Source organism: Rhinatrema bivittatum, chromosome 1, assembly GCF_901001135.1.
Source record: "Rhinatrema bivittatum chromosome 1, aRhiBiv1.1, whole genome shotgun sequence".
Taxonomy (NCBI): domain Eukaryota; kingdom Metazoa; phylum Chordata; class Amphibia; order Gymnophiona; family Rhinatrematidae; genus Rhinatrema; species Rhinatrema bivittatum.
In genome coordinates, this window is record NC_042615.1 from 510,353,967 (window position 1) to 510,498,145 (window position 144,179).

At 44.2% G+C, this 144,179-nt stretch overlaps 2 protein-coding genes across 2 annotated transcripts; one reads left to right on the forward strand and one right to left on the reverse strand.

Annotated features, from left to right (window-relative positions):
* Positions 1 to 44,382: 44,382 nt before the first annotated feature.
* On the forward strand, positions 44,383 to 63,548 carry LOC115081228 (immunoglobulin lambda-1 light chain-like). The gene is made up of 5 exons (XM_029585771.1): positions 44,383 to 44,477; positions 56,674 to 56,767; positions 57,804 to 57,911; positions 59,244 to 59,606; positions 62,826 to 63,548. The coding sequence occupies exons 2-5, from the start codon at positions 56,755 to 56,757 to the stop codon at positions 63,140 to 63,142; spliced, it is 801 nt and encodes a 266-aa protein (XP_029441631.1). The 5' UTR covers positions 44,383 to 44,477; positions 56,674 to 56,754; the 3' UTR covers positions 63,143 to 63,548.
* Positions 63,549 to 73,657: 10,109 nt separating this feature from the next.
* Positions 73,658 to 110,617, reverse strand: LOC115098338 (extracellular calcium-sensing receptor-like). Its single transcript, XM_029614884.1, has 5 exons — positions 110,561 to 110,617; positions 101,565 to 102,380; positions 94,682 to 94,909; positions 92,474 to 92,597; positions 73,658 to 74,580 (listed from the first exon to the last, which is right to left on the reverse strand). Exons 1-5 carry the CDS (start codon positions 110,615 to 110,617, stop codon positions 73,658 to 73,660), a joined length of 2,148 nt encoding a protein of 715 aa, XP_029470744.1.
* Positions 110,618 to 144,179: the final 33,562 nt, after the last annotated feature.

The following is a 144,179-nucleotide window of genomic DNA, read 5'->3' on the forward strand; positions in this document are numbered from 1 at the left end:
GTTTTCCATAGGCCGCCGGCGCGCGCAGAGCCCCGGGACGCGCGTAGGTCCCGGGTTTTTGGAAGGGGGCGTGTCGGGGCGTGTCGGTGGGCGGGACCTGATGACGGGGCGTTTCGGGGGCTGGGCGCGGCATTTCGGGGGCGGGACCGGGGGGCATGGTTTCGGCCCGGGGCGTTTTGGGGGCATGGCCGCACCCTCCGGAACCGCCCCCGGGTCGAGTCTCGGCGCGCCAGCAGCCCGCTGGCGCGCGTGGATTTACGTCTCCCTCCGGGAGGCGTAAATCCATGGATAAAGGTAGGGGGGGGGTTTAGATAGGGCTGGGAGGTGGGTTAGGTAGGGGAAGGGAGGGGAAGGTGAGGGGAGGGCGAATGAAAGTTCCCTCCGAGGCCGCTCCGATTTCGGAGCGGCCTCGGAGGCCTCGGAGGGAACGGAGACAGGCTGCGCGGCTTGGCGCAGCCTGTCTCCGTTCCCTCCGAGGCGCAGCAGACACAAACTTTTGTTTGCGTCTGCTGCGCAAACAAAAGTACGCGATCGCACTTTTTTAAAAAATCTACCCCTTAGTGTAGCTGGGTTTAAAAAAGGTTTGGATAAGTTCTTGGAGGAGAAGTCCATAAACTGCTATTAATCAGTAGTGAATAGCCACTGCTTGTGACCGGCATTAGTTGCATGGGATCTATTAATGTTTGGGTATTTGCCAGGTTCTTGTGGCCTGGTTTGGCCTCTGTTGGAATCAGGATACTGGGCTTGCTGGACCCCTGGTCTGACCCAGCATGGCATATCTTATGTTCTTATGTTCTTAGCTAGTCCTATTATGAAGTACAACCAACCATAAATAAGTTTCAGGACAAAGTGAGTCATATGTAAAGTGGTTTGCCCATTCATCTCTACAATAATGAGGAGACTCCTGTGACTTTTCTGGCAGAGAGACAAAATTTTGTAAGACTAATGTACTCATGACATGTAATCCAGCAACTTGCCTTCCACTGGCATTAGGAAAGCCAAGACTGGAAAAGCCTCTACCAATAACAAGGAGTTGAGTTCTGAGTAAATCAAAATTGCCCTTATTCACTCTTAGCAATACAGGGAGATGATAAGTGAGTAGGACGTTGCTGAACTGCCATGGGTGGAGAGAAGTTGCAAATTGCAAGTGTTCCTTTCGACAGCCAATGGCCATGTCTCTGATAAGTGTCCAGCCAGAGTAAATTAGGGTGTCACAGATTACTGAATTGTGAATAGGTGCCCTGACAGTGCAGTCATATTTTTAAAGAAATTATCCTATGTCCTCTTAAGCAGTAGAGGATGAACAATGGTCCTGTTTTTCAATCTGACCATACATGGAAAAGAAATTCAACTGAATTTTCCATGTGACACATATGGCAGATTTAGGATTTTAAAAACGGGTGAAGATGGTTGGTGCATCCTCCTTTTCCTTCTTTCCCAACCCTCATTCTCATCTTCCCTTGTGCTCTTTATATCAGCTTCTCTCACTCTTCTGCGCCTTCCAGGTTCCTCGCGATCTGCCTCCGCTTACACACACACACACACACACACACACACAGTCACCCCCCCTACTCCCTGCCATTTCTCTCCATCCTCCCCCACCCCAACACACTCCTCTACAAAATTCTTCTCTGTCTCCTCCTCTCTTTCAGGTACCTCTTCCTCATCTTCTGCCCTCAAATTCATCTCCATCCTTCTCCCCTATTTCTTTCCATTTCCTCCTGTTTTCCTAAGGTTCCTCTCCATTTCTTTCTCAGGTACCCATAGATTCTCTCCATCTCTTCCCCCCATCAGGGTCCACATCATCTCCCATGTGTTTGGATTCCTCTTTCTCTCCCCTCCTTTGCTTTTCTTTAGGGTCTTCTCTATCTTTTACCTTGTCCCCAGGCTCCTCTTCATCTCTCCTGCCTCCTCAGATTTATCTCTCTCACCCCACTCTCAGGTTTGTCTCCATCTCCATCTCCGCCTCCTCCTCTCCTTCAGGTTTCTCCCAGTTTCTTGGGGTATAGTACTATGGGTAGAGCATTGAACGGCCAGGGACGCAGTGAGCACATCCTTCCTACACTCTCAGCTGCTCTTCTGCCATGGTGCGGGTTTCCTTTGTAAACAGGAAGCAAAGAAGGAGGAGCAGGCGAGGCACTGGGAGTGCAGGCTTGCTGTGCCCTTATCCTGTCGGTCTGCCATCACTGCCACTGGTTTGACTGCCAGGGAGGAGGGTGGGTGGAGGAAGATCAGCCTTTTAAGTATGTTAATATTTGGTATGGCTTTTACAAAGGGGATGGCTGGTATTCTGGCTGCCCAAGTCATGAATGAATGAAATTTGAATGGCTTTAAGTTAATAATAAGGCAATCTTTTCTCTCGTTACATCAGGAAATGACTTCACACCAGTTTCAAATAACCTTCAAACCACTGTTTGAAGGCATTACACAGTGGTTTAAAGGTTATTTACTTTGCAGTTTGAGGACCTTATTCAATAAAGATATTTTGCATAGGCACAAAATGGGGAAAAGTTATTTTAGAATGGGACCATGAAACTAGTTTGGGACCAGTTGCCCAAACTCATTGTCTAGAGCTAAGGTTGCCAACTGTCTCTGTGAGAATGAGCAGTGATTCCCATAGGCCTGGAGACAAACTAGACTGACTCCAGCCTCCTTAAAATTGTAACTCTTTATTATAACTTCACACATGCGTAACCATAGACTATCTTCTCCTCAGACAGTGTACGCTCTTTACTTACAGTGTGTTGCTTCATCTCAGTTCAAGGTTTGGACAATGTTATGCACAGGAGCTGCCTTCCTCCCAGAGACCTCAGGCCTGGTCTGGTTATCCCCACTCAGGGCCAATGGAACCACTAGGCAAATTAGGTCTGGGCCTAGGACTCTGACCATTAGGGGGCACAAGCCTTGTTGGGCCACCGGCCGCGAGCGGCAGCAAGGAGGAGGAGTAAAGTTTCAGTGCGATTGGGGCCGAGATCGGGGATGGAGGCGTGACCGCAAGGAGGTTGGGTGCTGCTCGTGGTCCGCCGAGATCGGGGTGGTGGCGCAACGGGGGGGGGGGGGGGGGGGGGGGCGGCGGTGTGATCAGGGGGTGCATGATTGGGGGGAGGTGGCAGGTGCAAGACAGAAGGTGCCTAGGGTGCCTAATCCCCTTGCACCGGCCCTGTCCCCACTTGGATCCCAGCTCTTATTCCCCAGTCTCTGGTTATGCCCTTTGAGCCCCCACCTGCCCTACAGGATCCCGCCCATACAGCAAACTCTCTTCAGTGGATCTAAGGTGGACAAGGCGTCTAACCTAGTCCTGCACAAGAAAATAGGGGAACATTAGGGGTGCTGCCTCACAGTCTCCATGTCATAAGGAATTACTAGTAGTACTACTACTACTACTACTACTACTACTACTACTACTACTGCATATCCTTTCTACAATGCACATAGACATACGCTGCACTGTAGAAATACATATAAATTAGGTGCTGCAATTGAGGCATCCCCAGGATACAGAACATGCTTTTGGCCTAAAAACCATAGCAGACATTGCTACATTTAAATGGCCAACCTTCCTCTCCTTCCTGACAGTCAGATAAGTAGCAGTGTTGGCAGTGTGGGGACAAAACAAGCGTGCACTGCCAGTCTCTACTGTTACTCCTCCTATGGTATTTCAGATTATTCTCCGTCACCATAAAGGTGCCCTGGTGAAAGCTGGATGAGAAGAGGTTAGGAGAGAGGAAGTTAATGAGGGCTCCTTGATGAGAGTTGAATATGACCAAGTAAAGAGAGAGCCTGCTGCCAATTGCTCATTGATAAGAGCTAGATAGGGGGAAGTAAGGAGTAAGGTTATATCTGATAATTCCCTGGTGAGAGTAAGGAGTTTGCTAAGCAAGCAGGAATCAGAGATTCACTGTTTCATGGGCTGAGTCACTTTTTATTGTTTTGCCTCTGAGGACCTCCCTGTGTCCATTTCACTTATGTTTTCTTCTGTGCCCTTATTTTCCTCTCCCTTCCGGTCTATACACGGACCTTCTCCCTTCCCCCAGTAGGCGTGCCTTACCCAGTTTCAAGCCAATCCCTCAAAGCCTCCGTGGCTCAGCATATAAAACTGCTGGTCCTCCCTTCTCTCTGTACGAGGGGTGAGAAGACTTAAGGAGGCTCTGGGACAAGCTACCGCTATCTTCTTATCTGTCGCCATACCAGGAACTGTGAGTCTTAAGCACACAGTGGGACGCGGCAGTCAGGCAGCAGTTTGGATCTTGGTAAGAACTTATGATGCATATTTATGGCAGAGGAGTACTTGAACTTTGAGTACCACCTAGGAACCTTCTCCATCTACAGAAAGGACATATGCAGTCCTCAAAGCTGATGCACCTCATCCTCTTTGGATAACCCCCCCCCCCATTGGTCCAATAAAGGGGTCCCAGAATGCAAAGAATCCAGGACCACTGCGAGCCCTAGAATGCCGTATTGCAGAGGGTGTACATTTACCAAGTTACTGTAGGATATCAGAAGCTTGACATTCTTATCTTGTAACCAGTGTTAGCTTAAGGTATGGTGCAGTGTTCAAACATTTTTTTCACCTCCCACTTAGGAGGGGTACACAGATTTCTTAAAGTAGGCGACTGCTTTTAAAGTGTTTTCTCCATAAAAGTCCCTGTGTAGCAATGATTCCTTTGGGTTCTGCCTATGTGTGGTTTCTCTGCTCTCTGAATCCCAGCTCACATCTGTCTCAGGTTATTAATAGTTATGTCTCACTTTCTCACTCAATTACTGCAGAGTGACAATGAATATAAATCGTTCTGTGAGGCCAATGCAATATCACGCGGGTGAAAAATGTGCATCCAAAGTGGACACCCGTTTTTCTCAACGCGGGCAATTTCACCTCCCTTGGGCGCGCGATGCTATATTTTAAGGAGCTGCCACATTAAAAAGGATGCGTTCAGCTAAAAATGGGTGTCCCTAGCATCAAAAGCATTGGGTATTCGAGAGACATGGCTGTGCGTGGGCCAGGAAAACAGGCGCTCAGTATGAGTGTCCATTTTATCCCGCCGCAGATAACTCACTCGCACAATATACACGCGTGCCTGAAGCGTGTACATTGTGCGTGTATATTGTGCGCCCAGAAATTTTTTTTTTTGTAATCAAGTCCTTACATTTTTCCCCCTAATTTTAAGCACCACAAGCAGTAGACCTTAGTATCACAATGATACTAAGTCATAGGAACCACAGAGACCAGTATTTTTTGTTTTTTCATGTGCTCTTGACTCACAGTATGACTCAGCGTCAGTTCCAGAGCTGGCATTAAACTTGCCACGTTAAAAAGGCTGTGCTGGTCGAAACTTCAGAACATCATCTTTTTCAGAGTTAATCTCATCCAATAGATGATGTCAATTGATTGATGATCTCAGTTACAGAAACACCCCCAAGACAAACACTTTCTAAACTATGTATTCTCTTGCCACTTTTCAATAATTGAGTGTATAAAAAAAGTGATTTTTAAAAATGTTTTAATCATGGAGTCACAGAGCAGTCAAGCATGAAGATATTACCTAGAGGAATATTTTATGCACAGTGAATCTAATCATTAGAAGAGACAGCGTTCTATAGCTGCTGCTCTGAAAAGCTGTGTCAGTGACTCTGTTCTCACCATTCTTTATTGGGCTATGTCATTTTGAAATTTAGGCCTGATAAAATGATCAAATATCCCCGTCTCCTAGCTGCCGCCATCACAGCGTTCATCGTTGCAGCCATCTTGGCAGTGGTGATCACCTGTGCCTTGGTCTTCACTAAGCAGAACCAGCAGGGAGGAAGCATGAGCATCAGCAACACCCATATCATCTATACAAATGGTCTCAACGGCGATGACAATGATGAGCACATTCCAGATTTTGATTTTTTCTACACTGGACATGAGGGACAGATGGACAGCCAGGCCCTACTAGTGATGCCGCAACTCCTCTTTGAAAACCAGTCGGAGTGGATCCCAGAGTGGAAAAGGGCAAAACAGAGTGTGGCCAACCTCAGCATTTCGATTCCAGTAGATTATCTCACAGCTTTGGTTTTTTACATTGACAACCAGGCCTCTGTTGCCAGGGCAATGAAGAAAGCGCAGAGAAAAGGCGGCTATTTTATGCAACCAGAGCTACATACCCTACACTTCCTCCTGAGCCGTGGCCTATGGCTCCTGAGACGGCTGAGCCCAGGCTGTTATTCCGGTGTTGGTGGAGGATCCAGTCACATCCAGAAGGTAGATGCTGGCTCTCTGGTGCATTTTGGCCACTTTGCTGCTTTATCCCTCGAACAGCGGGTTGCGCAGGACTCCAAGAATGTCAGTTTCCTGAACGTCTGTACATGCCATGGCATCTCCCTGCAGAATATCACAGACAGATCCTTGGAAAAGGTAGTGCTGATCCCATCCTATGAGGCTTTTAGGGTGGATAGACGAGAGGGAAGCACCTACTATCTCAGCTCGGTGGGAACCTGCAGTGATTACAAATGTGGTGTGTTGAAAGGTAAAGTGTTACATGAAAATCAAAAGATCTATATTGTTAGTTAAGTGGCACTAAACCTGAGAAAAGTATTTTCAATACTTAAAGAACGTGAAACAAAATTTCTATAACAAAGGTAGACTCGAGCAAAGTAGGTTGGAAGGTGCATATATCTGCCTGCCAGGGGAGATGTGGAGACAAAAAGAGTAACAGAATACAAGGAAGTCTGAGATGGGCAGAGATCATTCTTAGCAGTGGAGAAGTGAGGAATAAAGCTTGGTACAGAGGATCCTCAGCCATGGAGGAATGAGGGTAAAGCCTGGGATAAGCACAGAGGATCCTCAGCATTGTGAGAGAGGAGTAAAGCCTGGAACAAGAACAGAGGATCATTAGTAGTGGGGAAGTGAGGAGGTAAAACTTGGAATGGGCACAGAGGATCTTCAGTGGCAGGGGAGTGAGGGGTAAAGCCTGGAACAGGCTCAAAGGATCCTCAGCAGTGGGGGAGTGAGGGGTAAAGCCTGGGACAGGCACAGAGGATCATTAGTGGTGGGGAAGTGAGGGGGTAAAACTTAGAATGGGCACAGAGGATCTTCAGTGGTGAGGGGTAAAGTGGTGCGGGGTGAGGTGTAAAGCTTGGGACAGGCATAGAGGATCCTGTGTTGTGTGAGTGAAGGATATAGCTTGGGGTAAAGTGTGCGTGGGCAAGGGACAAATTTTCTCTCTGAAACAGCAGCATACAGCACAGGAGACAACCCTAGCCACCCCTGTATTAGAATAGTACCACCTTATCATAATCTCTATCTCTGAGTATTTAACTGTGTATAAATGAAAAATAGTATTAAAACTGATCCATATCTTGGGATAACCTAGAGAGAATAAGATGACCAATCTTTTTCTTTCTCTCTATAATATTTGTAAAAAAAAAAAAAAAAAAGTTCTACAAATTTCTCTCATCTTTTCTATGAACTGCCTCAGATGATTTTTGGAAAAATTATAGAAAGATTTTATTTTTAAGGGCAGAGAGAATAAAAAATGAAAAATGATCAGTTCTACCAATATAAATAATAATTTATTTCTGCTGTATTTTTCAGATAAAACCAAAGGGTGTCATGCTATTCAGGTTTGTAACTTTGTTTTCTTTTGGTTTTTTTTAATGCTTTGTGATATATTACTTAACTATGGATTTTAGCAGAGCACCCAATATCATTACCTAAACAGTGGCAATATCCCCTTTGCTTCTTTTTTTTAAGCTCAAAATGCCAAGGGAGAACAGTAAAGCTATTTTAAATGAAAATGGTGATAGGTGAATCACTTTGCGTTCCTTTCCTTGGTTAGACAGAGAGATGCCAATGCAAATTCTTTCCTCTGAAGTTAACAGAAGTCAATTCTCACCTTTGTTAAATTACCCCCACAGGAATGGGGGAAGGGTAAGTGCTATGGCTGCAAGCCAGTGGTATTATCTCCTGGATTGTAGTGACACCTAGTGGCCATGACTGCAATTGCTAGAATGAAATAGATATTTTTCCAGGAGACAGAATTTTGATTTGAATGGACCTATGTTAAGTCTTGGAATCAGAACTTGAATGTGTAATACCCAATGAGGATCAGGAGATCGGTTGCTAATGAACCCTTTTAATTAGGTTTAAAGGATAATTGCTTCCGTTATTTAGGGACAGAGAGAGAACCAAGGGCAGGAAGAGATATAGAAATGCACCTCTGATGGAGCTTCCTTTTGGAATTAAAGTAAGAGTAGTTTTTGATAATTGTATGTTTATTTATAATCATTATCTGGAAAGTACTTTTACAGCAGTACTGGGATGAAGAGCTGTTTGTTATTTTATAGTGAGGGAAAGGAAAGTGATGTTCAGATATTGCCTGATTTATGCTTTTTGTTTCTAACAAGAATAACAGTATTAAGAAAAGCATCTGCACACATTCAGTGCCAGGCTGACTCAGTTGCAAGGACATTTGGAAGATTTGTTGTGGTTATATGTAGAGTTGAGAGGAAATAATTATTTATTTCTATGTGAGAATCAGGACTTCCAGTCCCATGAAACTAGTAGATCTTGAATCTATGCTGAGCAGCAGACTTCCAGCATTTGCAGCAGTGTCATCAAGCACAAGGCGGAGCAGCTCGTCTTCAGGGATAAAAATAAAATCACATAAGACTTACCTGAGAACTTATATTATTATTCTGGCCAGAATTTAGGTGGGAATTTTGAAATATTTTGCAAGTTGACTGAACTTAGTGTGTGTGTGGCAGGGGGGATAGTTATTTTCTGTTATATCTTATAAAGCTGATTTTCCTAATTTTCTATTGTGAATAAATTTTCTTTCTTGCTTTTACTGTATCGCCGTGTATCTGCATTTACCTGTTGCGCCTGTCGGTCGCAGGTGGCTGCGACATCTCATGCTCATCTTTTTTTTCCCCCTGCACCGTCAATCATTGGGAGAATGGCGGCCTCCGCTAATCAATGTCATCCTCCCCGGCGTCCCCGGGACGGCGTGGGCACTGCTGACCGCCATCTTACTTCCGGAATCTCTTGGCACGTGTGCGCAGGGCCTCCTTTTGTATACATCATGGCAGAAACCTCGGGGGCATCCCTTACCGATGACATCAACCCACTGGTGTACTTAAGCTGAATGGCTCATTCCTAAGACGAGTTAGCAAGGAGTTCTCTCGTTGTTAAATCTGCTCCACATTGGGATCCTATGTTCCAGTATCTCCTCGTGGCATTGGGTGCACTGGGTACCCGCTCTTAGGGGGCCCTTCCTCATCTTAGCTATCCGCTCCTCGGAGGGCCTTCTGCCTTGCACTTTTCCTGACCCGATCCTCGGGATCCCTTTCCTGGGACTTCCTCGTGTGAGTACCTTCTTCAACTTCCTATGATATCTACATTGCTGGACTCTCCACGGTGTACCCCGTGCCCACGGACCACTACCATTCTTCAGCATAACTCTTCTGCCTATCCTGAGCTACAGGGTATTGCTGCTACCACTCAAGATCCTCTGCATACCCTGCGCTGCGGGCCACTACTGGATCTGCACTCTGAGGTATCTACATCTACCCACAGGATTCTCCTGGTGTAACCCGCGCTGCAGGCCACTACTGGACCTGCACATCTATCAGTTGATTCTGCTCAAGAACTGTGTTTGTTGCATTCCCCGCTCCTCAGGTAATCATTATTCTTTTCTCCCTAATAAAGTCTCTCTCACAGCTGTGTCCTACGTCGCTGAGACCACTCCTACCAATAGTGAGGCTCTTCCTCCAGTGATAAATGTACATGTACAATAATGATCTCTTCCAGCGATGCTTGTGACTGTCCTTGCTCTATGACTCTCAGTTCACATCTGTCTCAGGGTACTATCTGATATTTTTCTATTTTATAGATTGGTAAAAAAAAATATAGAAATTAAAAAAAACAATTAAGAAAAGGGAAATAAGAACATCAAGATGGAAGAAAAAATGAGAGAGAGGCTGGCATACAGTAAAAGGTGCAGAGAGAGAAAAAGAGAGGGGGACAGAGAGATAGACAGACAGAGACAACTGAAATAGAAATTACTTAAACAGAAGTGCATCCAAAAAAGCTGTTATATTGCCTTCCCTCAACCCAGAAGTTTTCTACATTTCTTTCTTCTACATTTTTGCTTCATTTTTAATTTTGAGAACATTATTTTTCTTGTTCTGGCCCAGCACACCAGTGATACATCCTCTAAGGCCGCTCTCTTATCCTTGCAATTTACATTCCATAACACAGCAAAAGGGAGGTGATGACACAATGGTAAAAATATATATATATAAATGTATATGTGATAAAATGCCCCTGCGACTGTCTTTAAAGTGGCTTCTCAAAAAAATAGATCTTAAAAATGTTCCACTAATTCTGGGAAACAAGTAAATGAATGACTCAAGCAGAGGGTTTGAAGAGCTGTATAGGCTTCAGCCTTTATGTGGCTTGGTTTTCCCAGTTCTTAAATCATGCCAAGCTACATTTCCTGAAGCAGTTGTTCCCAATCTCTGGGTCTGGTTCCAGTAATGGCTTCCTAAAGATTTGTGGATCAACAAACAAAAATCTAAGGTTTATATTTAATGTTCATCTTTATTGAAAATAGAACTCCCCTCATTGTTTACAAAATAAATAAATAAGCAAGATTAAATAATAAAAACACACCTCCCACCCACACGCTCCAGAGTTGCCAGTGGTTTTGCACCTTTGAATGCACGGAGCCGTGACACCTGTTTTTCTTAGAGAAATCAGAACTATATCTCCATAGAGGCATTGGGGAAAAACCAGAATGGCATGAACGTCTGGGCCAGCTGATAACCTTACATCTTGAACTCATGGAAGCATCATGTCCGTAACCCACTGATGTTGCATTATTGTTCAGGAGGAAGCCCTTCTACCACAAATGTCCACTGCTCTTCACAAATGCTACCACACTGTGATATACCCCAACACTGGGCTCACCAGCTGGCTCACAGATTCATCCAGTTCATTTTTGCCCTACTACCTTTCATGGGCTTGTTCTGCTTTTCTGAGAGAAATTAAAGCTATATAGCCGTAGATACAGCAAGATAAAACCAGGACTGGCTCAGCCTGTTAATACCCGGTCCATGCCCATTAAAGAGGTCATTTTTCAGACTGGCCACCTATCTGAAAAGTCCATGGGTGCTTTTTAGTGGCAGACTTTGCACTGATTTTCAAAATGAAAGTACTTAATGGTTTTAGAAAAAGTATCCCCGAGTGTTTACACTGGCTATTTTGTAGGAGTCATTTTTTTCAGAGTAAAAATATTTGCATACTTCTGAACTATCATAAGTATTTGTGTACTTCCAAATCCAAATCCTAGCCCTAAGAGTGACTCTCCCTACAGCAGGTAAAAGCGTGCATACAGTGACACTTCCTGTGGACTGCTACCCATATGTAGGGTAAGTGCTTTCCAAAAGCCCACTTTTACAGTTAATACACTCTTTCACTCATTGAAAAGCCTTTGAAATTTACCCTCCCTATCCTGCCAATGCACAGAAATAAAAAGTTAACAAATAAAAACGATATATATATATATATATATATATATAAGGTGATACCTTTTTATTGGACTATCTGAATACATTTCTTGACCAGCTTTCGATCACTAACGCTTTCTTCTTCAGATCAAAATTCAAATATTACCAGGAAATATAAAGTAGTGTGGTTGCTATAAGCAGTGTCCCTAGCCTCCCGCAATTGTGGGGCCACTGGGGAAACTGCATAATTAGCTTGTTGCCACATATTTGACAACCTGCCATAGAATCAATATGTCTTGTGAAGAAAGCTCAAGGTGCCTGCCTGCCATCAGCCTCTGTTCCTGCTCCAGACCCTCCCATCAGAAACAGCCTGTGGAGAAGCCACCCTTTTTGTTGTTCCCCCATCCCTCTTCCTCCTGCCCTGAAGTGAACTAGAGGGTGACGGGCGGGTGAATTTGGAGAGGGCAGAGAAAGCATTCAGAATGTCTGATCCCTCAAAGATGTTTTAAATCCTTATCAAACCATAGATGCTTTTGATATAAATGCTGGATGATGTCCCTTTAGAAGAATTTCGTCTTTATCCAAAGGTTTTGGAACCTGCATATGTGACCAATCATACACCATTTACAAAGACCTGGATGTGTTTTTTGGAAGTCGGCAACTGCCGGTGTCTCACAGCATGCAGAGAGGGCATTCATTTCATTTCAGAGAAGCCTTGATGACCGGCACTGCTGACAAGTTTCAAACTTGTGCTAATTCAGCTCCTTCTTCCATCTGATACTATGGATCCAATATACTCCAATATACTGTATGGGATAGATTTTCATAACATGTGCGCTGAGCCGAGCTACCTTCCCCCATTACCTCACCCGCCATTTCCCCCCTATCTTTTTCTTTTTTTTTCTTTTGTTTCAAAACTTACTTCAGCCCTGGGGCCGACTGCCGGCACGCGATCCCAGCACAGCAGCAAATGGCTGCTGTGCCAGGAGCCTCTGACCCCCCCCCCCGGACCAACCCCCCCTCGCCCCCTCCCCACCCATTTTTGTAAGCCCCGGGACTTACGCGCATTGCCGGGCCTTTTGAAAATCCGGCCCTATGTGCGCACATTTAGAGGTAGATCTTTAAAACATACGCGATCGCGTACTTTTGTTGGCGCACCAGGCGCCAACAAAAGTACGCTGGATTTTATAAGATACGCATGTAGCCGCGCGTATCCTATAAAATCCAGGATCGGCGCGCGCAAGGCTGCCGATTTTGGGCAGCCTGCGTGCGCCGAGCCGCGCAGCCTGCCTCCGTTCCCTCCGAGGCCGCTCCGAAATCGGAGCGGCCTCGGAGGGAACTTTCTTTTCGCCTGCCCTCCCCTTCCCCTCCCTTCCCCTGCCTAACCCACCCCCCCCCCCGGCCCTATCTAAACCTCCCCCCTACCGTTATTTCGTGATTTACGCCTGCCCAAAGCAGACGTAAATCAACGCGTGCCAGCGGACTGCTGGTGCGCCATCATCCAACCCGGGGGCTGGTCCGGAGGCCTCGACCATGCCCCCGGGCCGGCACCACTCCCCCGGGCCTGCCCCCCAAACACCGCGTCACGCCCCCGAAACGGCGCATCGTTCTAGACGCGCCCCCGCCACGCCCCGCCATGCCCCTTTTTGAAATCCCCGGGATTTACGCGAGTCCCGGGGCTCTGCGCGCGCCGGCGGCCTATGCAAAATAGGCGCGCTGGCGTGGGAGGGCCCTGCGCGCCTAAATCCGGCCGGATTTACTCGCGCAGGGGTTTTAAAATCCGCCCCTTAATGTTTAAGGTTTATTAATTTTTATACTATCATATCGGTAAAACCATCATAATGGTGTACAATATATTCAAAGCATGAAAGTACAATATTTAGTCAATCAAAAACACAATCAATAAAAACAAAACTGAATATAATAGAAGCATTGAAACAAATGTTATACATATTAATACATAATTAAAATTTAATTAAAATCAATAGTCTAAAGAAATAAGCTAGAAATAAAACAAATAAAAATAGATAAAGTGACAAGTGCTGGGTTAAGGCTATTCTTGTTCTGTCATTGTGATTCTGCATATGCTGATATTGAAGACATTACAGCGTACAGAAGCTCAAATGCTTTGAAAGATGACAAGGAACTTCTGAAAATATTAAAAGGACTGTTGCACTGCTTCAAATCAAATGAAAAGTAACATTTCACAGTTAAAAGTGTACAATATATGTCTTGACAAATTGTTAATTTTTGTACTTGGTACATTTTTTATTTGTATATAATTTATAGTTGTTTAATGTTTATAGTTTTATTTAAAAACAAACAATGTGAATGTTTTTCAATAAAAAGTCTACTTTTTTACAAAATCAGAGGTGTGAATCTTTATGCAAAATTATGCAAATTTGCCACAGAATTGCCACAGAATCTTGAAAATCTGCTGCAGAAAACCAGGGGCTCTGGCTATAAGTGAATCATAAAAGGCATTCCAACAATATGGTGAAAGGGGAAGGGTGAAGAAAAGGGGTGAGGGGAGAGGGTTGATGGGTGATAAGGTGAAAAACAGTATAATTTTCTGGTACGTAAGGTAATAGAAACCTAGATCAGTGTTTCCCAACCCTTTCCTGGAGACACACTTAACCAGTCAGGTTTTCAGGATATCCATAATGAATATGCATGAGATTTATGTTTTTTTATTTATTAAATTTCATAGAATCCACCAATCACAGTAAATAACCATCTTAAGCATGTAAACAATCACATAAAAATATGAAGTAAACAAACAATGTAAAACAAGAAACATAATTCAACTATTAAGGGATGCCAATGTGAACAAATGGGATTTCAGTTTGCTCTGAAAAAGCTTGAAATCTGTTAAATTCTAAGGTCCATAGGTAGCTCATTTCATATGATAGGCCCAGCCATAAAGAAGGCTCGTTGTCTAATGGATCAGAGTCTTGTACATCTCACGGAAGGTACTAATAACAGTTCTTGGCTCTGAAAATGCAGTGAGTGAACAGGATGGTGGAGATGAAGAGTGTCTTTTAAATACTGAGCTTTGCCCATCTGTATGACTTTAAAAACTAAAACTAAAATTTTAAAAATTATCCTATAATGAACAGGCAGCCAATGGAGATACTTGAGGATAGGAGTGATATGTTCAAATCGAGTACTTTACTTACAGTTAGCCATGCTGTGGCATTTTGGATCAACTGCAAGACCTGTAACTGGGTTTTGGGTAAGCCCATATACCAGGAGTTGCAGTAATCAATGACGTGATGACAAATGACTGAATGAAAATCTGATATAGGTAATAAATATTTCTATCCTTTGAGTAGGTGAAGTTTATAAAAAGTGAATTTTAAAACTGATTGTATCTGTGTTTTTAAAGAAAGAAGAAAGGTTAATGGGCACTCTAGTAATGGACAGTGCAGGTGGGCTTATCAATGATGTATCAAATGAGACCAATAAGGGGTCTGACTTCTTGATATTTAATGAAAAATAATTTTTCCCAAGCTATGATCCTGTAAGCAATTCGACAACCTGGATATAGGAAATGCATCATTTTTAGCTACTGGACAAAACAAATCTGGATGTCATCAGCAGATATCTTAAATTCAACTTTCTGTTTTATTAAAATATTGCACAAAGGTTGCATATAAATATTAAAAAGTAAGGATGAGAGCGCTGACCCTTGTGGTACTCTAGCAACTAACGAATGACAGGATGAAAAATGATCACCACTCATAGGCTGTTTGTATGGAGATAAGAAATCTGGAAACCAGGCCAAGACTAACCCATTAATTCCTAAGGTAGAGAGTTTCTGTGACAGGGTATGAAAATCTATCTCAAGCATATTCATTATGGCAATCCTGAAAACCCCACTAGCTAGGTATACCTCCAGGAGAGGTTGGGAAACACTGACCTGGGACTCTTCTGAGACCTTTTTAGTTAGTTCCAAAGTGTCTGATCATTTTAAGATCCACAAGTCTTATGTTCCTGGATTGTTTTAAATTATATATATATATTTTGATTATACTGATTATAAAGTCACAGATACAGTGACCTGGTTCCAAAAAATGCTCCCCCATAGGTCGGTCTGGTTTTCCCTCTGGTGTCTGATTTCTGGGCATTCAAGTGAACTAACATGACAGCCAAACCACTTTATCCTGTCAATAACAGTAGAACAGATTTTGTAATTGATAGCAATATCACATAAATGCTAGCCAGCAGTAGGTTTTGTAATGGTTGACATCATCTCAAAGCTGTTAACCTACTACAGAGGTGACCAACTTGGGTCTTCAAAAGCCACAAACAGGCCCTGTTTTCAGGATATCCACAATGAATATACATTGCATATATTTGCATAGAATGGAGACAGTGCATGTAAATCTATCTCATGCATATTTATGGTGGATATATTGAAAGGCAGGTCTGTTTGTGACGCTCGAGGACCAAAGTGGGCTACTCCTCTCCTGGAGCTTCATGTCCTAAGGCAGTGGTTCTCAACACAATCCTCGGAACACACCTCGTGTCGCGCTTTAGAAATGTTAGGTAGTAGTAGTAGTGATAAGAATGAAAGAGAAATGTGGATGCATTGCCTCCATTGTAAGCAAATCTATCTCATGAATATTCATTGTGGATATCCTGAACATCTGATAGGTTAGGTATGTCCTGAGGTCTACATTCATAACTGCCGTCCTAGTTGTAACACATTGGGGCACCAGGCACGAACTAGAGTACGCGGGATTTCAATAGATACGCGCGTAGCCACGCATATCCATTAAAATCCGGGGTTGGCGCGCGCAAGGCTGCCCAAAATCGGCAGCCTGCACACGCCGAGCCGCGCAGCCTGCCTCCGTTCCCTCCCCCCACCTTCCCCTCCCTTCTCCTACCTAACCCACCCCCCCGGCCCTATCTAAACCTCCCCCTTACCTCTATCACGAAAGTTACGCCTGCTCGAAGCAGGCGTAACTTTGCGCACGCTGGGCCGGCTGCCGCGCTCCATGTTCCGGTCCGGGGGCTAGTCCAGGGGCCGCTGTCACGCCCCCGGACACGCCCCCGAAACGCCGTGTCACTCCCGGCACGCCCCCGACACGCCCCTCCATGCAAGCCCCGGGACTTACGCGCGTCCCGGGGCTTGCACGCGCCGCCGAGCCTATGCAAAATAGGCTCGGCACGTGCAGGGGGGGGTTTGGGGTAGGTTTTCGGGGGGTACGCGCGTATCTTTCGCGTGTACCCCTTTGAAAATCTACCCCATTGCGTATATGGACCTGTAGTTCCAAATTCTCAAAGAAATCTGAAAAGTTGCAGATGATGCCTTTTTGTTGAACTAATAATATATTTCTGACTTTTTCATCAGGTAAAAGCAAACGTCTTTTTATGCAGTGGTTCTCAACTCTGTCCTCAGGGATCGCCTAACCAGCCTGTTTTTCAGGAAATCCCTAATGAATATGCATGAGATAGATTTACATTTATTTGTAAGTTCTGACTTATCTGGCTAAGTGACAGTGTCTGAATATCCATCTGTGCTCAGTAGCCACCAGTTAGCCAAATAACTACTTATCCAGATAAGTAGTTATCTAAGGAGTAGGCAGGTCAAGGGTGTTCCAGGGAGGAGCTATTAACAAACTTAGAGGGAGATTCATCAAGCCGCGTTAGGGCTATAACACGCATTAAACAGTGTAACTCACATGATATATCGTGATATTCACAACAGAATAAATTCTGGCAGATTCCCTCCCCTATTACAATGAGCTGCTTTGCATACAATTTGCATGCATGAATTTTGCAAATCCATGCAAAGCAGCTCATGCATAGATAATATGATGTAAATAAAATAATGCAGCTGACTTAGAAATTTGTAAACCATGTTATTTTATCTAACCCTGTTCTAAAAACATGAATCTACTGTAAAGGCATGAAGACCCTAACATGGGTCCTGATGCTCCCATGATAGATTTAAAGGGCCCAACCAGAAAAAAAATGTTGCTGCCAAAAGTCCCCAAAAGTGACCAGGGGTCAAACTTGACTCCCCTCCCCACCACAGGGCCACCAATTGAGGTTGCCCAGTCAATAAAAGTAGTAAAATATATGGCACAGTTCACGCAACAATGAACCTCCCCTCCTGATCCCATCTGCAAAGAATAAATATTGGCTGAATGATAGCCCTCCCCCTCACTCCCCCTTTGAATAAAAAGTCAAAAGATAAGGCTTTTGTGCCCCAACCTCCAAGTTTTCAAAAAGCGCATTGGTGGTATAGTAGGGACCCCCCAAGTACAAAAATCAATCGTTGGGTCAATAGTGGAGCTCCTGGCTCCCTCCGAGCCCCCTCCCACACCCCACTACATAAAAAAATGGCAATCTTGCAAGTGGAAGGGCCCATGGCACTCCGGTTTCACTAGTTTGAAGAACTGCAAAGAGACTACATTTTCTTTTCTTGTCAATGCTGTATGTTCTGTTTTCTTTTAGGTCCTGGGTTAGGTCTAAAGACTTTAAGCTTTGAAGTTACCTACTGAAAAAAAATTTACAAAAAAATACTAAAAGTGTGAAAAAATGTAGTGTCCTTGAATTAATTTATTTGCTTTTTATGTATTTTAGTTATATAGCTGTACTTCAAATGTATGCATGTTCCATTGTAAACCGCCCCAAACAATGGAGGATGCAGTATATAAATCATTTTAAATAAATAAATAAACAAAAGAAACTTTTCCTTTTGCAGGTTGGATCCATTTTGGGTAAAATCCATCCTTTGCTCTAACTTTTCTTTCTCAGCAAGATCCACAGTGTAGATTTTGGCATCCGTTCCTTTTATGGTGGTGTGTGCTGAATTTTCTAGGGATGTGCAGCAGGGATGGATTCGTCCCATTCGGTATTCGTCGGGATCCAAATCCGTTGCATCCGTTCTCGGGGGACCCCGATCTGTTCATTAGTTACATATGTATTCGTTTCCCAAACCCCCCCCCCCCATCCCAATCCTTTACATTTAATTAACTACGACGCCCCCAAGACTTGCCAAAACTCCCTGGTGGTCCAGCGGGGGTCCCAGAGCGATCTCCTGCACTCGGGCTGTCGGCTGCTGGTATTCAAAATGGCGCTGATAGCCTTTGCCGGTGCCATTGGTCAGCCCCTGTCACATGGTAGGAGCAATGGATGGCTGGCCGACCAATGGCACCGGTAGCCCCTGTGACATAGTAAGGGCAAAGGCTATCGGCGCCATTTTGAATACCAGCAGCCGACAGCCTGAGTGTAGATCGCTCCGGGACCCCCGTTGGACCACCAGGGACTTTTGGTAAGTCTTGGGGGGTCAGGAGGGTGGGGGTTTATTCGTTAGTGATACGTTGTATTCGTGGGGGTTCGCCATATGTTTCGTGACCCCCACGAATACAACGAATATGGCATATACGTTGCAGATTGCCAATACGTTGCAAACGAATGCACACCCCTAGAATTTTCCTTCCTCGTGTTACGGGGGAGTGTTGCTATGAGATGAGAAGGTACTGCCAGTCTTTTCTCCAGCGAGGTTATGCATGTACTAAGGGAGTGGTGTGTCATCAGGCTCTCCACCCTGGAGGACCATAGGGAGTTGACAAAGAGTGGAAAGTCTGAGACTTGTTAGGTGCTGTAGGTAGCTGTTGTGCCTTTGCAGGAAGGTGAGCGAACCCTCCATAGCCAGCCAGCTGAGAGATGACTGGGGCTTGTCATCAGCTGATTGCATGTAGTCTAGTGGGATTTTGTGGCGTGCTGGTGTTTAACTTTTCTTCATCTTACAGGTTGAAGCTTCATGCTGCGGATGCCGGAGCCTACATCAGATGTGGAACCTGGGTGAGGCGTGATCAAGCCCACACAGGAATGGATGATATGTTCACCTTAAAAAAACATTTCTGTATTGGTGGTTGAATTGCAATGCAATGTATTATAATTTGTGTGATTCTTTTTGTGTAAAATTTGTGTATGAGCCTCGACACATCCCCAAATTTTGTTTAATTGGGAGGAGGTGTAATGACCCCCTAGGGTTCATTCCTAATATTTCCCTAGTTTCTCCTTTTAGCTAGGAACAGACAGCCCTCGGTGCAGCCCTTCCCTTTGAGGGAGCTGGGATGGCCTTCCCCTTGTGGTTATATAAGCAGCTCGATCCCTGAGAACTTGGGGCAGTGCAGCCTGATTTTGGAAGTTAGAGGAGGTGTTGGAGTTTTGCCATTTTTTTTTTATTTTTTGAGGGGCCTACTTTTGGGGCTCAAGCACTGCAGCCTGGTGTCCTGGCAAGAGGTCAGGGATATGCTCTTCCAGTCCACTCACTGGCTGGTAGGGTTTTGCAACCTGGGTTGTTGGGGATAGGGAAGTCCTGCCCCTCTGCAACCTCCTGGAGGGCAGAGGGATGGTGGTGACCGCTGCAGAGAACTTCTGGTATTTTGGTCTCAGTTTTGGGGGAAGACCTTTTGGTTAGAAGACCTGGGAGGAAGAGTTTTGCTGCCCCACCCCCTTCCTACCCTGAAAGAGGAATATCTGAGAGCTGCATTATCCTGACTGGATCCGTGTCCCTCAAGGATTCCAGAGTGAGCGCAAGAGATACATCTGGAGAACTGTGAGTAAGACCAAAAATTGAAATCATCCTTAGGATCCCCACTTGGAGTCTTCACCCCTGGGAAAGAGAAATTTGGGACTCTGCGCAAAGACTTTTAAACATTTTTTTGCCAGTTTGGAGGGGTTTTTTTCAGGCCCAAAGAAGGCCACTTAGAAGCCTTACTTATCCATGCCTGGAGGGTGAGTGCATTCTCTTGAGAAAGAATGATTTGTACCGATTGAGACTGAGAATAGGTAAATGCCATCTGAGAACTGAGAACCGATATGAACCGTGCTATTGATTTTTTCCGCACACCCTGTCAGTAAAGTTTAATTTAAACACTCCATGCAGATCTCCTGCATTGTTTGTTGGCACTCACATCCACTCAAGGAAAGCGGGGTTACATTTGATTTTTTTAGGGGCGGGCAAGGAGGAGCGCTCTTCCGGGATGGGGAACGGATTCCCGGGTGATGTGTCCTGGGACTTTGGTAGCCTCCTCCATCCTCCTTCGTTACGATGGCTTCTCCAGTTGCAGAACCAGTGTACAGCAGCCTAAGAGGAAGAAAGACAGACTGGCCCCTACACTCCACATTGTTGCATCACAAAGCAGTTCAGAATCCATCAAGGGGCAAGCTGATCGGTACCGAGTACCTGCCGCTGCGTTAGGGCCCTCGTTACCATCCAGCGCATACCCCCACTGGCCAAAGCAGAGCTGAAGGAGCCAGCCTTTTAGAGAGGAGTGACACGGTCTCCGCACGGTCCACAGAACATGTCACAGAACGGAAAGTAAAAATAAGGAAGTGAGGGGGCACCCAACAGGGCGGAGCTGCCAATTTTTATTTCAAGGGCTCTCACCTCGTATAACTAAAGTCGCACACCAGGAATGCATCCTGCCATATACATCCCCAATACAAAGCTGCTTTGATAAGAGTTAGCTGCGGCTCTCACGCCTCCATCTCCAAATGCGTCCATCCTTTAGTGCATGACGTATTTGCCAACATGTGGCAATGCCTGCAGTACCCCCTATATAAACAGTAGAAAAGGAAGATGAGCAGGGTTTGCTGTCATGCAGGTCACTTCCTCGGTGTTCGGGCTGGATGCATTGCAAAATGTGCAGGATGCTTAAGAGAGTGGGCTGCATGAAGACAGAATACCCGCTGTTATACTGTGACTGCTGGGGGATGCAGACTAGGTGACGCAGTCATGAAGCTCATATATGTGAAACGGGAGGCTCCAGGGCTCAGGGTGGCCACTGATGCATCCCCAGAATTACAGGACATACCCTTTGTTAAAAATTATTCCAAACATCACCTCCATCTACCCTCCTCCCTGGCAGTCAGCTTAGTGGCAGTGGCGGCAGCCCTGCAGCATGGGGACACAGCCGGCATTCACTTCCAACTTCTACTGTTGCTCCGACCTCCCCTCTCCTACTCTTTCTGTATACAGAGTTAACCTGCCTTGCAAACATTCAAGTACATTTTAAAAGATGTGTGTGTGCACCTGTAAACACACTTGATTTTATACTGTGCGTGCAAGTACATGCGTATCATTTAAAATATCCCTAATTGCACTGGAGCGTTTACATGTGTAAGGGAGACAGAGAGAGAATCTGACACAGTGTTATAAGGGTCTACACAACACACCCATGAGTCCTAGGCAGACCAATGTAACACCCCTCCCCCCCCCCCAAAAAAAAAAAACCACTCTGAGTTGAAAGTGCTCCTCTTACATTTGTAAATAGAGAGAGAGAGAGTGTCAGATTGTCCCTTTAAAAGAGTCTCCCTCCCCTCCCCTGTTCCCATAGTCATCTTGGCCACACTTCTTTTTTTTCTGCCTCCTTATTCTTGACACGTGTACTGCCTGGCTTCTTAATTCATGCACGGCCCACATATGTGTGTCTGGGGCCGTTTTTGTGCACCGCAACACTTTGAAAATCTACCTGAAAAGGAGAAATATAAATATATTTTGCTTTATTGACATTGTTATTCTTTAATCCCAAACTGAAAAAAAGGATGTTCTATTTCCCCCCGAAAAAAAATATTTTAAAAGAACAGAAACATCAAATTACACCCAATAATTAAAACTAATAAGAATTTAAAAATCTCCTGCTCTCCATATCTTTTGAGTTCCAGTTACCCTGAGATCATCGTGAATTGGGGGAGGTAGGGCTATACAAATGTTATCTTCCCTCTCATGCACACGCACACACACAATAACACATTCATTCTCTCTCATATTCTCTCTCTCACATACACAGGCTCCTTCTCCCTCACAGATACATTATGTATGTATATATGTTTGTGTGTGTGTGTGTGTGTGCACCTATGAGAGCCTATAATATGATACACATGCTCTCACAGACACAAGCACATAGGCTCTCATACAGATACACTCACACATTGGCTCTCAGACACACATATGTGCTCACACAGACACATAGGCTCTCACACAGGCGCACAGACACACCCACTCATAGGCTCTCACACAGACACAAACACATATGCCCTCATACAGAGACACAAAACACAGTTATAGGCTCTCTCTCACACACACACATTTGTGCTCACACAGACAAATAGGCTGTCACACAGATACACAGGCTGTCTCACAGACACACACACACACACACACACACACACAAACAATTAGGCTGTCATATAGAGACAAACACATAGGCTCTCATACAGATACACACAGACTCTCACTTACACACACATCAAGCTCATACATATACAAACAGAGCCTCCCATTGTCATCAGGCCATGGTGGAGTGATACAGCTAACCCCTGGGCTCCCAGATGCATGCATGCGCACCATGTGACCCCTTTTCAGGGTCACCAGCAGGAGGGGCCTGGACTCCTCCTCCTCCTAGGCCTCAGGCTATTTAAGACAAGGCCTGCCTTGGCTACTCCTGGCTCCTGTTTGTTCCTGGAAGCTTCACTACTTGTTCCTGGGTTCCTGTTTTGCCTGATGCCACCTGCCAAGACCCTTGCCTGCCTGACATTGAGATACGCTACCTACCAAGACTCTTGCCTGCCTGACCTCGCAGTTCCCAGCTGGCCCCGGTACCCGAGGGCTCAACCTGAGGGGAACAAGGGTCAGTATTGGTGAAGCCCCAGCGGGGTCTCAGGCATCGCTGGCCTCGCCTGCCGACGGTGGGAAGCTGTGGGGCTCCTCCCCACTGGTGGGACCAACTCCCTGTCTGTCCAAGGATCCACGCTTCTGACACCAATGTTGTAGAGTGGACTACAAACTGGCTGACTGACAGGAGACGGCACGTAATGGTAAATGCAACCTACTCTGAAGAGAGAAAGGTGTTAAGTGGAGTGCCACAAGAATTGGTTTTTGGACCAGTTCTGTTCAATATCTTTGTGAGTGACATTGCGGAAGGGATAGAAGGTAAAGTTTGTCTATTTGCAGATGATATTAAGATCTGCAACAGAATGGACAGGACACACCTGAAGGAGGACAGAGAATGAAAAGTGATTTAAGAAAGCTTGAAGAGTGGTCAAGGGTTGGCAGCTGCGATTCAAGGTCAAGAAATGCAGAGTGATGCATCTGGGGTGCAGTAATCCAAAAGAGCTGTATGTGATAGGGGGTGAAAGATTAATAAGTACAAACTGGAAGAGGGATCTTAGAGTGATAGTACTGGTGATCTGAAGGCAGCGAAGCAATGTGGCAAGGCAATAGCTAAAGCCAGAGGAATGCTGGGCTACATAGAGAGAGCAATAACCAATAAGAAAAAGGAGGCGATAATGCCCTTGTACAGGTCCTTGGTGAGTTTTCACCTGGAGTACTTTCAGTTCTGGAGACTGTGTCTCAAAGGATAGAGACAGAATGGAGGTGGTCCAGGGAAGGGTGACCAAAATGGCATCAGAAGACTTATGAGGAGAGGCTGAAGGCTCTGAATATGTATACACCCTGGAAGGGAAGAGGTGCAGGGGGAATATGATACAGACTTTCAGATACCTGAAAGGTTTTAATTATGCACGATCCTCAAACCTTTTCCATTGGAAAGCAAATAGTAGAACTAGGGGTCACGAAATGAAACTCCAAGAGGGATGATTCAGAGTCAACATCTGGAAATATTTCTTCATGGAGAGGGTGGTGGATGCCTGGAATGCCCTTTCGTAAAAAATGGTGAAGACAAAAAGAGTAAACAAATTTAAAAAGACATAATAAACACTGTAGATCCCTAAAGGCTATAGGTGGAAATGAAGGAAAGGGTGCATGGGGGTAACCTGCATGGAGCGGCAGTTATTACCCCTAACAGAAGGCATGGGGATTACTACCCTTAACCAATTAGCTTTCATGATTGTCCCGTTGACGAGTTACTATTATAATTATCTATGTAATATATAATTTATTATTAATATCTATGTTATAGGTTATATGCTATATGTTATACGTTATATGTTAAGAAACGCTGTTCCATGTAACGCCTTTTGTGCGAAAGTTTTGTTATATGTAAACCGACCTGATTCGATACTTGTATTGAGAATGTCGGTATATAAAAATCCGAAATAAATAAATAAATAATGAAACTGCAACATCGCTCTCCACTTCAACAGCAGGGGTGATAAAAGGGCGAAAAATGGGAATAAGATTCAGACAACAGCCCATGCTGGACCCTGACCTTTACAGACCAGGGAACTGATACTTGGAGATTAGAGAAAAAGCACAGGACTGCTTCTATGGCCAAGTTCAAAAGCAAAGCACGTTCAAACAGCATTGTCAGAATTATCAAGAAGGCTGCTCACCCTGTAAAAAATGTTGCTAGCAGTAAATGTTATGGGTTTGACAGTGCTTGGTTCTGATTGTTAATTTTACTACCCTTAATATAAGACTTGGGGGTAACCTGCATGGAGTGGCAGTTACTACCATATGAAGCTTGTTGGGCAGACTGGATGGATCATTTGGCTTTTTTCTGCCGTTGTTACTATGTTACTATTTCCCCTAATAAAATCTTTAACACATCAGGCCTAATGACTTGCAACAAGAATGATTCTTTTTTTTTTTTTCTTTAAAATTGCTTCCTGCTTAGGCTGCGAATGATGCAAATAAACAGCACCCAGCTAGAGGTGACAAGGGCGTTGTGAAATTACAGTGGTATCAGAAAGTCTATTTGTAGCAGCGCAATGCTGCTGTTCAGTTTTTGTGGTTATACTGCTGGCCACTGTAACATAATAAAGTTAGTCCCTCTCTGGGCCTATTTGCAACGTCGGCCAAGGAAGAGGGGTGTCATAGGATAAAAAAAATACACAATCCCAGTTGAACTCCAACAAGGAAATGGAGTATGTGAGTTTGTTTACTCTGGAGGGGAAGCAAAAAATATCTCAAAAGACTCCCTTGCTGAAACCAAAGCGCATTAGCCCACTTTTTGCAAGGAGGTGCTCTGGATATAAGAGGGTACATCTCATATAAGATATAAGATGTACCCTCCCACCTGAATTACGCGCAAGCTTTACCCCTTATTCAGTAAGGGGTAATAGCGCATCGAAAGCACGCGTCCAACCCCCCCGAAACTAATAGCGCCTGTAACATGCAAATGCATGTTGATGGCCCTATTAGGTATTCCCACACGATACATTAAGTAAAATGTGCAGCCAAGCTGCACATGTTACTTTAAGAAATTGCTTTTCTGTGCACCCTCCGACTTAATATCATGGCGATATTAAGTCGGAGATCCCAAAAGTTAAAAAAAGTTAAAAAGAAAAAAAAGAAAAATTTAAAATCAGCCCGCGGCTCGCGGGTTGAAAACCGGATGCTCAATTTTGCTGGCGTCCGGTTTCCGAACCCATAGCTGTCAGCGGGCTCAAGAACCGACGCCGGCAAAATTGAGCTTCGGCTGTCAAACCCGCTGACAACCGCCACTCCTGTCCAAAAAGAGGCACTAGGGACGCACTAGTGTCCCTAGCGCCTCTTTTTACAGCGGGCCCTAATTTAAACATTTTGTTTTACTGTAACGCGCGCACAGGACACTGGCCTGTGCGCGTGCCGGGAGAGCGGGCGCTCACCCGCTCTCCCGCAAACTTTACTGTATCGGCCTGTTAGGAAGGTACATGCAAATAACCACACAGTCAAACCGTTCAAGACTTTACTCAGCAGTGTAAACTTAGTAGGTCAGGTCAGCATGCTCAACAGCACAACAAAGTGCATAAAACTGAGAGTACTTAGACCTAAAGCAATACTTAAAGTATGCATTAATGAAAAATGATAAAGGTGGAGGTGTCGTTCTTCTGCAGGTGCGGTTGGATAAATCATGTACCATAGCAATGAGAAAGCCTTGGGCTGCTCCTGGCCCCCAGAGTGTAAATTCTCCCCCTGGAAACTCTTTTAGCTAATCCCTGTGCGCCATGAGAGCTGTAACTGCTTAGGGGCCCCCTGTGTGGTTGGTAGAGCATGCAGGCTGTTTGTCCTGCAGTGTGTACTTTTGATAATTCAGAGAAATGTACTGGCAGCAGATTTAGGCTCTGGCACAGATGAAGATTTTTCCCTCAGTGAACGACAGTGTGTGGTTTAACTTGCCACTCTCTAGCTGTATCCTCTGTTTGAGGCTCTGTTCGCTGCAGGTTTTCTGCAGCCGTACAGCAAAATCTCTCTTTGTGTCTCTGTACTGTTTACAGTATAGCAGAAAGAAAGATGGGGATGTTCCTTTTTCGGGATGTGGAAGCCAAAGCTTTTCATTTCAGTTCATTTGGGTGAAGATTTTCATTTGTTCTCTATTTCGTTTGTGTTTTTTGTTTCTGGAAGTGTGCACGCGCAGGTCATAGTTGCATGCACAAATAGCGCATTGTGCATGCACACTGGAAGCTGTGCACACGGATTGTGCCAGGAGCAAACCATTTGCACTGGCGAGATCTACATTTTTTATACATTTTTCATAAGTAAAATTCAAAGGGGTTTGTCCAGTTCAGTAGGAACGTAGCTGAACAAACTCTGGTAGTTTAAATTTCCCATCCGTCTCAAGGGCACCAAGTTATCTGGCTACTTTATTAGCTGAATAAAATTTAGTTTGGCACCTTGCTGTGTTGTTGGGCTATTGTTACTGCCCAGACTGCTCCTCCTGCTCTGCCTCTTTCCTGGTTAGGTTGGGGTATTTTTTTTTATTTTTTATTTATAGTTTAATCATTTTACACAAATTACATATTTGCAAAAAATACAAGAAAATTTTTTGTCAACAAGGTAAATTCACCATATAATAGATTATCACATATACAAGTAGACCTAAAATAAAGTCCCCATATTGGGAGGATAGTACAAGGAAAAAAGAAATAACAAATATCTTGTTTATACAACAAAATTTGAGAGCATTATTTATTTTGTGCTTCACTAGTACTTCAACTGGATTCTTTATCTGTCAAAAAAGTTTCAAGATGAGATGGATCTTGAAAAATAAACTTATTTCTCTGATATATTATTGAACATTTGCAGGGGAACCTAAGAAGGAAACTAGCACCAATGGATAATACTCTTGATTTCAAAATTAAAAATTGTTTCCTTCTAGCCTGAGTAGTGCGTGAGACATCCGGAAATATCTGAATCTTTTGGCCACAAAATAGGAAATCTTTATTTTTAAAGTATTTTTGTAATACTAAGTTTTTATCCTTCTCACTACAAAAGGCAACCAAAAGGGTTGCTCTTTCCTGTATGTCATCTATTGAGGCCTCCAAAAAAGTTGTCAAATTAGGGGACTCTCTTTGGATCGTATCCATCTGTTCTAATTCATGTTGGGAGCTAATCTTTGCTTTTGGGATATAGTAAATTTTAGAAATACTCCTTTCCTCGATAGAAGTAACAGAAAGTATCTCTGAAAGATATTTTTTAAATAATTCTATAGCTGAAAGGAGTCTTGATACTGGAAAATTCAGCAATCTAAGATTTTTCATTCTGTTTTCATTTTCAATATTTTCTAATTGCTTATGTAATATTAAACTATCTTTTATAAAGGCAGTGTTAGATGTTTGTAACATTGATATTTGCATATTTGATGTCTTAAAGGCGTCATCTAATTGGTTCAAACGTATTTCATGTTTACCCAAAGCATTTTTAGTTTCCAAAGTTGCATTATTAAACTGTGTGACAGAATTTACAAGAAAAGTTTGCATATTCATTAAAACTTTCCAAACATCCCCTAAGGTAACATTTTGGGGGTCAATACTTTCTAAATTTAAATTCAAATTCAAATTAGTATCTTGGGGGGGTTGCAATGGAACCTGGGGTACAGTCCCCATCTGAACTCCCTCCGCCAACACATTTCCAGGTAAAATTTCAGGATTTTGAGAGGATATTTGGGAAGTCATATCCAATGATTCCATCTGCAGTTGAGGTGTTTGCACTAAGCCTGGACTCTCGGGAGACCCTGAAGAAAACGAAATTTCAGGAATATTTCGTGATAGGTAGCTTACCCTACGTTCCACATGAAGGTCCATAGGTCCCGATACCGTTGTGGCTCCAGGAGATGAGGTGAATGGTTTAGTTTTCCTTTTTCTGCCCATAAATAAATACAAGTGAAGAACTTGGCAAATTGTTTTCAGAAGGGGCGCGCCCCTTTGGCGCGCGGCTTCGGCAGCGTGCCGGCGGCTGCGCGCCGCAGTCAGTTTGAATTTATCGGGCAGTCCCGGCCCCCAAAGATGACGTCACTGGGGTCGCCGAGCTTGCAGGGATGTTCCCTCGACCTCCTGGGCCTGTAACGGCCCCGTCGCAGTCCCGCAGCTTTTTCCCCTCTCTCGAGGGGTGACTCTCACCGGCTCCTCCGAATTTCCTGGCTCAGTCAGTTCGAATTTATCGGGCAGTCCCGGCCCCCAAAGATGACGTCACTGGGGTCGCCGAGCTTGCAGGGATGTTCCCTCGACCTCCTGGGCCTGTAACGGCCCCGTCGCAGTCCCGCAGCTTTTTCCCCTCTCTCGAGGGGTGACTCTCACCGGCTCCTCCGAATTTCCTGGCTCAGTCAGTTCGAATTTATCGGGCAGTCCCGGCCCCCAAAGATGACGTCACTGGGGTCGCCGAGCTTGCAGGGATGTTCCCTCGACCTCCTGGGCCTGTAACGGCCCCGTCGCAGTCCCGCAGCTTTTTCCCCTCTCTCGAGGGGTGACTCTCACTGGCTCCTCCGAATTTCCTGGCTCAGTCAGTTCGAATTTATCGGGCAGTCCCGGCCCCCAAAGATGACGTCACTGGGGTCGCCGAGCTTGCAGGGATGTTCCCTCGACCTCCTGGGCCTGTAACGGCCCCGTCGCAGTCCCGCAGCTTTTTCCCCTCTCTCGAGGGGTGACTCTCACCGGCTCCTCCGAATTTCCTGGCTCAGTCAGTTCGAATTTATCGGGCAGTCCCGGCCCCCAAAGATGACGTCACTGGGGTCGCCGAGCTTGCAGGGATGTTCCCTCGACCTCCTGGGCCTGTAACGGCCCCGTCGCAGTCCCGCAGCTTTTTCCCCTCTCTCGAGGGGTGACTCTCACCGGCTCCTCCGAATTTCCTGGCTCAGTCAGTTCGAATTTATCGGGCAGTCCCGGCCCCCAAAGATGACGTCACTGGGGTCGCCGAGCTTGCAGGGATGTTCCCTCGACCTCCTGGGCCTGTAACGGCCCCGTCGCAGTCCCGCAGCTTTTTCCCCTCTCTCGAGGGGTGACTCTCACCGGCTCCTCCCAGGTTGGGGTATTTTGACCCCCAAAAAAGCATAAAAAGAGATAAACGCTCTCCTGTTCCCCTCTGTATGCCTGGGGTCTTGCAGCTGCTGCTGCTTCTGGGGCTGATGCAATAAGCTGCACTGGGCAGAGTGCACAGTTTTACTCTCGTTTGTGCAGACATTTTTTTGTATGAAAATGTTACTCCCAAAGCAGGAAGCAGTGTTTCACACAAAGATGTGCATATAAAACCGTGCTTCTTGCTCAGCGCCCTCGCCTAGAAATCCCATGCTGATGAAGGCATTAACGATTACCCCCCTAACGCAGAGAGCTGCGCTGGCTTAACTTGGAGTTTCTTAGCACTGGGAATTTTACTCCTGTCCCGAGGTGGAGAACAGTTTCCAGCGCTTGCAGAAGCCAGAGTTATGGCACTGCGATCTGAAATCAGGATTTTTGTGCAGAAGGCCTTGCTTTGCGCACACGTTGTCCTGGGGCGATGATACATAGGTATCTGCCAACTAGAACACTACAATCCGCTGATCTCGGCTTCTGAATGAGTTCATCCGTTAAACAGATAAAAAGGATAGCAGAATCCCGGAGTAGAATGCTTTCAGCTGCAGGAGCTGTGCCTGGAATTTCTTTGCCCGAGGAGTTTAAAATCAAAATGGAGATTGGTATTTTTACAAAGCAATTGGAAGCTTTCTTTTTTACACAAGCATTTGGAGTGTAAGAGTGGGCAGTGCTGGAGGAAGACAACATGGTATCTGTTATAAAGAGTGTAGATAAATAAGTGACTGCATTATTTGTCCTATCCTACTTTGTTTTTGTTTTATGTGTTGTTAGATTTTAGTCATATTGCTTTATAATGTTACGCTCGGGCTGAGTTCAGGGGTAGTGAACACCACCCAAAAGGGTGGCTCCACGTGGAGAGAGACAGGGATGGCTGGAAACCGTGTCTGGGTCCCGGCTGGGTCAGGGCAGACAGCAAGTAGCAGTGTCTGGGTCTAGGCTGAGTCAGGGCAGGCGGCAGTTAGCAGGGTCTGGGTCCAGGCTGGGTCAGGGCAGGAGGCAGATAGCAGTGTCTAGGTTCAGGCTGGGTCAGGGTAGGCGGCAGATAGCAGTGTCTAGGTTCAGGCTGGGTCAGGGCAGGAGGCAGAGCAAGGCAGGTCAGAAGGCCCGTAGGCCACACACGCACAGAAGGCCCGTAGGCCAGACACCGTAAGCGGGGCAAGGCAGGTCAGAAGGCCCGTAGGCCACACACCGTAAGCGGGGCAAGGCAGGTCAGAAGGCCCGTAGGCCACACACACACAGAAGGCCCGTAGGCCACACACCGAAAGCGGGGCAAGGCAGGTCAGAAGGCCCGTAGGCCACACACACACAGAAGGCCCGTAGGCCACACACCGTAAGCGGGGCAAGGCAGGTCAGAAGGCCCGTAGACCACACACACACAGAAGGCCCGTAGGCCACACACAGTAAGCAGGGCAGAGAGCCCGTAGGCCAAACACACACAGACAGTAGAGCAGAGGGCCCGTAGGACCACACGCACAGTAAGCAAGGCAGGGCAGGGCAGAAGGTCCGAAGACCATACACAGCACAAGGTAGAAGGCCCGAAGGCCGCGCAAGGCAAGACAAGACAAGGTAGAAGGCCCGAAGGCCGCACAAGGCAAGACAAGACAAGGTAGAAGGCCCGAAGGCCGCGCAAGGCAAGACAAGACAAGGTAGAAGGCCCGAAGGCCACGCAAGGCAAGGCAAGGCAAGACAGAAGGCCCGAAGGCCACGCAAGGCAGGGCAAGGCAAGACAAGGTAGAAGGCCCGAAGGCCACGCAAGGCAGGGCTAGGCAAGACAAGGTAGAAGGCCCGAAGGCCACGCAAGGCAAGGCAAGGCAAGACAAGGTAGAAGGCCCGAAGGCCACGCAAGGCAAGGCAAGGCAAGACAAGGTAGAAGGCCCGAAGGCCACGCAAGGCAAGGCAAGGCAAGACAAGGTAGAAGGCCCGAAGGCCACGCAAGGCAAGGCAAGGCAAGGCAAGACAAGGTAGAAGGCCCGAAGGCCACGCAAGGCAAGACAAGGTAGAAGGCCTGAAGGCCGCGCAAGGCAAGGCAAGACAGAAGGCCCGAAGGCCACGCAAGGCAAGGCAAGGCAAGACAAGGTAGAAGGCCCGAAGGCCACGCAAGGCAAGGCAAGACAGAAGGCCCGAAGGCCACACAAGGCAAGACAGAAGGCCCGAAGGCAAGGCTAGGCAAAGCAAGGTCAAAGGACCACACGCACAGCAAGCAAGGAAGGCTAGAGCAGGGAGCCCAGGCGAGCTCGATGCCGAAGCACTGAGGGAACTGTCAGGCAGGGTTATAAGGGAAAGCCCAGAACATAGAGAGGAGAAGGGAGATAGACTGGGCCTGTCAGGGGAGCCAGCTCTAGAGGGACCCCTGGTGGTGAGGCGGTTGCACAGCAGCCATAGCCGTAACATATAATATGTAAAAGGTTTTATGTATGGTGATTTGTAAACCATCTAGAATTGTGGAGAGAGTAGCATGGTAAATATTTAAAAATAAGTAAAAATGTTTCTGCACCAAAAGCATTTTTGTGCACATAAATAATATTTTAAATACATAAATCCATATTATGCTATAATGTCTGAGAGACTTCCCTGTTCCCCCAAACTGAAATGTGTGATCGGCCTGTGCTGAAGGCACACGTTAACTCAGGATTTGTGCTTACTGCATCTAGAGAGTTTTTACCTGCACATTTAGAAACTGTGCTCTGAGTTTCAGTGTGCAGTTTTAAACCCACATGTCATATCAGGTTCTCTGTTTGCTGCCCAGCCCGCTCCTCATGCCCTGCATTTCGTCTGGTTGGGTCACTGAGTTGTTGGGTCACTGTTGCTGACCAGCCTGCTTCTCTTGTCCTGTCTCTCTCTTGGAGGACACCTGGTAGCAAGAAGATGATAATGAAACCTGGGAGTAAACTGTATGGATGGGTGGTTCAGCCCAAAACAGCAGTGGTATGACTGCATTTTGCTGCCAAGACAGCATTGGAATAACCTGCATAGAACAGCAGTTACTTGCCAGGTTCTTGTGGCCTGGTTTGGCCTTATGTTATTAACAACAAAAAAACAGTGACACAAGCACATCAGGATTCCAAGAAGGCTTGAGCGACGTACATGGAGGGTCTACAGATGAAACCCCGGCTTCAATGAGAATGGGGGGGATGGACATATTTTATTATTTATCACAACATCCTCACTAACCTTATTAGTGGTGGGGATTATTACAAAACTTGTCAATAATACCTAGAACTGGGTGTTGGCTTACGCACTGGCCTTGTAAGAAGAAACAATAAAGATGGCAAGGCCTGACATGGCCTACCAGCAGAAACGGTGGAGACCATCACTGTAACAGATTTTGGGCATGCTTGGGACTGATGTAAAGGGCAGTGATAGGAAAGGGGTTGACAGATCAAGTAAAAGTCATGGGGAAGAGGAGGGTTGGTGTTGGGGTTGCATGCGGGAATGTATACATGCATCTCCCCAAAGTAGACAAATTTCAACTTAGGCAGACAGGAGGGGGCCATTTACTATGTTGGTATATTACTATGACAGGGTAGACTTGAGAGTAACACTAGGAAATATTTCTTCACAGAAAGCATGGTGGATATAGGCGACAACATCACAGGGGAGGCAGAGGAGGCAATAACAGTTACAGAATTCAAGAAAGCCTGGGATAAGCAAAGAGGATCCCTAGATGCAGAAGTGCAAGGGGAAAGCCTGAGATCGCTAGGCACTGTAGTAATGCAGTCAGCCATCGATGCGGCAGGGTCCTCAGGCACCAACAGGATAGCAGGTGTTTGCTCCCAAAACACAACCATTTTAGCTCAGGAGGCCCCTGGAGAGGGCCAGCAGATTTTGTGGCTTTTCAGAAAGAGCCGTTACTGATGAGGGAACAGCTGCAGGCAACTGTGCTGGTTCTCCAGGGCCTGGGCCGAGATGCCGAGGCATCTGCGGTTGCCCCAGGCTAGCTGGGCTCTCTCTCTGAGGCTGATGCACATCCAGAGTAGGCTGCAAGGAGCGGGCAGCCGGGAACTTACACCGTGGGAAAGGTCTGTAAGGCGATGGAATTTATTTTATTACTGATAGAATCAGGGATGGCGTCTCCCCTGTGACTGTATGGACAGAGTAGTAGGATTGCCGTGTTAGTAGTGCACTAATGGACAGAGTCCCCCTGTGTGCTCTGTTTGCTGCTAATTATTATTTTCTTGATATTCACTGGTGCTGATGCCTTATGACTGTGTGTGCAGAGAGAGAGAGAGAGAGACTCTTTAAATGCTTTTGGACTGAATCATGACCTTTAGTTGCTATATAAGACCAAGGAAAACCATTCTAGAAGGACATCTAGTTAATGGAAATACCTTTTACACCTTTGTACAAGGTTTTTATGCCTTCAATTGGTGATAAAAGACCCCGTATAACAATGATCCCTTCAGGTGATGCCTATGTGTATCTTTCCTCTGTGACTACTGGCAACACATCCTTCTCAGTTTACTGGTTGCGAGCTGCCTTCTCACTCGGTTGCTGCAACATGGCAGTGAATGAAGAAGCTTAGTGTGTGTTCTGTGCTGACGTTAGTTTTTTCTAGAGTTGTTACAAGTTCCTGTACAACTCTGAGTCCTTTGGGTAATACCTGCGTGTGTAGCTCTGCTCTCTGACTCCTTGCTTAGATCTCAGTTTATTGGCAACAGGTCAGTTTCTCATTCAGTTACTGCAGAGTGGCAAAAGAAAAGAGGCTGAGGGTGGGTACTGTGCTGGTACAAATGTCAAAGTGTTATGGTACATGGGAGAATGTGGAATGTGGATTGTGGATTGTGGATTGTGGATTGTGCGTGCACCTGTAAACACACTTGATTTTATACTGTGCGTGCAAGTACATGCGTATCATTTAAAATATCCCTAATTGCACTGGAGCGTTTACATGTGTAAGGGAGACAGAGAGAGAATCTGACACAGTGTTATAAGGGTCTACACAACACACCCATGAGTCCTAGGCAGACCAATGTAACACCCCTCCCCCCCCCCAAAAAAAAAAACCCACTCTGAGTTGAAAGTGCTCCTCTTACATTTGTAAATAGAGAGAGAGAGAGAGTGTCAGATTGTCCCTTTAAAAGAGTCTCCCTCCCCTCCCCTGTTCCCATAGTCATCTTGGCCACACTTCTTTTTTTTCTGCCTCCTTATTCTTGACACGTGTACTGCCTGGCTTCTTAATTCATGCACGGCCCACATATGTGTGTCTGGGGCCGTTTTTGTGCACCGCAACACTTTGAAAATCTACCTGAAAAGGAGAAATATAAATATATTTTGCTTTATTGACATTGTTATTCTTTAATCCCAAACTGAAAAAAAGGATGTTCTATTTCCCCCCGAAAAAAAATATTTTAAAAGAACAGAAACATCAAATTACACCCAATAATTAAAACTAATAAGAATTTAAAAATCTCCTGCTCTCCATATCTTTTGAGTTCCAGTTACCCTGAGATCATCGTGAATTGGGGGAGGTAGGGCTATACAAATGTTATCTTCCCTCTCATGCACACGCACACACACAATAACACATTCATTCTCTCTCATATTCTCTCTCTCACATACACAGGCTCCTTCTCCCTCACAGATACATTATGTATGTATATATGTTTGTGTGTGTGTGTGTGTGTGTGTGTGTTTGCACCTATGAGAGCCTATAATATGATACACATGCTCTCACAGACACAAGCACATAGGCTCTCATACAGATACACTCACACATTGGCTCTCAGACACACATATGTGCTCACACAGACACATAGGCTCTCACACAGGCGCACAGACACACCCACTCATAGGCTCTCACACAGACACAAACACATATGCCCTCATACAGAGACACAAAACACAGTTATAGGCTCTCTCTCACACACACACATTTGTGCTCACACAGACAAATAGGCTGTCACACAGATACACAGGCTGTCTCACAGACACACACACACACACACACAAACAATTAGGCTGTCATATAGAGACAAACACATAGGCTCTCATACAGATACACACAGACTCTCACTTACACACACATCAAGCTCATACATATACAAAGCCTCCCATTGTCATCAGGCCATGGTGGAGTGATACAGCTAACCCCTGGGCTCCCAGATGCGTGCGTGCGCACGCACCATGTGACCCCTTTTCAGGGTCACCAGCAGGAGGGGCCTGGACTCCTCCTCCTCCTAGGCCTCAGGCTATTTAAGACAAGGCCTGTCTTGGCTACTCCTGGCTCCTGTTTGTTCCTGGAAGCTTCGCTACTTGTTCCTGGGTTCCTGTTTTGCCTGATGCCACCTGCCAAGACCCTTGCCTGCCTGACATTGAGATACGCTACCTACCAAGACTCTTGCCTGCCTGACCTCGCAGTTCCCAGCTGGCCCCGGTACCCGAGGGCTCAACCTGAGGGGAACAAGGGTCGGTATTGGTGAAGCCCCAGCGGGGTCTCAGGCATCGCTGGCCTCGCCTGCCGACGGTGGGAAGCTGTGGGGCTCCTCCCCACTGGTGGGAGCAACTCCCTGTCTGTCCAAGGATCCACGCTTCTGACACCAATGTTGTGGAGTGGACTACAAACTGGCTGACTGACAGGAGACGGCACGTAATGGTAAATGCAACCTACTCTGAAGAGAGAAAGGTGTTAAGTGGAGTGCCACAAGAATTGGTTTTTGGACCAGTTCTGTTCAATATCTTTGTGAGTGACATTGCGGAAGGGATAGAAGGTAAAGTTTGTCTATTTGCAGATGATATTAAGATCTGCAACAGAATGGACAGGACACACCTGAAGGAGGACAGAGAATGAAAAGTGATTTAAGAAAGCTTGAAGAGTGGTCAAGGGTTGGCAGCTGCGATTCAAGGTCAAGAAATGCAGAGTGATGCATCTGGGGTGCAGTAATCCAAAAGAGCTGTATGTGATAGGGGGTGAAAGATTAATAAGTACAAACTGGAAGAGGGATCTTAGAGTGATAGTACTGGTGATCTGAAGGCAGCGAAGCAATGTGGCAAGGCAATAGCTAAAGCCAGAGGAATGCTGGGCTACATAGAGAGAGCAATAACCAGTAAGAAAAAGGAGGTGATAATGCCCTTGTACAGGTCCTTGGTGAGTTTTCACCTGGAGTACTTTCAGTTCTGGAGACTGTGTCTCAAAGGATAGAGACAGAATGGAGGTGGTCCAGGGAAGGGTGACCAAAATGGCATCAGAAGACTTATGAGGAGAGGCTGAAGGCTCTGAATATGTATACACCCTGGAAGGGAAGAGGTGCAGGGGGAATATGATACAGACTTTCAGATACCTGAAAGGTTTTAATTATGCACGATCCTCAAACCTTTTCCATTGGAAAGCAAATAGTAGAACTAGGGGTCACGAAATGAAACTCCAAGAGGGATGATTCAGAGTCAACATCTGGAAATATTTCTTCATGGAGAGGGTGGTGGATGCCTGGAATGCCCTTTCGTAAAAAATGGTGAAGACAAAAAGAGTAAACAAATTTAAAAAGACATAATAAACACTGTAGATCCCTAAAGGCTATAGGTGGAAATGAAGGAAAGGGTGCATGGGGGCAACCTGCATGGAGCGGCAGTTACTACCCCTAACAGAAGGCATGGGGATTACTACCCTTAACCAATTAGCTTTCATGATTGGGATGAAACTGCAACATCGCTCTCCACTTCAACAGCAGGGGTGATAAAAGGGTGAAAAATGGGAATAGGATTCAGACAACAGCCCACGCTGGGCCCTGACTACCCTGACAGACCAGGGTACTGAAACTTGGAGATTAGAGAAAAAGCACAGGACTGCTTCTATGGCCAAGTTCAAAAGCAAAGCACGTTCAAGCAGAATTATCAAGAAGGCTGCTCACCCTGTAAAAAAGGTTGCTAGCAGTAAATGTTATGGGTTTGACAGTGCTTGGTTCTGATTGTTAATTTTACTACCCTTAATATAAGGCTTGGGGGTAACCTGCATGGAGTGGCAGTTACTACCATATGAAGCTTGTTGGGCAGACTGGATGGATCATTTGGCTTTTTTCTGCCGTTGTTACTATGTTACTATTTCCCCTAATAAAATCTTTAACACATCAGGCCTAATGACTTGCAACAAGAATGATTCTTTTTTTTTTTTTTCTTTAAAATTGCTTCCTGCTTAGGCTGCGAATGATGCAAATAAACAGCACCCAGCTAGAGGTGACAAGGGCGTTGTGAAATTACAGTGGTATCAGAAAGTCTATTTGTAGCAGGGCAATGCTGCTGTTCAGTTTTTGTGGTTATGCTGCTGGCCACTGTAACATAATAAAGTTAGTCCCTCTCTGGGCCTGTATGCAACGTCGGCCAAGGAAGAGGGGTGTCATAGGATAAAAAAAAATACACAACCCCAGTTGAACTCCAACAGGGAAATGGAGTATGTGAGTTTGTTTACTCTGAAGGGGGAGCAAAAAATATCTCAAAAGACTCCCTTGCTGAAACCAAAGCGCAGTAGCCCACTTTTTGCAAGGAGGTGCTCTGGATATAAGAGGGTACATCTCATATAAGATATAAGATGTACCCTCCCACCCGAATTACGCGCTAGCTTTACCCCTTATTCAGTAAGGGGTAATAGCACATCGAAAACGCGCGTTCAACCCCCCCCCCCAACCCCGAGACTAATAGCGCCCGCAACATGCAAATGCATGTTGATGGCCCTATTAGTTATTCCCACGCGATACATTAAGTAAAATGTGCAGCCAAGCCGCACATTTTACTTTAAGAAATTAGCGCCTACCCAAAGGTAGGCGTTAATTTCTACCGGCGCCGGGGATGTGCACAGAAAAGCAGTAAAAACCCTCCGACTTTCGTGCATCCCATAGTGTTAGCCATTCCCCATGTTCTTTTATATCCCTTGTTAACAATCCCCATATTTAAATGTTTAATGTATTTGACAAAGGTAACGCATGAGTTCCTGCAAATTTTGTTTAAATGTAAACCGATGTGATATGTAAAATCGAACACCGGTATATAAAAATAAATAAATAAATAATAAATAATAATAATATCATGGCGATATTAAGTCGGAGGTCCCAAAAGTTAAAAAAAGTTCAAAAGAAAAAAAAGAAAAATTTAAAATCAGCCCGCAGCTCGCGGGTTGAAAACCGGACGCTCAATTTTGCCGGCGTCCGGTTTCCGAACCCGTGGCTGTCAGCGGGCTCGAGAACCGACGCCGGCAAAATTGAGCGTCGGCTGTCAAACCCGCTGACAGCCGCCGCTCCTGTCCAAAAAGAGGCGCTAGGGACGCACTAGTGTCCCTAGCGCCTCTTTTTACTGCCGGCCCTAATTTAAACATTTTGTTTTACTGTAACGCGCTCACAGGACACTGGCCTGTGCGCGTGCCGGGAGAGCGGGCTCTCACCCGCTCTCCCGCGAACTTTACTGTATCGGCCTGTTAGGAAGGTACATGCAAATAACCACACAGTCAAACCGTTCAAGACTTTGCTCAGCAGTGTAAACTTAGTAGGTCAGGTCAGCATGCTCAACAGCACAACAAAGTGCATAAAACTGAGAGTACTCAGACCTAAAGCAATACTTGCATTAATGAAAAATGATAAAGGTGGAGGTGACGTTCTTCTGCAGGTGCGGTTGGATAAATCATGTACCATAGCAATGAGAAAGCCTTGGGCTGCTCCTGGCCCCCAGAGTGTAAATTCTCCCCCTGGAAACTCTTTTAGCTAATCCCTGTGCGCCATGAGAGCTGTAACTGCTTAGGGGCCCCCTGTGTGGTAGAGCATGCAGGCTGTTTGTCCTGCAGCGTGTACTTCTGATCATTCAGAGAAATGTACTGGCAGCAGATTTAGGCTCTGGCACAGATGAAGATTTTTCCCTCAGTGAACGACAGTGTGTGGTTTAACTTGCCACTCTCTAGCTGCATCCTCTGTTTGAGGCTCTGTTCGCTGCAGATTTTCTGCAGCCGTACAGCAAAATTTCTCTTTGTGTCTCTGTACTGTTTACAGTATAGCAGAAAGAAAGATGGGGGTGTTCCTTTTTAGGGATGTGGAAGCCAAAGCTTTTCATTTCAGTTCATTTGGGTGAAGATTTTCATTTGGTTTTTTTTCTTTTGTTCTCTTTTTGTTCTCTATTTCATTTGTGTTTTTTGTTTCTGGAAGTGTGCATGCGCAGGTCATAGTTGCATGCACAAATAGCGCATTGTGCATGCATACTGGAAGCTGTGCACACGGATTGTGCCAGGAGCAAACCATTTGCACTGGTGAGATCTACATTTTTATACATTTTTCATAAGTAAAATTCAAAGGGGTTTGTCCAGTTCAGTAGGAACGTAGCTGAACAAACTCTGGGAGTTTAAATTTCCCATCGGTCTCAACGGCACCAAGTTATCTGTCTACTTTATTAGCTGAATAAAATTTAGTTCAGCACCTTGCTGTGTTGTTGGGCTATTGTTACTGCCCAGACTGCTCCTCCTGCTCTGCCTCTTTCCTGGTTAGGTTGGGGTATTTTGACCCCCAAAAAAGCATAAAAAGAGATAAACGCTCTCCTGTTCCCCTCTGTATGCCTGGGGTCTTGCAGCTGCTGCTGCTGCTTCTGGGGCTGATGCAATAAGCTGCACTGGGCAGAGTGCACAGTTTTACTCTCGTTTGTGCAGACATTTTTTTGTATGAAAATGTTACTCCCAAAGCAGGAAGCAGTGTTTCACACAAAGATGTGCATATAAAACCGTGCTTCTTGCTCAGCGCCCTCGCCTAGAAATCCCATGCTGATGAAGGCATTAACGATTACCCCCCTAACGCAGAGAGCTGCGCTGGCTTAACTTGGAGTTTCTTAGCACTGGGAATTTTACTCCTGTCCCGAGGTGGAGAACAGTTTCCAGCGCTTGCAGAAGCCAGAGTTATGGCACTGCGATCTGAAATCAGGATTTTTGTGCAGAAGGCCTTGCTTTGCGCACACGTTGTCCTGGGGCGATGATACATAGGTATCTGCCAACTAGAACACTACAATCCGCTGATCTCGGCTTCTGAATGAGTTCATCCGTTAAACAGATAAAAAGGATAGCAGAATCCCGGAGTAGAATGCTTTCAGCTGCAGGAGCTGTGCCTGGAATTTCTTTGCCCGAGGAGTTTAAAATCAAAATGGAGATTGGTATTTTTACAAAGCAATTGGAAGCTTTCTTTTTTACACAAGCATTTGGAGTGTAAGAGTGGGCAGTGCTGGAGGAAGACAACATGGTATAAAGAGTGTAGATAAATAAGTGACTGCATTATTTGTCCTATCCTACTTTGTTTTTGTTTTATGTGTTGTTAGATTTTAGTCATATTGCTTTATAATGTTACGCTCAGGCTGAGTTCAGGGGTAGTGAACACCACCCAAAAGGGTGGCTCCACGTGGAGAGAGACAGGGATGGCTGGAAACCGTGTCTGGGTCCCGGCTGGGTCAGGGCAGACAGCAAGTAGCAGTGTCTGGGTCTAGGCTGAGTCAGGGCAGGCGGCAGTTAGCAGGGTCTGGGTCCAGGCTGGGTCAGGGCAGGAGGCAGATAGCAGTGTCTAGGTTCAGGCTGGGTCAGGGCAGGCGGCAGATAGCAGTGTCTAGGTTCAGGCTGGGTCAGGGCAGGAGGCAGAGCAAGGCAGGTCAGAAGGCCCGTAGGCCACACACGCACAGAAGGCCCGTAGGCCAGACACCGTAAGCGGGGCAAGGCAGGTCAGAAGGCTCGTAGGCCACACACCGTAAGCGGGGCAAGGCAGGTCAGAAGGCCCGTAGGCCACACACACACAGAAGGCCCGTAGGCCACACACCGTAAGCGGGGCAAGGCAGGTCAGAAGGCCCGTAGGCTACACACACACAGAAGGCCCGTAGGCCACACACCGTAAGCGGGGCAAGGCAGGTCAGAAGGCCCGTAGGCCACACACACACAGAAGGCCCGTAGGCCACACACAGTAAGCAGGGCAGAGAGCCCGTAGGCCAAACACACACAGACAGTAGAGCAGAGGGCCCGTAGGACCACACGCACAGTAAGCAAGGCAGGGCAGGGCAGAAGGTCCGAAGACCATACACAGCACAAGGTAGAAGGCCCGAAGGCCGCGCAAGGCAAGGCAAGACAAGACAAGGTAGAAGGCCCGAAGGCCGCGCAAGGCAAGACAAGACAAGGTAGAAGGCCCGAAGGCCACGCAAGGCAAGGCAAGGCAAGACAGAAGGCCCGAAGGCCACGCAAGGCAAGGCAAGGCAAGGCAAGACAGAAGGCCCGAAGGCCACGCAAGGCAGGGCAAGGCAAGACAAGGTAGAAGGCCCGAAGGCCATGCAAGGCAGGGCAAGGCAAGACAAGGTAGAAGGCCCGAAGGCCGCGCAAGGCAAGACAAGACAAGGTAGAAGGCCCGAAGGCCGCGCAAGGCAAGACAAGACAAGGTAGAAGGCCCGAAGGCCACGCAAGGCAAGGCAAGGCAAGGCAAGACAGAAGGCCCGAAGGCCACGCAAGGCAAGGCAAGGCAAGGCAAGACAGAAGGCCCGAAGGCCACGCAAGGCAGGGCAAGGCAAGACAAGGTAGAAGGCCCGAAGGCCACGCAAGGCAGGGCAAGGCAAGACAAGGTAGAAGGCCCGAAGGCCACGCAAGGCAAGGCAAGACAAGGTAGAAGGCCCGAAGGCCACGCAAGGCAAGGCAAGGCAAGACAAGGTAGAAGGCCCGAAGGCCACGCAAGGCAAGGCAAGGCAAGGCAAGACAAGGTAGAAGGCCCGAAGGCCACGCAAGGCAAGACAAGGTAGAAGGCCTGAAGGCCGCGCAAGGCAAGGCAAGACAGAAGGCCCGAAGGCCACGCAAGGCAAGGCAAGGCAAGACAAGGTAGAAGGCCCGAAGGCCACGCAAGGCAAGGCAAGGCAAGACAGAAGGCCCGAAGGCCACACAAGGCAAGACAGAAGGCCCGAAGGCAAGGCTAGGCAAAGCAAGGTCAAAGGACCACACGCACAGCAAGCAAGGAAGGCTAGAGCAGGGAGCCCAGGCGAGCTCGATGCCGAAGCACTGAGGGAACTGTCAGGCAGGGTTATAAGGGAAAGCCCAGAACATAGAGAGGAGAAGGGAGATAGACTGGGCCTGTCAGGGGAGCCAGCTCTAGAGGGACCCCTGGTGGTGAGGCGGTTGCACAGCAGCCATAGCCGTAACATATAATATGTAAAAGGTTTTATGTATGGTGATTTGTAAACCATCTAGAATTGTGGAGAGAGTAGCATGGTAAATATTTAAAAATAAGTAAAAATGTTTCTGCACCAAAAGCATTTTTGTGCACATAAATAATATTTTAAATACATAAATCCATATTATGCTATAATGTCTGAGAGACTTCCCTGTTCCCCCAAACTGAAATGTGTGATCGGCCTGTGCTGAAGGCACACGTTAACTCAGGATTTGTGCTTACTGCATCTAGAGAGTTTTTACCTGCACATTTAGAAACTGTGCTCTGAGTTTCAGTGTGCAGTTTTAAACCCACATGTCATATCAGGTTCTCTGTTTGCTGCCCAGCCCGCTCCTCATGCCCTGCATTTCATCTGGTTGGGTCACTGAGTTGTTGGGTCACTGTTGCTGACCAGCCTGCTTCTCTTGTCCTGTCTCTCTCTTGGAGGACACCTAGTAGCAAGAAGATGATAATGAAACCTGGGAGTAAACTGTATAGATGGGTGGTTCAGCCCAAAACAGCAGTGGTATGACTGCATTTTGCTGCCAAGACAGCATTGGAATAACCTGCATAGAACAGCAGTTACTTGCCAGGTTCTTGTGGCCTGGTTTGGCCTTATGTTATTAACAACAAAAAAACAGTGATACAAGCACATCAGAATTCCAAGAAGGCTTGAGCGACGTACATGGAGGTTCTACAGATGAAACCCCGGCTTCAATGAGAATGGGGGGGATGGACATATTTTATTATTTATCACAACATCCTCACTAACCTTATTAGTGGTGGGGATTATTACAAAACTTGTCAATAAGACCTAGAACTGGGTGTTGGCTTACGCACTGGCCTTGTAAGAAGAAACAATAAAGATGGCAAGGCCTGACATGGCCTACCAGCAGAAACGGTGGAGACCATCACTGTAACAGATTTTGGGCATGCTTGGGACTGATGTAAAGGGCAGTGATAGGAAAGGGGTTGACAGATCAAGTAAAAGTCATGGGGAAGAGGAGGGTTGGTGTTGGGGTTGCATGCGGGAATGTATACATGCATCTCCCCAAAGTAGACAAATTTCAACTTAGGCAGACAGGAGGGGGCCATTTACTATGTTGGTATATTACTATATCAGGGTAGACTTGAGAGTAACACTAGGAAATATTTCTTTACAGAAAGCATGGTGGATATAGGCGACAACATCACAGGGGAGGCAGAGGAGGCAATAACAGTTACAGAATTCAAGAAAGCCTGGGATAAGCAAAGAGGATCCCTAGATGCAGAAGTGCAAGGGGAAAGCCTGAGATCGCTAGGCACTGTAGTAATGCAGTCAGCCATCGATGCGGCAGGGTCCTCAGGCACCAACAGGATAGCAGATGTTTGCTCCCAAAACACAACCATTTTAGCTCAGGAGGCCCCTGGAGAGGGCCAGCAGATTTTGTGGCTTTTCAGAAAGAGCCGTTACTGACGAGGGAACAGCTGCAGGCAACTGTGCTGGTTCTCCAGGGCCTGGGCCGAGATGCCGAGGCATCTGCGGTTGCCCCAGGCTAGCTGGGCTCTCTCTCTGAGGCTGATGCACATCCAGAGTAGGCTGCAAGGAGCGGGCAGCCGGGAACTTACACCGTGGGAAAGGTCTGTAAGGCGATGGAATTTATTTTATTACTGATAGAATCAGGGATGGCGTCTCCCCTGTGACTGTATGGACAGAGTAGTAGGATTGCCGTGTTAGTAGTGCACTAATGGACAGAGTCCCCCTGTGTGCTCTGTTTGCTGCTAATTATTATTTTCTTGATATTCACTGGTGCTGATGCCTTATGACTGTGTGTGCAGAGAGAGAGAGACTCTTTAAATGCTTTTGGACTGAATCATGACCTTTAGTTGCTATATAAGACCAAGGAAAACCATTCTAGAAGGACATCTAGTTAATGGAAATACCTTTTACACCTTTGTACAAGGTTTTTATGCCTTCAATTGGTGATAAAAGACCCCGTAGAACAATGATCCCTTCAGGTGATGCCTATGTGTATCTTTCCTCTGTGACTACTGGCAACACATCCTTCTCAGTTTACTGGTTGCGAGCTGCCTTCTCACTCGGTTGCTGCAACATGGCAGTGAATGAAGAAGCTTAGTGTGTGTTCTGTGCTGACGTTAGTTTTTTCTAGAGTTGTTACAAGTTCCTGTACAACTCTGAGTCCTTTGGGTAATACCTGCGTGTGTAGCTCTGCTCTCTGACTCCTTGCTTAGATCTCAGTTTATTGGCAACAGGTCAGTTTCTCATTCAGTTACTGCAGAGTGGCAAAAGAAAAGAGGCTGAGGGTGTGTACTGTGCTGGTACAAATGTCAAAGTGTTATGGTACATGGGAGAATGTGGATTGAGCTGGCAGGGGGCACTGCCATGCAAAAAAGACTTGGCTTCGATTCCCATACCTGACTTCTGCTACCCGGACTGACTAGAGCCGTGGATGCTGCAGAGACAGGGTCCTCAGTCCCTGGGTGGATTGGGACACCTAGTGACCAAACTCAGGGTGAACTTATTCAAGATTCTGGAAATATCCATGGTCTGCTGCCTCCAGCCACGGACTATTGCTGGAATGGTTGGACTAGAGGGGAGAAGAGGGAGGATTAAAAATATGGGGAGGGGAAGAGTAGTTGTGAATAAAGCCTCCAGGTGCCAGTTCCAATTGGATTGGATTGGAAGTCCAAAAGAGCAGGAGGAGACAGCTGTGAAAAAAGTAAAAAAAAAAAGGGACTGGGAATGATGGTGTGTGTTTCAGTGGCAGAAAGACATTCTAAAATGTGTGCTCATAAGATGAGAACGGAATGGGGCAGATTCAGACAGGACATAATAAATAATGTGTTCACAGAAAGGATGGTGGGTGCATGGAACAGTGGCGGCCAAAATAGTATTAGAATTTAATAAGGCCTGTGACAGGCTCAGGGGATCCTCAGTGGTGGGGGAGTGAGGGATAAAGCCTGGGACAGGCACAGAGGATCCTCAGCGGTGGGGGAGTGAGGGGTAAAGCCTGGGAGAGGCACAGAAGATCCTAAGTGGTGGGGGAGTGAGGGATAAAGCTTGGGATGGGCACAGAGAATCCTCAGCGGTGGGGGAGTGAGGGATAAAGCCTGGGATAGGCACAGAGGATCCTCAGTGGTGATGGATTGAGAGGTAAAGCTTGGGGGAGGCACAAAACATTCTGGAGGGGGAGGGGCAGGCAAGGGAAAAAGCTTGGGATGATTATATAGGTCCTCATCCTCATATTCTTGGTCACGGTAGTTTGTACCAATAAAGATTGGAAAGAGTGAAAAGTTGCTTTGAACAATGAAATCATATTTTCAAAGACTAGGGGACACTCCATGAAGTTAGCATGGGGCACATTTAAAACTAATCGGAGAAAGTTCTTTTTTACTCAACGCACAATTAAACTCTGGAATTTGTTGCCAGAGAATGTGGTTCGTGCAGTTAGTATAGCTGTGTTTAAAAAAGGATTGGATAAGTTCTTGGAGGAGAAGTCCATTACCTGCTATTAAGTTCACTTAGAGAATAGCCACTGCCATTAGCAATGGTTACATGGAATAGACTTAGTTTTTGGGTACTTGCCAGGTTCTTATGGCCTGGATTGGCCACTGTTGGAAACAGGATGCTGGGCTTGATGGACCCTTGGTCTGACCCAGTATGGCATTTTCTTATGTTCTTATGTTCTTAAAACTGTCTGATAATGAAGTCCTAGCACATGTTGCGAAAACTGCTCCTTTCTACCCCCTTTATTTGTTTAGCAAATCTTAAAACCTCAGCAGAGTTTTCAAGGTGTCAGTTTTTCTGTGTGAAGAACTCCAGTATTTGTATTATGAGATTGCTGGAGAGCAAAAGTGTTTTTTCTTTTTTAATATTTCTTACTCTTAAATTTCAGGCTAGCATTTTATCTCTGCTTTTCCCCTCCTGCCCTCTCTCCCCTCTCAGCAGTTCCTGCATGTTTATTTCTCCTGCCTGCCCCCTCTCTCCTCAGTAATTCCTGCATCTACGTTAATTACCCCTGCCTGATCCTCGCTTTCCCTCAATAGTTCCTGTGTTTCTATTTATTGCCCCTGCTTGCCCTTCTCTCACAGCAATGCATGCATATCTATTTATTGCCTCTGTTTTGCCTCTCCTGCCCCCCCTCTCTCTCCTCAGCAGTTCTTGCATTTCTGTTTTTTGCTTCTGTTTTGCCCCTCCTGCCCCCCCTCTCTCTCCTCAGCAGTTCTTGCATTTCTGTTTATTGCTTCTGTTTTGCTCCTCCTGCCCCCTCTCTCTCTCCTCAGCAGTTCATGCATATCTATTTATTGCCTCTGTTTTGCCCCTCCTGCCCCCCCTCTCTCTCCTCAGCAGTTCTTGCATTTCTGTTTATTGCCTCTGTTTTGCCTCTCCTGCCCCCTCTCTCTCCTCAGCAGTTCTTGCATTTCTGTTTATTGCCTCTGTTTTGCCTCTCCTGCCCCCTCTCTCTCCTCAGCAGTTCTTGCATTTCTGTTTATTGCCTCTGTTTTACCCCTCCTGCCCCCCTCTCTCTCTCTTCTCAGCAGTTCTTGCATCTCTGTCTATTGCCTCTGTTTTGTCCCTCCTGCCCCCCCCTCTCTCTCCTCAGCAGTTCAACTTCTTGCATCTTTGTTTATTGCCCCTGCTTTTCCTGTCTGCCCCCTCCTTCTCCACAGATGTTTTGGTAGGGACTGCAGGAGGCATGAACTCTCCTCCAAGCTAACACTCCTCCACTATTCCTTACTGCTCCCCTACCCCAGCGCTTCCCCACCATTCCCTACAACTCCCCCCACAGCCAGCGCTCCTCCACCATCATTTATTGCCCCTGCTTTTCCCCTTATTGCCCCTTTCTCTTCTTGGCAGTTCCTGTTTATTGCTGTCTCTCTCCCTTCAGTTTCTATATCTCTTTACTGCCCGTGCTTTCCCCATTCTCCTCAGCAGTTCCTGTTTAGTGCCCCTGCTTTCCCTTGCCTGCCCCTCTCTCTCTTCTCAATAGTCCTTGTATCTTTTTATTGCCCTTTTCCCCATCTGTGTCTTCTCTCCTCAATCATTCCTGCATCTGTTTTTTGCCCCTGCTTTTCACCTGCCTTCCCCCCCTCCCCCTTCAACAATTCCTATATCTGTTTATTGCCCCTGCCTTTCCCTTGCTTGCTCTTCTCTCTCTTCTCAATAGTCCTGGTATATGTTTATTGCCCCTTTTCCCTCTCCCCTCAGCAGTCCCCTGTATGTTTATTGCCCCTGCTTTTCCCCTGCCTGCCACTCTTTTTTTTCTCTGGCCTCAGTTTTCAGCAGCTCCCTGGAATCAGAATAAGCAAATCGGAATACTGAAAAACAACTTTTTAAAGTCAGTTAAGAAAATATTGAAACTGAAAAACAAGCAACACCTAAAATTAAATCTGTTTTTTTTCCCCTTTCCGCCTCAGTGACTTTTGTTCACAGATGTGAGAAACAGATTTCCCTCTCTGCCTGTCACTTACTGTCTTAGTCATCAATAAACCTTGCCTTTAATTTTGCAGAAAGGTCATTTTTAAAATCAGAAAGCCTTTAGGGGAAGATTTTACAAGCTTACTCACACACATATTATTGAGAAAACAACAGATTATTTTTAACTGGTTTCTTTCCAAGTTATTTAAAAGTAACTGGCAGATAAAGACAAAAAAGGCCCATCTAGTCTGCCCAAATTAACAGCAATTTTATGCACATTTACTCAAAGGAGATTAAATTCATGATTTAATATCATGATTTTCGCATGCCCCTGAAGAAGCTTTTAAAGTGAAACACTGGCCATGTTGGGCTATATTATACTTCAATTTAAAGAGTTGATCCTTTAACACCAGTTTTAAGATGGAGGACTATTTTTAAATAAAATATAAAATATATGCAAAAAATGGGGCGGATTTTCAGAGCCCTGCTCGCCTAAATCCGCCTAAATTCGGGCGGATTTAGGTGAGCAGGGCCCTGCGCGCCGGTGCGCCTATGTTCAATAGGCCTACCGGCGCGCGCAGACCCCGGGACTCGCGTAAGTCCCGGGGTTTACCGAGGGGGGCGTGTCGAGGGGGCGGGCCTGATCCGCGCAGCGTTTTCGGGGCGGGCCGTAGCGTTTCGGGGGCGGGCCCGGGGGGCGTGGTTACGGCCCGGGGCAGTCCGGGGGCATGGGCGCGCCCTCCGGACCCGCCCCCAGGTCGCGTCCCGGCGCGCTAGCGGCCCGCTGGCGTGCGGGGATTTTGTTTGCGCCTGATGCGCCAACAAAAGTATGCCAAATCGCGCTAATTGAAAATCTACCCCAATATTTTTTGAAGTATTAAAGTATGATGAAGGTGAATGATTAGAGCGGTTGGTGTCTTGTTTTGAAGTCACACAACGTCAGGCTTGCTGACACCTTCTTAGGCTAATATTTCAAATTTCCTTTGGGTTCCACATTTTTGTGTATGTATTTGGTCATTGTGGTTTACCTATTGACTCCTTTGTTTTGAGATTTCAATTACCCCAATATTGACTGAGTAAATGTGACATCAGGACTTGCTAGAGACATAAAGTTCCTGGATATAATAAATGATTGCTTCATGGAGCAATTGGTTCAGGAACCAACAAGAGAGGGAGCTAGTTTAGATTTAATTCTTAGTGGAATGCAGGATTTGGTGAGAGAGGTAACGGTAGTGGGGCCACTTGGCAGCAGTGATCATAACATGATCAAATTTAAACTAATAACTGGAAGGGGGACAATAAGTAAATCTGCAGCTCTAACACTAAATTTTAAAAAGGGAAACTTTTATAAAATGAGGAAAATAGAAAAAAACTGAAAGGTGCAGCTGCAAAGGTTAAAAGTGTTCAACAGGCTTGGACATTGTTTAAAAATACAATCCTAGAGGCGTATGTATTCCACACATTAAAAAAGGTGGAAAGAAGGCAAAACGATTACTGTCATGGTTAAAGGTGAGGTGAAAGAGGCTATTTTAGCCAAAAAAAAATCCTTCAAAAATTGGAAGAAGGATCCATCTGAAGAAAACAGGATAAAACATAAGCATTGTCAAGTTAAGTGTAAAACATTGATAAGACAGGCGAAGGGAGAATTTGAAATTAAGTTGGCCATAGAGGCAAAACTCATAATAAAAACTTTTTTAAATATATCCGAAGCAAGAAATGTGTGAGGGAGTCAGTTGGACCATTAGATGACCGAGGGGTTAAAGGGGCTCTTAGGGAAGATAAGGCCATTGCAGAAAGACTAAATGAATTCTTTGCTTCAGTGTTTACTAATGAGGATGTTGGGGAGATACCAATTCCGGAGATGGTTTTCAGGGGTGATGAGTCATACAAACTGAACTAAATCACTGTAAACCTGGAAGATGTAGTAGGCTAGATTGATAAACTAAAGAGTAGCAAATCACCTGGACCGGATGGTACTGATGGAACTCAAAAATGAAATTTCTGATCTATTAGTTAAAATTTGTAACCTATCATTAAAATCATCCATTGTACCTGAAGACTGGAGGGTGGCCAATGTAACCCCAATATTTAAAAAAGGCTCCAGGGGCGATCCAGGTAAATATAGACCCCAGTGAGCCTGACTTCAGTGCCAGGAAAAATAGTGGAAACTATTCTCAAGATCAAAATCGTAAAGCATATAGAAAGACATGGTTTGTAGGAGGGGGGCAAGATGGCCGCTGCATAGCAAACGCAGGCTCCTCGGCTCCTGGAAAATCTAAAGTTTTTCCTGGTTTTTTTTCGCGATTTACCTCTAAAAATGCCTCACACGAAGTGCAAAGCAAAAATATGCGAGATTACCTCGACACCAATTTTTTCCTCCAGACAACCCGTGATAGATGAAGCCATTGGGAGAGCCATGCAACACCAACCGGAGGGAGGGGCCGCAGTAGACCATGTTGGAGGGCAGCCGACGGACTCCAGGCCAGACGAGACATCCCTCAGTCACAGAGCGCCAACTGTTCCACCTCCTCCATTGGGCCCCCTTAGAGATAGGGGGGGCAGAACATCAAGAGTCACTGACGGAATATCTTTTAACCCCAAGGACACTGTTTCCCCAGAGAAGCGGCGCTAGTGAGCTGACTGCTTCGGAGAGCCCGTTGGTTCTGGGCTCCAGGGTTGTGAGCAAGGAGGAATCATGGTTGGCGTCGGAGAGAAGGCCCTCGGGGGTAGGGAAAGAGACCAAATTGAAAGTCTTAATTCCCCTGCATTTGGAGACGCCGGAGAAAATCACATTAGAGTTAATATGGAAGGCTAATACTGGTTTAAGTAAGAATGTCGCTGATTTAACAAATATTGTTAAAGAAAATTTCAGGAAAGTGCAAACTCAGGAGGAAAAGATTACCCAGATGGAGGCAAAAATGAAAAAAATTGAGGTAGAAGTATTTTTGCTTTGCACTTCGTGTGAGGCATTTTTAGAGGTAAATCACGAAAGAAGTACAATGTGAATTGATAAAATCGGATATCAGTGTAAAGAAAAAAATGGACCTTTTTGAGAACAAGTTGAGGAAGCCTAATCTTAGGCTCCTCAATTTTCCCCGGACTAAATAGATTACCGCTAAAGATCTTCTAAAAAGTTATTTTTAAACATACTGGGACTTACCGAAGCTACAATTCCCACATTATCTAGAATTTTATATATACCATCAAAATCTGATATAAGAGATCAAGTTTAAGAGTCCACTGATAATCTCTCAGAAATATTAGAGAAATCTTATGAGACCAATGTGGAGTCGAGGGCAACTTTATTGGTAACGTTTATCCGGGTATCGGACAGAGATTTAATATTGCAGTTATATTTCCGAAAACAACAAGCTCTTTTCTATGGGAAACAAATCAGAATCTTTCCAGATATAACAAGAGAGATGCAAGAAAGAAGGAAAGTATTTCTAAATATGAAAAGTGAAGTATTGGCAAGAGGTGCAAAATCTTTTCTGCGATTTCCATGCAGATGTCTGATTGTCTTTCAAAATAATAGATATATTTTCCTTGAAGCAGATCAGTTAAGACAATATTTGGACTCTCATTCCTAAGAATCCCCTGAAGGAGTTGTCTAAGATATCGGTATCGTAGGCTCAGGAGTTGTCTAAGATATCGGTATCTCATTCTCAGGCTCAGCCCTGAACTGGTTTTCCTCTTTCTTAGACAACCGCTTCTACAAAGTCAAAATTGGCAACCATGAATCAAACTCAATCAAGTTATCACATGGAGTTCCCCAAGGCTCTTCCCTCTCACCTACCCTTTTTAACATTTACCTACTACCTCTATGCCAACTTCTTGCAGATCTTGGACTCACTCAGTATGTATATGCTGACGATGTCCAGATACTCTTCCCAGTCATGGATTCTGTAACAAATGCCCTTAAGCCTGGGATAAATGCCTCTCCTCAATCAATAGTCTTCTTACTAACCTTAACCTCGCCCTAAACACCTCGAAAACTGAATTACTTTACATCTCTCCAGCCCGCCACTCTCTACCATCTCCTCATCCCTCCCATCCCTTCTCACAACATGTTAGAGACCTAGGGGTCACCCTTGATGACCACCTCAATCTCCAAAAACACATAACCAACGTTACAAAGGACTGTTTCTATAAACTACACATACTGAAGAAATTAAGACCCCTCTTACACCACAACGATTTCCGAACAGTCCTCCAATCTACACTATTTACAAAGATCGACTACTGCAATACCCTACTCCTGGGATTACCCACGTCGACCACCAAACCTCTGCAAATGCTGCAAAATGCAGCAGCTAGAATTCTTACCAACTCTCGCAGGTCCGATCACATCACTCCAATCCTCAGAGATCTCCACTGGCTTCCCATCCCAGCTAGAATCCTTCATAAAAGCCTACCTATTATCCACAAAACCATTCACAATAATGAGATTCACTGGCTTAATGATTCTCTCCAGTTTCATATCCCCAACAGACCTATTAGATCCGCCTACCTAGGGACACTGACTACCCCCTCATACAAATCCACCCAGCTCACTTTCACCCGAGAACGTGCTCTCTCTCCATCGCTGGCCCTACGTTATGGAACTCGATGCCTCCAGACCTACGGTTGGAGCACTGTACAAACACTTTTAAAAAAAAGTTAAAAACCTGGTTGTTCAAACAAGTATTCATGTAACCCAACCTCGTCTCCGTCCTCACACCTGGTATTATTACTGTAACAATGTAATTTCTATTGCTACATAACTCTCATACAGCCAATCTGGTAAACTTCAACTATTATACATTGTAACTACAATATACTGCATTAACTATTGCCTCTTAACCGTTATTTAGTATGTAATATAATCCTCTCTTAACAACGTTGCTCTCTTAACAAAGTTGCTCCTTTAACGAATTTGTTTAATGTTCTGTCTTCTTCCTTGCCATTCTACTCACTTGGTCTCCCTGACCGTTCCATCACTCTTGTCCTGTTCCTTTACAATTCCCTGTTAATTGTAACTTTTTATCCTTCCTTTCTTTCTATTTAGTTTTTTTGTACCCCAGTTGTATGTGAACCGATGTGATATTCGATTGAATGTCGGTATATAAAAGTTATAAATAAATAAATAAATAAGAGTAATGTGATTGCATGAAGCTATGCTGTCTGTTTTGTATTTTGCTTCTGTATCTGCTTTAATTATTCTTGCCCCCCCCCCCCCTATTTTCCTATAAATAATAATAGATGATGGTTACTGAATAATCCTATAGGGCTTCTTCCCTTTTTCTTTCTTTCACATGTGGATAAAGGTGAACCAGTAGATGTAGTGTATTTGGATTTTCAGAAGGCGTTTGATAAAGTCCCTCATGAGAGGCTTCTAAGAAAACTAAAAAGTCATGGGACAGGAGGCGATGTCCTTTCATGGATTACAAACTGGTTAAAAGACAGGAAACAGAGAGTAGGATTAAATGGTCAATTTTCTCAGTGGAAAAGAGTAAACAGTGGAGTGCCTCAGGGACCGGTGCTTTTCAATATATATATAAATTATCTGGAAAGGAATATGACGAGTGAGGTTATCAAATTTGCAGATGATACAAAATTATTCAGAGTAGTTAAATTATGAGCGGACTGTGATACATTACAGGAGGACCTTGCAAGACTGGAAGATTGGGCATCCAAATGGCAGATGAAATTTAAAATGGACAAGTGTAAGGTGTTGCATATAGGGAAAAATAACCCTTGCTGTAGTTACACGATGTTAGGTTCCATATTAGGAGCTACCACCCAGGAAAAAGATCTAGGCATCATAGTGGATAATACTTTAAAATCGTCAGCTCAGTGTGCTGCATCAGGAATTATTAGGAAGGGAATGGTTAATAAAACAGAAAAAATCATAATGCCTCTATATCGCTCCATGGTGAGACCACAATTTGAATACTGTGTACAATTCTGGTCGCTGCATCTCAAAAAATATATAGTTGCGATGGAGAAGGAACAGAGAAGGGCAACCAAAATGATAAAGGGGATGGAACAGCTCCCCTATGAGGAAAGGCTGAAGAGATTAGGGCTGTTCAGCTTGGAGAAGAGATGGCTGAGGGGGGATATGATAGAGGTATTTAAGATCATGAGAGGTCTTGAACGAGTAGATGTGACTCGGTTATTTACACTTTCGAATAATAGAAGGACTAGGGGGCATTCCATGAAGTTAGCAAGTAGCACATTTAAGACTAATCGGAGAAAATTCTTTTTCACTCAATGCACAATAAAGCTCTGGAATTTGTTGCCAGAGAATGTGGTTAGTGCAGTTAGTGTAGCTGAGTTCAAAAAAGGTTTGGATAAGTTCTTGGAGGAGAAGTCCATTAACTGCTTTTAATCAAGTTTACATAGGGAATAGCCACTGCTATTAATTGCATCAGTAGCATGGGATCTTCTTAGTGTTTGGGTAATTGCCAGGTTCTTGTGGCCTGGTTTGGCCTCTGTTGGAAACAGGATGCTGGGCTTGATGGACCCTTGGTCTGACCGAGCATGGCAATTTCTTATGTTCTTATGTAGTGGCTTTGCTGCTACTTAATGCTATATAACTACCACTAGAAACAGCGATCCACTAATTACCGTCATATGAAGAACAGAGTACTGTTCTATCATTGTGGAGATACATTTTTTTATGTGAATTTATTAGTGTCTCATATAACTTCCTTAATTATTTCCAATACATACACACTACGTGGGTCAGTTAACTTTAAAAAAAATGTTTCTTTTGCTGTCTGAAAATTTTTTTTTTTTTTTTTTTTTTTTTAGAGAACTACTTAGCCAGGTACTGTAAGTAAAGATACTCGTTCTGAAGAGATTTTTTTAAATCAATCTTTCACAAATATATTTGGGGTCGACTTCCCATATGAAGATCTATGGGGTAGTTTGAAGATCTGATTATTTCCTTCAGAACGAGTATCTTTATTTGGAACTTTCATTTGGATCTGTATTACTAAGAACTATAGCGGTTATTGGTGAAACCTTTTTCTCCTTGGTTTATTTTTTACTTAGTATGTGTGTGGTATGTATGGGTGGTGACTGATTTTTTAAAACATATTTACATGTAATGTATATGTTGTATATGCTCTTGCTACATATATAATATACATGTAAGTTATTTTATAGTAATGTATGAGCATACATGATTCTGTTTAACAAGAAGTCTAAATACAAAATTATTTTGTTGATTGTATGTTATCTGATATTTTTTAAATTGATTGTACACTCCCCCTAATGTAGTAGTGAGAAACTTTTTCTGGGGCAGTATTTGTTTGCCTATACAGTTATTTACTTATGATGGTATCACCCCAAGGGCCAAATTCATTAAGGCTTTTCTCCCATTTTGTATCTATGGGGAAAACCCTTAGAGAATCAGGTACCAAGTTTACTAAATTTTCTTTATTTAATTTGTTTGCATTTCAGCTCCTATGCACCTCCTTTTGGGAACTAGTGGTGCATCACATACAATGTATTTCCTGTACTCCATTTTGACTTGTATGTGAGACATTTATCTCCTGTCAAAGTGCTTTGCTTGACATATATTATGAAATGTTATTAAAATATATATTTTTTAAATATTACTGCTAGGCAGCATGAACTAATTTTATTGCAGTTTTTATAGGCATGAGGATATATTTTTATTATTTTATTACAGTTCTCACAGACTTGAGGATCCATTTTACTTTTTATTTCTTGCTGAGATGGGTTCCTCCTACTCCTTTATTCTTCTAACTCAGTTAGAGCCAAGTCTAGGATCTGGCACCATGAGCCTTTATTTGCAGCTACCTGGGGATTTTTCACCTGTTTTATATACCTTCATAACATTGCAGAGATTCCTTCCAGAAGCCTGCAATCGTAGGTCCTAAATCTGGCCACCTGGTGTCTGTCCATTGCATGATGACTGTGATTCTCACCTTCCTGGGGGCTGTGAAACATTGCATTCACAATATCCAAAGCCCCGGTAGACCTGGAGAGGAGAAGACCCGAGCCAGAAATCAAAACCAGGTCCCTCAGAACTGCCACTGAGGCACTAGGCTGGCTTGAGGATATTCAATAGGATACATAATTGGCAATCCAAACAAGTAGTTTTAAGCCTGCATAGAAAAAACTGACTTTCAAATTCGAGGTACTTGTGTACATTGTAGTGGAATATTAGATTGCTATGTGGCCAGAAGTATTCATGTATCCTCACGCATTTCAAAATTGCTGTAAGTTAGACACTTTAGTGGCATGTCTGCAATATGCTTTTTTTATACTTAAATATGTAAGTGAGAACATGTATATATATTATACATGTGTACTGCAACAAAATTGCACATAAGACAAGTTGATAACCATGTGCATCTTCTCAGCTCAGGTCTGATGTCTTAGTTTGCAGCTGGCCAGATTCCTCATCTTTGGCCTGATGTAACAACTGATTGGAGATGCGTCCTGAAGTACCCAACTGGAAGAATGACTACTTCAGGTGGGAAATGACACTGATTTCAGGGACTGAAATAACTCTTATTATCACTAATAATAAATATTCTAGCAATAGACTAGGGCAGACTAGATTAAACAGAATAAGCATTACCTTTGAATAAAACATTCCCCTCTTAAGAACATCTTCTCGCAGTCCCCAAGGTTTTCCTTCTTATGGAGGTGATTCCTGTTTTAAGAACATCCCCCTTACAAGAATGTTTGTTTCACAGTCCTTGATTTGTTTATTCCCTACTAGATTTAACAATTTGCTTCAATAAACTTCCAGGAAATTGCATTCACTTGCAATCAAAAAAGAAATGGGCATTATTTCTTGAGATAGTTATTTAAAATTCCTTTAAGATTCAGAACAATATAAAAAAGATTTTGTTCCACTTTTCATCTTTACATTTTAGGTTTTTGGAAGAGTCAGATATCTTCAAGTGCTAGGAAGAGATGAGGGGTGGAGGGTCAATATCACTGTTGAATTTTCAGTAGGTGGCAACTAGTTCTATTATAATAGCTGAAAATACAAAGCATCAATATCATTCATTGAAACATTGAAGTGCAATAATAATAATTATAATTATTATTCAATTCTTATACAGTGCCTTGCAAAAAATTCAAAACAATCCAGATATATATATAAATATTACTACTAGCTGGTTAACTGTTTTGAGATTCGTTTTTAGAAAATGACTTAGCTTGGTAAATTCATCTACTCAGAACATTTGGGGCCTGATTTTAGAAATCATTTACATGTGTAAAACTGGATTTTACTTGAGTAAATGCACTTTACTCGAGTAAGTGTGCCATTGAAAATTGCTACAGTATATGCCATTGAATTGTCCATAGGATTTACTCACCTAAGTGCACTTTATGTGAGTAAATGGCTTTTGAAAATTGCTATGATAATGTGTTACATTTACGCATGTAACACCTTTGAAAATTACCTCCTTGGTAGTCAATGGAAATCTGTTCCATTGCTAGAATGTACTGTTTAATATTTTGCAAATCCATTCTGTTTCTGTCCCTATAAATAGCTGAGCATCCGTCTGTTTGTCACTCAGTGATGCGTACACGAAGACTTCACATTGATATAATGACCGCCCAACTTCTGTGTTTGACCTTCATAGCCCTTTCTTTAGGAGGTAAGTAATCATTTTTATAATATTATACACTGTTCTACAATCTTAGGTACAGTGGATCCTCTTGTGGTCCCTTCCAGCACTATCTTTCTATGATCCTAGCTGATATCCTGAAGTCCCTTCCAGCATTATCTCACTATAGTTCTAGCTGATTTCCTGAGGTCCTTTCCAGCACTATCTTTCTATGATCCTAACTGACTTTGTGAGGTCCCTTCCAGCTTTATCTCTCTTATGATTCTAGATGACCTCTTGAGGTTCCATTCAGCCCTATCGTTCTATGATTCTAGATGTTCTTCTGAAATCCCTTCCAGCCCTGTCTTTCTAGGATTCTGTGATCTTAGTATTTATAATTTTGCTATATTTGGAGACATGCTTCCAAACATGAATGATCTCTTTAGTGCTAGTGATGATAATATGTATAAGTTCATAAGGTTAGTATGTTGACGTTGAAGCTGAACCTTTGTGTGCCATAAAATTGTTGTTTACATTTGTATTCATACTTTCTGATCAAAAAACAATGTATCCAATGCTCCTAACATGCTACAGCAGCTTGAAGATATAAGGACCAATGGACTATTATTTCACAACAGTTCTAACACATGCATTCAAGTTTTCCCCTCTGCCATTGACTTCGGGCAAGTCACTTTGTCTCCCTGTGCCTCAGCTCTAATTCTCAGCTCTGTCACTGACTCTGTGAGTGATCTCGAGGGGAGTTACTTTATCCCATTGTGCATCAGCTCTAATTCCCTGTTCTGTCAATGACTCTCTTTTGACCTCCAGGGAGTCATTTTATGTTCCTTTACCTGCAGAACTCTGATCAACTTAAGAATAGCATAAAGAAGAAAAAAAATCAGTTTTGATGAGGATATGGAATTCTGCAAACTGTTAAAATTCTGCAGCATGTAACCAGTGCAAAATCTCTCCATGCATTCCTATATAACTAGCATTTAAAAAAAAAAAATGTCACTGGCTATGGAAAATAAAGGGTTAATTTATTAACTAGATCTCTGAGTCTGCATAGCGCTCTCAGTAAAGTGTATTTTATAACACAGTTTTATAGCAGGTATTTTCATATAAGGGTAAGGACCTCTCGGGCCATTCTGTCTGCCGAGTAAGCAATTGCTTGGTTTGTTGTCACAAACCCTTTTCAAATTCCAGGCATCTCCCTCCCTTACAATCATCACCTCTCACTGTCCTTGACCAAGTATGTTTGAAATTAGTTATTCACTGTTTTTGGTTGCTATCATCACTGCTGGTGTCCCTCTGCCTACTGAGCCTCCATCATCTCCCTCCCCTGCCCATTTGTATCTCTCTCTGCTCCTTTTTTGACTCTAGGTTGTAGCCTCCTGCCAACAGTCACCCAGCCAGATAGCACTGCTTTTGAAGAAGGAAAGATGGCCATCCTCAAATGCCAATTAGGAGATGGGAAAATCCAAGACTTCCATGTCTTCTGGTTTCAGCAGAAGCCGGGCAACCCTCCAGCTGGCATCCTAAAACATGGCAACGATGGGGCTGTCAGCCGCAACCCTGGCTTTTCCGAACGTTTCCTGCCAATAAGAGACAGCAGAAGCAATTCGTATATCCTGCACATCCAGGAGGTGAAAACAGAGGAAAGTGCCATTTACTGGTGCATGGTAGAAGCAAACTATTTCAGTACTTCCATCTTTGGTGATGGCACCAGACTCAGTGTGTTTGGAGGTAAGTGGAGATACAGTCATTGCAGAGTTACAAACATATATTGTTATAGATTTACATACTAGTTATTTAATTCTCTTTCTACATAGTTGCATATTAAAGAATCATAGGAAGAGAGGACTGGAAGGGCCTTAAAAGGTCATTCAGATCATAGAAAGATAGGTCTGAAAGGAATATCAAGAAGCCATCTAGAATCCTGGAAAGACGGGATGGAAGGGACCTCAGGAGTAGACAAGGTGTGCTAGCAATTCAGTCAGATTTGAACCAGGTGAATTTCAACCTGTTTTGAATTCAACACATTCTTCAGATTTTTCCATGATTCACTGGGGAAAATCCATTACACTTTTACAAGCTGATTTGGAAACATTCTAAAGAAATTGAATTTGTCAGAGTTGTAATTTCAAATAACATGAAGCAAATCTGTCAATTCCACCAAATATGAAGTGATGCCTTGGCATTGGACTAACTTAATACATTTCTTGACCAGCTTTTGGGAGGTAACCCTCCCTTTCTGAAATCCAAACAAAATGAGTAGTTCAGAGCAAGGTATGACATTGCCTGAAAATACAAGTGAATCAGAGAATACATTCCAATCGTAATGTGAAGGGGAAGGGGGAAGGACTTAGGGTTGATGTGTTCGAGTGATAAAGAAGCCAGAAAATTCAAGTGAATCTTTTTCTGGCAATGTTATTTCCATTTCTGTCCTGTTTATTCTGTTTGAACCTGAGGAACGGAGTGTAATACTGAAAGCTGAAAGCTAGTCAATAAATGTATTCCATTTTTCCAATAAAAAGGTTTCACTGTATATTATTTTTTACTTTTTTAAACCTTTATTTTTGTGCATTCAAATGGAATAACATGGCAACCACACTACTTTAACCAAATCTGAAGCAATGTTTTGAAAATCTACAGCAAATTTCTTCAGAAAGATTTAGCAAGCTAATTTGGTGAAACTTAAATTTTTCAAGGTTTGCAAAGTTGTCATCTAAATCTATTTTGATGAAGTTTACATATTTCTGCTCAAGTGTAATTATAATCATAAGGCTAGAAAGGATCTTAAAAGGTAATCTAATCTAGTAGTTCTTAACCACTGGACTGGGTCAGTTAGATTTTCAGTATATGCACAAAAATGAGTATGCATGAGATATATTTGCATACAATGGAGGCAGTGCATGTAAATATAATTTATACATATTTTATGCATTTATTTATTCATTCTTGTATTGAACAATTTCTAATATAATTGTTCAATGCAGAGAATATACATACATAATCCAAAATAAAGCTAATATAATAAAAGCAATTACAATTCTATACAACAGTATACAGTTTAAATACAGAAAATAAAAGCAAAAACAATACAGTAACTTATGAGAAGGCCTGCTATATCTTTTTTTAAAATCATAAATAGTCTCTTTCTTCACACAACTCATATGGGACCAGCATTGAAAAAGGAGCTAGATCTTTTCTCTTGCAATTTATAATCATAGAATGAAGGAATTTCCAGAAGATGTTTTTCTTCAGAACATAAAGAACCTTTAGAAATATAATATGATAATAAATCAGCTAAGCATTATCACAGAAGCCAAAATGACCAACTATTCCTCAAGGACCAGGCTGAAAACCAGTGATCTAGTCCCATCCCCTGTCTCCAGACTGGATCCACTGTATCTACACCATCTCAGACAGATATGTCTATCCTGCCATTAAAAACTTCCTATGACAGAAAGACCACCATTTTCACCATCTTTACCATTAGAAAATTCTTTCTAATATCTTACCTAAATATCTCCTGCTGTAATTTAAACCCATCACTTCTTGTCCTTTCCCCCAAAGAGATGAAGAGCAATTTATGATTGTAACCCTCATTTAGGTATTTGAAGATCACCACCAAGACACTCTTAGTCTTCCCTTTTTCAAGCTAAGGGGGTCATTTTCTAAGCCTATGTCCCTTTTCGCATGCAATAGCTTTCCGGGGGTGGAGTCTGGGTGGAGTCGGGGCCGGAATGGGAGGAGTCGGGGCGGCATCGGGATGAACTCCGAGGTGTCTTCGCTGGCGGCGATAAGGTAAGCCACGTTATTACCGCCAGTTGCGCGCCCAATAGCACCACCTTTCACGATGGCGCTATTGGGTGCGAAAGCCGACAGTGATAACACCTCGGTGGTGCGATCGATGCCAGATTTCATAGGCCCGCCCCTGCCTCACCCCCCATTATCGCGGGATTCACCATTCCGTGCAAGAATGGTGAATCCAGGCCTAAGTAAACCCAACTCTTTTAGGGTGTCATTTTCTAAGGCTTATCACGTGCGATAAGCCTCTATCACATGTGAAAAGTCCCTTTTCACATGCGATAGCTGGCTAGGGGCGGAGTCGGGGAAGAGTCGGGTGGACTCCACGATGTCTTCGCTGGCGGCAATAAGGTTAGTAACCTTATTGTCGCCAGTAGCACGCCCAATAGCACCACCTTTCATGGTGGCGCTATTGGATGCGAAAGCCGGCAGCGATAATACTGCGGTGTTGGTGAATGGTGAATTCAGGCGAGAATGGTGAATTCAGGCCTTAGTTCTATCATCTCTATATTTAACATTTTTGTATTTCTCCTCTGGTCTTTTTCCAATTTCTCCAGGTCCTACTTCAAATGTGGGGACCAGAACAAGACATAATAGTTCAACCAATGTTGATTAGGATTGCAGAATTACTTCTTATGTCTTGCATGCAATACTCTTGTCAATACATCCCAGGATGGGATTAGTTTTTCAGTACTGTGTTGCTGACTCAAAAGGTTTGATAAAGATGAAACATGTAGTAGGGAAACAAAGCTGCTGTCTGAGATCAAGGTGGATCAAGGATAGGATTAAAAAATAAGTCCAAGTCAATTGGACAGGCTGAGTCAATTATGGTTTTACCCTCATTGCGTCTTAAGACCTGTAGTTCCAATTTTTCCAAGAAAATAGGGAAACTACAACTCCATAGATGCACTGGGGGTAAAACCAGGACTGACTCAGCCTGTCCCTGATGACGCAAAGATATTTTCTCTCCCTATTCCTGTGTTAAAGATAGCTTAGACTATATACTGTACTTGTTATGTAGATAATTAATGGAGGAATTTTGTTTCTAGCATTCTTCATCCAGCTCCTTTTACAAGCACTAAACGAACCAAAAAATGTTCAACTTACAAAAAAAACCTTAAAAAATGACTGCATTTTATTTCTTTATTTTAGGAAAGGATGCACTGCCTCCCTCAGTCACTCTCCTCACCAGCGAACAGAACATTTCTCCCTCCTCAGTGTTCAATGCCTTATGTTTGGCTGACAGCTTCTATCCTGCCATCCTTGAGATCAAGTGGACCATTGGTGGAAACATCACAAATAGTGCCATTGCAGGCCCTGCTGTCTCCAACCGCAATGGGGCCTACAGTCAGAATAGCCTACTGCAGCTCTCGTACGAGGAGTGGAAAACCACCCCTTCTGTGGCCTGCATGGTCCGCCATGACTCCACCCACACTGTTATCACCAAGAACCTTCAGGAATGCAAATGAAGCACCACTTGACTTCACTATTATCTTTAACTGTTATGTATTCAGCCTAGTATGTTAGCTTTTGCCAGTAGGTCACAGCCAAGTGTATTCTTGTTTAGAGCTAACAGTACCTGTATGCTGTAGGACAGGGATAGGTAATTCTAGTCCGTGAGTGCTAAAAGTAATTAGGGTTTTCAAGATATCCTCACTGAATATGCATGAGATGCTTTTACATGTACTACCACCACTGCATGGAAACACATCTCTTGCATATTCACTGTAGATATCCTGAAAACCTGATCAGCTTGCTGCACTTAAGAGGACTGGCGTGGCCTACCCCTGCTGTAGTAGAATCATCTCTTTGTACACTATGATTGGGTAAGCAACTTGTGCAGATCTAAGCTATGAATAAATCTGTGTTATCATACCTTCTGGCTCTCCTTGCTCACTCTGGGTGAAGACACAACAATAACCATTATCTCTAACTTCCAACCTTGATCCTAATCCTTAACCTTGACCCCAACCCCGACTATAATCCATAACCTTCTTCAGCTCCCAACTTAAGACATGCTCTGACCTGTTTACACCTCTTTTCTAGATAATATGGTAAGAGAAGGCAATGAGATTTACATATTCATTCATTGATGCTAATTTATATCACTTATTTACAAAAGGCATTCCAGGTGGTAATCAAACTAAAATACAATATACAAATTAGCACATAATAAATAAGGATATAAATAATAGTCACCAATTATATAAAATATAGATATAAACAAAACAGCAGTAAAATCAGTTCTAAGTTTCATTATTTAACAAATAACCATATTTTGTACATTTTCCTGAAACTCAATCATCTCTGGTCAATAATATTATCTCCATGGTAACTGAGTTCTAAAGAGCTAGCCTGCAAAAAAAGAAATATGTTTTCCGGTTTCCGTATATATTTTTCCCTTTAAAAGAAGACAGGAATGCCAGAAGAGCATACTGAGATGATGCCAAAGAACAGTTAGGTGTGTACGGATTCAATTTATCTTTCAGATATTGGGGACTATAATTAAACACTACCTTGAAATGAGATCCTTGAAGCTACTGGGAGTCAATAAAGCTTTTCCAGTGTAGGGATTACATAGTTGGGGCTAACATAGTCATGGAATTTCAACCCCATAAAAATGTACACAGCTCTTTTGTATGTATTGCAGGCTACAAAGCATTATAATAATCCCTATAATTAGGGCATGGATCACAGTGACCACATTCTCTTTAGATAAATATGAGCAAAGGTTATGAATGTTTAAACTTTTATTTTGTTAGCTACAAACCAGAATTTTTATGTGGGATTACATATTCAAAATATAGATTTACATAGAACATAGAAACATAGAAATGACGGCAGAAGAAGACCAAATGGCCCATCCAGTCTGCCCAGCAAGCTTTCGTACTTATTTTTCTCATACTTATCTGTTACTCTGACCGCTGAGGTCAGGACCCTTATTGGTAACTTTTTGGTTCAAATTTCCTTCCACCCCCACCACTGATGTAAAGAGCAGTGCTGGAGCTGCATCGATGTGAAGTATCAAGCCTAAATGGTTAGGGATAGTAACTGCCACAATAAGCAAACTACTCCCATGCCTATTTGTTTACCCAGCCTGTGCAATTTAGTCCTTGTTGGTTATTGTCTGAATATAAATCCTCTTTTCTTCATTCCCTCCTGCCGTTGAAGCAGTGAGCTGCACTGTATATGTATTCAAAGTGAAGTATCAGGCTTGATTGGTTCAGGGTAGTAACCGACACAACAAGCAAGCTACTCCCATGTTTATTTGTTTTTCCAGCTTGTGCAATTTAGTCCTTGTTGGTTGTTTGAATATTTATTTATTTATTTAGAATTTTTATATACCGGCAATCATGAGAACATATCTTGCTGGTTTACATAAAACAGGAGTGCATTATATACATAGGAAACTAGAACTATGGTGATCGAAGGTACAGTTACATTTAACAAGGGTAGCCTAACTTGGAGAGGGAAGAAGATAGGAGAGAATAGAAATGGTTAAATAATATATGGTTAAATAATATACAATTTAAGTATAGTATACAAAATAAATGTTATATACAGGAGGCATGGTGTTTTAGGAGTCATTGGATTGTGTCATTGGGTTGTGTCCGGAAAAGCTTGCTTGAATAACCAAGTCTTAAGTTTTTTCCTAAAAGTTAGGAGGCAGGGCTCCTGTCTGAGGTCTGTAGGAATGGAATTCCACAGAAGAGGGCCAGCTGTGGAGGTGGCGTGATCTCTTATGGTAACGTGTCTGGTCGTTTTCGCTGGGGGAACTTGGAGGGAGCCTCTGTAAGCATCTCTGGTAGGTCTGGTAGAATTATGTGCTTGGAGAGGGAATTGAAGATCGAGGGTGGTGAGTTGGTGTATAGTTTTGTAGGTGATAGTTATGGCTTTATACATGATGCGGAAGTATACGGGTAACCAGTGAAGCTCTTTCAGGACGGGGGATATGTGGTCTCTTTTCCTTGCGCCTGTCAAGATTCGGGCTGCTGAATTTTGAACCATCTGTAGAGGTTTGGAGTAGGATGAAGGTAGACCTAGCAATAGGGAATTGCAATAGTCTAGTTTCGAAAAAATGACTGCTTGGATGATCTTTTCTTTGTTCCCCTCTGCCATTGAAGCAGAGAGCTGCTTGGTTATGCAAAGTGAAGCATCAGGCTAATTTGGTTTGGGGTAGTAACCGCCGCAACAAGCAAGCTACTCCCACGCCTATTTGTGAATGCAGATCTTTTTTCCCACATTTCCTCTTGTCGTTGAAGCATAGAGCAATGTTGGAGTCGCATTAACCTTGTGTATGTTTATTGAATAAGGGTAGTAGCCATCATTCCCGCAAGCCACCCCCATGCCTCTTCTCTTTATTTCATTCCATTCACATCCTCAAGACTTTGTCAGTGAAAGGAGGAATTGCAGAGGTGGGATTGTAAAAATGAGAGGTGAAAAGGGGAAAAAGTGGAGAGTGACAAGGAAAACCAGAAATGCTAAACAAATACTTTTGTTTAATGTTCAGCAAAGAAAGGTGGCAAAGAATAGCCCTAGATGATCGAAGGGTTAAAGGGACTCTTAGAGAAGATAAGGCCATTGTGGAAAAAGTAAATCAATTCTTTGCTTCCATGTTTAGAAATGAGGGTGTTGGGAGATACTGCTTCCAGAGATGATTTTCAGATGAACTGAACCAAATCACGGTGAGTCCACTGGCACCAGAATTGGTAGTATTCATTAAGATAAACCTCCCTCTTCTAGATTTCCCTGACCCTTTATACAAATGGCAGAAGGACTGAATGCACAAATACACTGATCCAAAGTCCACACTTTTTTCCTCTCAGCACCTTGCTGTTTTGTTGCCACTATTGCTTTTGCTATTTGGCCTGCTCCTCCAGCCCTGGCTCTATCTTATTTATTTATTTATTTATTTGAAGTCTCTTCTATACCAATGTCCGTTCGCACATCGCATCGGTTCACAATAAACAAGAACTTTTAGGTGAAGCCCTTACATACAACAGAAAATATACAGCTAATTATAGGGAGGAGCCCTTAAATATAACCAGAGAAAAACAAAAATCAAGGGAGGGGGAAGGGTCATGGGTAGATAAAGCAAAAACAATGAATTAAAACTATAAGTTATATAAGTTAACTAGAAAAACATAACTTCCATAATGTACAATGTACAAAATGAGGGACATAACGTATTTCGTATTCCGTATTCAAACCGCTTTCGTAATCGTAGATCGCAAATAACAATACAAAGGATATTTATGTAATGGGGGGTGTCATTGTGTAGGCTTGCTGAAAGAGCCAGGTTTTCAGTTTTTTTTTGAAAATGGGTGTGTATGTCTCAGGGCGAATATCATGCGGTAAGGAGTTCCAAATGGTGGAGCCGGCTAGGGAGAAAGCTCTGCTTATGGTAGAGGAAAGTTTGAAAGATTTGATGGATTGGGCATGTAGTGTTCCTTGTTGAGTTAGGCGTGTTGGTCTGTTGGAAGTACGAGGACGGAGTGGGGGGTTGATCCAATTGAGGTTGGAGTTTAGCAAACTTTTGTGGATGATGGAAAGTGCTTTATAAAGAATTCGTGATTGTATTGGGAGCCAGTGTAGTTCGATAACTATGGGAGTGATATGGTCCCTTTTTTTGGAATTTGACAGTATACGAGCGACGGCATTTTGTAATAGTTGTAACGGTTTGGTGTGTGAGGCGGGGATGCCAAGGAGGAGTGCGTTACAGTAGTCTATTTTGGATAGAATAATAGACTGGAGTACTGTACGGAAATCCGTAATTATTATTAAATCTTGATTGCACTAGAGTGTTTTGACTCCAAAAATCAAAAACATCTATGCAAACTAAATGGTGGGGAAATCACACAGAATTCTGGGTCCCTCCTGCACTTTGTATCATGGTGATGCAATGGTGTTATTGGATGGAATCTGATGACCTCACTGCCTTCCAAGGAATTTACATAAAGAGGAGCTCCTACATAATCCCTGCAATCTCACCTCTCTACCATGTATACTTGTGTAATGGGAAAACCCTTATGGTCAATTTGGCTCACCAGAGGTTGGGAGGAGAGGCTGAAATGCAAAACTAAAATAAAGGTTATCCACTGCCAGGTAGGTTGGAATGTAAATGATATCCATAGAACTATCCCAGACTTAATAAATGTAACATTTATTTATGCTTTCTCTTAAAAATGAGTGACTATTAATAGAATGCTGATAAGTAAATAAATATAATTTGTTAAGTAACAGGTAAATCACTGAAATTTTCATATGCCTGATATTCCTGCCTTTTCCAATTTCTTTGTACCGATGCCTTGTAATGCAATGATTCAGCAAATACCTGTTATCTTAGGGAATGGCCAATATGGTGAACTTGGCCCAAGACCCTGCCTGTACAGGAAGGTGAGAAACACTTTGCGTGCAAGTAATTACAGTCAATTACTCTCCTGACTCCACTATTACCGCAACAACCGATGCTGGTCCTAGTTTACTGTTAATTAATGCTCAAGCTATCCGGAAGAAAATCTCTGTGCTCTGTGACTTCTTGACTGAGAGGTCTCCTGATATGCTCTGCCTTACAGAATCAGGGCTGCTGCCAACTGACACGGTAATGTTCAATCAATTGCACCTCAATAATTACGAAGTTTTTTCCAGGCCACAATTGGTTAAAAGGGGAATGGGACTCCTCATTGTGGCCAAAGCTTCCCTACAGTACGGATGTGCAGAAGAAAAAAATTTGTTTCGATTCGTTTTTCGTTTCTCTGGGACCCAAATATGTTTCATAGGGGGAAAAACCAATTTGTCCATTAGTTTCATTCATTTTTCGCTTGCCATTAAAGTCAATGGGGGAAGTATTTGCAGCCTATTTTTGGCTGCAGAATTGGGGATTTCTTATCAATTCTGATGAAATTTCTGGGGAGTAATCATCAGAACGAGAAAAGAGCTCCAAGGTACTTAGACTGTGGCAAAGTGGCACCAAAATGGCATGAATAGCCTAAGGCACTTTAAAGGGGCAAAGGGGTACCAGGAGTGGCAAGAGTGCTTTAACAGAGGTGCACAGCAGCAGCAAGAGTGTAAAAAACACAACTCAGCTTCAAAAGAGAGCACAGATAACAGTTGCATGAACCCTTGAAGGCCGCACGACAGGCAAAGTGGCAAGACAAGTGGCATCAACATCCTACAGCACAATGAAGGGGGAACATAGCAAACAGAAAGGCTAGCACCAACACAATGAGGAACCATGATAGTGGCAAGAACACCAAAAGGAGTTGAGTGAGTCATCTGGTGTATGGCAACAAGGCAGAGAGGCAGAAAGTTGATAGGGGCAAGACAGGCTGGCAGAGCTGAGGTAGTCCGGTCACTGTGGTTTTGATAGGGGCAAGCAGACTGGAGAAGCTGAGGTAGTCAGGTTGCTATGGTTTTGATAGGGGAAGACAGGCTGGCAGAGTGGAGGTAGTCAGGTCGCTGTGGTGTTGATAGGCTCAGCATGTGGTGCGACTGTCAACTGGGGAGTACTGTCCACCCGACCCATCTTGAAACACGGACCAAGGAGTCTAACACGCGTGCTAGGACCTGAAACATGATGAACTATGCCTGGGTGGGGTGGAGCTGCTGCAAGTGCAGATCTTTGTGGTGCTAGCAAATATTCAAACAAGAGCCCCGGGGAGAGTTCCCTTTCCTTTTTGTAGGAAAGGGCTCCCTAGAATGGGTTTGCCCCTATAGTGTGGTGGTTCCGTTGGCATCAAGTGAGCTCTCGCTGGTCTTTTAAAATCTGGTGGAGGTAACAGATATACAAACGAGAATTTTGAAAGCTGAGGCGGAGGAGGTTTCTATGTGAACAGCGGTTCAACATGGGTCAGTGGGTGTTAAGAGATAGGTGACACCCGGGGAGAGTTCCCTTTCCTTTGCCCAAGAAAGGGCTCCCTGAAATGGGTTTATCCCACCCAGAGTGGGGCACGAGCCTTCAAAGTGTGGCGACATGGAGGAACCCAGCAACACTAACTGCACTAACCACATCCTCTGGCAACAAATTCCAGAGCTTTATAGTGCGTTGAGTGAAAAAGAATTTTCTCCGATTAATCTTAAATGTGCTACTTGCTAACTTCATGGAATGCCCCTAGTCCTTCTATTATTCGAAAGTGTAAATAACCGATTCACATCAACTCGTTCAAGACCTCTCATGATCTTAAAGACCTCTATCATATCCCCCCTCAGCCATCTCTTCTCCAAGCTGAACAGCCCTAACCTCTTCAGCCTTTCCTCATAGGAGAGCTGTTTCATCCCCTTTAACATTTTGGTTGCCCTTCTCTGTACCTTCTCCATCGCAACTATATCTTTTTTGAGATGTAGCGACCAAAATTGTACACAGTATTCAAGATGTGGTCTCACCATGGAGCGATTATAGAGGCATTATGACATTTTCCATTTTATTAACCATTCCCTTCCTAATAATTCCTAACAATCTGTTTGCTTTTTTGACTGCTGAAGCACACTGAGCCGACGATTTTAAAGTATTATCCACTATGATACCTAGATCTTTTTCCTGGGTGATAGCTCCTAATATGGAACCTAACATCGTGTAACTACAGCAGGGGTTATATTTCCCTATATGCAATACCTTGGACTTGTCCACATTAAATTGCATCTGCCATTTGGATGCCCAATCTTCCAGTCTTACAAGGTCATACTGTAATGTATCACAATTCACTTGTGATTTAACTACTCTGAATAATTTTGTATCATCCGCAAATTAGATAACCTCAGTCGTCGTATTCCTTTCCAGATCCTTTATATATATATATATTGAAAAGCACCGGTCCAAGTACAGATCCCTGAGGCACTCCACTGTTTACCCTTTTCCACTGAGAAAATTGACCATTTAATCCTACTCTCTGTTTCCTGTCTTTTAACCAGTTTGTAATCCTCAAAAGGACATCACTTCCTATCCCATGACTTTTTAGTTTTCTTAGAAGCCTCTCATGAGGGACTTTGTCAAACGCCTTCTGAATATCCAAATACACTACATCTACCGGTTCACCTTTATCCACATGTTTATTAAGCCCTTCAAAAAAAATGAAGCAGATTTGTTAGGCAAGACTTCCCTTAGGTAAATCCATGTTGACTGTGTTCCATTAAACCATGTCTTTCTATATGCTCTACGATTTTGATCTTGAGAATAGTTTCCACAATTTTTCCCAGCACTGAAGTCAGGCTCACTGGTCTATAGTTACCCGGATTGCCCCTGGAGCTTTTTTTAAATATTGGGGTTACATTGGCCACCCTCCAGTCTTCAGGTGCAATGGATGATTTTAATGATAGGTTCAACATGGGTCAGCGGGTACTAAGAGATAGGCTACACTGGGAGAGAGTTCCCTTTCCTTTGCGCAGTAAAGGGCTCCCTGGAATGGGTTTGCCCCGAATGTGTGATGGTTCTGTTGGCATCTAGTGAATACCCAGAAGCTATTAACTGTACTTATGCATTTCAGCTGATGACAAAGGAACTTGAAGAGCTCTCAGAAATAAGAAAACTGCTACTCAAGTCCAAATCTACAATATCAACCTATGTTGACTTTATACCCTACAGTGCCTCTGTAAACTATGGGAACATAGAGGATGAACTAGAGTACAACTACCACCAGTTTTCTATAGTACTAGAAACATTAATATTGGCACCTAAGAAAGATTTAGGGAAAATAGTCATATTGTGAAGGTCATGAAAACTTTTGAGCATATGAAATATGCAAGCTCCAAACATCTTAAGTCAGCTTTTTATGTTCTTACATTCCAAATGTGGATGGACAGGCACAGCGTTTGAGGTCAGGCCCTTGTAGGGACATTAAGGCTAGACGGACTGGCACAGCGTTTGAGGTCATGCTCTTGTAGGGACGTAAGGGCTGGATGGACAGGCATAGCATTTGAGGTCAGGCACTTGTAGTGATGAAGGGCTGGACAGTGGACAGACTGGCACAGCGTTTGAGGTCAGGCCCTTGTAGGGACGTAAGGGCTGGACAGTGGACAAACTGGCTCAGCGTTTGTGGTCAGGCTCTTGTAGGGACGTAAGGGCTGGTTAGACAGGCACAGCGTTTAAGGTCAGGCCCTTGTAGGGACGTAAGAGCTAGACGGACTGGCACAGCATTTGAGGTCAGGCATTTGCAGTGATGTAAGGGCTGGACAGTGGACAGACTGGCACAGAGGTTGAGGTCAGGCCCTTGTAGTGGAGGCTAAGACAGAACAAACTAAGCCTCCTAAACCTTCTTCAGCTATTACTTCTTCCATTTCTGATGATGAAAATCCCACATAAGATGATTCTTCATCAGAATCAGAAGCAAACAGTGTCTGTGCAACACTTTCAACGCTAACTCGAGTCTGCTGTTGCACTTCTGCTTTTGGGTCTCGCCTTTTGTCTTGCATGACTCAGCCTCCCCTTCCCTCACCTCCAAAACAACAGGATCAGAAACAGGTGGTGGCAGTGCATCATCTTTAAATTTCATTTTTTTCCGGATGGAACTGACTGCTGCTCCAGAGATTTTAGATTAAAACAGCTCCCTTTTTAACTTTGATGGGGGACTGGCACTGCCTTTGAAGTGCCTCCTCTGCCAGTACCAATCACCCGACCATGTGTACCTTTCCCCGACATCATGGATTTAATGTCACTGCCTACTATGGATTTCAATTAAAAGAATAATTTCTTTATTGGTGAATGAACACCTCTGTACCAATATATGTGAGTGTGGAAAACTAGTACACACACACACACACACACACACACAGTGCAGTTCAGTGCCTTGATGTACACTACAACTGAGACTGCTCTGTGTGCACAAAAAAAAATGAAACTGCAGTGAAAAGACTGGGACTGGAAGCCTGAGCAAGCACAACTCCTAGTGATGCTGCTTCTTGTTTGAAAATACCAACTGCCAGACAGCCACTGCAACTCTCACACTATCTCCACCCACACCACCCATATCTGCCAGCAATCTTCCCCAGAGGGGTAAGATCAGCAGCAACAGCAAAATGCCACTGCTAGCAGATTGTCTCAGTGGGAGAGACAGAGAGACAGTCTGAGTTCAATAAAAAAGAAGTGCAGTTAAAAAAAAAGCCTGGCTGGCACAGCAGCAAAAACGAACAAATATCTTTTTCAATGGAAAATTCTATCAAAGTAGCTAGCAATTGAATACAGATTTGAGACACTCTGACTAGCTCTGAGTAAAGCCACCTTCCCAAACAACTCAGAGAGCTCAAAAGCAACGAGCTTCTCAGTGAAATGCCAAAAATAAAGTGCGTGTCGCGCCATGTGCTTATGGTTTAAATAGTAGAGCAGGAACAGCATCACAGAGCACTGAGAGTGGCGATTGGCTGCATTAGAAAAATGCTTAGCTCTGATAGGTTGCCATTCTGGTCTCCTTGCCAACCTTGTGATCCACTCTATGACAGGACTGTGAGGTCACTTATGCACCTATGCATTGTGGATTGCACATGCGTTGAAAATCAGAGTTAGCATTCCTGCTAATAGCAAGTTCTTTGTGCTAGAATAGGACAGCCCTTCCTAGTGTCAAATCAGGATTCACAATTGCCCAGCTGGTGACATCATAGCCGGTTACTTGTAACAAAATAATGCTAACATCATTAACATAGAAACATAGAAATGACGACAGAAGAAGACCAAACGGCCCATCCAGTCTGCCCAGCAAGCCTTCACACTTTTTTTTTCTCATACTTATCTGTTACTCTTGGCCCTTATTAGTAACTTTTTGGTTCTTGTTACCTTCCACCCCTGCCATTGATGTAGAGAGCAGTGCTGGAGCTGCATCTAAGTGAAGTATATAGCTTAATTGGTTAGGGTTAGTAACTGCCGCAATAAGCAAGCTACTGCTTATTCTTTTTAGCATCTTGGGAAAGTAGATTTGGGGATGCTGCCAAATCTGGAAATATATTTTGAATAATATAATATGAAATTTTCGTTTCAAAATCCATCAGGTGATGCAAACAGCCTATCGCATTTTCCTCTTGCTTATGGCCTGTTTCTTACTAAATGTTGTCACATTGCCAGATCCCCGTGTTAGCAAAATGATGTAACACTTGGGCAGAAATATGCAGGCTAGGACACCAGTGCTGGAAGACAGAATGGCGAATATCTCCACGGCGACCATGTATTTTCCACGTGTGCTCAGGTAGGCTGGTAGGAAGGAGGTCCAGACACTAAGAAACACAGTCATGCTGAAAGCAATCCACTTGGACTCATTGTAGCGATCTGGAAGTTTCCGGGCTTGGAATGCTACCAGGAAACTGATGCCAGCCAGCAGGCTCAGGAATCCCAGCATGCAGTAAAAGGCGATCCGTGAGTTCTCATTGCACTCCAGGAGGATTTTGGCTGGAGTGTCCTTCCAATTGAACTCTGGGAAAGGAGGATACATACATACCCAGGTAAGGCAGATGATGGCCTGAACTGACAAACAGCTCAGGATAATAGTGACTGGGGTTCTGTAACCTAACCACCTTCGGTACATGCTGTCTGGGGACCTGGCCTTGAAAGCCACCACTACCACAGTGGTCTTGGCAAGAATACAGGCCACACAGAAGGAGAAGACTAGGCCGAACGCAGTCTGGCGCAGGGTGCAGCGGAGCTCTATGGGCTTCCCAATGAAAATGAGGGAGCAGAGAGAGCAAAAGATGAGGGAGACTAGGAGGAGGTAGCTGAGGCCTCGGTTGTTGGCCCTCACAATGGGGCTGTGTCTATGTTGGATGAATATCACCAGGAGCAAAGCAGCAATCACTGAGAGGAAAATGGCAGCAGCTCCCAAACAAGCCCCCAAGGTTTCACTGAAAGAAAGGAACTCCACCACTCTCCTGATGCACCGATCTCGCTTCTGGTTGCTCCAGTGGTCATTAGGACACTTGATGCACAAAATGGCATCTGTAAGAATATAAACAATAATTAGTGCTGGTTTCAAATTATAGATTTGTAAAATACATTCATGAATAAAAGAGACTGAAAGGTGAAAAAATCTGACACAATAAATCTGGATTCTTAACTACTGGATCAAAACCAAACTAACCAAAGCAAGTTTCCTAGACTTCAGAATGATTGATTTCAAGATAATTAATGGTTATGCTATGAACGCTTTATGAGGGCTAGGGGGATCTAAGAGATACAGAGCAAAGGAGCACTAAGGGCCTTATTTTCTAAATGTAGCGTTTGCGGTAAGGGATGTTTCGCACGTGAAATGTCCCTTTTCACGTGCGATACCAAAATGGGGGCGGAGTCGGCCCCGGAAGAGGAGGACTCGGGGAGTCACCGGGGCCGACTCCATGAAGCCGCCGTGGATGACGAAAAGGTAAGGCCCTTTTCGCGTCCAAGTTCGCTCCCAATAGCTACACCTCCTATGATGGTGCTATTGGGTGCGAAACCGGCATTGATCGCACCGCGACGGTGCGATCGCTGCCAGTTAGCGCAGGCCCGCCCCCCGTTTCAGCCCCCCGCCCCTCATTCCCTAAAGTATCGCAGGCCTGCGTTACTTTAGAAAATGAGGCCCTAAAAGAGCAATAAATCTTTGAGTCAAGCATGTTAGCAAGGGAACGAGAATAAAGGCACCCCTGTGGTTCACCAAAGAAGTCAGAGATAAAGCAATAGCAATAAAAATGACATTGAGAAAATACAGAAGGAGGACAGACAATATTATGAATGAAACAAGGGTAGGCAGGATAGATAGTTTGACTGACAAAGGTTCAAACAGTGGAGTATATTGCTTAATCAGTAAAGGCAGAGGATAAAACTTTCTTTAGATAAGTAGTCTCTTCCCAGGTTTTCACTGCACAGGGGGTCTGCTGGATCTAAAGATCTGTTCCTAAGCAAGAAAGGAAGATACACTTCTAGGTCTTTGGAGATCAAAAGTTGGACTCTAGCAGATAACTCTTCACACATTCAATTGGTTTTCCAACAATTACATTTATATAAAATTCGATTTCTTCAGTGGAGATAATCCCTGCACAATGTACATTTACATGGATGAATCTGGTTATTCCATTTGCGCACTTAGCAGTGATACATTCAGGATCCTTCTGCTTCTCTTTTGCAGGTTCTCCTAAATAGTTAACACTAGGAGTTCCTTTATCTTCCAGATACCCCCCAAGTACTCGACTTCCAATAGCTCTGTTCTGCTGCATTGCAGTTTCTTCTCCTTGTTTTTCCTTAGGTTGAGTACCATGTGGGTGGATTCTCTCCTGCTTTAAGTTAATTTCTTTTTTTCTTTCAATTTATACTTTATTCAATTTCTTAATATATTTACAATGAGAAAGAAATAACAGGTAAAATTTTGGAAGAAACAAACCAAACTTTTACAAACTAAAATAGAAAGAAATTTCATTTTATGTTTTACCAATTTTTAAGTCCACAATCTGGGAAGCCGTCAAATAAAGAAAAATTCTTTAGGAAAATTCAAACAATTTGAATAATTAGAGCTATTTTTCATTTAGACCAAATACATTATCCAATAAAGCTGTTATACTTCCCTCATCCACCCTTATCTAAAAAAAAAACTTCTAAATGTGCTGGGTCAAGAAAGACAAACTTATTTTTTTGGTATACAATAATACATTTGCAAAGAAATTTGAGAAAGAAGGTGGCTCCTAAGGAAACCACCCTCTGTCTCATTATAAGAAATTGTTTTCTTCTTGACTGCGTAGCCCTTGAGACATCCAGAAAGGCCTGTACTATTTGACCACAAAATTTAAAGCCTCTATTTTTTAAATATTTCTGCATTACCAGATTTTTCTCTTGCTCCAACCCAAAAGCCACAATCAAAGTGGCTCTTGTTTGGATGTCGTCTACAGACGCCTCCAAAAATGATGTTAAATTTGGATTTGTGCAGATAGTAGATCTATTCCCCCTTCAGGTACTTCCCCCACTCTTTTCATATTAGAAATATAATATATCTTGGAGATCAGCAAATCATTCGAAATACCTAAAATTTCTTTTACATATTTCTTAAACAGTTCCTGTGCTGATAAAAACCTTGTAAAAGGAAAATTCAAGAACCGTAGATTTTTATTTCTTAAGCTACTTTCCAAGCCTTCGATTTGCTTATACATTATCAAAGTATCTTTAATAAATGTGGCACCACTTGTCTGCAAAGATGTAATTTGTGCTGTTGAGGCTATCCCTGCTTGTTCCATATGTTCAATACGTTTTCCATACTCCTTCAGCGTTTCCTTAGTCTGGGCAAAGAAATTTGTGGATTGGGCCATAGATAGAGATACATTTCTCTCCATCTTGGTAACAGCTCTCCATACATCAAGGAAAGTAATATTGTCAAGTTCCGGTACTGGGGGTATTAACATATCAGTTGCATTCACAGCTGTATTATCTCCACCTTCCACAGTAACAATAGGAGCCTGATCAGATGGTTCATTCGTACTTTCCTTGGTAGATCTTGAATCAATCAGGCTTAGGGTAGTTATAACATCACTAACCCCTTCACTGACTGGTAATATATTGGATAAATGGTCTGGGGGGGGGGGGGGACTAGCTGTCACACCCGATGAAAAGGAGATATCGGAAATGACTTCCCTCGAAGTCTGACTCACCCTTCTCGCTAGATGAAAATCCATAGGACCCTTTACTTCTTTTGCTACAGGTGTAGAAACCGCTAGCTTCATTTTTCTTTTTTTCCCCATCCATTCAGATTTAAAATGGATGATCCTGGAGCAATTCTCCCCAAGGGGCGCGCCCCTTTGGCGTGTGGCTTCGGCAGCGCGCCGGCGGCTGCGCCGCTGCGGCTTGGTTTAAGTAGTCGCAGCTGTCCCTCCCAGATGACATCGAGGGGGAGGGCGGAAGTCAGCTCGCTATCTCCCAGGCTCAGTCCCTTGTGCCCCTCTCCTCTCGGGCAGCTCTTCACAACAAGGCTTCCACTGACCTGGCGCTGCGGCTTGGTTTAAGTAGTCGCAGCTGTCCCTCCCAGATGACGTCGGGGGGGAGGGCGGAAGTCAGCTCGCTATCTCCCAGGCTCAGTCCCTTGTGCCCCTCTCCTCTCGGGCAGCTCTTCACAACAAGGTTTCTCTGCTTTAAGTTAATTTCTAGCCGAGGGGAATTGTGTGTGGCATACAAGAACTCTGACGACTTACATAAAAGGACACTTACAAAAATCCCCCTTCCCTATTGTGTGTGTATATATATATATATATAATTACAATCAATGCTACTCCTGCCGGTTAGGAGGGGAAGCATAGGTTAAAAAGAAGGATACAGACAATATCTAGATTACTAGTTATCCTTATATATGTATTTTTATTTTTCACAGCTCTTCAATCAAAGATATAACATTTTCTTTACTCATATCAACAATAAATTAATTCTATTACAAATTTCTTTCAGATAAGTAACAGAAAACTTTCTCTTAATCTTTTTATTAACCTTTTTCTATTACTCATATAATATAAACCTTTGAACTGATCCTTTGCGTTAGTTTGTCTTTTGGTTCTTTTCTTTTAGGTATGATCAACAAGATTTTCCTTCAGTCTTTTCTTTTCTATTGATGCATCACTATCGGCTGAATTTTCAGTGCCAGCATATGCAAGAACTGGGAGATATGCGCGTGGCTGGGCCGAGTGCATTTTAAAAATGGCCCAGCCACGCATACATCTTCCAGGACGCGCGAAAATGCCGGGTTGTTAAAAAGGGGCAGGCCATGGGTGGGGTCTATTCAGATGAAATAAAGGCCTGATCACATCGCCGCACGATTCTTTTAAAGGCCACCCCTTGTGCATGCAAGTCACCACCCGGGAACCATGCGCATCTTTTAAAATCTACCTTTATGAAGGTAAATATTAAGTTTTTTTTCTTTCTTTATAATTTTATGCAATAAACAAACTTGTTTATGTAAACACTTAGGGGCGGATTTTAAAAGGCATGCTCGCGCCGGCGCGCCTATTTTGCATAGGCCGCCGGCACGCGTAAAGCCCCGGGACGCGCGTAAGACCCGGGGCTTTCGAAAAGGGGCAGGAGGGGGCGTGTCCAGGGGCGTTCCCGAAACAACGCGGCATTTCGAGGGCGGGCCCGGGGGCGTGGTCGAGGCCTCCGGACCAGCCCCCGGGACCGGAGGATGGAGCGGGGCTGCCAGCGACAGGCGTAACTTTGCCGACAAAGGTAGAGGGGGGGTTAGATAGGGCCGGGGGGGGGGATCGCGCAAGTATTTAAAATCTACCCCTTATCTGTTTATTCTTCTTCTATATTTTCTTAAAGTCCTCTTTTCTTCTTGTAGGGTTTGCAGCTACAGCACCTAGAATCTTTTTTTTCTCTTCTGACTTTACTTACTACCTATCTATATCAAAATCAAAAAGAGAAACTATCTCCATTATCGCATATAGTTTTTCTGCCAGCTACATATATCTGTGTGTAACCTAGGTGTATGTGTTATATGTAATTACTACTGTTTTCTAACTTAGGGCCTCATTTTCTAAACGGATCGCACACGATAAGGGATGTTTCGCACGCGAAATGTCCCTTATCGCGTGCGATACCAAAATGGGGGTGGAGTCTGCCCCAGAAGAGGAGGAGTCGGGGCGTCCCCGGGGCCGACTCTGCGAAGACGCCACGAACGACGAAAAGGTAAGGCCCTTTTCGCATCCAAGTTCGCGCCCAATAGCTACACCTTCTATGGTGGCGCTATTGGGTGCGAAACCACTGCTGGCTAGCGCAGGCCCGCCCCCCGTTTCGGCCCCCGCCCCTCATTGTCAATAACAATTTTACTTATTCACAGTCTCTCTAAAAAAACTGGCATCAATCTCATGTGGAACAGCTATTTTTTTTAAATTATCTAAATTATTTCTTACATCTGATTACCCACATGCTTATCCTTCTAAAACTTGCCAAATTTGAACTTCTTATATTCATCTAAGCAGAATAGAATCAATGACAATGAGGAGCATTCATGTAGCACTTCCTTCCTCAACAAGTTCTGCTTAGGTTCTGTGTAGTTACTATAACTGTCACTTGGTTTCTAGAGATCTTTAGATTAATGCACAGTGATGTCATGAACGCTTTTTTTTTTTTTTTAATGAACATTAATATCTTTCCACCCTTTTATTTAATGTATTTTCTTTCAACATTTCAGTATTACAGAATTTATGGTCCTTTTCCTTAATTTCTTTCTTTTAATCTGTGCTACACTTTTAAATTCATTTTAGCGCTTTGACTTTTAAAAGTACTATTATGCAGACCTTATCACCTGTACCAGGGAAGCCAATTTGATGTCACACCTAGCTACGGCTTTAGAATTTTTGCCATTGCTATAGCGATTCCTGCTTTTTTGATGCTTATTAGATTCTACCAGTAATCTCAGGGGTGATTGGTATGACCCAACTGTTTAACTATATTTTATTCTTTTTATATTACTAGCATAAAAAATATGTTCTATTGCCTAGACCAACATTTCTTATGGATTACTTTTTTTTCCCCTGTCCAATCAAATCTCTTATTTTCCATAAATTATTCAAAAACTCTCTTTCGATTTTAATTCAAATTTAGAATCCTCTTTAATATTCTTCAAATTCCTTCCAGCCTTATTAAAACTTTTTCTATTAATATAGGAATGTTATAATTTTATACCCTTTTAGTGTTCTTTTTAATAAATGTTTCCTGTCTAGGCTTTTTTTTAATACATTTAAAATAACTAACATTTAAAAATTGGTGCCTATCCAATCCTTAAACTATTCTCATCTGAACACTATTCTTATTCTTTTTCAATTGTTCCTATTTTTGCTTAATTGTTTTTCTTTTTAAGGTTCCTCCTCCTCCTCCAGGATAACCACTACTCTGGTGAGGTCATTACTGACCTCACCAGGACCTCACCAGGACAGGACCTCACCAGGACAGGACAGGACCTCACCAGGACAGGACCTCACCAGGACCTCACCAGGACATTACTGACCTCACCAGGACAGGTTCAACTGTTTCAGCCCTTCTACTACTGCTTATAATGTCTGCTCTAACTATTTTTTATTTTTTCTTCAGTAATCACCATGTTAAATTGCAAGGGAGAGTAAGCCACCGGCAGTGGCCGGCCTTGAAACACAGCTGACTCCTGCCATTCAGCTGATTCTCCCTGCTCACCTCTCTTCTCCGCCCGACGTCTTTCTTTTTCTTTTTTTTCTAAAATCCATGGCTCTTAGCGACTGTCTCTGTACTAAGTAAATGCGGTCCTAATACCTATTAGTGGCAGCGATACTTGAAGGACACCTTGATGGTGCTCCCTTCACTCCAGACCCACTCCAGCCTTAGGGAATGGTGGCTTCATTGTCCCTTTTTTCTCTCCTCCTTAACCCCTTCTTTCTTTTCTGAAAGCGTAAGTCTCCCGTGGCAATGCGGCAAAAAGCGGCAGCAGGCCCAACCAATGCTGCGTTGGTGCTTTCCTCCAACCGTCTGTTAATTAAAAAAAAAAAAAAAAAATCATCCCCGCAGCAGCGGTAAGTGGTGGCAGCTAAATGCTCCCTTACCTCTTCTCGGGGTCACTAGCCTCCTGTTTCTCTTCCTTAGACCCGATCCCAGTGACTGCAGCCCTTAAAAGTGCCGTGACAGCGTTCTCTTCAAAACTAGACCTGCCCCTAGCAATGACTCAGCCTCTCTTTTGTTCCCTGCAGCCTCCACTCAGCCAGGGTGCACAAAAACATGCCCCGACAGCAACTCTGACCACTAGCATTGGGAGAAATTGCAACAACTTCCTCTCTCTCTTTCTTTCTTTTTTTTTTTTTTACAGCAGCAGCAAACAACTCCAGACCTCAGGGCCCCCAACAACAGCAGCAACCCGCCAGCTCTCCATATCTGCAAGACCCCACTTCACGCTATACCCGGTCCCCTCAATGCTCAGGTGTCTTCTCTGGTATTATGTATTTACTTATTTATTTTAAGGCCTATTTACATGGGGTACCAGCTCTTGCCTTGCTCCATTACTGTACTTATTTGGCGATGACTCCCTTCCTCCCAATCTTTCAATGCCTGATTGGCACTGGATCGCACACTGACTGGAACATTGAAAGTTCTTCTCCTCTGAGAAAATGAATCGTAGCATTCCACTGTGTGGATTCCAGATCTCTTCTGGCCACCTATAAACTAAACTTACTTGAGCTCAACAAGTAGGATTTTCTCCTTTCTTTAAAAAAAAGTTCTAACAGCGAGAGCTATTTTTCATTCTTGGGGAACTCTCACACTTTATTCATGCCCACTACCTTTGCACTTAAGAAAAAAAAAAACTTGGAGAGCTTCAGATTTGCTTTCTTCTCCTTACTCTCCCAAAATAGGAAGAGAGCCTAAAAGCCTTTCTTTGGGCCTGCAGCTACTTCTCTAGCACACAACAGTTCCTAATCTGTCTGTGTGTCTCCAGCAGAGGAAAACTGCTCCCTCTGTTATATTATTTATTTATAACTTCAATTTATAAATCATCTATCCATTCAAGGGTTCTAGGCAGGTATAGAACAGTCAACAACAATTTGCATAAATGTAGCAAAAATAATTAATATAAAAGTAGAATTAAGGGGTAAATTTCAATAGTTCATGCAAATCAGCATATATACACAGAAGGGCATGGGAAAAATGTCACATGATACATTGGAGGTAAACTACAGAAAAAAATCAATAAATACATACGAGTATATTTCTAGATTAAAATAAACCCATACTACATTGGTAACAATAATCTCTGACATGAATAGTTTGTATAGCTGCGTTGGCTGATCTAGAATTTCTTCTTACAACTCACCATAACAAAAATCCAGATCAGATGTCAAGTCAGTAACTCCCTCAATTACCAGACACTGCAAAGAAACACAAAACCTCACCAAAAAAAAAAAATCACTAATAACCTAGATAACAACCCCACCATGTCAAAACAGCACCAACTCACATAATTCAAATAGCATCAATTCCACCTATGAAAAGGCAGCACTGCAAGTATTCAATTGGGCCCTATAGCACCAATACATCTCCTATTACAAAAACAAAACAAGCTGGACTGCTACATATCCATAGCATATGCAACTTAAAGAATGAAGTTTTATAAGGTGTGTGAGATGGCTTCACATTGAAATCTCAGGATCTAAGATAATTCTACATTTTGAACCTGCTGAGATTTGATTACTAATTGAGTTCCCTCAAAGGTGAAGGAAATTGGGATATTTTCAGTTTACAATCTATTTAGTATCAATATCTTAGTTTGCCTACCTATTTTATAAACATATGTGCATATATTTTACATGTAAAAATAATTGAACTTGTGTAAAATCTTGATGTATACATGGAAATAGGTATATTTTAAATTATGCACCCGTATTTGAAATCACCAGTTTGTCAATACGTCCACCAGTTCACCCAGTCCATCTCCAGTTTATTCATACCTCCCTCCTAACAATAGCAGACAGACAAGTCTGATATCAAAACCGCTAGATAATTAGAAGGTTAAAATTATGCAAATAAGTTGCTTGATGCATTTGCATAAAAAAATAGCAACTTACCCACATACCTTTGGCCTCGCACTAAAACACCCCTTTTGTACACAGGTAAATGTGAAACAAAAAATGCATGCATATTTGTGATGTTTATAAAATAGCATGTACATGAATATAAGTCACTTTTGTGCATATATGCTAATTTTACACATGTAAATCCTTTGAAAATTCAATCATAAGGTAGCACATTTTCATACACACATTTTCAGGTTAGCATAATTTTTTTACTCCCAATGCATTAACATACCATTAGCTTACTGTATCCAGAATTGACTTTTTTATTAAAGAAACTGTACACTGAACTTCAGCATACATTTTTTACTTATGTTGTACTATATCACCCCCTAACATTTGGGCCGACACAGTACAGTGCGCTCCGACGAAGCGTACTGTTAACCCGCCATTGGATGCGTGTTTTCCCTTACCCCTTATTCAGTAAGGGGCCGAAAACACGTGTCCAACCCGCCGAACCTAATAGCACCCTCAATATGCAAATGCATGTTGATGACCCTATTAGGTATTCCCGCGCGATTCACAAAGCAAAATGTGCAGCCAAGCCGCACATTTTGCTTTCAGAAATTAGCGCCTACCCAAAGGTAGGCGCTAATTTCTTCGGGCACCGGGAAAGTGCACAGAAAAGCAGTAAAAACTGCTTTTCTGTGCACCCTCTGACTTAATATGGCGATATTAAGTCGGAGGTTCCGAAGGGTAAAAAAAGTAAAAAAAAAAAAAAGAAAAAAAATTGAAGTCGGCCCACGGCTGTCGGGTCGAAAACCGGACGCTCAATTTTGCCGGCGTCCAGTTTCCGAGCCCGTGGCTGTCAGCGGGCTCGAGATCCGACGCCGGCAAAATTGAGCGTTGGCTGTCAAACCCGCTGACAGCCGCCGCTCCAAGCCAAAAGGAGGCGCTAGGGACACTAGCGCGTCCCTAGCGCCTCCTTTTGCCTGTTTCTACCGCCGGGCCTCATTTAAATACAGAATCATGTGCACAGGTGTGTGTCGGGAGTCTCCGTGGACTTTACTGAATCGGCCCGTTTGTATCTCAGGTAATGGAGGGTGAGGTGACTTACACAAGATCATAAGGAGCATCACCAAGATTTGAATTGTGGTTTCCATGGTTCTCAGCTTACTGCTCTAGCCACCAGGCTGCTCCTCCAGGTGGAACACAAACCCTCACCAAATACAAAATAAATGACCACAAATTAGAAACACATCTATGACAACAAAAACTGAATTCTTCTTTGCTCAACCGTCAGCTACCTGCAGCCTATGCTTCCAGCACTTCCAGAGCTGCTAATGTCAGAGCAGTGCTGGAAGTGAAAGCTGTGGGTAGTTTATGCTTCCAGCGTTTGCTCCTCACCAGGAGCAAGAGAGGAGTCTAGGGGGTTGGAGGTAAATGTTGAGATTGCGGATGAGTAGAGGGTGGGGCAGGGAGGCATTTAAAATAATGGGGAGGGACAATCTGTGATCCCCTAAAAATACATTTCTTTCTACTATTGTGGGGATACCTTGTTCTGTGTTCCTTGTCCAGTTCCTTGCCCCATCTGCCCTCATCACAGTTCCTGCTTATTTCTTCCCTTGCTTTTCCTGTTGGTTTTGTCTGTCTTGTCTATCCTGTTTGTCTCAGAATGACTACCTGGATCCTGACCCTAGCCTTGTAGAACTAAAACCCCTAAGTTTACTATTGTACATACAGCAAAATGGATTCTCTGACTTCAATGAAGAGGTGAACTGTATTTCAGAGAGACAGAGCTGCTGAATTTACAACTAGTTGAAGTTGGAACTGAATTATCTGATTGCCAAACAGGCAAACAGATAACAGGAGTCTTGACTTAGCAAACTAACAGGGTCATTCATCAAAATGTGTTAAGGCGTTAATGCTTGTGATAACGCCATAATGCATGCTTTAATGCAATAATGCACGTAATAGTAGCGTGTGGCATGAATGCAAATTTTATAAAGGAGTGGGATTGGGGAGGGGTTTGGGCTGGATTAATGAAAACGAGGGGCTTTATCGCACTGTGTGATAGCATAACACGCTATTGCATGCTTTTAACGCCGGAAATAATTACACCTTTTTCCTGGCATTAAGCTGTGCAAAATGCCCAAAATGGCCATAACGCAATTGGCAATAAAGATTGCAAATTGCATTTTGGGCTTGCGGAGAGGGAGAGGGAGGAAGAGAGGAAGAAGTGAAGGCGGAAGAGGAGTAGAGAGAGAGAGCCTCTGGGGAGGCCTTCACACTGTTTATCACTATAGGAGGGTCAGCTAATAACTCTAGGTGAGGTTTTGGTGGTGATTTAGGGTTTTGGGGCCAGTTTTATATGAAGAGTGAGACGTACAAATTTGACGTCATTTGGAATGAGGAAAGTCTCACAAAGATTCAATTTCTACAATGTTCTCTTGCCCTAGCTTGATGGGCTCTATAGCAGGGTACTATCAAGCTAGGCTGAGAGAACATATAAATCTCATCTTTGTGAGACTTCTCACTCCAAATGACGTCAAACCTTCACTGAGATGTACTGTGCTGTTTGTACGTCTCACTCTGCATGTAAAACTGGCCTCAAAATCCTAAACCACCACCAAACCCTCACCTCGAGTTATTAGCTGGCCCTCCTATAGTGATATAAATAGTTGAATACTGTGAAAGCCTCCCTAGAGGCTCAGGCTCTCTCCCTCTCTTTTTTCTCTCTCTCCCTCCCCCCTTCTAGGAAAGCAAATGCCTGTCTGGCTAATTCTAAAATTATCATAACTACACACCCCTTTTTCTTATTGTGGGTGTTATCCATGCAAAATTATAGCATTTTGAGGAATCTAGGGGATAGAGAGCACAAGCAAGTCTGTGCCTACACGATGAGTCCTTCTAAAAAGGGACTCAGAAAGACAATTTACTGGCTAGTTGTGTACGTGTAAAAGCAGTTTGAAACCTGACAGCATGGCTCAGTTCTGCCTGGAGACGGGACTCTCCAATCACAAAAGGGTTTTTTTCAGACAAGTCAGCTGGTCAGCTCTCTGCCTGATGGTCAAGGGGGGGGGTGTCAAGAAGTCTATTGAAGAAGGTCCCATTCAGAATTTGACTCATGTCACTAAATTAGTATGCATTAAGCCCCCAAATGTGCATACACTGCCTTTTAAAAGTTCTGGGGGGAAAAGGCTTCAGGGCAGCGGCTCATCAGATTCCACTCGCCAGCGAGAAGACGACTGAGACACTGCTCCCTGCCCAACCCTGCAACTGTGCTGACTGACCAGATCCAGTTCCCTGAAGTGGTGTATGGAAGATTTCTCCAGCCCTGCTATTATATCCAAAGAGACACTTGCCAGGGTCTTCCCAAGGAACTAGGCAAGTCCTCTGCCCTCCTTCAGAGGCGAGACCCACAGCTGCCTGAGAGACAGAGGCCACATTCAGAAAAGACTGTCATTTCCCTCACGGCTCGAAAACCAGGGATCTTCAAAGTGGTGAGAAGGGGTTAATTCCTTAGAGAAACATATCTGAAAGGCAACCTACAGAGCCCCTTTTAGATAAGTTAAGGAATATCTAGATAAAATTTGAGAACTGCAGAAGATTATCAGAGAACAGCAAGAGAAGTAAAATTCAGAGGAGACTTCAGAACCGGTTCAGAAATTAGAAAGAGTTCTAAAAACCCAGCAAGAGGAAACAGGAAAAAAATTATCTTTCTGAAAAATTAACTAATAGAAGCACATCTGAAATTAGCCACTGCAGATAGTAAAGAAACTGAGTTACTAAAGTGTCACAAAACAATTAACAATTGGAGTTTCAGGTTTCTGAAAGAGAGGGGCGGATGCAAGATTTAGAGATACAGAGGCTGTCTCTTCAAGAAACCCACCTCACTGAAACTGAGTTGTTAAGGGCTGACAAACATTAACTCATCCACTCTCTGCAGACAAGCTAAACACACAACACATAGCTTGCTGTAACCAGTTACAAGAAGAGAATTTTAAATTAGAAAAGGAAAACCAAGAATTGTTAATCAATTTAAATGAATCCAGGTATCAACTGAAATTGTCTCAAAATATGATTCAGCTATTGAAAGAAAAAACAGCTACAGTTATGCCAAGTCCTGTCTCTCCAAAGCAGTAAATGTAGGCATCAGAATATCCCAGTACCACTCAAAAAAAACCCCTGACCCCACACCTTACTAATGACCGCTGGGGGTGGGAGGAATAATGTCCAGCTGAAAGCCGCAGACAGCTTTTTACCCAAGACTGGGAGATGTTACCAGAACCAAGGGAAAAGCTTAAGGCATGGAGCAAAGCAGAAGTGTAGCCTCTCGCTAGTACAACAGCAAGAGGCACACACCCCTGCCCCCTCTTATGTAGCCTGGGATGAGGAGAAGGGGATGCTCCACCCATTCCCCCAGAAGAGGGGTGGGTCCACCCAGTAAGGGAGGCTAACGGGGCTGGGATCAGAAGCCTCTACACAGACCAGCTTACCACCAGCCAATACTAGAGGGAGCTTCAAAACTCACAAAACAAATTAAACTCCTTCAAACATTAATTACTCCTTTTAAGAAAAATTCTGCTTCAGATATTTTGCAGGACTTGGCAAGGTTGCATGAAATTTTTGAGGTAGTAGGTGCTTACTCTGAAAAAGACCAGATAGCCCAACTCCCATGGAGTTTCAATGAAGAAGCTAGACAACACATAGCTAGCATCCCCCCTAAGGTAAAAGAGTCTCTTGATATCTTTGAGTTTTCCCTTAAAGAGCACTTTGGGACTTACACTTATAATGTTCTGGCAGAGCAAGCTACTTACAACATGAGATGTGGCCCTCAGGAAAGTCCCCAAGCTTTTAGCAACCTCTTAAAGCACACTTTTTTTATGGGGAGCTCTGTGTCAGAAAAGTTGACAAGTTCGCTCTCCAAAACCCCTTTTTTGAGTCTCTTCCCCCAACTCTGTGAAGTCCCTTATATCTCCAAAGGGAGACACGCTTAAGGTTCCTCAGAGAGGAAACAGAGAAGCTACATGTCATTTTCCACAAAGGAAAGACTGCCCCTAGAGAGCAGATTACAGATAAGAAGAAGGAGAAGAGCCAAGTGTCCACCATAAGTTAGATTCCAGAGATATTACATGGGAACTAATTTTCTATCTTCTTATCCTAAGTCTGACAAGACCTGGATGCCTCCTCCCCAAGAGCAATCCCCTGCCCCAGCAACTGATCCAGAAAAGGATGCAGGTGATTCACAGTATCACCAATGGAGTCACAATTGGAGGAGGTGGCAACACTGTAACCAGAGACTGTCTGTGGAGATTCAGCTGGCAGAGCTGATGACCACCATCTAGAAATTCATTGACTAAAAACCAGTGTACCTGCTACATCCAAAAAAGTTCCTCAGGAAAAAACAGAAAAAGTCTGAGGAGCTTAAGAGTGGCACCAGGCCTAGCACACCCCTTGAGGGCCCCAGTAACCAATGGTCCTCAACTAACATGCACTGACTAACCAATCATGTTTTTTCTCCTCAGATCTCTACCGTAAGTGCCCAGGAGCCTTCCTTGTTTGAAACCAGTGATACCAATACCTCTACAGTACCAGGTGACATCCAGCCACATAAGAGCTCTGTGCCCCTTCTGGACTTGGACTGTCAGGAGGCATAAATATTTCTTAGGGGAAATTGAAGGCTCAGGAACTCCGCTACACAATCTCCATACGAATACAAGATGTATTCAGTTGTGACGGTCTTCGAAATATAGGTTACTCAGAGCTTATTTGACAGGCTCTCTGCTTCCTTAGAGAGCAGATCCACCCTGAGAAAAGTCCCATGTGATGTGGACCTAGGGGCCTATGTAGAAATGCCTGTGGAAGTTAGAGGTAAAGCATGGCTCCCCATTCAGATAGGGAAGATGAAAGTGAAGCACCCAGTTCTGATCACTAAGACCCCAGTGAAGAATTCATAATTGGGAATTAATTCCTCATGAGACTATCCCCCATCCTTGATTACACAAATGAAGTCATATGGACTCAGGTCAGGTACCCTCTCTTATATGGAAGAGTGGCTCAAAGGGGGAAGGGGACCCATAGTTCCTGCTCCATAGAGCAGAAGGAGGCTACTCTCAGAATACATTTCTAGATCTCAGCAGACCCCCTCTGTATTAGTACATTGGTACAGACAGGCAGAAGAAGGTGGGGGGGGGGGGAATATGCAATTACTCCCGGCAGTTCATAGATCATTATGCAAAGATCAAAGAGCATCTGGCAAAACTCCTGAGGAAGGAGGAACTCTGGCAGTGGGGATCTGAACAGCAAGCAGCAATGGATGAGTTGAAGGGAATTCTGGGTAAAGCTCCTTGTCTAGCTTATAGGGATGTGAATCGTTTTTCTGACGATTGAAAATATCAGACGATATTTTCAAACTCATCAGAATTCGGGGGGGCCCCCAAACCCGATAGGAAAACCCCCCAAATTTTTTCAAGGGGGTTCTCTTATTGTTTTGGGGGAGGCGGGAAGAAAGGGCACACAAAACCAACCCCCAAACCCACCCTGACCCTTTAAATTTAATTAGTTTGAATCCCCCACCCTCCCGACCCCCCCAAAATTTTTTTAAGGTACCTGGTGGTCCAGCGGGGGTCCCGGGAGCGATCTCCCACTCTCGGGCCGTCGGCTGTCACTAATCAAAATGGCGCTGATGGCCCTTTGCCCTTACCAAGTGACAGGAGCTATCTGTGGCATTGGCCGGCCCCTGTCACATGGTAGGAGCAACGGATGGCTCGTGCCAGTTTTAAAGATGGCGCTGGCCGTCCATTGCTCCTACCATGTGACAGGGGCTGGCCAATGGCACAGATAGCCCCTGTCACATGGTAAGGGCAAAGGGCCATCAGCGCCATTTTGTTTACTGGCAGCTGACGGCCCGAAAGCGAGAGATCACTCCCGGGACCCCCGCTGGACCACCAGGTTCTTTAAGAAAGTTTTGGGGGGGGGGTCAGGAGGGTGGGGGATGCTAAAGAATCAGATTTAAAGAGTCAGGGTGGGTTTTTTGTTTATCAGCTCGGGTGCAGCCGATAGGACCGCAGGAAAAAAATTTCCTGATGGTCCCCGAAACCGAAACCGGTTCCGATTCACATTTCTACTAGCTTATCTGGAAAGTGGGTGGAGTTTCTTCCTGGAATTGGCCTTCACTCCTTCACTCCTGAATGCATGAAGGCTGTCTTTTACCAGAAGCATGATACTACCGGAGAGTCATAGCATATGCCAGTAAAACATAGATTTTTAACTCAAAAGATTCTCTAAAGCTTCAATCTCATTATGTAATATTAAGCTGTCCTTTCTATGTGCCAACTCTGCATTTAATAACAGAAGAACCTGTTATTTTTTCTAACTCTGTATTTTCTTCTCCTGTACAAGTGTAATAAATTTGGTTTCATTCATAAAGGAATTAAACTGAGATATAGACTGATTCACATCATTATCTAATTTCATGATCCTTCTCCATAGATCAACAAGTATTACACTGGATGGGTCTTTATCCTTATCCAGAGAAACCTCCATGGGATTATTCTCAGAATCAGGGACTATAGTCCCAACAGGTCTAGAAATGTTCAGAGCCTGTTGAGAAAGATTTGGGACATCCCCCACTGTGTTCTCCCATTAGGGGAAAGTTGCAACCTTACTTCCTGTGATGTGAATGCTGTTGGTTGAGGGGGAAGCCTATTTGGAGCAGGACTCAAGGAAGCTCCCATAGAGGAACTTCCAGCACAGTTACTGGTGGACAACTCACCCATACGACAAAGATGATTGTCCATCGGGCCTCGAATCATTGCTGGAGCTGGAGAGGATGTAAAGATCTTGGATTTCCTCTTCTTTCCCATCAAGACAAGCCGCACACCCCTTTGGCACACGCAGCTTCGGCAGCACACTGACGCCTCGCACCATAGGCTTTCGGATTTTATTAGGACAGGGGGCCCTCAAAGATGACGCTGGCAACGATGTCTGCCGGAAGGCAGAGCGTCGCCACGGTAACACGAGCAGAGAGCAATCATAGTGGCCCCGATCTTGGATGCAAGTACCTCCTCAGTAAATCTCTTCCCCCCCAAAACATTTATAAAAAGTCACTTATTAGACTCAGCCCCTCCCCTACCCAGCAGGCATACCAAATCCAGCAACCCCCCCCCCTCCCGGATCCAACAGATGCCCCCCCTGGTCTAATAATTGCCACCGAACCTCCCCCCCCCCCCAACATCCCCAACACACCGTATCTTTAAAAAAATCATTGATGACCAGCAAGAGGGCCTGGGGCACCCACTAGCCCCAGGATCATTCATCACCATTTTCCAAAATGGTGCCAACTGACCTTTGCCCCTTCCATTTGAAAAATATTGCCATGTGGTCAGCGTCTTTTTGGAAATTAGTGTCAGGAGAGCCAAGGTTTGGGGGGGGGAGGCACATCCTAAGCTCTTTTGCTGGCCACCAATGAGGGATGTTGGGGGGGTCCGGAGTGGGAGCCTGTTAATCACCAAGTAATTTGAGGGATTGGCATGGTGGGTGTGCCCGGCCTATAATTAATGTGTAAAGGGAGGATGGGGGGGGGGGGGTCTGGGATGGGAGGCATTTATTGGACCAGGGGGCTTCTGGTGGACCCAGAGGGGTTTCTGGATTCTGGAGGGGCTTGGGCTGGGTTGTTGCCACATGGTGGATTTTTAATATTTTGTAACTTTTTGCGGGGGCTGTCTCGAATGGCAACTCCGGGGTGGGCAGAGGTGTAGTAAGACTCCCAGTGATTTTTTAAAACTTTTTTTGGAGGAATGTATTGGGCCACATGGCCCTTTAATTCTACCATGGGGGCATCAAGACCCACGTTAGGGTCTCTGTGGTCCCACAGTAGAATAACATTTCTGGAAAAGGCAAAGATAAAATAACATGACTGAAAAAATGTCTATGTCAGCCGCATTATTTTATTTACATAGGATTAGGTATGCATTAGCTGCTTTGCATGGATTTGCAGCATTCATGCATGCAAAGCCATGCAAAGCACTTCACTGTAATAGGAGCATGTTTCAGGTTCGAATATTGTACAATATTGCCACGATAGGGAGTGAAATATACAGTGTTTATCGCACGATATATGCTGTTTAATTTGTGTTATAGCCCTATCATAACTTGAGAAACCGCCCTAATATTTGAGAACTATAAAGCACAAAACTCTGTCCTGACAATAGGAAAGCGAAGACCTGAAGGTTAAGAAAAGGTGACTTCCAGTGACATCTCATGATTTTCATCACTGGTTAGGTGCATTCCGAGGTTTCCTTGAGGCCCCTCTCCTCCCCCTCCTCTTTTCTCTCTCCCTTCACTGAGGTAGGTCTCACCGGTTTGGTTGGAGATCTCTCCCTCGGGACAGGGGGTGCAGTGGAAGCAGCAGACAGGTCGTCCTTCCTGTGGAACTTTCCTGTACCCCGGGGGACAGCTCTCACTGCACACGGAGCGTGGGACCTGAGAAAGAAACGAAAGAGAGCATTAGTGCTGCCTAATGGTGAAGAGAGAGTTACAGAGCCTGACGATTCTCCCAGACATTCCTGAAAACAGAGAAGAGATTCTCATGAACACAGCCAGATTCTCTTCTTTTCCTGTATTCAGAATCATACCTGACCTGTGTAAAACTTGCCCTCTTTAGAACGTCTATAAAGCACGTGTGGGGTTCAAAGCGAACACATTTAACCGGGTTAAAAAAAGGCATTCCTGGGGGCCCTGGATGGGAGGAGTAAAACAGCCTGCACACATAGCATTTTCACAAGCCTGCTCGCTATTTTACCCCACTTCTGCTACCTATACAAGTTGCAGTTGCACAGCGCATGGCTGCTTTTAGGGGCTGATGCAATACAGTGCGCTCAGCCGAGTGCACTGTTTAAACCGCAGTTGGATGTGGGTTGTGAAGGCACTACCTAATCCACAACGTGTGTCCAACGCTTGGCGAAACTAATAGTACTCATCACATGCACATGAAATTTAAAAAAATAAAAAAAGTGCATCCAATTAGAGATGTGCAATTGTTTTTGCCAAATTGGAAAATTTCAAAGAAATAGTCCAATTAGGCATGGGTCGGAGGACCCAAATCCCGAGACGGATTTTCCCCGAACTTCTGGGAAAATTTGTTGTTCGGGTTAGTGTGAGGGGGAGGGGCCCCTTTATTTAAAAAAAAAAAAACCAACAACCCAAACCCACCCCAACCCTTAAACTTTAGTTAATTACAACCCCCCCCAAAACTTGCCTAAAGTCCCTGGTGGTGCAGCGGGGGTCCCGGGGGGGATCTCTCGCTCTCGCGCCGTCAGCTGCCAGTAAACAAAATGACGCCTCCTACCATGTGACAGGGGCCGACCAATGGCACCGGTAGCCCCTGTCACATGGTAAGGGCAAAGGACAACCGGCGCCATTTTGTTTACTGGCTGCTGACGGCCCGAGAGCGAGAGATCGCTCCCGGGAACCCCGCTGGACCACCACAGATTTTAGGCAAGTTTTGGGGGGGTCCAGAGGATGGGGGGGGGGGGTTGTAATTAACTAAATTTGAAGTGTTGGGGGGGGGGGGTTCGGCGAAAATTTCTGAGACAAAAAAAACGACCCGATGGAAAACGAAGTTTTCCACGGGTTGGTCGACCCGTAGCCTGACCCAGCATAAAAAAACGAAGCACATCCCTACATGCAATACACACATTTTTGCGCTCAGAAATTAAAGACTGCCTAGAGCAGGCATTAATTTCTGAGCACTCCCAAAAGTTGTACAGAAAAGCAGAAAATACTGCGTCCATTTTCTAAACTAGTGGATGGCCACGGACAGCTGGCCTCTCCCGGGTGCATGCCGTCAAGGAGGTGGTAGGGGCACGCAATCAACCCTAGCTGCTCCTTGACAGCACAACCCCTAATTATAATATAGCATGGCGCCCCCAGGACAGATGCCATTAGGAAAGCAGGTGCTGAATATTCAACGCCCACTTTCTGTGCGTTTTAATTGCATTGGCCCCTTAGTGCACATCCTTTCTGCTAGTTAATTTATAAAGAGAAACTACCCAGGCAGCTTCCTTTTGGAAATTACCTTCGAAGTGCAATAAAAGAACCCTCAGCTTTAGTTGTAAATTGCCCCCTTACTATTCTCGCTCTTCCTGTTTCTATTCTATTTTATTCCAGTCTACTCCATTCTGTCCTGTCCCTCTATCTATTCTCTTCTTTTTCTGTTCCATTCTTTATCTATTCTATTCTAAATTTGTACCTCCTTAAACATAGTGGGCCAGATTTTAAAAGGGTTACGCGCATAAGGTACGCGTAACCCTTCTAAAACGGCCCTGCGCAGCCTCGGAGGGAACGGGCAGCGCGCGCAGGGCTCGGCACGTGTAAGTTGCACAAATGTGCACCCCCTTGCACGCGCCGACCCCGGATTTTATAAGATACACGCGGCTATGCGCGTATCTTATAAAATCCGGTGTACTTTTGTTCGCGCCTGGTGCGCAAACAAAAGTATGCGCGCGCGCTGTTTTTTAAAATCTGCCCCAATTTGTTTTGGAGGGGGTGGGAGGGTGGAATGTTACCTGGGAGTATCCCCGTCCCCACTGAATGAGGCTCTCATTTAGGATCAGCTTCCTGTCTGTTGTCTCCAGGGGATTATAGATGCCCACTGTCAGGTATCTGTTGCCACCATCAGGGGTGAAGTGCCAGTTTATGATGTCAATGACAGAAGAAGTCTCCCCACGCTCATTGAAGTACAGCTCTTCTCCCACTGGGTTCTGGAAGCGGACTCGCTTCAAGTGCTGGAGAACCTGGATCCCAGCAAAAAAGGAGAACTGAATAAAATCAAAGACTGTCTGGTCCATCTCTGACTCCTCCAGCACCCTTCCTGGCCTTATCATGCAATGCTTTACAATGAAAATATCAGCCAATCAGAGGTCAGCATCCATTTTGATGGAATACTCTCTTAATTCTATAAGAGTGTTTCTTATGCCAGGTAAAGATTTTACCAAGGTAATACTCACTGAGGGTAAACCATACAATAGGTTCCCTATATCTATACAATAACAACTACATAAGAGAACCCATAAATCTTATATCACATCAAACACCAATCTGTGCAAACATTTTTTATTATTCATGAGACCACACAATAAAAATTCTAACTAGACAGAAAATACTATCTAGCTCATGCATTCATCCTACATTCACACCATTCAATCATAACAATTAAAACATCACATTGCTTAATATCCACAAATATTTGATTACATATTCATCAGAAATGTACATGGACATACAGTACAAAAATACAGTGAATCTCACTAGATTGTAAACAATATCATGTGCAAATAATTTAAATAATCTTAACAAGGAAATACTCAAATAAATCACATCATCCAAAAATAATTATGGACCACTGGGTCTATAATATATGTCATCACTTAAAGGCTAACCCTTTCAATGAAAACTTTCAATGTCCAGTGTCCAAATATAGACTCAGCACTGTCCACTGGACTCCTCCAACAAGCGATCCTTGCTTCAACCGAAAACCACGGGCTTCTTCAGGGATGAATTCTCACCAAATCTCCACTCACCCACAAATCCTCTTACACTCCAAACATACATAAACACTTCTGAAACGGCTCAATTCACCGGTCTCCAAATTCATTTCTTTTCTTCTCTTCAAACATCGTTTAAACGTATTAAAGATTGCTTCAAAAAGTAGTATTTTAAACCATTATATCCAGTCGCACAAGGTCAAAAACCGGAACTGGCGAAAACACAGGTCACTACCTGTGGGATGCTTTGGTCAGTTCCGGTGTAAGAGGATTTGTGGGTGAGTGGAGATTTGGCGAGAATTCATCCCTGAAGAAGCCCGTGGTTTTCGGGTGAAACAAGGATCGCTTGTTGGAGAAGGAGGTAAAGATTTCAGTCAGTGTTTGTGCTATAGAACAGACTATTCCTTTTTTAAATTCAAAAAGAAATGCATGTTGAATTTTAATTAATATAATAACAATGAACCGTTGCAACAAAGCATTTACACAATACCTTAAAACATATCACTCAGCTCTCTTCCCACCCCATGCTCTCCTGCTACTGTAACTGTGTTGCAGAAATGAAATCACGCTTGTCTTTTGTCTGCAGTTTTTGGGTGGGAGGTTTGGAATAAGCGGTGGGGGGAAGAGAATGAAGTGGTGGAAGGTCTAGGTGTGCTGGTGGAAGTGTGGGTGAACTGTTAGAGGTGTCGGAGAACTGCCTCCTTTTTGCTCTGACTGTTTCCAAGTCACTACCGCTCAAGTTACCAAAGAGCACTTTTTTTTTTTTTTTGTGTGCTGATTTTCTACACTAACTGGCTAAGGGGGTCATTCTCTAACGCTATTGCACATGAAAAGGGACTCGGGGGTGGAGTTGGCGTGGAGTCGGCCCCAGAAGAGGAGGAGTCGGGGCGGCACCGGGGGCCAACGCCGCAGACACATCGCTAGCGGCGAAAGGTAAGATTCCTTATCGCCGCCAGTTTCGTGCCGAATAACTACACTTTTTATGGTGTAGTTATTCGGTGCAAAAGCCGGCAGCGATCGCAGGACCCCCCGCCCCCTGTTACCGCCGGATTCTCTAAGGTCGCAGACCTTAGAGAATCCAGGCCTAAGTATGGCTGGGCAATGAAGCTGCACAAAGCTCCACTAAATCAAGCCGGTTACATTTTTACCAGATAGATTTAGCAGAATTTTCAGCTGAAAATCTAGCAGCTGGTTAGGTCTACCTGAAAATCTGCCCAGAAATACCCAATTAGAATTATCTGGTTATAATGGCTATGCAGAGGCTTTTTTTTTTCAAATTGACCATTGTGCCTTAGGGAGGGTAATTTTCAAAAAGCCTGTATAAGAAAGTCTGCAAAATTGCCACCTTAGAATGCCCCACTCTACTCCACATGTCAAAAGCAAAGGAAATTAGAGGTAACATGTAAGATGAGTTTCTCATACCTTGCTCCCAGTCTCTGGTACACCCTCTTACTCAGTAAGGCCTATCAAGACATACCTATGCTTGCAAGTGTTCCTTAATTAACTTGATTTGGCACTTCTCCTTGTCTGGCCATTACTGTCAGTTTTGTCTGTCTTGCCTTACTGTGTATTTTTATATTGTTCCATAATGACTGGGTTTACTGCAAACTATTTATTGCTTGTTACAAGAGTAGTTCTGTTTATATATTAGTCTCTGAATCATTTTGTCAAGAAAATAAGAAATTGCCATGCTGGGTCAGACCAAGGGTCCATCAAGCCCAGCATCCTGTTTCCAAAAGAGGCTAAACCAGGCCACAAAAAACCTTTCAAGTACCCAAACACCAAGAAGATCCCATGCTATTGATGCCAGTAATAGCAGAGGCCATTCCCTAAGTCACGTTTTTCATATTAGTCTCTGTTATGATGAACCAAAGGTTATTATTTTTGTATGTTACAGTTTTATTGACTTTCATTTTGTTATATATTTGATTTTATTGCACTGGCTATTTTTATTGTAAATCACTTTAATTGTTATACACAACTGGTGATTATTCAAGTTTTAATAAACTAAACTAAAACACCTCAGATAGGTCTGGATTTTCATAAAATGGAGTTAAAGGAGATACGTAGGACTGATAAAATCAAGGGGTGATCCAGTGACGAAATCTGAGAGTTTCTTAGGGATCCACAATGAAGTTGTACAGTAAACTCTCCAGCAGATTCTGCTGCCTTTTCCACACTGTATGGTAACAGAACAGAACTTAATTATGTGAAGTTCTGTAAATTAGTTAAAATGCATCTGTTCTTTGGGAGGTAGAAATTATGAATGTGTAAGCTAGAGTGTAGGGTTACTGTCTATAGTGGTACGTTATTATCAAGGAAGGTATTTGGGGATTGGGATGGTAAGTTTGACTGTCATCTGTGCTACTGTGATTAGGTAGCAACAGGGCATTGGCTTGGTTTTCTTTCAGTTTGATTTAAATTTGTATGTATATTTTATTGTAAACTGCTTTCTTTTAACTCTTTATTTATACCATTTTTATAGATAACATTTTCCAAAAATACACTTGAAAAGAGATAAGAATACAGATCTGATATACAATTGATACAAATTAGTAGAACCAATTCACTGCTAGTCCACAAAAAAGAGATCCAATATGATCAATCAGAAAAAAAAAAATAATTTTAAATGAAGAATGAGAAAGACCTAAGAAAATAGAAAAACGATGATGGGAGTATCCTAAACCTAATACAGAATCAATTACCCTGCTGCATCCAAAAGAAAAAGTAAAAGGGACAATTTAAGAAAGAGAGAGCTGACAGGAAGAATGTTCTCACTGTAAATGCTTATCGCTAAGAAAATGAGTCAATTGGGAAGGTTGAAAAAATATACATGAAACATCTTTATATATGATGAGGAATTTACAAAGATATTTAAGAAAAAAGGAAGCCCCAATTTGTACTACATTAGGCCGTAGAATATAAGAAATTATTTCCTCTTTTTTTTGCATTTGCCATGAAACATTTGGGAAGACCTTAACCTTACAGCCTACAAAGACCTCGGTAAGATGACAAAAGAACATCTTCAGTATCCAGTCTCTGTCTGGTTCAAGTATGAAGGAGACAAGCATGGTTGCAGAACTTGCCAGTTCAGTATCCAATGTCTCAAGAACTGTGGAGATATTTAAATTGTCCAAATCAACAGGAACTGGGTACTCAGAATATAAATGTATAAAATAAATACATAATAAATTAATGAAGCACTGAAGTAACCTGCAAGGAACAGTAGCTCAGCTTATTACAGCAGTGGTATGACTGCACTGTGCTTCCAAGAAGGGCATTGCTAATTAACCGCTAATTAACTCCTACTCAACGACCATCTTAACTGATACTAAACTGCTATTTAACCGCTATTTTCCCCTACTAATTGCTATTTTAACTGATATTTAACCCCTATTCAATGGCTATTTCACTACTATTTTATTGACATTTCCAATGATCTCCTTTGATTATATTATAGATGTGACCATTCCTTTTACCATATCACCTTTGCACTCTCCTATGAACATTAATGTACCTCCATGGCTAATTGTTTGCAAATGTTTGGGAAAATATTTTGTAAATGTACCTTACTAAATGTTTGTAAAACGTTATGAAGGTTCCGACTGATATGACGGTATAGAAAACCAAATAAACCATAAACCATTGGACTAACCTCCACGGAGAAGCGGTTACAAACCGAAACAGTGGTTAAAACCCTAAACACCAGTGGCATGATTCCTTCAGAGCTCCAAGAAAGCATTAGGATAGGTCCTGTTGGCTTGCCACTGGTGCAGTCCTCTCTGTGCCAGATTTTAGGGATGCCTGGGGGCAAAAGTGGGAGGAGACCTGAGAGGTGGGTGGAAGAAATGGGCAAGGGAGGGGGGAAATGGTGTTGGATTGCATTTAGGAATTTACATGTGCATCTATCTAAAGTGGGTGGATCCCGCTGGGCAGGCTGAAAGCTGCGGGGATTGTGGTAGGAACATACTGGAATCCCAGTAGATCTGCAAAGGTATCAGGTGGGTGGGACATTTACAGCTGGAGTGGGGGGGGGGGGGGAGGAAGAGCAGAAGGGAGCATTGATTTCACATTTTTGCTGAACCTAGGAAGGGAGCAGGGAGAGAGGAGAGGCCACCGAGTGACTCTGCCACTTTTATTTTGAAAGTCTACTTGAATGGATTTGGGGTAGTAGGGGGGGCCTTGGGCCTGGCAGGGTCCATTTTTTATATATTAAGTGGTGGTATGGGAGATGGGCCATAGGCTGGAGTGTTTCCTTTTTTTTTTTTTTTCCCAGTGTGCCTTTTCACCAGATATATTCCTTTGAATATAGCAGGTTAAGTCCAAAGATATCCAGGCACATGCAGTCGGATAAATTTAATCCTGCTGCAGAGCGGTCTGAAAGTTATCTGGATAATTTAGTCAGATACAACTTAATATTGGCTAAGTTAGCCAGACAATGTAGCTCAGCCCAGAAACATTCTTGGAATGTCTCTTTTTTATCCAACTAAATGTTAGCCAGATAAGTGCCCTAGATATTCAAAAATAGGTATTTAACCAGATAACTCACAAGTTATCCAGCTAAATATCTTTGAATATTTATATCTTAGGACCCTAAGTTCAGCCGATATTAGGAGTTTAATTTAGCTCCCTATATTTAGGGCTCAGCTTTTTTTTTTTTATTTAATATCAATCTCTATGTTACTATGATAAACTGAGATCTTCTCCTGCATGATGCAAATTATTACCTCACTCCCGTTTACATCAAAGTATTTATTGCAGAATCCATGCTGAGAATAAAATGTTTTTATCATTCTATTATCACAACATCAAAATCAGTGCATTCATCATGGCAGCTCTAGAATGGAAAAGCTGATTATTCTCACTCTTCTGTTATGCAAGAAAGCACCACAATTCCAGAATAATGTATACCTTATTCATATATTTTGAGATTTTATTAACTGTCCTTTTGTGCCTAGACCATTAACTATTATTTTTTGAGGAATCCAGTAACCAGTTCTTGCCAAGGTGACTACTCATGCCCTCCATTTAGCTCCAGTTTACTCAACTGCCATTAGTTCATAATATAAATGAGATTGCTCCCTTCCTCATGAAGTACTCCAAAGGTCTTAGCATGCATACTTCTAAAATATTTAGTTGTATGCATAATATGTAAGTTAATTATTACTTCGATTATTATATTTGTTCATTTATAATACTACAAGCCGTTAAGCCCGTTAAAACGGGCTACATCCCTCTGTCTCTCACCTCCCCCTCATTCTCTCTCCCCTCACTCTCCCCCACCCACTCCTCTCCACCCTCCTTCTCCTCTCACTCAGTCCCTCCCTCCCTCCCCCCTCTCCCTCACTCCCTCCCACTCAGTCCCCCCTCTCCCTCCCTCCCACTCACTCAGTCCCCCCTCTCCCTCCCTCCCACTCAGTCCCTCCCTTCACCCGCCTCCATTTCCTTCCGACGCCGTACTCGCGACTCCTCGCAGCCCACACCCACCTCCATTTCCTCCCGGCGCCGTAAGCGCGACTTCCCGCAACCCTCACCCGGCTCCATTAACTCCTCCCGCTCCTGCCGGCAGATCTCGGGGGGGGGGGGGGGTCACTCCCGCGCGCGCGGCAGTGACCCCCCCCCCCCCCCCCCCCCGAGATCTGCCGGCAGATCTGGGGAGGAGAAGTAGCGGCACCGCGCGCGCGGCGCCGCTGCTTCTCCTCCCGCTCCTGCGGCCCCACCGCCATTTTTTTTTTCTGACCGACGTCCTTGCCCGCACATGCGCAGTAGAGCTGCGCTCTACTGCGCATTTGCGGGCCGTCGGTCACAGGCCATTTATAAGGTAGATGAATATACTTGCATACACTACCATAGCTACAGTGGTTTAGTAAAAGCAGTCAGTCAGATGTGCTTTTTCATTTCTCACCTGCCAAGGTTGAACATCTCTAAAGCTGGAGCAGTTTCCTCTGTCAGGGTTACAGGACAGCAGATTGTGCAGTGCATGAGCCAGTGCATACACAGCATTGTAGGCACAATAACTGTACCGCATGTTCTTCACATCATAGGTGGAGCTTGGCAGGTCCTCCAGCCTCTCTGAGCCCATGCAGGGTTTCTTCTCTCCAGTTGGACCCTTACCAATTGTATTAGGGCCCTCTTTCCATTCACACTCAAACACATGTTCCCAGAAGGGCCTGAGAAAGATGTCAGGAGAAGAGTCACTGGGACGATTCTTATATTGGAAGTTGCTGAAAGAGGGGATGTACATGGAGTGGATTATGACTCCAATGGTACCATTCAGCACCTCCCATAAGTGCCTGTTGAAGAACAATGGGGATATAATGAGACCTGGGCTGAAGATCCAAACCTTCCTTGTCTCCCCCAGTGCCATCTCTTCTAAGACTGGTCCAATCTCTGTTGGGTATCCGTACACAATGATAACCTCTGCACTTGATGTACTTAAGATTTTCACCAGATTCCAAATCCTCATTGGGCTTCCATCTTTGCCAAGAGCTTCAGAGAAGGCCACGCAGACCTCCAAGCGAGCAAGCTCTGACTTCAGGACCTGGGCTCCATGCAAGCCATAGTCAGTAGAGGAGAACAGGATGCCCACCCAGGTCCAACCAAAATGAGCCACCAATTGGGCAATTAAGTACAGTACGGCCTCGATGCTACCAACAGTCCTCAGGAAAGAAGGGAACAGGAGTTTCTCCCCCAGGACTGGGAGTCCTGATCCATAGCTGATCTGTACAAGAGCAAAACAAAAGCTGAAATGATGAATTCTTATATTTACAGACGGAAAACAAGAGGAAATGGAAGCTTGTAACTAGTTCTGAAGGATTCTAAAGATTCTGCAGAAAGAGAGGCAAGGAGTCAGTCAAGGTGGCTCATAGCACACTTACACAGAACTAAAGGGAAATGCAACATAGCAAGATTAAAGTGTTTAGGTTCTTCTGAGGCTTCTGGATAATGGAAAACAATTGATCACTTCAGTTACTAGTCTTTCCTTTCCCCACCTTTCATCTTCCTACATATACAATATCTATTAGAAGATGAATTCAAAAAATCTAGGATCCTAACTGAAGGAGTTAATCACCTAGAAAAATTTCACTATCTGAACCGTTAAATTTAGGTCCCTAAAAAGTGGGTGCAGCCAGAGGTGGAATCAGGTTGAGGAAATGAAGTTAGGGATTTAGCACTGACTGCCAGCACTGGAAACCTAACTTACAGGGTCATTCATCAAAATGCATTATGGTACTAACACCATTATGCACGCGATAATCACAATACTGCTTGGCAAGAATGTAAATTTTTGAAAGGGATGGGATTGGGGAGGGGTTTGGGCGGGATTAAGACAATGAGGGGCATTATCACACTGTGCAATAACACGCGTTATGCTAATCGGAGGGGAGAGAGCAAGAACCTCTAGGGAGCTCTTCACAGAATTCAACTATTTATATCACTATTGGAGGGCCAGCTAATAACTCAAGGTGAGGTTTTGGTGGTGGTTTAGGGTTTTGGGGCCAGTTTGACATACAGAGTGAGACGTATGAAAAGCTAGGGTGAGAGAACATTGTAGAAATCTCATCTTTGTGAGACTTTCCTCACTCCAAATGACGTCAAATCTTCTCTGAGGTGTACTGTGCAGTTTGTACGTCTCACTCTGCATATCAAACTGGCCCCAAAACCCTAAGCCACCACTAAAACCTCACCTCGAGTAGCCACACGTATCTTTTAAAATCCGGGGTCGGCGCACGCAAAGGGGTGCACATCGGAGCGGCCTTGGAGGGAGCTTTCCTTCCGCCTCCCCCCACCTTCCCTTCACTTCCCCTATCTAACCCACCCCACAGCCCTACCTAAATCCCCCTCCTAACCTTTATCCAGGAAGTTACGCCTGCCTCCGGGCAGACGTAACTTGCGCGCCCCGAATGTCTGCTGGCATGGCAGGCCCCGACACAGGCCGCTGTGTCGGGGCACTTGGCCATGCCCCCGGACCGCCCTGGACCACCGCCATGACCCCGAACACGCCCCCGAGCCGACACCACACCCCCTGGCCACCCCCCGAATCGCCCCTTTTTGCAAGCCCCGGGACATACGCTCGTCCAAGGGCTTGCGCGCGCCACCAAGCCTATGCAAAATAGACTCGGCGCGTGCGTATGTTATGCGCGTAGCCTTTAAAAATCTGCCCAATATTGTATCCCTCTGGAACACCTTCTCCTGTTTTGCATAAAAGTACTCACTTAAAAGATTAGACACGCGAAAACAGTAAGTATCATATACTTGAAAAGTGGGGTACATACTTTTTATTAATTATTGAATTTAAACTTTATATTTTAATTGTGTTCAAAAAGAAATGATGTGCTTTTCCAATGGTGGACCTGTGTAACGGACACAGCAGAGACTTTCCCGAGGTCCCTGAAGCAGGCAAAGTATTGCCGAAACATGGCCATTATCAGGCAGGCGGATCCGAACCCATAATAAGCGGCAGCAATCAGCATTTTCAGAGAAGTACTTGAGAAAAAAAGTAACTTATAGGTGGGTCGGACAGGTTGCCGGGAAAACAAAAGCACAAACAAATTTAACAAGGAACAAAAAATACATTTAAAAAAGTTGTCAAATAAAGTATTAAAAGAATAAAATACAGGAGCTGTTGAATAGGACAGCCACAGAGTGGTTGTTCTAAAAACAGCTACCGCACATAAACCACATATCAAGGGGTTCCCTTGATGTTTGGTGTTGAAAACCAAACATCAGAGCAAACAACCATTTTCTTTTCTACACCATCTAACGTAATAAAAGAACATCATACACCAGGATGATGCAATTCTTCCTCTCTTCAAGAGGGTAACCAGGCCCATCAATGCTCACAGCTTGGCTCCTGGAAAACACAAGAGCATACGTTCTGCACTTTCCATTAACTTTCCCCCAGCATCTTCTTGAGAATACTGAAACTGAATTCTTTTGAATTAAATGAATCACATCTCCCATAACGGCCACACTCCTTATACTGCATTCCTAGCTGGAAATGCAAGAGGAAGACCCTTTGGTTAAATATTTCTTCCAGTTCATTCCCATGGTTCATTCCTGGGTGGAATGATGACAACAGAACAAACACAGCAGTCTCCCATCTTCCAATAGTGGAGTCTTCTGTAACAAAAACCCCAAATGACCAAAATCATATAACTGATTCTTAGTATTTCTAGAACTGCAACATCATAATAGATTTCTTTGAAGCAGTTTTACTAGCAGAAAAACATAGTTAAAAGTGGCCAGGATTAGGCTTCTCTACCTCTTCTCCTGAAGTAAGATGCCCGGCAATTCACTGAAGTCTTTTTTTCCTTTGGCAGGTCCTCAAATACTTCAGCATTATTGGGCTGCAGAGTCCATACAGCCCAGAAAGGAGCACTGGCAATCAAGCCGAATATCATTTCACATCTAACTGCTGGACCCAGGGCTGGTGAAAGCACTAAGCGAACTAGGCCTGGGCCAAGGGTGCCGAGTATTAGGGGGCGCCGCGAGCAGTGGTATCCCGAGGGGAGACAATGCCCCCGGGCGCAGGGAGGCTCATGCGGCCACCAGTGGACCTCATTCCACTGACGGCTGAGCAGCGACACGCATATAGCAGGCAGATCGGCAGGGCCGTGGTGGAGCTCACGTCACCACGGCCCGAAGAAAAAGATTGCGTTTAAATGCGTTGATGCTCCTCTTCCTTCCTGCCTGCGCGGCCCCGGAAGTAAACGTTGCCGGAGCCGCAAGGGCAGGAAGGAGGAGGAGCATCAGCGCGTGCAGAAGAGGAGCAGTGCTTACGGGCCGCCGCAAATCCCAAGTCGCAGCAGCCCAAGAGGAGGAAGAGGCTCGGTAGCAGGGCCGCTGCAAAGCCCATCCTGCGGCGACCCGCGAAGAGGAGGCCCAGAGGTGAGAGAGAGGATGAGGGTCTGTAGAATGTGTGTGTGTGTGTATGAGATGAGTTGAGAGATTGTGTGTGAGAGTGAGTTGAGAGACTGTGTGTGGGAGTAAGGACCTGAATGTTTGCAGAGACAGCATGTGAGAGCTTCTGTGTGTGTGAGAGAGACAGCATGTGACAGTGAGAGCCTGTGTGTATGAATGATTGTATGAGAGAGAGCATGTGACAGTGAAAGCCTGTGCTTGAGCAAGACAGCATGTGGAATTGAGAGAGAGCCTGGGTGTCTGAGTCAGACAGCACGTGCCAGTGAGAGACTGTGTGTATGAATGATTGTATGAGAGCATGTGACAGTGAGAGCCTGTGTGTGTGTGTCTGTGAAAGAGAAATGCATGTGAGTGAGAATCTGACTGTTTGAGGGAAGAAGATGAAGAGAAAAGAAACAGAAAAAAGACAATATAAAAGGAATTGGCATAAGAAAGGGAAGGTGGAAAAAAATAAGACAGGGAAGGTGTTAAAAAAAAGCCTGTGACCGATTAGAAAACTAAGATCAGACAGCAAAGATAAAAAATAAATAAATTACTTTTTAGTGATTGGCACATGTAATCTTTGGGAATATGCAAGAATAGCACTTTCTCTATGCGGATCTCACAATGTACGAGATCAGCATGGAGAAAGTGGAAGCCCACGGGGCCTGCACAGAGGAGGCAGTAGAATGGGCTTCAGTGTCAGTAGCAGCAATCGGCGTCTCCCCAATAGCCATGCGGCATCAGTGACAGTGGCAGCAGAGGAATGAGAGAGGCTCCGAGGTTGCTGGCAAAAGATAGAGAGGGGGATCTGCCTTTAGTGTATGCATGTGTATGAATGGGACTCTGCCTGGGGGTGTATGTGTGTGAATGCATGGGTGCCTGCTTGGGGGTCTGTGTGTGTGAGAATGAATGTGTGCATGCCTGGGGGATGGGGAGGGAGTGGTTTGAAAATGAATGGGAGCTTGCCTGGGTGTGTGTGTTTGTGTGTATGTGAGGGAGCCAGTGAATGTGAGAGCATGAGTGTGTATGAGAAAATCCAAGGGAGTAAGAGTTTGTGTGTGTGTGTGGGGGGGAGGGGGGTATGGAGGGGGAGAGAGTGTCTTAGAGCCTGTCAGTGTCAGTGAGAGCAAGAGGTTATGGTGGATATAAGAGCATGAATGTGTATGTATGTGACAGTGTATGTGTGAGAGAGAATGGACATGTGAGTATGTGTGAGAGAGAGAGGATAACCTCCTAATCCTCGACAATATCAGGGTGACTGGAAATCAAGAGCTCCCACAGAAGGGAACAGCAGGGGCTTTTTAAAATCCTTATTAGTTTTAATTATTGAATGTTATTTGATATATGTGCTGTTTAGAAATATTTTATTAGTGTTTGGAAAATTGTAAAAAATGTATATGATTTTAAATAATAGAAACTCTATTTATCAGTAGTTTTAAAATATTCTTTTATTAGTATGGTTTTACTATTATAATGGATGCTTTATGTTTCTTGATTTTATTTGTTTTATGAGGAATGGTGTTTCTGTTTTTCTATTGTTAATACACGGAGTCTGGCTTCTTGGAGTTTCCATTTCAGTTTGTGTCTAATTTGTGCTCCTTCATTTTGTATTCTGTATTTGGTGAGAGTCTGTCTCTGCTCTGTGTGTGTGACCGTGATGAGAGATTCTGCTAGCATTTAGTGCCTGTATAGGGATCTAGACTTCAGAAAAGTCTAAAGACATGGCTTTTTAAACAAGTCTTTTATAAAGAGACCGGAGAATAGAAAATACACTAGCATAAACAGAAGAGCACCGGCACACAGCACTATTCTCATAAATATGCATTACAATATTTTAACAAATTGAGTACACAATGAATGTAATAATATAACACAGTAAATGTGATTTTTTTTGACCTGTAAAAGTACCTTCTGGATACACCTGGCCAGAACCTACATCACTAAACATTTGTACGTATTTTTATGATTTAATGTAACCAAAACTTAATGGCACCTGTTAGAATGTACTATAGTACGCTTACTCCAAACTTACTTATGTGCCTACTTGTAAACCGCTGCGATGGTATATAACTTAGCGATGGTATAGAAAAGACTTTAAATAAATATATAAATAAATATAGCAATTGGGTTTGTTTTGTTTCCTCAGTAGGTGGTGTATTGATATTCTAGGACCCAGTGTAATATTTACCCTTGCTTTTTCACAGGGAGGGTTATTGTTGTTTGAGTCCTTGGTGTTATTACTGTTATGTTACGATGGGATTGCAGTATAGATTTTGAGTGTCTTTTTTTGCGGGGTTTTGTGTTAGTTCACAATGTGCCTGGCAGTGGAAGCTGTTTGTGCTGCTGTTACTGTGAGGTGACACCAGAATTTGAAAATATCTTTTACTATGATGAGCTGTAAGAGAAACATCCAAGCTCCATTGTTTGGGGGAATTTCAGTGGATGCACAGAGTTAGAGTGCCCAACCTGCTCGTGACCCAGAAAACCACACAGCTGGTGGGCATGATCGAGAACGATGTAGGAGTCTGGGCTGAGACCGGGGGGAGGGGCCGCAAGGGAGAAGGCTCGCCTAGGGCGCCTAATCCCCCTTGCACCGGCCCTGGCTGGACCCCAAACTCCACACAGGCTAACGCTGGAAAGTGTCTTCTCAACCAGCTTCCAAATTCTCAGAAAACCAAATTGATCAAGGATAATGGAGAAAAAGCATCCATATCCTTTAATTTGGGCTGCATTTGAAAAATTCTCTCTCTCCTATTAATTGAGTGAGGCTTCCATCGATTTAGCTCTGCTATATACTTGACTGTGGGTTGACCCCCTGGTCGTCCCCTCCAGGTGCATGACACTATAGGTTTGAGACCCTCCTGTGAGTACTCAGTCACAGTTACCATAATTTTACCTTGTCTCTGCCTTTCCCTTACATTCTCCAAAGATAACATCCTGGGGACAAAGCTTTAACAACTTGAGCCAGTCATGGCACCACTATTCTTCTAACAACCACTCATACATTTTTAACCCCATCTGAGTTACAGCAGCCAACAATGACCACCTCTAAGCAGTCCATTCCATCAAGGTGCAAGATCCACAGTATTCAGGTAGAACTGAATTATTGCAATGGACAATAGCAATTATGTCTTCAATCACCCTCTCCTATTCCTCCACTTGATCTGCCTAGACTCTGTCTAGACCAACCAGCTTACCAACAGTTTTTTATGTTGTCTTATCCACCACTTTCATTCGGGTCATCGCTATCACTTTAGCAATGAAATCCCCATTCAGTATAATCTTCTCAGCAACTCTCCGTCTCTTTAGCCTCCTTTTGACCCTAGCTCGAACCCCCACTTTTTCTAGAAAATGTACCATACACCACAACACCAACCTTTCTAGGATTAATGTCTCCACACTACTAGGTCCTATCTTGGCCTTGATTTTTCCCCACCAGCCGACTCCTTGCTGTTTCCAATACTCACCACTCTTGTGGGCCTCGCTTCCTCAGATCCTCAGTACTGACTCTCTTGACTCCTTGAAGGCCCTGCCTGCCTCCTCATACAGCAGGGGCCTCTCCAGGAACTATCCTAATGGCACTAATCCTGCTTCAGGAAGATAATTGGTCTCACTCTCTGCACCATTTTCCACTCTCAGTTTGTAAACATGTAGGGTCTCGCACACCACACTTGCTAACTCCAATCCCAGAGGGAAACTTCTGGTATCACACTACCAGCATTGGAAACAGACAGCCACTTCACCTTCCTTCAAAACCAATACAATCTGTCTTTTCAGCAATAACTCCATCACACTTCTCTGTCAGATGCTGATGATTCAGGAAAATCTGGGGCATTCAGGCTCCCTTGCCAATGGTGCTGACTCTTCTGCAGGAAATTCTTCCTGACTGGGAAAATCCATGGTCTCTGATTGTCCTTTGAGGGATTCTTGTGGAAAGTCTTTCAGCTTTTAAATGGTTCACTTCAGGAATTTCCTGATTAGGACTAGGCCCAGAATCCCTTCAGCTCACTAGTACACATCTGCACTTGAACACCGACCAGAGTGCACAAGGACAAGATAGTGACCATGCTTCTTTAATGGCAATCATTGATGGCATTGGCGGTTAACATGCACATTCCTCTTTTCCCTGGTGACTTTGGCAAGGAAGCTTCTCTTCTGCTTCCTCTTAGTGGACTTCTGATCCACAGAGTCCTAGAGGGTACTTCTTCCTCTTCTTGTGGTACAAAAGTCTTTGTCTTTGAACAGTGCTTTTCACTGTAGAGTAGCAATCTTGTTTCCATTAAAGTCAATGGGCATCCATTCTTTAGTGTACAAAAAATAATGTACACCCAAAAAACTTCCAAAAAAATTGCTGCTGCAAAAATGCATCTTAAAATTGCCTATGTTGCGCCATATATTCAGGCACTAATTTTATGTAACCCCTATTGAATCACATGAAATGATACAGTGTCTAGTGCCTGTTTGTGTCTCTATGGGGGTTCAAAATAAAAAATAATAGAGCAGATGGTGTAGCAGACCTGACTCAAAAGTAACTTCTGTATTTGACATGCTGGACAGGGATGACTTCACCAAATGCCTCTTTCATCCTCTGTGACCCCTTCTGACTGCTTCCCATCTTCTTCCACAACTGATAACAGCCCCAGTCGAATCCACACCATGGGATAAAGGAGGGTCTCCCTCTAAAGGTATCTTCAAACAAAAACTTTTTATTTTATCATTCTGGAGTTATCAGCAGGCAGTGATTTCTCAGAGTACACAAGTTTCTCACAGCATTCGTAGCAGCAGCAATGAAAAAAAGCAACAAAACACACTTCCTCCAAAAATCCCCTTTAGCATAGCATCAAGTGTTTTTTCTCTTTTTCCCCTTTAGTCCATTTTTTTCATAAAAAATTGGTTTCAGTACTCATGAATTTTTACATCTTCTTCCCTGGTCACCATAAGGATTTTCCTGTATTAAAATGTCTAGTCGTCGTTTTTACACGCTACTTCACTTACCTTGTCGTTCACGCTGCCGTGCTCCAGTCTACGCTTTCTGGTATATGTTACCGTCATGGCCTATTTGTTTGTTACGTTAAAACTCAATAAAAATGTGTTATACAAAAAAAAAACCAAAAACAAATCCATGATTCCTCCCAGGTGGCTCACTGGCACTGCCTGGGAGTTTATTCTGCATTTCCCGGAGCCATGACACTGCAGAACACCAGCCACGAGTTACAAGGAATGAGATAGAAACTCCTCCACCCTGGCTTCACTCCAGCTTTTCACCAAACTCTCGCCAAAATCCCCTGTGCACCAGTTTATATAGTACACATACACACTCCCCCTAATGATCCTCCTTCATAACACCAATTAAAAAGATATACCATCCCTTTGGTAAACTTTTTTGCTACAATAAAACATCACTCAACCCCAAATGCAGTGGCCAAATGCATTCTCCCCCATCTCCCACTGAATTTCTCCCAAGAAAAATTATTAGAGGTCCCATTACACAAATACTAGCAGTAGCATTAAGGGAAACTGCATGAAACTAAGAAATAGCAGATGTAAAACAAATTTAAGAAAGTATTTTTTCAGTCAGCAGACAATTAACATGCAGAATATTTTGCCAGAGAATGACGTTAAGTCTAGTAGTGTTTAGAAAAATTTAAAAAAAAAAATGGTTTGGACAAGTTTCTGATAGGGATATACGCCGGAAAATAATTTGTTTTGGGGGGAGGAGAAATGAGATCCTGAGCCAAAAGGTTTCCTGGACTAAGCTATTGACCCTGTTGATGCTGACGCCCGGAGAGAGGTGGTGAGATCCCCTTCTCCCCTAGTCGGGCTCTGCTGACGTCATTCAAGAGCACCTGGGTTCACCCTTAAATTTCAGGGCACTACAGCGCGCAGCCGCCGGTGCACCCCAGGGCGCAAAATGGGGAGGAAGAGAAAACCTAAAGCCTGGACATCTTCTGCTCCTTCTTTGTCAGCATTTCATGGACCCATGCATGACCACATTATTCGAACCGGTGAGCCATCTAATAGAGACTGTGTTGGTGAAAATTCACTCTCTGGAATATCTTTAAGTCCTGGGCCCATTCAACACCCCTTTAGCCTGCTATAGTGTTTTTGTGGAAGATTTGACTTCATTTAGGAACATTTCTGACACTCCAGTGGCCTTTACCCATCCTCTACTGGCTCTAGAGACTCCTGAGGTGGAAAACCAGTCAAAGTGAATTCCACCAGTTTTGGTGGCTTCGAGGGTCAGTCCCTCAGTTGTCCCTTTTCCTTTACAATTCCCCCTTTGTGTGGGTTAGCTGAAGGAATTGAAGAACCAGTTAATGTCACTCTCTTGGATGTGTGGAGATTGGTTGCTAAGGTTGAGAAAAATTTACCTTGTTCAATGTCCCAGATTCATATCTTTTAAAAAAAATGAGAACTAAGATGGAAGATCAAGAAACTAGGATTAACAGCATAGAGGGTACTATTTCAATCGTTAATTCTCTGTTAACCTCCCATCGGCCGCGGTTGAAGATTTTCATTTTCCTCCGAGCCACGCTGCAGTCTTCTTCCCGCGCAGGCACCCGATGCTCTCCACTTCCTCTTCCGGGCCGCGGGAAGAAGAGAGCACCGGCGTGCTCTCCTCTTCCCGCGGCCCGGAAGAGGAAGTGGAGAGCATCGGGTGCCTGCGCGATGACTCCAGCGCTGGCACCCGGCTGACACCCGATGACTCCCGCGCAGGCATCCGGATGGCTCCAGTCGGCGTGCTCTCTTCTCCTCCCCCCCCCCCCGCGGCCCGGAAGAGGAAGTGGTGAGCATCGGGTGCCTGCGCGGAAGAAGAGACCACGCTAGTGTGGTCTCTTCTTCCCGCGCAGGCACCCGATGCTCTCCACTTCCTCTTCCGGGCCGCGGGGGGGGGGAGGAGAAGAGAGCACGCCGGTGCCGCTGACTCCAGCTGTCCTGCCGCGTTCCGCCCGGGCTGACAGCATTTTAAGCCCGGGCGGCGGAGGACCGGGGAGCAGCTGGGTCAGCGGGGAACCGCGAAGTATGGCGACACTTGTCTGCGAGCCAGATGCAGCCCTCAAAAGAGCCATATCTGGCTCGCGAGCCATGGGTTCCCGACCCCTGCCCTAGAGTCTCTCATAGAATTGGCTGGGAGAATCGACCGCCGTATTTGAGACCGGACACAGGAGGCTAAGAGTCCCCGGAAGCACGTCCCGGATGATAACCGTCTAAACCCATGCATACTGCTCCTAGCCCACCATCTACCCCTACTGAGGAGGACGAGCCTATGCAACTAGGCTGTAGCCATTTAACTTCAAAGGAGAGATGTTTTTGCGAGCGCATGGAGTTATGCATGTACTGTGGCCAATCCGGCCATACCGTCCAAACTTGTCCCATCTGTCCGGGAAACATGCAGACCTAGGATCCGCAGGAGGACTCTTCCTAGGTCTTACCACACCCACTCCTCCATGATCTTTTCCAGTCTCACTCATCTGTGGTAGTCTTGAATTCCAAACGCTTGCTCTCGTAGACTCCAGGGCCGGAGGAAATTTTATTTTAAAACACTTGGTGGAACATCTGCGAATTCCTACTATGCCTATGGCCATGCTATTGCTACTATCACCTATACATGGAGAACCACTTCCTGGGGAGGTCTCGCTGGCTACCCAGGTCATAGGTCTACCCACTGGAGATCTACATTCTGAGACCATCTCTTTCCTGTATTGGAGAAGGCCATGCATCCAGTGGTACTTGGACTACCCTGACTGCAGGACCATATGCCACAGTTCAACTCGGCAATGCTTGGAACTATCACAATGGGGACCTGGCTGTCATGGCAGATGCCTTTCAGAAGTCTCCCCAGTAGCCTGTATGCCTACTACACCATCTTTACCTGACCTACCTCCTCAATATGCCTCATTCCAGGACGTATTCTCAAAACAAGCAGTAGATGTATTACCACCTCACAGGATTTTTGACTGCGCTATTAACCTGAAACCTAATTCAAAGCCTCCCAAGGGAAGAGTCTAACCTCTGCAGCAGAGGCTAAGACTATGTCAGCCTACATACAAGAGAACCTCCAAAAGGGATTCATCGGACCCCGGCTGGTGCAAGATTTCTCTTTGTTGAGATTACTATCAAAGACCGGCATCCCTTGCCTTTAATATCTGAATTATTTGACAGGCTCCAAGGAGCCAAGATATTCTCTAAATTAGATCTCAAGGGGGCCTACAGCTTGGTGCGTATCCATTCCGGAAACGAGTGGAAAACAGCCTTTAACACTCACGACAGACACTTCGAGTATCTTGTCATGCCCTTCAGATTAAGCAGTGTACCTGCAGTGCTTCAAAACATGATGAATGATATCCTGTGTGACCTGCTGTAATAGTACATAGTGGTGTATCTTGACGACATCCTGATCTTCTCTCAAGATCTGCAAACACACCAGGAGGATGTGAAGAAGGTCCTGAGACGGTTACGCAAGTATCATCTATCATCTATACGCGAAACTTGAGAAGTGTGAATTTCATAAGGAGTCTGTACCATTCTTAGGATACATCATTTCTAAAAAATGGTTTCAAATGGACCCCAAGAAATTAGAGAGCATCCGAGACTGGCTTCAACCCACAGGCCTGAAGGCATTACGCCGCTTCCTGGGCTTCACGAACTACTACCGTTCTTTCATTAAGAACTATTCCTCCTTGACGGTTTCACTCACAGCTATGACCAAGAAGGGGGCTAAGCCTGCCAATTGGTCTCCTGAGGCAGTGGCAGCCTTCCTGATACTCAAAGAAGTCTTCCAAAAAAATCCGTGTCTCCACCATCCAGATCTGCATCGCCCATTCATCGTCGAGATCGATGCTTCAGACGTCGGCATAGGAGCGATCTTAAGTCAGTACAGCGAATCCAGTATGCTCTATCCTTGTTCCTTCTTCTCAAGGCGGTTCTCGCCTACTGAAAAAAATAATGGAATTGGAGACAAAGAACTGCTCGCTATAAAACTGGCCTTTGAGGAGTGGCGTCTCTGGCTGGATGGTGCTCAACATCAAATTCTAATATACATTGATCATAAAAACTTGGAGTATCTCCGACATGCACAGTGGCTCAATCACCGCCAGGCAAGATGGTCAATGTTTTTTTAACAGATTTGATTTCCTACTCAAATATCGTCCAGGAGACAAGAACGTCTGAGCTGACGCCTTATCACGATCCTTCTCCCATGAGGACGTGCCTGATGAGCCCTGTCACATCATTAATCCCGAGAGGGTGGTTCTTGCAGCCACTCATGCTATACCTCCTGGGAAGACAGTTGTGGCCTGGAGTCTAAGGAAGAAGCTGTTGAAATGGGCACACGATTCCCGCTTGGCCGGCCATCCTGGACAGAGGCGTACACTTGCCATGCTCCAATGATATTATTGGTGGCCAACAATGAAAGAGGATGTGCAAGCCTATGTGACTTCCTGCGCTACCTGTGCAAAACAAAAACCTTCTGCCGGACGTCCCTGGGGTCTCTTACAACCCCTACCAGTTCCAGATGAGGCCTGGACCGAGTTCGTGGTAGACCTACCACTCTCCAATGGGAACAATACAATTTGGGTCACTGTTGATCGCTTCTCTAAAATGGCACATTTTGTGGCCTTGCCAGGCTTACCATCTGCCACTGAACTAGCGAAGCTTTTCGTCAAGCACATTTTCTGCCTCCATGGGATGCCTAAACACATCTTATTCGACAGAGGGGTGCAATTCACCGCAAAATTCTGGAGAGCTCTTTGTCAAAAGTTTGACATCTCCTTGGACTTAACCTCTGCTTATCACCCACAGTCTAATGGGCAAACCGAACAGATGAACAGAACGCTTAAGCAATTCATGCGATCGTATGTGAATACAAGACAAAGTAACTGGGCAGAACTACTACCGTGGGCAGAATTCGCCATCAATTCTCATCCTGCCACATCCACTGGATCCACTCCATGCCAAGTCAACTATGGTCGCCAACCACTTCATCCTCTGCCGCTACTCTTATCTGTGGCTTCACCTGCAGCCCAGACCACCACAGCGGAGTTACAACAACTCTGAAGACAAACGAACGATCTGCTCCTCAAAGCAGGCCAGACAGCCAAGACCACCTATGATGCTCACCATAGGAAGGTACCTCAGTTTCAACCTGGAGAGAAGGTCTGGTTGAGTACCAAATTTCTCCATCTCAAACTGCCATCGGCACATTTTGCTCCTCGCTATGTCAGACCCTTCACCATTCTCTGATGCTTGGGGAATCTGACTTACAGCCTGAGATTACCTCTATCCATGAAAATACACAATGCCTTTCATGTGTCTCTGCTAAAACCACTGATTCTTTCTGAGTTTTCCAAGAAGACCCCGGAAACAGCTAATCTGGATGCAGAGGATGATATTGAATACAAGGTTGATGACATCTTGGATGTCCGTAAGAGAGGCAAGACTTGGGAGAATCTCATCTCCTGGGAGGGTTATGGACCAGAGGAAAACTCATGGGAACCACTTGTCAACATCATTAACAAGGACATGGTACATCGTTTCCACCAGATGCAACCTCGGAAACCCAAACGACCAGGAAGGAGGCCTGGAGGGGACCCTTTGAAGGGGGGTACTGTTGCGTCCATCGGTCGCAGACAGCTGCACCCTCTCTGCCTTACCTCTTTTCTACCTTTCTCCTCTCCCTTGGGAAAGATGGCTACCTCCGCTGCTGTTTGCCGACCTCTCTGGTGTCCCCGGACTGACATGGGCGATGCATTTGCCATGTTTCTTCCTGAGACTTTCTAGGGTGCACGCACGCCACCCGCACTTTTGAATACGTCATGGAGGGAACCTCGGGGGCGGCCCCACCGCATAACATCTCTACCTCCGGGTACATAGCCTCCGCTCAGCAACTATGCTACGAGTTAGCAAGGATTACAGTCCAGCTAATTCTGACTGCTTCTAAGCTGCCCGCTTTGATCACCTCCTACTACCCTCCGTGGTATCTCGTTGATTCCTGGAAGCTCTGGGTATCCAATCCTCAGTGACCCTTCTGCTTCTATCCACCCTCCGGGGTTTGCCTTGCTCTAACCATCCAGGACACCCGCTTCTTGGGGGTTAGATAATGATATATATGGATGATCATCCAGTCTGCCCACCCTTATCTTCTGCTCAGCTTTTTAGTCTTGCCTCTCCCTCAGAGATCCTCTATGCTTGTACCATGCTTTCTTGAATTGAAGTACTATCCTTGCCTCCAGCACTTTCACTAGGAGGCTGTTCTATGCATTGGTCATTCTTTCTGTAAATAAATATTTCATTAGACTACTCCTGAATCTTTCAACACTTCCCATAAATCCTCCTTTCTATTGAAAGGGGCCTGACTCATGTGCATTTATTCCTTGGAGGTCTTCCCTTTCCCTTCTTTATTCTACAATATACATATTTAGATCTTTATGTCTGTCCCCATATGCTTTATGATGAAGATCATTTTAATAGCTGCCTCTGGACCAATTCTATTTCATTTATATACTTTTGAAGGGGCGATCTCAAGAATTATACACAATTCTCCAAATGATTTCACACCAGACTTATACAAAGGCTTCGAACATTCCTATGGCAAGGGAAACGGGCGAGAATCGCACTTCTTTGGTTGAAGGGGACTTGGCACTATGGTGGTCTAGGCACCCCGGACCTAAGACTATATAATTTAGCCAGTAACTTGAGAATCCTCAGTGACTGGGTGCTAGAGGAGTCACACTATGTACATATATAGGTTGAACAGAGCTTGGTATCCCCTTATAATCTGCGATATGTACTACAAGCCAGTAAGGCCATAATGTTATTGCCGGATGGGTTGTGGATGTTAATCGCACCCATTATGACTGCTTGGCGCATTTTTACGAAGCGGCTTAATATCCCACAACTCAGTGCATTTTTGCTGCCCCTGCAAGGAAAGCCCGAGTTTCTCCCTGGGACACAATCGGCGAGGGTAAGAGGCTGGATAGAGGGAGGCTTGATTCAGCTGGGGAATGCTCTGGATGGCACTGGACACCTGCTTCCACTGCAAGATATCATAGCTCTTTTTGGACGGATGAGAACACCAGAGTTTTCTTATTTACAGCTTAGGCATTATGCTCACTCTATATCAGCCAACCACCGCAACCCAGCCCGATGCTCTACGCTAGAGGGGGTGCTACAGCTGAGTTGGGGAAAAGTGCCATCCTTGTCCTATTATTAAAAATATCTCAGGTCCAAGGGGAGGACAGATCCCAGTCAATTGATGGCTGATAGATGGACTAATGATGGAATATTTGTGGTCACTGCCACCATAATTCAACATAGCCTTAATAACATAGCGGGAGTGTCTCCAAATCAATACTTTTGTGAAATGCAATATAAGTTCCTTTGGCGAGCTTATATTTCTACACCACTAGCATTTTGCTCCCACCTAGTACCCTCAGACCTCTGTGGGAAATGTCACCAGGAAGTTGGTACGCTTTCGTACCTGTTTTGGGGTTGTGTATTGATTAAACGATATTGGTCTAAAATAGCCAAATACCTCACAGAACTTCATGATATTTGTATACCCCCCACCCTCCATATTCTGCTATTTGACAATGTACTTGATCTGAAACTGCGGGGGATGGGACCTCGCCTATTCCTTCGGAAGGCCAGCTATGTGGGAAAGAAGGTAATTTTGCTCCACTGGAAGGACGCTGCTCCCCCCCCACGTTTTGGGAATGGCGCAACCAATTACATAGGCTGCTTAAAATGGACAATATGACCTCCTGGACATCTCCACGGCACCGTCAAATGTTCTTGCTTACCTGGGACGCCTACCTCCAATCCCTACCACATAGGTCGCGCAATCTGCTTCTCAACAAATGACGGAAAGTACTCTCTGGACGATTGCAGGGATATCCCCCTCGTATGGGAATGACTATGAACTGGTTCCTGGGGAACTCTAGGGATGGGGGTGGGGGAGGGAGGGGGGAACCTACTGGGGGAGGGAACAAAACTCTGTTGTACCCTAAATTGTTTGACCCATGTAGGCACATAAGAACAAATGTGCACATGGGTTCTCTTTGTTTCTGGATATGTTTGCAATACAATAAAAACCATTAATTACAAAGGCAATATCACCTCCTTTCTCATGCTGTATTTTTCTCTCCATATCCACTCAAGCAACCTTCTGTTTTTTGTCATCATCTTGTCTATCTGCTTGGCCACCTTAAGATCATCATATATGATCACCAAGAGATCCCACTTATTTTGTGTACAGAACTACCCATATGGCACGGCCCCCTAATTTGCATAATTGCATGGTGCCCCCCTGAAAAATCAGTACCCGCTTTCTGCAAAATTTGTGTCGACCCCTCTAGTAGGCCCCAGGATCTGAGGTGGGGGAGTGGGGACAGGGGAGGCCTCTTTTAGTGTAAATTATTATTATTTTTAAATTATTTTGCAAATAAACTGAAAATATCCAAACATTTTCAAATAGGTTCAGGTAAATCTATTTTTACAAAAATCACATTTCTTAAAAATGATTGCCTATACCTATTGGGAAAGCCACCGCTTATTGCTAAGATTGAGGAACAAGGAAAAGATCTACTTTTTAGGATCTGCTGATTACTTGTGGAGACAGGATGCTGGGCTTGATGGACATTTGGTCTGACTCAACATACACATCTTATGTCCTTTTGTTCTACATAAATAGGCCAGAGGATGGAGATCTGAAACTGTCCATCCCTGAAGTATCCATTCAGTTTGTCTGTCTATCTAATCTATATTGCTACAGTACGTCCCTCTTTTCATGTATCTCCAAAATATTTGTGTGTTGTCATGTTATTATTTTGAATTTTTTTTTATGGATGTTACGTCACACCCTGCTTTGATTTAAATTCAGGCTACAATATTTTTAAAATAAATAACCCAATTTTCTTTCTTTCCAGTATCTATATATACAGTATCTCTTTTGCTATTTGTCAGTCATTCTCTTGCTCTCTGTTTCAGTATCCAGTACCTGAGGCATCCTCTGTAGTCCCAAAATCCTCGCTATTTGAATGGACACGACAGAAGGGAAATCTCCCAGGATGGCTGCCATCTTAGTTGCTGGCTGACACCTGTAATTGGGGACAGTGGTTTTCTGTCCTGACAGCATCCACAGGACTCCTTGGGTAGCCATGGCTTCTGTGTAACAGGAGTCAAAGATCTTGAAGCCCAGGGTCACATTGGGTAATATCTTCGGGTTTTGATTGATCTCCTCCGTGGCAAACACCATGGCAAGGGCACATTGATACATCTCTGGGTGGAATCTGGGAAAATAATTGATTGGTTCTGAACTGTAAAGAATTCATGAAAATTTAACTAACAAAGTATTTGGTAGAAATGATACTTTTATTAGTTCAGTGACTGTTCTAAGATATAAGCTCTTTGTATTGCTAAGGTCATTTCCTCAGGCCTTGCTTAAATTAATGGTCCTTTATAGACCTAAAAGGTTTCATCCTAAGACATTTTCTGAAAGCTGCATCTTAATACACTGCCTGAGGAGTCACAAAAACTTAAATCATAACTGAAAATATTTTACCTTTACTCAGTCAATATGGGGTAGATTTTCAAACCGCGCGAATTGGCGTACTTTTGCTGGCGCATCAGGCGCAAGCAAAAGTACGCGGGATTTTAGTAGATACGCGCGTAGCCGCGCGTATCCGCTAAAATCCTGGATCGGCGCGCGCAAGGCTATCGATTCTGTATAGCCGGTGCGCGCCGAGCCGCGCAGCCTACCCCCGTTCCCTCCGAGGCCGCTCCAAAATCGGAGCGGCCTTGGAGAGAACTTTCTTTTGCCCTCCCCTCACCTTCCCCTCCCTTCCCCTACCTAACCCACCCGCCCGGCCCTGCCTAAACCCCCCCCCTTACCTTTGTCGGGGGATTTACGCCTCCCGGAGGGAGACGTAAATCCCCGCGCGCCAGCGGGCCGCTAGCGCGCCGGGACGCGACCTGGGGGCGGGTACGGAGGGCGCGGCCACGCCCCCGGACCGCCCTGGGCCGTAACCACACCCCCGTGCCCGCCCCCAAAACGCTGCCGCCACGCCCCCAAAACGCCGCGCCGACCGGGGCCCGCCCCCGACAAGCCCCCCTCGCGAAACCCCGGGACTTACGCGAGTCCCGGGGTCTGCGCGCGCCGGTAGGCCTATTGAACATAGGCGCACCGGCGCGCAGGGCCCTGCTCGCCTAAATCCGGGCGGATTTAGGGGAGCAGGGCTCTGAAAATCCACCCCTATATTTGTATTCTTTAAACATGTTTTGTTCACAGGCTAACAATACTCCATTTCGATCTTCTGCAATATTATGTACTCACACTTGTACTGTAACATTTTCAGACCTACTTTGAACACTAATATTTAAATAAAATCTTCTGAAAATAGCAATTATCAACTTTGAAAGCAGTAGTAGCGCTAGAAAACTCATACTATTCACTTGCCTGTTTCTTAGTTTAATTATTTTTTCCCCTTCATATTCTTAGGTTTCCATTTTTACCATAATTTCAAAGACTTATATGGAGGTTGTGTGTGTAAAATGTGTGCATATATGCATAATTAGCTGGTACGTGCAGAAAGCATTTTCAGAATGACCGAAGTATGTGCATAATGTTGTTGTCATCTGGAAAAGTATGTGCGAATAAAGAGGGTGTGTTGAGGACATTCCAGGGCAGGGTTTGGAAGAACGGGCACAAGTAAGTATTTTTAAACTGAGTATGTGTTTATGTCATCAAATATGCAGGGACACTTTTACAACCTCTATGTATTTAAAGCTTTAATTTCAAACCTCACTTTTCTAGTGGGAGTTGATGCTTGGTCAGTTCTGTACATTGGAGATTGGTGGGAGTTCTAGGAACATGTTTAGGTGCTTGTGTGGTATTGGTTTTTTTTCTGTCCACTGTTTGTGTGAAGAGTCCATCATTAGTTGTATGTTTGTCAGTGTGTCCCTCTTTTCTGTTTGTCAGTCACTGTTTGCTTTCTTTATTTCTGTGTATACATTAGAGTGCATGTGGCTGTATTTGGAGAGTGTGTGTGGCTATAGGTGTGTCAGGCTAGCTAAGGGTGTACTTCTGCTGGCTGAAGGTAGAGTTGAGGAGGAGAAGGGGCTTTTACTTGTGGCTGAGAGTAGAATGTGGTGAGTGAGAGTACGCTGCAAATGGCTGAGTTGGTGCCTAATGGTGTTTTTCTGGTGGTTGAGGGTTTGCTCAACCACCACATGATCATGTGTGAAGGTGTGATGATGATAGATGAAGGTATTACTGGTGATGGGTGAAGGTGTTAGTGGTGGTGGGTGTGGGTGTTACTGGTGATGGTGTCAAGTGCAGTATTAACTGCAGTAAATACCCAGATAATGTAGAATCTGTGACAGTGTAGGGAGAGACAATAGAGGAGGAGAAGGTACCCCATGAAGAGGATATATAGGTCCAGAACACAGTTTTTGGATCTGTCTTAGCAGTAGTTAGTGTGTTTATTTTTAATAGTCTATAAGGCAGCTAATAAGCAGAAGTTAGAGTGTTTGTATATTAAAACAAACAAAACAAAAAGTAGCCAGAAGCTAGAAATAAGCTAGGAGCAGTGTATACCTAAGTAAAAAGGTTGAAAAGTTCAGCTCAGTTACTCACCTTGTAAAGGTGTTGAGGTAGTGTGATTTGGTTTGATTAGGTACCAGCATTTGTTAATCAAGAGAGCAGTGAGTCACTCTGGCTGACTAACTGAAGTTAGAATGTTTGTATTTCCCAACCCTCCCACCCCTCGCCCACCCCAGCTCATCCTTTAATTTATAGGCAGGTGCCACTTAAAAAAAAAAAAAAATCTTATTGAGAGTTTGATCATTCCTCTGTAGGCCACTACCAGACATATAGTGAATTCACTAATACACTTAAAGGACGTTAATTAGACACATTCCTACTCCCAGAGCATCCTAAAACTTAAGTAGGAACTGAACAAATTTGAGATGAAGGAATCAGTCCAGCAGCAAGAGGGGGGCCTCCCAGTCTTTTGCATCGAGTGTCACATCTATGATTTTTTGCCCGCCGGTGAGAAATTGTACTTGTGCATGCGATGCAAAGAGTTCCTGGCTCTCAGAGAATGAGTCCAAACTCTGGAGGCTAGAGTGGCAGACCTGGAGGAGCTAAGGCAGACAGAGAGATATATAGATGAGACCTTCAGGGACATAGTAGCCAAGTCCCACTTCAGACTGGCAGCTCTGGTGCTGCCTTGGAAGAAGAAGGTCTCATGATTGGAGAGCATCAACCTGGTGCATCAGGAAAGGATCCTGTAGCAAGGACCCGCTCTCCAGATGGTGCATTGTCCTTTCACACCGAGGATGTCTCCCCAAGGCATACTGCCCTGGAGGGAATGGTTAGGTCGGCCGTCATAGTTGGTGATTCGATTATTAGGAATGTAAACAGCCGAGTGGCTGGTGGGCGTGAGGATCGCCTGGTAACATGCCAACCTGGTGCGAAGGTGGCGGACCTCACACGTCACCTACATAGGATTTTAGACAGTGCTGAGGAGGAGCCGGCTGTCATGGTACATGTGGGCACCAATGACATAAGAAAATGTGGGAAGGAGGTTCTGGAAGCCAAATTTAGGCTCTTAGGTAGGAAGCTTAAATCCAAAACCTCCAGGGTAGCATTCTCTGAAATGCTCCCTGTTCCACGCGCAAGTCCCCAGAGGCAGGCAGAGCTCCAGAGTCTCAATGCGTGTATGAGACAATGGTGCAAGGAAGAGGGATTCAGTTTTGTAAGGAACTGGGGAACCTTTTGGGGAAGGGAGAGTCTCTTCCGAAGGGATGGGCTCCATCTTAACCAGGGTGGAACCAGACTGCTGGTGCTAACCTTTAAAAAGGAGATAGAGCAGCTTTTAAACTAGAACAAAGGGGAAAGCTGACAGTCGCTCAGCAGCACATGGTTTGGAGGGCGGTATCTTCAAAGGATACTAATGATGCATTAGAATTAGGGCATCCCGACAATGAGGTTCCAATAATTAGAAAAGTAGTCCAAGTGCCTGTAACTAAAAACTCACCTGAGCTAAAAAATTCTAACTTATCCCTATCAATTAAAAAGCAGAATGAAAATACAAACAAAAAACAAACTTTGAAATGTTTGTATGCTAATGCCAGAAGTCTAAGAAGTAAGATGGCAGAATTAGAATGTTTGTTTATTTATTTATTTATTTATTTAGCTAGCATTTTTATATACCGACGTTCTCGATACAAATCCTCCTTCCCACATTTTCTTATGTCATTGGTGCCCACATGTACCATGACAGCCGGCTCCTCCTCAGCACTGTCTAAAATCCTATGTAGGTGACGTGTGAGGTCCGCCACCTTCGCACCAGGTTGGCATGTTACCAGGCGATCCTCACGCCCACCAGCCACTCGGCTGTTTACATTCCTAATAATCGAATCACCAACTATGACGGCCGACCTAACCATTAGCAGTGAATGATGACATAGACTTAATTGGCATCTCAGAGACATGGTGGAAGGAAGACAACCAATGGGACAGTGCTATACCGGGGTAAAAATTATATCACAATGACAGAGAGAAGCACCCGGGAGGCGATGTAGCGCTTTATGTCCAGGATGGCATAGAATCCAACAGGATAAACATCCTGCATGAGACTAGATACACAATCGAATCTTTATGGGAAGAAATCCCTTGTGTATTGGGGAAGACTATAGTGATAGGAGTATACTACCATCCACCTGGTCAAGATGGTGAGACTGACAGTGAAATGCTAAGAGAAATTAGGGAAGATAACCAAATTGGTAGTGCGGTAATAATGGGAGATTTCAATTACCGTAAACAAAAAAGGGGAACTGAACTTTAATTCAAAATATTGCCTATAGTGACGGTGTCAGCAAGCCAGACATTGTGATTCAGTCCCGAATCCAACCGGACCTCTAATCATTCACCATCACTTGAGAAACTCTTTAATTATTTTTGTATGAAAATATTTTTGTATGTGTTTTGCTTTTTCTTTAAAAATTAGTCAAAAGGACTTATATATTTCACTCCGTTAATGACGTGAAGGCAAGAAGTAGCTGGCATTCTCTCAATGTGTTGTATACAAAAACGTCCAACACGGCCGATGTTTCGCTTATTAAAGCTTCCTCAGGGGCATCTAGATGGATATCAACATAGGAGTGTTTTGCCTAGAAATTTAAAGAGACAGTCTTAGCAACTTTCAATAGAGTAAAATAAAGAACAGTACTTATCTGACCGCCGTAGGCTACCGATTCAAAATGGATCCGACGTCTCAATCATTCTTCTGCGTCGTAGGGAGGAAACGAGGCTAACGTTTACGTCCTATTAAATATACAACAGGTGTGACGTCATGAAGATGACGTGTCATGTGTCAAAATTTTTTTTGATTGATTAATCATCAAGCACTAAATCCTGGGAAAAATTAAAACATTGTGGATGTATACGAACAATTTTTTTCTATCCTAAAAAAGGATGTAGTTCCAGATCAGCATTTAAACCTGCCGGACTCACTGTCCCCAGTCAATATATCCAGCGTTGTTCTAGTTTCAATAGCTGTCCTTCACGATTGCCGCCGCGCCAATGCACTGGAACATGATCAATAGCACAAAATTTAAGATCATTAAATGAATGTTTGTACGTTAAACAATGTACAACCAATGGCTCTTCAATCCGGGAATTTTTTATGTTGGATCTGTGTTCTATCATTCGTGTTTTCAGAAGACGTTTGGTTTTGCCTATATATTGTAAACCGCATGGACAGACAATCATGTAAATTACCATTGTGGAAATGCAAGATGTTGCATATTTCAAGAAAATTTTATAACCTGATTGTGAGATGACACTCTCTGTTATTGACAATATATTCATTTAATGAACTCAAATTATCCCTAAAGAAAATTGAAATCTTCCTGCCTTATGAAGTTGCCATAGTAAAATCAAAACAAATCAATATTGAATTAGTATACTGTCCTCCTAGTCCTCTCCAAAATGACTGCTCACCCTTAGTTGAAATATTCACAAAAGAATTCCCTACCCCAGAGTCAACAATAATTTTAGGTGATTTTAATCTACATGTAAATGAGTCACCAAGATCCATTTCCTGTAACATATTCCTTGAAGCAGTGGAAGCCCTAGGTTGGTCTCAACATGGCTCTGAAGCCAACCATAAAGCTCAATCTCATCTTCGCAAATCCCAATAATTATAGGCTAAAGATTAATCATACAATAATCCCATGGTCTGACCACCTCCTAATCTAGTATACAAAAAGCAAATAGCAAAAAGCTCTGAAAAAATAATCACACAAACATTCAGAAGGAAAATAAAAACTGAAACACTAACTAGTGCTCTTGAGACCAAAATATGTGACCTAAATCTAAACAGTTGCAATGAGGCATTTGACGTGTGGGAAATAATGATCAAATTGCAGACAAATATAGCCCAATCAAAACCAAAAACACATACAAAAATAATAATAATCACAGGAAAATGAACCCCTGGTACAATGAAGATCTGAAAGAATCCAAAAAATACCCAACAAAACTTGAAAAACATTGGCAAAAAAAAAACCCTTGAGAGGAATCACCCAGAAGATACAAATAGGGGCGGATTTTCAGAGCCCTGCTCGCCTAAATCCGCCCAAAACCGGGCGGATTTAGGCGAGCAGGGCCCTGCGCGCCGGTAAGCCTATTTTACATAGGCCTACCGGCGCGCGCAGAGCCCCGGGACTCGCGTAAGTCCCGGGGTTTTCGGAGGGGGCATGTCGGGGGGGCGTGTCGGGGGGCGGGCCCGAACCGCGCGGCGTTTTCGGGGCGTGTCGGGAGCGTTCCGGGGGCGGGCCCGGGGGCGTGGCTACGGCCCGGGGCGGCCCGGGGCGTGGCCGCGCCCTCCGGACCCGCCCCCAGGTCGCGTCCCGGCGCGCAGGAGGCCCGCTGACGCGCGGGGATTTACGCCTCCCTCTGGGAGGCGTAAATCCCCTGACAAAGGTAAGGGGGGGGCTTAGACAGGGCCGGGTGGGTGGGTTAGGTAGGGGAAGGGAGGGGAAGGTGAGGGGAGGGCAAAAGGAAGTTCCCTCCGAGGCTGCTCCGATTTCGGAGCGGCCTTGGAGGGAACGGAGGTAGGCTGTGCGGCTCGGCGCGCGCCGGCTATACAAAATCGATAGCCTTGCGCGCGCCTGGAGCGCAAACAAAAGTAGGCCTATTCGCGGAGTATGAAAATCCGCCCCATAATACTTATCTAAATACCGAACCCTAACAAATAAATCAAAACAGTCTACTATGCCAAACAGATACATGGAGTAATTTTCAACTCAAAATTTCTGTCGAGACAGTCAAGACTCTGATCAAAGACCCCTCTTTACCCCAATTATCGAACAATATATTCACAAAAGCTTCTTGTAATGACTATGCAACAGCTTTGACTGAAAAAAATCCAGAGGCTGAAAAAACAAATCACCCTCACCTACACTCCTTACACTTCTGATGACTTAACTACAAATGATAAATGGGCTTCCTTTGACAGTCTTGAAAATAGAAATAAGCAAAATCATATCAAAACCTGACCTGATACTTGCCTCCTCATTAAAACAAGTAAACCAAATTATAACCCCCACAATCACAACTCTTGTCAACCTTGCCCTCATAGAAGGAAACATGCCCCTAAGTCTAAAACAGGCAATTCTAAAACCAATATTGAAGAATAAAGCAGGAAGTTCCGAAGACTGGGATAACTATGGACCAATCTCTAAGCTAACCTTTCCTGTGAAAATTATCAAAAAAGCTGTTCTTTCCCAACTAGAGTCGCATATTGAAGACAAAATGACACTATATCATAACCAATTTGGATTCTGAAAGAATCGCTCAACAGAAACTCTCCTACAATCCATAATGGATCCAATACTATGAGGCTTAGACTCTAATGAATCTTACTGCCTAGTGCTGATCGATTTAAGTACAGCCTTTGACACAGTTGACCATAGTCTGCTATGCCACCAGCTGAGAAACATAGGAGTCAATGGAAAAGTACTAAGTTGGTTCACCTCATTCCTCACAGATAGATCTTTCCAGGTAAAACTAGACAGTCATATCCAACACATTCCAATGCACAGCAGGTGTTCCACATTGTTCAGTGCTATCTGCAACCCTACTTACATGCTGCCTTTATGCAAACTTCTAACAGATCGTGGATTAAACTTCTTTCTATATGCGGATGATCTGCACTTCTCTATCCCCCTATCTAATTCATTTGAGAAAACAGAATCACTCATCTCTGAATATGTGAACACAATAAAAGAAAAACTAGCACAACTGAAACTCTCGTTGAACCTGAAAAAAACCAAAATAATTTGGTTGAGCTGAAATACACAAAAATCTATTCCATCAGGTATTGATCTAGGAAATCACTAATTAATCCCAGCAACTCAAGTAAGAAATCTAGGAGTCCTGATTGATAAAAATTTAACTATGAAAGCCCACATTAGCAAACTAATCAAATCTGGTTTCTACAAACTGTAAATCCTGAGCCATCTGAAACCCCTACTAAGCGCTACAGATTTCAGAATGGTACTGCAATCCCTAATATTCCCAAACCTGGATTATTGCAATTCTCTACTTCTAGGATTTCCGGCTAGCTACTTAAAACCACTACAACTACTGCAAAATGCCGCAGCCAGACGACTGACTGGAGCAAGAAAATACAACCACATCACGCCAACTCTGATAGCATTGTACTGGCTCCCTGTTTGTTGTGTCCGTCGGTCGCAGACGGCTGCGACCACTCTGCCTCACCTACCTTTCTCCTCCTCCTTCAGGAAGATGGCTGTCTCCGCTGCTGTTTGCCAAAACCCTCGGCATCTCCGAACCAGCATGGGTGTCCCCGTCCGCCATGCTTCTTCCTGAGGCCTCCTAGGGCATGCGCGCGCATGCTGCCCACGTTCTTAAGCACATCATGGAAGGAACCTCGGGGGCGGCCCCACCTCATGACGTCAGTACCTCCGCGTATTTAAACCTCTGCTCAGCTCCAATACAACGAGTTAGCAAGAACTTCGGTTTTGCTACTCTGACTGCTTCTAAGCTGCTTGCTTGGATTCCGCACTACCCTCCGGGGTATTTCGCTACCTACTGAAGCTCTGGGTACCTGCTCCTTGGGAGCCCCTCGCTTATACTCACCCTCCGGGGATGTTCAGCCTAACCTTCAGGACACCCGCTCCTCGGGGGTCTTGTCTGCTTTATTCCAGGTACCCTCGGTGCTCCTAGGTACTCGCTCCTCAAGGGCCTATCCTGCTCTGGGTATCCTGCACCTCAGACCACGGGTCCATCTCTTCACTTAACTACTGAAGGAAGCTATCATCGCTGCTACCCTGTGAGTACTGCTATGCTCCAAGCTCTCCTCGTTCCACCCTTCAGGTTCATGGCCTATCCCATGCTGCGGAACACTACCGGACCTTCGCTACATCTGGGTGAGATCATCTACTGCATTACTCTGAGATTCTGGAGCCTTGCTGCAATATCGCAGGACTACAGCACTGCCCGTCCCTCGGACAGTATCATCTCCATCACAGCAGTATAATAAAGTTTCCTTTCCTCTGTGTCCGCTTACTATTGAGTCTAGCCTATCGTTATGGTTCCCCACGGGGCCCCTCCCCATGGGAGGAGTCATCACCACTTCACCCAAGTGTCCACATTATGCCACAAACCCAACAATGTTCAGTCAAGAAAATTATACAAAGTCCTAACAATAATATTCGGCAACATTGGTTCGAGCAACAACCTTATGGGAATAACACTGAATCCACATATTTCCACATGAATGCTTAGATCTATGTATAAAGGCTTTCTTGAAATCCCGACCATAAGAGATTCTCATCTAACTCAAACTAGAGACAGAGAGTTTTCAATTGCTGGCCCAAAGCTTTGGAACTCTATGCCAGAGAATCTTCGAACAACAGCAGACATTAAGAAATATCAGAAAGACCTGACAACTTGGCTATTCAATTGTTCCTTCTATTTGACTGTTTCATCAAATCCGCTTTGACTCTGATGACCAAAACATGCACTGATCCTTAACCCCTTATCCTCAACCCTCCCTATAATCTGGTATATCTAATTCCCCGATGACCTGAATTTTACCCAGTTACTGTCAACCCTCCCTATAATCTGGTTACGTTTGCTCTGTATAAGTGTATCTTTATAGTTTTCCCCTAGTTTTTGATTGTTTTCCCAGTTTATCTCCGAAGTGTATGCCTAACTCTGTTGCTACAGTTTATTTTCCCTGTTTAACTCTGGTGTGTATGCCTACCTTCATAACTCATCATCTGTGAGTGTCAAACCTATACACCATTGTGATCTAGTGAATAAATAAATAAATAAATGTAAAAACTGTTATTATAAATGCACAGTTTTTAATTGTGCATGGGGAAGGTGCAACAAAGGAGGAGAGGGGTGCTTAATACCTATACACTGGCCCAAGGAAAGAGTGTAAAGTATAATTAGTTGGCAAACACTGGAAGATGAGAGAGGGGGGAGGAAAAGGAAGAGGATTTGGGGATGGAGTTTTAAAGAAAACAAGAAAGGATGCAGATGTTGAGGGGAAAGACCAGGGGGCCAGACAGCTGGAGATGGTAAAAGGAGCAACTCAATGAGGGGGAGATGGAGGACTGAGAGGGGGCAGTAGAGGGGAGAGTTGGCGAGGTGTAGGATTGGCACAGAGAACTGGAGGGAGAGAAGGGGGATGAAATCTAGATGAATGGATAGAGAGGCAGAGATATAGAGAATGAAGAAAAACAAGAAGAAAAGGGAAAGATTGATATTAGACAGAGGTGTTAGGGGAGGAACTGAAGAGACAGGAGAGAGAAGAAACAGAAGATGAACAGGAGATCCTGCCAAGAAGTATAAACAAAAAGCACTTCATTCTATGAATGTTGAGTACCACTTATAAGCAGAGGGGTTTGAAGAAAGAGGTGAACTCAAGCTTATAAGCAGAGATGCACTTGGATTTTTTTGATAGTTTCAGCTTTATTTCCCGGAACTTGACGTTCACAGAGTGAAATGCTTTTTGTTTATAGAAATCATCACAGATTTTTACAAAAATATTAAAAATTGATTAAATCTATTTCTTCGTCACTTTGTTCACACATCTGGACTAAGACGTGAGATCTTCATTTTTTGATGCAGATATTATTTTTTCATTTCTGGGGTTTTTTTAAATTATTGTACCATACTAATTCTGTCAAGATGTTACCCAAAGTGATAATACCCACAGAGGGGCCCACTTCTTGGAAACTTTTAGTGCAAGGAGAGGCTGGCAGTGAAGATGATTTGACACCAGGTGGCAACACTTCTATTGAAGAGCTTACTGATTTCCTTGCCAAGAAGGGGAGGACAATTACAGAGATAAAAAGAAATGTTTGCCCCTGCAGAGACTGTTTTCTCAGGGCACTGCATCTCTCATACTGACTGTAGGTAAAATAATGGAGACAGCCAGGAAGCCTCAAGGTAGAAACAGTTTTTACACACAATTGAGGGCTTTTTCCAGGAATATTACCTGTTACTGGAAGAGAAGAGGACTATGAAATTTGGATTGATCAGGCGATCCAGATGGTTCCTGAATGGGATTGCTCTGCAGTGGAGAAGAAATGGCAATTGGATGAGTGTTTGCAAGGTCCCACTCTAGAGATTTATGGGGCAGTGAATGGCAAGAACCCACAAGCCACAGCTGAAGAGTTCCTGAAAGCATTAGAGATTACTTTTGGTACTATTGAAAGCGGTACAGATCTGTACTTTCATTTTAGACAGGCCTACCAGAGATACAGGGAGAGGCAGTTGGAGTCCTTACTGCAGAGAGTGGTCCAAAAAGGGGGACTGGCACCCTCAGAGAAAGATTTGGATTTGCTGAGGAAATTAGTGAAAGGCATACCACAGTACGATTGGTTAATTGTACACTTGTAGCTCCGCAAGTGGAAGAGAAAACCTCCTGATTTCCTTCAGCTGGTAAAGGAAATTCGTGATGAAGAGGAGCAGGAGGCAGCCAGCCAAGCACTTGTGGGAAACCAATAAACTCGAGAGCTCCCTTCTAAAACCTCTACCAAGATTGCTGAAGTCTCTTATCTGGCTGAATAAGTTAGCAAACTGCAAGAGGAAGTAGCTTCATTAACAGAACAGTGCACCTCTGCCCCTTCTCTGACACAAGGGCCCACCCTGGGGCATGTGTCTAAAACAATTGCTGACTGAGTTGAGGATTGACCCTACCTGCTTACTGAACTGTACCAGGAGGTTGCTACCTTGATGATGGCATTATGGCCTGTGCCAAGCCCAGAGCTTTCTAGTCTGTCACCCCAGGATGCTAGTCATATAGAAAGAACTCATGTAACCTATGCAGTTGGCCCTTATTGTGAGCAAGAGTTGCCTCAGACATGTTTCTGTTACAGGTGTAGCAAAGAAAGCCACATAGCCAGATCCAGTAGGAATCCAGAAAATCTGCAATTGGTTGTAAAAAAACCTAACCGACCCTTGTCCTCTACAGGGAAACTTCCAAAAGGCCCAGTGAGAAAGTGACCGACATGCTCCAACATATATGCTACCAGGTCAGTTTCAGCTGCCCTTACTATTCCCAAGGGACTTATTGGGACCATGCTTATGGTGACTGTGAAGGTAGATGGCCACCCTCCAAAAGCCTTATTGTACAGTGTGTTACCTGCCGATAGCGTCGACGTTTTCCCTTGACGCTGGCCTTCCCCGCGGCGCAAGTCGGGGCTTCGGCCACACCCCTTTTGACGTCAGATGCCTGCGGAAGCGCCGGGCAGCGTGGGAGATCTGGCTTATTTAAGGGAGCTTCTCCTCTCCTGTGTTGCTTCGGCCACAAGTGTGTTAGGAGAGTTTCGTTGCTGTGTTCCTGCTGCTTGCTGCCTGCTTGACCCGGACTGCCTTTTGGATTATTCTGCCTGCCGCCTGCCTTCGGATTAGTTGCCTTGGTTCCTGCTTGCTTGCTGCCCGCCCTGACCTGGACTGTTTGTGGTTAACGCTGTCTGCCACATGCCTTCGGATTAGTTGCCTTGGTTCCTGCTTGCTTGCTGCCCGCTCTGACCTGGACTGTTTGTGGTTAACGCTGTCTGCCGCCTGCCTTCGGATTAGTTGCCTTGGTTCCTGCTTGCTTGCTGCCTGCCCTGACCCGGACTGCTACTGAATTACTCTGTCTGCTGCCTGCCTTTGGATACGTTGCCTGGGTTCCTGTTTGTTTGCCGCCTGCCCCGACCTGGACTGTTACTGGATTGCGTTACCTGCAGCCTGACCCTTGGACCACCCTTTCTGGATCCTGTCTCACTGCTGGGCTACCTGGACTATCAGAAGTGTCCTACCCAACGCTACTCATTGAGTCTCCAGTTCCGAGAAGTTCTACTACTCAAGGTAAGCGGCCATTGGCCTTGGTTCCATGTACCAGTATAACAGTTGGCCGAATCCATGGATCCAGTCGATTTGACCGCTCTGCAGGCCATTCCAGGTTTGGCCTCCCGGCTTCAGCAGCAACAAGGGGTCCTCAATCAAGTAACGGGGGTACTCGATTGTCTAGTCGCCCGTATGGATGCACTGGCTCACGCTCCTGCTGTCCCAGTAACGGATACCACTGTGCCTTCTAATCCTATCCGATTATCTCCTCCACCACGATTTAATGGAACGTCAGCATTGTGCAGGGGCTTCATTAATCAATGCCGAATGCACTTTTCACTGCAACCATCTTTGTTTCCATCGGATAAGACTAAGACTACCTTTATTTTGTCATTACTGGAGGGTCCAGCCCTGGCTTGGGCATCCCCTCTGTGGGAGAGAGACGATCCTATGCTTAATAATTTGGATGGGTTCCTGAAAGAATTCCGACTCATCTTTGATGAACCCCGGCGTTCTACCTCGGCAGCCAATGACTTACTGCAAATCAAACAAGGTTCCTGTTCAGTGGGGGAATACGCCATTCAGTTCCGAACCTTGGCGGCAGAACTCGCATGGGGTGAGGATAGTCTCACCGCCATATTTCGACAAGGGCTGGCCGAAAATATAAAGGATGAACTGGCTGGCAGGGATCCTCCGGAGTCTTTGGAGGAACTCATCCGGCTAGCCATTCGATTGGACTTAAGGTTTCAAGAAAGGGCGCGGGAACGGACTGCCACTCGAAGGACCATTCGTCTGGCTCCCACATTTCAGCAACCTGTTGTCACTCCGCGTCCGACTGAAGCATGCGGGAGTGTTGAGGAACCCATGCAGATTGATAGATTTCGGTTAACTCCTGAGGAACGCCAACGGCGAAGGTTGAGAAATCTCTGCATGTATTGTGCTGGTTCCGGCCATTTCATTAGCAAGTGTCCCAACAAATCGGGAAACTCTCGGACCTAGGTCGGCTAGGAGAGGCCTCCCTGGGTCCCACTGTTCCCTCTCCTCAACTACTAGTTCCAGTAACCATTACCATTAAGGACCAACCGATTCAACTTCAGGCCTTCATTGATTCAGGGGCGGCTGGCAATTTCATTGAAGAAGGTCTGGTGAAAACCCATCATATTCCTGTGGAACCGTTACCCATTTCCCTCTCAGTCACCTCGGTAACTGGACAGCCGGTGGGAATTCGGATATCTCACATTACCAAACCCATTCTATTAAATTCCGGAGTTCTTCATCAAGAGAGCATTCAGCTGTATGCTCTTCCATCCTCGGTCAACCAAATAATCTTAGGGTTACCCTGGTTAAGGACACACCAATCTCGACTGGATTGGGCCTCTTTACAACTTGTCAGTTGGAGTCCATTCTGCTTTCAAAATTGTCTAAAAAAAAAGTTCAGAAGTGTTGGATCCAAACTACACAGCTCTCGTCCGGTATTCCCGTTCCCTATGAAGACTTCGCGGACGTCTTCAGTCAACAACAAGCTGAGTCCTTACCACCTCATCGACAGTACGATTGTGCAATTGACCTTCTTCCCGGGAAGATTTCTCCCAGGAGTAGGATTTATACCCTATCAGAACCCGAATCAGTAGCCTTGAAACAGTATATCGAGGAGAATCTAGCACGAGGTTTCATCAGACCTTCCACATCACCAGCTGGAGCGGGTTTTTTTTTTTTTGTTATAAAGAAGGATGGGTCCTTAAGACCCTGTATTGACTACCGTGGGCTTAACAACATCCCCAAGAAAAATAGATATCCTATTCCTCTTATTTCAGAACTTTTTGACTGGAATAAAGGAGCTCAAATCTTCACCAAATTGGATTTAAGAGGAGCCTACAATTTGATTCGAATACAAGAGGGAGATGAATAGAAAACGGCGTTTAACACTCATGATGGACATTACGAATACAGGGTAATGCCGTTTGGGCTTTGTAATGCTCCGGCTGTATTTCAAGCCATGATCAATGACATCTTTCGCGACATCTTCTATTCTCATGTAATCGTCTATCTGGATGATATATTAATCTTTTCCAACAACCTGCAACAGCATCAGCAACATGTGCGACAGGTCCTGCAGCGCCTCAGGGAAAATAAACTGTTTGCCAAATTAGAAAAATGTGTGTTCCATAAAGATCAGTTACCATTTCTGGGATATATCATCTCCAACAAAGGATTATCCATGGACCCGAGCAAACATAAAGCCATTTTGAATTGGCCACAACCCATAGGCTTAAAGGCTTTACAAAGATTTCTGGGCTTTTCCAACTATTATAGACAATTCATTCTGAATTTTTCTTCTCTAGTGGCCCCCCTTACTGCCCTCACTAGAAAAGGAGCATCTATTCAGAAATGGCCGGAGGAGGCCGTCAATGCCTTTCTTCAATTAAAAAAGGAATTCACCAAGGATACATGTCTCAAGCGCCCCGACTCCTCCAAACCTTTTATCCTAGAAGTAGATGCCTCTGCAGTGGGAGTGGGTGCGGTCTTACTACAAACAACAGACGAGCGGAATCTGGTAACGTGTGCTTTTTTTCCAAGAAAGTTTTCATCTGCGGAAAGAAATTATACCATAGGAGATCGGGAACTTTTAGCGATTAAGTTGGCCTTTGAAGAATGGCCTCATCTGTTAGAGGGCTCTCGATATACTGTGACTGTTTACACGGACCATAAAAATCTAGAATACCTGGCGAAAGCTCAAAGACTAAATCCTCAACAAGCCCACTGGGCACTTTTCTTTAGCAGGTTCAATTTTGTTCTGCATTTCCAACCTGCTCAAAAGAATCTGCGGGCGGACGCCCTCTCGAGAAGCTTTGATCGCGAAGATATACCTGAACCTCCTCGATACATAATAGACCCTGCACAGATACAGTTGGCTGCCACCTTTATAGTTCCCATTGGGAAGACAGTGGTTCCTAAACGATTGTGGTTGAAAGTTCTTCGTTGGGTGCATGACGCTCAATTAGCAGGGCATGCGGGAATTTCGCGTACCAAGGAGCTGGTTTCCAGACATTATTGGTGGCCCCAGTGGGAGAAAGACATTAAGGCTTATGTGGATTCGTGCTCGGTATGCACAGCCCAGAAGACTCCGCAACGAAAGCCCTTTGGTCTTTTACAACCATTACCTGTTCCCACAAAACCTTGGACTCACATTGCCACCGATTTTATCACTGATCTTCCAACTTCGGACAACAATACGATTATTTGGGTGGTGGTGGACCATTTCTCCAGAATGGCTCACTTTATTCCGCTGCCAGGTTTACCTTCTGCTTCAGAGTTAGCTCACCTATTTCTTCAACACATTTTCCGTCTTCATGGGTTACCTCTCAGTATTGTCTTGGATAGAGGGGTGCAATTTACAGCTCAATTTTGGAAAGAACTGTGCAAACTTCTAAAAATCAAACTTGAATTTTCCTCTGCCTATCACCCCCAAACCACTGGACTCTCGGAACGGACGAATCAATCTCTGAAGGCCTTTCTTCGATCTTATGTCAATCAGCGACAAGACAACTGGGCTTCCTTGTTGGTCTGGGCAGAAATATGTCATAATAATCATTTGCACCAGGCCACGGGGAGGTCTCCCTTTTTTATAATCTTTGGTAGACACCCACGACTCCCGTTACCTATTGCTACTTCTTCAAATTGTCCGGCTGTTAACACAGCCATCGCCTCTATGACTAAGTTATGGGAGGAGACACGAGCCTTATTATTACAAAATGCAGCCAGAATGAAGATCCAAGCAGATAAGACGAGATGTCCTGCTCCTCGACTCAAGACAGGAGATATTGTATGGTTGAGCACGCGCAATCTTCGTTTACGCATGCCGTCATTAAAATTTGCTCCTCGCTTTATTGGCCCTTTTCCTATTGAGAAACAGATTAATGCTGTCACTTATAGACTATCTTTACCGTCCTCCTTGCGGATTCACAACACCTTCCACGTGTCATTACTCAAACCCGCAATTATGTCATGGCCTTCCAGAAAGAGGAGGCCTAATATACACTTAATTCAGAATGATAATCAATTTGAAATAGAGGACATTCTGGATTCCAGAAGATGTAGGGGACAACTTCAATATTTAATTTCTTGGAAGAACTTTGGACCTGAAGAGAAATCTTGGGAACCTGCTCATAATGTACAGGCACCTCGTTTGCTTAAAAAATTCCATCAACGTTAAACCCAGACCTCGAGAGAAGAGAGGAGGGCCTTGCAGGGGGGGGGGGGGGGGGTACTGTTACCTGCCGATAGCGTCGGCGTTTTCCCTTGACACTGGCCTTCCCCGCGGCATGGCTCCGCGCAAGTCGGGGCTTCGGCCTCGCCCCCTTTTGACGTCAGACGCTGGTGGAAACGCCGGGAAGTGCGGGAGATCTGGCTTATTTAAGGGAGCTTCTCCTCTCCTGTGTTGCTTCGGCCACAAGTATGTTAGGAGAGTTTTGTTGCTGTGTTCCTGCTGCTTGCTGCCTGCTTGATCCGGATTGCCTTTTGGATTATTCTGCCTGCCGCCTGCCTTCGGATTAGTTGCCTTGGTTCCTGCTTGCTTGCTGCCCGCCCTGACCTGGACTGTTTGTGGTTAACGCTGTCTGCCGCCTGCCTTCGGATTAGTTGCCTTGGTTCCTGCTTGCTTGCTGCCTGCCCTGACCCGGACTGCTACTGGATTATTCTGTCTGCTGCCTGCCTTTGGATACGTTGCCTGGGTTCCTATTTGTTTGCCGCCTGCCCCGACCTGGACTGTTACTGGATTGCATTACCTGCAGCCTGACCCTTGGACCACCCTTTCAGGATCCTGTCTCGCTGCTGGACTACTTGGACTATCAGAAGTGTCCTACCCAACGCTACTCATTGAGTCTCCAGTTCCGAGAAGTTCTACTACTCAAGGTAAGCGGCCATCGGCCTTGGTTCCACGTACCAGTATTATACAGTGGGTCCCAGATCACCATACTTTTCGACCACTAATATGAATTTTATCTCTGGCATCTGCCTATATACCTTGTGGAGGGGTTGGCCATTTGGAGTCTAAGTGACACAATCTACCCTTATTGAGCCTATGTTATTGTAGATGTGGAGTTCCCAGAACATGTAACTGGGATTCATGAGAATGTTCCTGTGATGGCTCCTGTGTGCCCTGAATTCAGAGGACAGGATAACATTCCCATCATCATTGGAACCAATACCAGCTTGTTCAAGTGGCTAGCCCAGAAGTGTCAAGAACTGGTGGGATAAGACTACGCCAGAGTTATATGCATTCAACCTCTCTGCTGGGAGGCCTGCCAGAAAGCTGAACAGAGGCAAACTCGGATGTTTGGTTAAATCATAGGATCCATGAGATATGCTTCTTTAAATCACTTAAAATTGCCTCCAATGATAGTAACCACCATTACTTGCCACATAGAGTAAACCTCCAGGGAGACAGCTACTGCTGGTTGAGTCTCCGCCAGATTTCAGTTTGCTGGGCGGTACAGTGAGACGTTTTACCAGCCTCTGCAGTTATGAACCAGCAGTTGAACATCTTTATTTATTTATTTATTTATTTATTTATTTATTTAACGTATTTATATACCGTTTTACCAATGTAAAATTGACCAAAGTAGTTTACAATAGAATAGTTATAAAAACATAACCAATTTAAGATTATAACTTAAATAAAAGTAAAATAAATACAAATTTTAAAAGTAAAGATTGAATAAAAATACAATCTACAACATGATCAATAACATAAAATTTTTGGTGACTTAAAGGTTATAGATAAATTGGCTGTTACTTTACAAAACTGAAAGAAAAGAAAATATAGCAGATAGAGAATACTTACCAACTCAAATAAAAGAGAGCATATCTCTCCCATACTGCAGGCTCTGCACTGGTTACCAATCAAAGCCAGGATTTCGTTCAAAGTACTCATGATGATACATAAAGACATTCATAACATCGCCCCTCTCAAACTGAGCCATCAATTCCGGGCTCATACCTCTGAAAGACCAATCAGAAGAGCTTACAAAGGCTCTCTGCATGCCCCCCTACTAAATCTTCTCTAAGCAAAAGAGCATTATCTACATCTGGGCCGACTCTTTGGAACACTCTCCCTCCTGACCTCCGTCAAGAACATTTTCTCCTAACCTTCAGGAAAGACTTAAAAACTTGGCTGTTCAATCAAACTTTCCCTGAAAACCCAAGTTCTCTTTGATGTAGGTCCTAGAACATGACTCCAAGACCTATGCTATGCTAACAGTTATTGGACTTACTGAACTATCTTTTCACAGTCCCTCGAGGATCCATCCTAGTTTTAAATAAAGTATTAATTTAATTTAATTTAATTTAATTTAATTATTTATTATTATTTTATTTTATTATTTTATTTTATTTATCCACAATTTTATTTTATTTTTTGTTTTTGTTCTCGGTTTGTTATGGTTTGTCATAGTTCCCTGTTTCCAAATGTTTTTCTGAATGTTCCAATTGCTAAGTTCATTGTTTAATGTATCGCCTCCCAGCGAAAGTTCTGTTCCATTGTAAACCGGTGTGATCTATATTCTTTATAGGAATATCGGTATATAAAAATTCAAAATAAATAAATAAATAAATTATCGAGTAGTTAGGAAGGTCTTCTAATCCTAAACAATGGTTATAGCAGGATGCTTTCATGACAAATTAGCTATTGTTGGTAGGTTCAGTGTTCCCAAACGCTTCCATGAATAAGTATGTTTTTAATGCCTTCTTAAACTCCTTTCGATTAGGTATTTGTCTTAAAGAATCTGGCAGTGCATTCCACAGAATAGGGCCAGCAACCGAAAAAGCTCTGTGCCTTGATACGTTTAAAGCTGCCATTTTCACTGTGGGAACTTCTAAAAGATTTTTTCCAGCTGCTCTAAGTTCTCTCAAAGGCTTATAAACTCATAAAATGGAACACAGCCAAATAGAGTCTGTGCAGTTTAGCAAAGAATGTATTAACGTAATGATTTTATACCAATTTCTAAATTTAACTGGCTACCAGTGTAATTTTTGTAAAACTGGAGAAATATGTTGGTTTAAAGGGGTACTGTAAGGAGTTTAGCTGCTGAATTTTGGATCAGCTGTAGAGGTCTAATAGCATTTTCAGGTAAGCCTATATATAATCCATTACAATAGTCTATACCAGAAAAAATCAAAGCTTGCAATACTGATCGATAATCATGAAAAAACAGCAAAAGACGCAATCGTCTGGGTCCAGAATGAGACCAAGAAGGAAATAATCTTAATAGCCAGTTCTGAGATAGTTCGAGTGTACAGTATGACTGCATGGCCATGGGATCACCTCTGCTTAGGCACGAGAATACCAAGACTGACCCCGTTTTGTTTAATTTTGGGATTTTCCCATCTCCTAGGAGTGGAAGAACCCATTGATTATCCAGCTGTCCCATCAGGCCAAAGTATTCTCAACCCACAAGTGGGATGTAGGGTTGGCAAAAAGAGTGGAGATGCTTATTCCCCTCCATGACTTGCCTCCATTCCATGAAAGGCCACATCCCCTAGAGTTTGGGGACATTGAAGGCATCATCAAAGAATGTCTCTCTGATCATGGTGACAAGAAAAAAGAAGGGGGCTATCAGGATGTTCATTGACTATTGGTCATTGAACAAATGTACCATTCCTGACCAGTACATATTGCCACAGATAGTTGATGTACTTAACTGTGTAACCGGGAATAAGTGGTTCTCAGTATTGGACCTAAGAAGAGGATACTACCAGATACCCATGAAAGAGAGTGACAAAGAGAAAACTGACTTTATTTGTCCAGTAGAGATCTACCAGTTTGAACAGTTGCCCCAAGGCATCATAGGTGTTCCTAGAATGTTCTAGCAGCTCATGGAAAAAAAACTGTAGGTGAATTGAATCTTTTGGAAGTGTTTGTATATCTAGACAAGCTCATCATGTTTGGGAGAACCCTGAAGGAGCATGAGACCCAGCTTATAAAGACCTTAGATGTCTTGAGACCCAGGGATCAAGCTTTCTGTGAATAAATGTCAGGTTTTTTTAATCACACGTGAAGTACACATAGTGAAGGCACATAGTTTCAGAGAAATGAATTCTACAGATCCTAACAAGATTGCAGTAGATACCATGTGGGATATACCCACTGATTTGAAGACTTTGAGGTCTTTCTTGGGGTTCTATGGGTACTACCGAAGGTTTATCCAAAATGTTTCTGCTATTAAATGTTTGTTGACAGACTTTACAAAAGGTTATCCCCTAGAAAGGTAAAATATTGTGCGGTTGCCAAAAGCCACTGCCACCTCTTTCAAGCCCTCTGAAACATTCGGGATGAGGTGAATAAAGGAATGTGAGGTAGATGGGGCTCCTAATGAGAACAAAAATGAAGAAAATAGTTGGCACGTCATATTGCAAATGCATTAGAACCCATGATAGAAGAGGGACCCAGTACCAGTAACGCTGGGGAAAATTCTGAACAGATAAAGAAAAGGAAAATTAGGCTCATTCAGAAACTTTCTTACAATACATTGATGATACCTACTGATGCTCCTATACAAGCTGTTTGTCAGAATATTGTTGCTGATATTAAAAGAACATTGGGGTTGGCCTAATCTGATTGGTTACCTGTTATGTGTTTACTGTTTATCTGCAGTTAGTACTGAAGTGTATTACTTAGATATTTGCTAACCATGTGAATTTCTTTACAGAGGTGTGGGGCCATGTCCATCTTAAGTGAGGGAGAGATGTGACCCTGCCCCCCTGAACATATACTATACCAGGATCAAAAACTGGGACAGGAAGTCAAACTGGTTTCACCCTCTTAGAGTGGTGCTTCAGATTTGTTTCACTTAACCTGGGGTCTTTAATTGCCCTAGAACCATGACATGAGAGAACTAAGGAGTTGTGGCAAAAACTGAAGGTTGTTCAAAAAGTCCGAAACGTGTCCTGACTGAGAGAAAAAACCTGGAGCAAAAACAGTTGCTTTTACATCTTTGAGTATCTGAAGAATCCACCCTCGAAGGGCTAACAATCAAAAGAGACAAGCTGGAAGGGAGGGAAGAAGCTGAATGGAGAAACAATGAGTCAGCAGACCTCAGGAGCCAATAGGAGCTGGAAAAACTGTGAACCAAAGAAGGAGGAGAAAAACAGCGCCTTAGGAGCTTTTGAATTTTGAATCCCAGTGCTGACTGAGAAGAGGGCCAGCTACCGGATGAGACTCGAATGTCTTGTAAGAACTGAAGATGCAGTGCACAAACCAATCCACCAATTGGAGGGGAGCGTTTGCATGTCATTTAGCCACACCCTGCTCTTTGGGATAACAGCTAAGTGAATTAAGATTTTGGAGGGCAAAGCTGGAAAAGGGGGTTCTTGTTTCCCCACTTATTCAGTTTGTGAATTAAAAAATATAACTCACCAGAATCAGCTGGGTCTAAGCACTGCTGCTTTCTCCTGTATTTCAGTTCCAGGTCTGTGCATTGACCCAGGATTCAAAGCCAGAGATTAAAGGGGGGTTTGAGAGTCTGGAACACAGGAACAGAAAATAAAACCCCAGCTTGATCAATGCCCCATTTTAGGCTGGTGTTTACTGCCTGTGGACATCCAGAAAAGGGGCCCCTCAGTGTTTTGTGCACATTGTTTGACTTAAGAGTACTTTTATAGACAAATAATCTGTCTAAGGTTTTACCAGTTAGTCAGCCAGTTTTTAAGTGTGATTGAAACTATTGCAGTTTAATTGTTAGCAAATTGTTTACCAGTGATTTGTTTGCTTTCTGCCCTATTTTCTGCTACTTGTTTTGTCTTTCTCCCTTCCCTGTCTCACAGAATTATTTGCTTGCTTACCAGTAAAAATCATAAACACTTAATCCAGGCACCAATGTTTTGATCTTTTAAAGGGAGAGAGAAATTTTACTGTTCAGAGAATCTGTGCAGAAGGAGCAGGGTGTTGGCACAGGGGAGGCATTTGGGACATTGTCTTATCTCTTTCAGATGAGGAAACCTGCAAGAATTTATAATATTAGTTCTTCTATAGTAGCTCCCCCTCCCTTGGGCAACAGGTACTCCATACTGCCTCAGAGGGGGGTTATAGGCGTCACCACTCAGGAAAATGATTTTGGTGTCATTATGGACAATGCATTGAAATCCTCAGCTCACTGCATGGAGGAGTTTAAAAAAGCAAATAAAATAGGGATTATTTGAAAATGAAAGGATAACATAACTGAGAATATCATAAAGCCTCTGTCTGTGTATGGCATTCACTTATGGTCACACCATCTCAAAAGCAATATCGCGGAACTAGAAAGGGTTGAGAGAAGGGAAGCAAAGAGATGGAATAGCTGTCTTATGAAGAAAGGCTAAACAAGTTATGGCTCCTCAGCTGGGAGAAAAGATGACAGAGAGGGGCCATGAGAGAGGTTTATAAAATTATAAGTGGGGTGGAATAGATAAATGGGGAACGGTTATTTACACTTTCAGATAGTGCGAGAACTAGGGGACACTCCATAAAACTAATGGGTACAGTAGCAGATTTACAACACATCAGAGTATTTTTTCACTCAACGCACAATTAAGCTATGTAGTTTGTTGCAGGAAGATGTGGTCAAAGATCTAGCATAGCTGAGTGAGTATTAAAAGGCTTTGGACAATTTTCTGGAGGAAAAGTTCATAAAAAATTATTAGTCAGATGGACTTGGGGAAACCATCTACTTATGCCTGCGAGAGAGCAACAAGAAATGTAACTACTCTTTGGGAATATGCTGGATACTTCCTAAAGAATTGGATTGGCTATTATCAGAGAAAAGCTGCTGGGCTTCATGGATCAGTAGTCTGTTCTGGCATGGCACTTCTTATGTGCTTATGTTCCAATGTTATCTTTTTCTCTAAATTCTGTGTACTGCAGCATGTTGAATGGCATCCTAATTTGCTGTAAACATCCACCATTCTCTTCTCAACAGCATAACTTCTGCATCTACTTCCCTCAGGGCACTTCTCTCCAAGGGGTACAATGCTCTGTGAATAACAGTCTTATGTAGGGCCTGCAGTGCCAAGTCTGTACCATCCTTTTGGCATTCTGGCAGACTTCAAGGATGGAAATTAGCTTGCCCTCATTGGAAGCAATGAGCCAGGCAAACTGGTTCACATCCCTGTCTGTTAAGTTAGGCTTTTGAGCCTTCACTGTCATTTGCTGTTGTCCTCACGCTTGTAGAAACAGGAACAGTAAACACGACAAGTACGCGC

Excerpts from the sequence above, each read along its gene's own strand:
- LOC115081228 (XM_029585771.1), top strand. Across the intron at positions 57,912-59,243 it reads CATAGCCCTTTCTTTAGGAG|GTTGTAGCCTCCTGCCAACA; the intron begins GTAAGTAATCAT and ends TTTTGACTCTAG. Across the intron at positions 59,607-62,825 it reads CAGACTCAGTGTGTTTGGAG|GAAAGGATGCACTGCCTCCC; the intron begins GTAAGTGGAGAT and ends TCTTTATTTTAG.
- LOC115098338 (XM_029614884.1), bottom strand. The coding sequence starts at position 110,617 with ATGACGGTAACATATACCAGAAAGCGTAGACTGGAGCACGGCAGCGTG. Across the intron at positions 94,910-101,564 it reads GAGATGTTCAACCTTGGCAG|GTTCTCCAGCACTTGAAGCG; the intron begins GTGAGAAATGAA and ends GCTGGGATCCAG. Across the intron at positions 74,581-92,473 it reads AGAGATCTCCAACCAAACCG|ATGCCATTTTGTGCATCAAG; the intron begins GTGAGACCTACC and ends ATATTCTTACAG.